Source organism: Plecotus auritus (assembly GCF_963455305.1).
Source record: "Plecotus auritus genome assembly, chromosome: 7".
Lineage (NCBI taxonomy): Eukaryota > Metazoa > Chordata > Mammalia > Chiroptera > Vespertilionidae > Plecotus > Plecotus auritus.
The window spans coordinates 8,648,705-8,771,000 of NC_137774.1; the positions used below are offsets into that span (position 1 = coordinate 8,648,705).

The 122,296-nt window shown below is 40.9% G+C and overlaps 8 protein-coding genes across 10 annotated transcripts in view; all 8 read left to right on the plus strand.

Annotated features, from left to right (window-relative positions):
• KRT20 (keratin 20) overlaps positions 1-6,780 on the plus strand; it is a gene marked incomplete at both ends in the record, with an annotated part of 7,992 nt that extends 1,212 nt beyond the window's left edge. Inside the window, 7 exons of one of the 2 annotated variants that reach the window (XM_080680257.1) lie at positions 1,072-1,154; positions 2,821-2,977; positions 3,289-3,450; positions 3,596-3,721; positions 4,977-5,194; positions 6,148-6,167; positions 6,683-6,780. In XM_080680257.1, coding sequence (XP_080536383.1) covers positions 1,072-1,154; positions 2,821-2,977; positions 3,289-3,450; positions 3,596-3,721; positions 4,977-5,194; positions 6,148-6,167; positions 6,683-6,780 — 864 coding nt within the window. The other variant, XM_080680258.1, reaches the window with a different exon arrangement.
• A 1,889-nt stretch (positions 6,781-8,669) lies between these two features.
• KRT12 (keratin 12) lies at positions 8,670-14,719 on the plus strand (the record flags this gene model as incomplete). The annotated part of the gene is made up of 8 exons (XM_080680247.1): positions 8,670-9,197; positions 9,799-9,881; positions 10,875-11,031; positions 11,886-12,047; positions 12,136-12,261; positions 12,402-12,622; positions 14,073-14,143; positions 14,622-14,719. 8 exons carry the CDS (start codon positions 8,670-8,672, stop codon positions 14,717-14,719), a joined length of 1,446 nt encoding a protein of 481 aa, XP_080536373.1.
• Positions 14,720-45,810: 31,091 nt separating this feature from the next.
• Positions 45,811-50,164, plus strand: KRT10 (keratin 10; the record flags this gene model as incomplete). The annotated part of the gene is made up of 8 exons (XM_080680236.1): positions 45,811-46,392; positions 47,212-47,294; positions 47,664-47,820; positions 47,913-48,074; positions 48,165-48,290; positions 48,554-48,771; positions 49,157-49,506; positions 49,797-50,164. 8 exons carry the CDS (start codon positions 45,811-45,813, stop codon positions 49,901-49,903), a joined length of 1,785 nt encoding a protein of 594 aa, XP_080536362.1. The 3' UTR covers positions 49,904-50,164.
• A 5,018-nt stretch (positions 50,165-55,182) lies between these two features.
• On the plus strand, positions 55,183-65,164 carry KRT28 (keratin 28; the record flags this gene model as incomplete). Its single annotated transcript, XM_080680250.1, has 8 exons — positions 55,183-55,632; positions 56,097-56,179; positions 56,718-56,874; positions 60,545-60,706; positions 60,787-60,912; positions 63,650-63,867; positions 64,220-64,275; positions 65,022-65,164. The coding sequence occupies 8 exons, from the start codon at positions 55,183-55,185 to the stop codon at positions 65,162-65,164; spliced, it is 1,395 nt and encodes a 464-aa protein (XP_080536376.1).
• A 3,299-nt stretch (positions 65,165-68,463) lies between these two features.
• Positions 68,464-72,932, plus strand: KRT27 (keratin 27; the record flags this gene model as incomplete). The annotated part of the gene is made up of 8 exons (XM_080680251.1): positions 68,464-68,907; positions 69,410-69,492; positions 69,863-70,019; positions 70,288-70,449; positions 70,526-70,651; positions 71,988-72,205; positions 72,424-72,473; positions 72,790-72,932. 8 exons carry the CDS (start codon positions 68,464-68,466, stop codon positions 72,930-72,932), a joined length of 1,383 nt encoding a protein of 460 aa, XP_080536377.1.
• Positions 72,933-78,674: 5,742 nt separating this feature from the next.
• Positions 78,675-84,140, plus strand: KRT26 (keratin 26; the record flags this gene model as incomplete). The annotated part of the gene is made up of 8 exons (XM_080680249.1): positions 78,675-79,115; positions 79,540-79,622; positions 80,153-80,309; positions 80,439-80,600; positions 80,696-80,821; positions 81,216-81,433; positions 82,825-82,892; positions 83,989-84,140. The coding sequence occupies 8 exons, from the start codon at positions 78,675-78,677 to the stop codon at positions 84,138-84,140; spliced, it is 1,407 nt and encodes a 468-aa protein (XP_080536375.1).
• Positions 84,141-86,853: 2,713 nt separating this feature from the next.
• Positions 86,854-94,413, plus strand: KRT25 (keratin 25; the record flags this gene model as incomplete). Its single annotated transcript, XM_080680276.1, has 8 exons — positions 86,854-87,288; positions 87,586-87,668; positions 88,035-88,191; positions 91,103-91,264; positions 91,347-91,472; positions 92,316-92,533; positions 92,873-92,940; positions 94,043-94,413. The coding sequence occupies 8 exons, from the start codon at positions 86,854-86,856 to the stop codon at positions 94,150-94,152; spliced, it is 1,359 nt and encodes a 452-aa protein (XP_080536402.1). The 3' UTR covers positions 94,153-94,413.
• Positions 94,414-103,698: 9,285 nt separating this feature from the next.
• Positions 103,699-108,555, plus strand: KRT24 (keratin 24; the record flags this gene model as incomplete). 2 transcript variants are annotated; one of them, XM_080680238.1, is made up of 8 exons in its annotated part: positions 103,699-104,310; positions 105,325-105,407; positions 105,796-105,952; positions 106,216-106,377; positions 106,476-106,601; positions 106,924-107,141; positions 107,355-107,467; positions 108,452-108,555. In XM_080680238.1, the coding sequence occupies 8 exons, from the start codon at positions 103,699-103,701 to the stop codon at positions 108,553-108,555; spliced, it is 1,575 nt and encodes a 524-aa protein (XP_080536364.1). The 2 variants fall into 2 exon arrangements, with proteins under 2 accessions (XP_080536364.1, XP_080536365.1); XM_080680239.1 differs by having other exon boundaries at positions 107,400-107,467.
• Between the last annotated feature and the right edge of the window lie 13,741 nt (positions 108,556-122,296).

The following is a 122,296-nucleotide window of genomic DNA, read 5'->3' on the forward strand; positions in this document are numbered from 1 at the left end:
CACTTACCAGCAAGTCTCTTTTTCTTGTGTTGCATTAGACAGCAGTACAATTTAATGCAGATTCTACAGGAAGTTACTTTGGTGTTTCAGGAACTCTGTGGGTGTGAGAGGCAAAGGTGTTTAAATTGTCCTTTCTGCCAACAGGTCATTCTTCTCCGGCTCCCACTGAACACATTCAAAATCAGCCAACCATTCCCCCTACCTGTCTCATGGTTCATGTTTCTGAATCCACTGTGGATTGCCCCAAACCCATGGGCACAGCCATTTCTTCCATTTAGCTGGATAGCCCCTGTATTTGAAGGCAGGCAGCTCTTTCTAGGATGGGATAAGCTGAAAGAGATATGTCATGATAACATTTTCTACAAGCAGACTTCTGATCCATGTGCATCTTTGAGAATTCACCCAATAGGTAACAGCTACTTAAGAGCAGGGGTTATCCATCCTGACAGCCCCCGTGCATAGCACAACTCCTACCACATAAGTGTCCATTCATCAGCCAATATTTAGTTGACACTAACTAGGTGCTAGTTACCATGCTGGACAATGGGAAATATGATGGTAAACATAATGTGATTTAGGGGGAAACAGGCATGGACAAAGGCAACATTTATCCCACACACATGGGGGGCTGTGTAGGGCAATGAGGCCACAAGCAGTTCATCTACCCAGTTCTGTTTCGAGGAAATCGTGAAGGCTTGAAGCAATGAATGTCTAAGCTGAGACATGAAGGAGGATGAAAAAGAGGAGGGGTTCACTGAGTGAGAGGAGCTCAAAGAAATGTTCTCAGCAGGAATAAAGGCAAGGCACTCAGTAAGGTTTGATGCCTCAAATGGAATTAAAATCTCCTTTGATGAAATCACAAGAAAGCTGACCAAACTGTGAGACTAGCACTGCATTTTACAAATCTATTATGTTCAATAGCCATGTCATTATTCTTCCTTTCCATTTTCATGTGGAAATTATTGAAATGAACATCATCTCTGATATAACAGTAGTCGTATCTGAGTATAAATGCAATCATTTAAACTCCTAGCCAGCTGAAAATGCCATTCTTTCTCATGTGTTTTCCAGATTAAAGATGCTCAACGGCAAAATGCTCTGTGTGTCCTGAAAATTGATAATGGAAAACTGGCGGCTGAGGACTTCAGACTAAAGTAGGTTCTCTAACACCATGGCAAAAGTTCCTGAAAAGGAATGTCTTTTAGTGGTCCTTCATGATACTAAGCTTTCCATTGTTGGTAAAGGAGCTACCACTAAATATTTTCAGAATCTTGGCATTTAAAGGGTGTTAGAAACTATCTGGTACAGTCCCTCACCCACAGTCTTAAGATTACCCAGCATGGAACTGAACACCTCCAATAACTGCTACTTGTTCTTGTTGGTTAGCTCTACTTGTTAAAATATTCTTTTTCAGTAACCCAGCATCTATCTTCTCACATACTGAACCTAATTCTGCCCTTTGGAATAATAACAAAGCAATTTAAAACTCTGCATAGACCCTAGCCAGTTTGGCTCAGTGGATAAAGTGTCGGCCTGCAGACTAAAGGATCCCAGGTTCGATTCCAGTCAAGGGCTCGATCCCCAGTGTGGGGCGTGCTGGGGGCAGCCGATCAATGATTCTCTCTCATCATTGATGTTTCTATCTCTCTCTCCCTCTCCCTTCCTCTTTGAAATCAATAAAAAATATATATTTTAAAAAAAGAATTCTGCATAGATGCCCATCTGTTATCTAAAGAGAGTCATTTGTCTACCTTAGTCATTCTGCAAATGAGTCATCCATGTTCCTCCCACTGCCTACAAGTGTATGCCCAAAGTTCCAGGGGTGACGTGACTATTGCTGCTTTCTAGATTTCCAGTGTTTTACAATACAGTCTGACCAACCAAAGGACTAGGACTATGATTAAATCAGTTCAAACTGCTCCCTCTCTTGTAGTCATATCACACTACATGTAATCAGAGTTGTACCTCAGAAACTGCTTCTACACTAGGGCTTCCTCACCTGAATTTGTACAATGCATCTGCACTAACGAGTCCCTTATGTTTTAAAAGGGTGGAATCTTAATGCTACAGGGGATCAAAAAGAAGGAAAAAAATGAGAGCAGATCTGAAGATTAAAGCAGTAAAAGTTCATTAACTCCAGTCAACATCTGATTATTCCATTGCATTATCATTTTTTAAACATTACTACTTTAATAAAAATGGGAGTATATAAAATTTTAGAAGGGAATGCATGAATTTTTAAGATAATTTACTTTGGATACATCTGCTTACAAAGTAATAAAAATAAATTGATCATGTATATTCATTAAGTAAATTTAATTAATCATTTTAATGTCAATGAGAACTCTTTGCTGACACAATAATTGAAGTAACTTTTTATTATTTTTTAAAATATATTATTATTGATTTCAGATAGGAATGGAGGTCAAGAGAGAGATAGAAACATCAATGATGAGAGAGAATAGTTGATCAGCTGCCTCCTGTATGCCCCCTACTGGAGATAGAGCCCACAACCTGGACATGTGCCCTAACCGGGAAATGAATTGTGACTTTCTGGTTCACGGATCTACTCTCAACCACTGAGCCACACAGGCTGGGCTAGAAACTTTTAAAAGCAATTTCAGATTGATTTTTTTAACCAAATCACAGAGATTATATATGGGGCAAATTATCTGATTCCTAGGTTCTCAGGAACATTTTTGAAATGTATAAAGAGGGACACAATAATGTATTGAAATTGAAATCCTCATATACCACATATAAACCTACCTCACTATATTAAGATTAAGGACACGGTTATCTCTGCTTATTAATTCACAGGTATGAGACTGAAAGAGGGATGCGCCTAACAGTGGAAGCTGACCTCCAGGGCCTGAGTAAGGTTTATGATGATCTAACCCTAAACAAAACAGACTTGGAGATTCAAATTGAAGAACTGAATAAAGACCTGGTTCTCCTCAAAAAAGAACATCAGGAGGTAAAAAATAAATAAATTTCAGACGTGGTATTGGGAATGGTGGAAAGAGGAGAAGAAAGATTGGGTGGTGGTGGTGATGGTGAAGATGACAACAATAATGATGTTACCCCTAACTTCTTTTCATAAGGTTTCTATCAGGATTAAATAACTTAGAGAAATATCTGGACCATAAAAAGCCCTTCCTATTATGTTCTTCCTTTTTTGACTCACTCCCAGTGAAAAAAGCCATAAAACATATAAAGTCTTGTCTGCCCAGCCTCTTCTGAGAATACACTTCAGACTATAACCAGCCAGGATTGTCATTCTCGTAGGAAGTGGACAGCCTACGCAAACAGCTGGGCAATACTGTCAATGTGGAGCTGATGGCTGCTCCAGCCCTGAACCTCAGTGCCATCATGGATGAAATGAGGCAGAAATATGAAGTCTTGGCCCAAGAGAACCTTAAGAAGGCCAAAGAAGAGTTTGAGATACAGGTAATAGCATAATTCTAAAGGATAAGCAAATGTGTAGAAGTTGTCGTCCACAAAGAGATAACTCTTTTCCTTCCTCCCTTTCTTTTTTCTTCCTTTTTCCCTTTCTTTCTTTTTTCCCTTATTTTTTTCATTTTTGGAATTTTAGACTGAAACTCTGCAGCAACAAGTCTCAGTGGACACTGCAGAATTAAAGGAATCGGAGGTTCAAGTAAAGGAGCTGAGACGCACCTACCAGAACTTGGAGATAGACCTCAAGTCCCATCTCAGTATGGTAAAGCACATCTAACTTCCAGCTCTCGATGTTGTGTCTGTTTACTAAATGCCTGCGTTAGGAACTTTGAAACTAAGAACTAACCCCTCCCCTTACAAAGCTGGCAGGGAAACGGGCCAAACAACAGATTATAATGAAAGAACAGAAAGAAATCAAGGGAAAGGGCAATGTATTACAAGGTTACAGAGGAAGAAGATTTGGAAGACTTACAGGGCAAGTGGCATTTCAACTAGGACTGAAAACTTCAGATTAATTTTTAAACTAGAGAATAGGAGTAAAGACATTCTAGGCAAAGCAAATCAGTCAGCATGTGATAAATTATGCTGTGGTAACAACCCCAAAATCATAGTGGCTCCCAACACGGCATCCATCATGGTTTGGCTGCAGCTCTAGCTGGGGCATGCCAGTGTTGTGGCCCAAAGAAAAGAGCAATAGTCAGACCATGTGATCCCTCTTAAAGCTTCTCAGAAAAGGCAATTGTCGGTTTCACTTGCATCTCATTAGCCAAAGAAAATCGTATGACCAAGCCTGGTGTCAATAGCATGAGGAAGGCTAATCCTCCAAATGAAATGGCACCATAAACTGCAGGGAGGGGAAGCAAATATTGAAAACAATAATACAATATACAGTAAGAGAACAGTGAGTTCAAAGCTAAAAACAGACAAAACAAACAAAAAAACGAAGAGCTAATGGTCCTAGCTGACTGACTGGAATTGTCTAGAGCAGTGGTTCTCAACCTTTCTAATGCCGCGACCCTTTAATACAGTTTCCTCATGTTGTGGTGACCCCCAGCCATAAAATTATTTTCGTTGCTACTTCCTAACTGTAATTTTGCTACTGTTAAGAATCGTAATGTAAATATCTGTGTTTTCCGATGGTCTCAGGTGACCCTGCTAGCGGTTCTCAACCTGTCGTGACCCACAGGTTGAGAACCGCTGCTGTAGAGCCTAAGACCATCGGAAAACACAGATCTTTACATTACGATTCATAGCGGTAGCAAAATTACAGTTATGAAGTAGCAACGAAAATGATTTTATGGTCGGGGGTCACCACAACACGAGGAACTGTATTAAAGGGTCGCGGCATTAGGAAGGTTGAGAACCACTGGTCTAGAGGAAGGGAGTGGAAGACAAAGCCAGAATGATGCATGATGCCCGTAACCAGCTACAGAAATTCCTCTCAAAAGATTAAAATGGAGCCACCTCTTAAATCAAGCCCTCAAGTAAGAAATGTCCACTTTTTCTTGTGCTCGTAGAAACAATCTTTGGAGCAGACACTGGAAGATACCAAAGCTCGTTATCACAGCCAGCTGGCCGCCCTCCAGGCCCTGCTGAACTCCATAGAGGCCCAACTGATGCAGATTCGAGCTGATGCAGAACGCCAGAACAAGGAATACAATGAGCTCCTTGACATGAAGATCAGGCTGGAGCAGGAAATTGCTACTTACCGGCGCCTTCTGGAAGGAGAAGATCTGTAAGGAACTTATTAGAATCCAGGGATATGTCTACACGATGTGCTATTTTAATGTCCACACGTTAAACCCTGTCACTCATTCCCCAGCATCAATTCAATGCCTATCACAAAATCAATTACACACATACACCAACACCAACAACAAAACAAAAATATATCCAAAAGTGCACACACCCCAAAAATACCAAATACAGGTTTTGTACTTGAGGCTGTGTTATAGAGATGATAAAGATTATGCAAATGTTACTTTTTATAATTAATACATAATTGAAAGCAAAATCACTTTTTAAAATTCTCACGGAGAGGTCATGAGCTGCACCACCGGCCACAGAGGTCTGTGGGAACTAGTTGCAGAATCACCGGTGTTGCAGCAGCAACTGTCTTCAAATACCACACCCAAGGAAGTCACAAAGGAACACAGATTTCAACCTCTATTATAGTGGACTATTTTAATTAGAAAAACGTCTAGCATGTGTTAAATGAGTCAGTTTGGAAGCTATGTATTTTTCAAGTTCAAAAGTAAGACACTCTGCCCTAGCCGGTTGGGCTCAGTGGATAGAGTCTGGCCCTTGCACTGAAGAGTCCTGGGTTCGATTCTGATCAAGGGCACGGACCTCAGTTGCAGGCTGGATCCCCGGCCCTGGTCAGGCCACGTACAGGAGACAACCAATCAATGTGTCTCTCTCACATGTTGTTTCTCTCTCTGTATCTCTCCCCCTCCCATCCACTCTCTCTAAAAATCAATGGAAAAATATCCTCAGGTGAGGACTAACCACAAAAAAAGTAAGACACTCGAGTGAGAAGAGACAAGCATAATAAAAGGGAGGAAATACAAACACGGGATGAAAACACACATCACTCAGACTTCATTTTGAAACAAAAAAGACAGGCCGGTGCTTCATTTTCAAAATGGCAGTAACACTTTTTTTCTGTTTTTCTTTTCTTAAAAAAAGCATCCTGGATGAGAAAGCAGGTAAGTGTTCTAATTTCACACATTTCCAGTAAGACTAAATTCCCCCTCAATAGCTTACCGCTTCTTATCTGCCACTGGGAAAAGGTAAAGGGAGATGAGTTCTCCAGGGAGCTGATATTACCCTCGGGATTCTGAAAACCAAGCGTATCACATAAAGGAGACCTCCCTGTGGGAAATCTGCCACACCCCCATGACAGGGTGGTTTTCTTGGCCCTATGCTACTGTTGTCCTGAAACATCCTGAAATCCTGAAAATGAAAAATAAGGTGAAAATGTGCAATTTGCCTAATTCAATATTGTATATTTCTCTTTGGGGGTGGGAGAGTAGAAAATTTATAAATTTGGGTAGAGTGGCACCTTTTCTGCATTTATTTTTAAAATGAACTTAAGATCATTTAAGAAAGACAACTTTTGTCTAAAAGAAGGAAGTACATACAAAATAATTAAAAGTTGAATATTATAAACCAGCAGAGTTATGTGTCCGAATTAACATTTTCTATTTCAATCTAAATTCAGATGTAAAGAAAACCAGGAAGATTAAGACAGTGGTGCAAGAAGTCGTGGATGGCAAGGTCGTGTCATCAGAAGTCCAAGAAATGGAAGAAAGCATATAAACCCCTGACAGAAGGAGATGCTGCTGAGGTCTTGAGAGAAGTGGAGCTATAACGTTTGCTCCCTACAGGAAAGCGGCCATCAGAAAGCACCATTAACGCTTTCTAGTAGTGGGGTGGAGGGGGTAGCCCATCTAACTATCAGTCTCTGTAATTGAACATAAATGTTTTACTCAAAAGAGCTGCAAATTGCCAGCAAAAGTGAAATCCAATGAGCAGTAGGATACTTAAAACATCATTACTGCCATCTTTACCATGAAACATTAATTACAAGCTACAGACCACCTAATATCAATTCATTAATGTTCCTGAAAATTACAGCACATTTCAATGATACTAAACCTCATGAAGCAGAGGGTCTATGCAAATAAACCTCTTTCTCTCGAACTTCTTCTGTTTTTGAGCTGTAAAATCTCCTTTCTGGGGCCCCTGGATTCTTGATAAAGATAATTTCTTGGTTAATTTCATAGAACTCATCCTCAAGTGTGACCCCTGGGGTCCTTGTTCATCCTCATCTCAACAGCATAAATCAGCAGTAGCCCAAATTCTTTCACTCATTCACAGGACCTTAAATTTTTGTTCACACAAAAGTGAAAAATGGTATGGACCACGTGATCACTGAATTGCAGAAAATGAAAGGTTTATCAGTCTTTAACGCAGGTGCCAAATTCTGAAATCAAAGACCAGAAAAGTACCCAATCAGACATAAGAAGATGAGCACACATTGTACTTAATAAAAACCTAAAGATTTACAAACACCACATAAATAACCATTTCCATTTTGAGTTTTCCGGAAACTCTACAAAAATGAAGATATAATCTTTTTGAACAGTTCACCCTGGTTCTAGTCATTTTCTTCTCTGCCTCAACTTATGTAATCACTTTGCCAACAAGACCAAGATTGTTTCTGTTTTATGCATTCCCACCTTCCTACATTTTTACAGCTGTCAATGAAATTATTTCCACTTCTGAAAACTCCAGAATAGAGGTATGATTATTTAACATATCCCTCCCTCCAATCCCCCCAAAAAAATAAAACTGAAGAATAAATATTTCTTTCCAACTTCTGAAGTTGCTCCCCATTTATAACTGAATTCAGAATAAATCTTGGCCAAAGCATACCAATAAATTAGAGCAAAGTCATTTTCAAATGAAATGAACTTTAAATGACACTCTCAATCATATTAAGGATTAAGTTCTTTCAAGTGAAATAACTCCAGGAGTGCGTGGATAAAGTTTAGCCAAACACTAGACTATGACTCAGGATAAAAAATTAATTCGACATAGTCCCTACCTGAGAAACTTACAGACCAGGATAATATATAGTATGTATAAAAACATAAAGGTATAATGTGTAAATACAATGTATAGATATCGAGCAAAATTATTTACATTTACTTATATATATTAGAGTAGGAAAGTATACATTTCAACACAAAATTGGTTCCAAGTTCAAAAACTGAAGTTAATCATTTTCCCATATTATTTGATCAAATCACTAAGGCACACTTTGAACTTGGTACATTCCTTCTGACTCTGTAAGCAAGTGATAGCCCATTTTTATTTTATGCAGGCAATTTGGAGAAGAAAAATTCCTTATGACAACCATCTCTACTCCACCCAGATTTCCTTTTTTGTATATCAAATATGTAATGGGCATAATTATTCAATTATTTCTATACCAATGAATTTTCAACGTGCATTAATCATTTAGATGTTGAGTTGGTCAAAAAAGGGGGGGGAACCCTGTATTTCTGAATGGAGGGAGCGAACTTTTCAACTGCAACACCCATTTCATGATCTATAAAAGGGTAGCCTTTGTGCCTGGCTGGCACTGCTTCCTCTCAGGTTCTGGCCACCTTCCCCGGGCTGTGGGTCTCTCCAGCACCACCATGTCACTCTTAGTGCAGAACTCTGAGCTGTCCAGGCAGCTGTCTGCCCAGAGTGGGACACTGGGCAGAGCCAGGGGCATGTCTGCCTCCAGTGTTGGAAGTGGCTATGGCGGAAGTGGCCTTGGCTTTGGAGGCAGCTATGGGGGAGGTTTTTCTGCTGCTTCCATGTTTGGTTCTAGTTCAGGCTTTGGTGGTGGCTCTGGAAGTTCCTTCGCAGGAGGGCTGGGCACTGCTTATGGAGGAGGCCTGGGGATTGGATTTGGAGAAAGCCCAGGAGGGGGCTCTCTATGTATTCTCTCTGGCAATGATGGAGGCCTTCTTTCTGGATCAGAAAAGGAAACCATGCAAAATCTTAATGATAGATTGGCTTCCTACCTACATAAGGTTCGAGCTCTAGAAGAGGCTAATACTGAGCTAGAAAACAAAATTCATGAATGGTACAAAACACGAGGATCTGGGACTGAAGATTCTGGGCCACAGAACGATTACAGTAAATATTATCCACTGATTGAAGACCTCAGGAATAAGGTAACAATATGGTTTTTGGAGGGGCTTTGGGAATTATGTTGGTTTTTTGTTGTTGTTGTTGTTTTTGCTATTACAGTGTTTTAACAGTGATAATTTTTTCAATTCCACTATACTCGGAGAAATTTCTCATATTGAGATATTTAGTTTCATTTTACCATTTACCATAAAGGGACTCTATTTCCACTTTCTGTAGGAAATGAATGTTCCTTAACTTTTAAAATATTCCATCAATATATATTCTTTAAAAAATTTAATTGCCACACGGCTGACATGGCTCAGTGGTTGAGCGTCGGCCTATGAACCAGGAGGTCATAGTTTGATTCTTGGTCAGGGCACATGTCTGGGTTGCGGGCTCAGTCCTCAGTGTAGGGCATGCCGGAGGCAGCCGATCAATGATTCTCTCTCATCATTGATGTTTCTCTCTCTCTCTTCCTCTCCCTTTCTCTCTGAAATCAATATATGGATATATAAAATTTAATTGCCTTAAACTCTTAATAAAATAGCATTTTAACATCACCTAAAAATTATCTGTCAAAAAACATATTTGTATAATAGTGGTACTTTTGGGTGTTATTTAGTGTGTCCTCCCCTGTTTTGCCAGATCATCTCTGCCAGCACTGGAAATGCCCAGCTCATCTTACAGACCGACAATGCAAGACTGGCTGCCGACGACTTTAGAATGAAGTAAGTTGAATAAAAGATAGATTAATGAAAACTGACATGCCCCACCATTTCTTCTTATTCCCTATTTTCCTGCCTTCATGGATGCCAAATATTTCAAACTTTCTGCAGTTCACCTGCCCCATACATTCAGTGTTCTGGTAAATTTACATTGGGCATTCTAGGAAGTAACTAGATTCAAATACAACTCACACATTACATGTCCTGAAGTATAAGTTGCTTAAACACAGGGCTATGGATTAATTTCATGTCACTTCGTGAGTAATGGGCTATTGACTCATGATGTGACACAGTAATTCCACCGATGTCCTAAAGCTCAACCTTCTATGTATCAGAATGAACTAATAATGTTTTTGCCCGGGAGTTAAATGAAATGATCTTTTTCCTGATGACACATACACCGAAAATATTAACCATGCCCTGATTTTTATATTCTCTCCTCCTTCCCCCTCCTCCACCCTCTGGACATAAAGAAGAAATACTAATGTCCCTTTCGCTCCACAAAATTTCCACACAGTATGTTGCGGCAGTGATGATCCTGAGCCTGTAAAATCCTGGTAAAAGCTACTAAAGAAGTATCAATGTTTTAAATGAAATCATGAGTAAAAGTTAAGCAAAAAAAAAAAAACAACTAGTTATTATTTTATTTTCAACTGCTTTTAGGATTCTGTCTGGAACTCCTTGAGACGTGCTGCTGCTGATCATAGCCAGGGCAGCCGGCCAAGGGGGAATTGTTCCCTGGGATGCAGTGCTGTTGGGGTTCACTGCTGAGAGAAAGTATCACCTCATAATTGTCTCAATTCTCTCCAACTGAGCATTACACTATCATAAAAAGGGGACGGAACGGTTATAAAAGCAAAAACAACATCATACATTGCAATGCTGCCATTTTAAAATAGTCGTACAGATTTATGCACAAAATAGCTCTGAAGAATGCAGGCGCCTTGTTCAAATGGGTGTGTTGATTCCCCAAACTGTTTTGCACTTGGTTTTCAGGTCTGAGAACGAGCTGGCCCTGCGCATGAGCGTGGAGGCCGACATCAACGGCCTGCGCCGGGTGCTGGACGAGCTGACCCTGGCCAGGGCCGACCTGGAGATGCAGATCGAGAGCCGAGTGGAAGAGCTGGCCTACCTGAGGAAGAACCACGAGGAGGTCAGCCACCAAGGGCTGCTTCAGTTTCAAATTTACAAATCTGGAGTTAGATCAGATATGGAGAATACACATTTCCCTGTTAAAACGGCCATTTTAATTTCGTGTGTGTGTGTGTGTGTGTGTGTGTTATGTGCCAGCTGCTGGTGGTGGTATTGATAGTAGTTCCTGTTAAAGTTTATCCGATTAAAGGCACTTTCTGATTTAGTCATTTTCATCATTAGGTAAGGACAGTAAGAATTTTAATTACCTAGATCCAGTGATTTTTTTTAAGTTAAAAAACAAACTCTACCAATAATACGTAACGTTATACATGTCAGAGGAAGCGGCATTACCCTGTGTGATACACACACAACTCTGATTTGCCACAGTGCCTATCAGAACCTGGTAGGTAGCATGGGCATTAGTCATGACTCCAGCAATAGGCTTCTAAGGAGGTTTCTACTGAACATCAATGACTGTGACAGAAACAGTATGGAAGCCGAGATACTGTCTGCTGCCCTCAGTTTGGCAGCTGTAGCTGAAACCCCCAAATGTACTGTTCTAGCAGGCCTTCCCTTCTTAGTAAGGCCTCAGGTCCCCAAGAAGCAGTGCCAACTCATTCATTAGGGATGGCAGGCACAGCACCTAGAGCCCATGGTAATATCAGGGGCCCAGGAAAATGTCTTAAGTTCTTTTAAAATCAAAGAAAAATATTAGTTTTGGGGGGTTAAAAAAATGTTTTAATATATTGTATTAATATGTTTGACTAAAACTAACTCAGTCATAAAACACAATGTGTAATATTTGTTATAGAAGAAGAGGCCCACAAAATCATAATGGGCCCCCTGCACTCCTCTCTCACTTGCTGCCCCCAGGAGCTCCGAAGCTTCCAGTCTGACGGCCCCACCCAGGTCAGTGTGGAAATGAATGCTGCCCCAGGAGTGGACCTCACCAGGCTGCTCAACAACATGAGGGCACAGTATGAAGCGATCGCTGAGCAGCACCGTGAGGACGCGGAAGCCTGGTTCATTGCAAAGGTACCACTAACGAAAGCAAAAGGCCTTGTTTGAGACGTTAGCAGAAAAGCACTCACTCACGTCCTCTGGCTCCTCTCTTCTGTGGCAGAGCGGGGAGCTCAAGAAGGAGATCGGCACCAACACTGAGCAGCTTCAGTCCAGCAAGAGCGAGATCACCGACTTGAGACGCGCCTTTCAAAACCTTGAGATGGAGCTCCAGTCCCACCTCGCCATGGTAGGGCCCGCGCAAAGAGACGCAGCATCGTTTCGACTTCCAAAGAAAATGTGGCATCCAACTTCTGTTAGGCCATTGGCTGCCTTCCTCATTCAGCCCCCTCCATTGTTATGTCTGTGCCCTTTCTCTCCCCCATGCAGAAGACATCTCTGGAGGACTGCTTGGCCCAAACCGAGGGGGACTACTGCGGCCAGCTGTCCCAGGTGCAACAGCTCATCCGCAGCCTGGAGGAGCAACTGCTCCAGGTGCGCAGGGACACCGAGTGCCAGAACGCCAACCACCAGCGACTGCTGAACGTCAAGGCCAGCCTGGAGCTGGAGATCGAGACCTACCGCGATCTGCTGGATGGCAAAGCCCAAGGGTGAATAGATAACTGAGGTTGAAATAACTCAGTGGCTGACCAATCCCCCAATGGAGTTTGGGGGGCAGTGGAAGAAAGGGTTTTTCAGTTAACAAAAAATAACAAATCTAGTAAAAACAAGTCTTGAGCTTATTAAGCACTCTATACTTTGCAAAGTGTTGTCAGGCATTATCTTACTTGATAATCCTATATAATAAAAGGCTACTATGCAAACTGACCGAACGTCGGAACGACTGGTCATTCTGACACCCACTGACCACCAGGGAGCGGACGCTCAGTGCAGGAGCTGCCCCCTGATGGTCAGTGTGCTCCCACAGGGGGAGCGCCGCTCAGCCAGAAGCCGGGCTCATGGGGCGGGAGCCTCTCCAGCCTCCGTGGCAGCACTAAGGATGTCGGACTGATGGCGTAGGCCCGCTCCCCTGAGGGCTTCTGGACTACAAGAGGGCACAGGCTGAGCTGAGGGATCTCCCCTCCCCCACCGAGTGCACGAATTTTTGTGCATCAGGCCTCTAGTAATTCATAAAATGCTGGGATGAACAATGACACCACAGACAGAGGCACACTGCAAAGGAGTACTAGAAAATCACCACTTGAGTTCTGATATCCATCTCTAGGTACTAAGAATGACACTTCAAATAATAGCCATCTGAACCTACTGTAGCAAACTTTTTAAAAGTAATAGGAGCTTGACCCACTGGGAAGAACTCAGGGCTATAAATCAGAAAATCCAACTCTGAGACCAGATCCTCCATTAATGGCCACTTGCTTCATCTTGAGATCCAGATTTTGGCAGGGTTTGAAAATAAAGGTGCACTGTACCGACTGATTACTCTCAGGGTGAGTGAAACTTTTTCAGTTTTAATTCTAGGACATTGCGCTTTTTTTTTTTTTTTTTTTTTTTTGCCAATTGAGGTCTTTAAATTTTATTTTTCAGTTATAGTTTACATTCAATATTATTTTGTATTTGTTTCAAGTGTGCAGCATAGTGGTTAGACCAGGGGTCCTCAGACTTTTTAAACAGGGGGCCAGTTCACTGTCCCTCAGACCGTTGGAGGGCCGGACTATAGTTTAAAAAAAAAACTATGAACAAATTCCTATGCGCACTGCGGGCCCGGGATGAGTCGGCTGCTAGGCAGGACAGGCAGCGGCACCTGGCCGGCCGGATAAATGTCCTCGGCGGGCCGCATGTGGCCCACAGGCTGTAGTTTGAGGACACCTGGAATCACACTTTACAAAGCATTTCCCCTAATATTTCCAGTACCCACCTAGCATCATACAAGGTTATTATAATATTATCATTCAATTATTCTTCATCAAGAAATTTGGAATCCCTTCCTTTTTGTCTATAGTTTTAGGTACAGTTCCAATGTTTAGTTCAAATAGCAAACTCCTTATTTCTCCTCATTCCAGAAAGCATGATGTAATATCATTTCCCTCATTTTCTCTACAGTGATGGTGTGGGTGAAACTTCATCTGTGACTGACTCCAAATCTCAAGCACAGTCCACTGATTCCTCTAACGGTATGCAGATTCCCTAAGAATCACTTAGAATAAGTCACAGTCATATTTATTAATGACTAAAACTATAAAATGTCATTGACTACTGCAGCATTATTAATAATTTAAAGTATATTTATATTCTGAGCCAAGGAAAAACCATTTACGCATCCCTGCAGAAAAATGAGTAGTCTGTATTGTATTAAAATTTCTTGTAAGCCCAGGGGGGAAAAAATCTACTCTGCAACGAGGTATTATGAGCATCATAACTATATTTAAATGCTTACACATATTTTCATTTGTGCATAGGATTACACTGAACGCATTTCTTTTCATTGAATAAGATACATTTTTAGAATGTGAAAATCACTTTTGAAAGTTTAAATTTGATGGGTTTTATCAGTCAATACCTAATATAGAAGGTTAAGTTAAACAATAACCAATTTTAGGTGAATATTTGAAACACTAACTTTTGCCCCCTTTGTTCCCTCTTTATCTTTAGATCCTACCAAGCCCCGAAAAAGCAAAACAGTTATCCAGACCGTGGTGAACGAGGAGGTGTTCTCATCTCAAGTTCAGGAACTTGAAGAACTAATATAAAATTTCACAAGATCTGCCCCATGATTGCTTCCATGGGCACAAGAAATTTACAAGTAGATATTATTCCTTTCAGAGTAAGATGCTATATTAGTTCAAGCTCTATTTTTGTTTCATTTTCTTTAGATTCCTATTCACTTTGAGTCCTTTCTGCCCTTCTGAAACAATACTCAACTATGAGTCATTGTGGCCATGTTGATGTTTATAACAAACCAAAATTGCCTTATAAATTTCTGGACCTGGAGTAGTCTTTTAATAAACTTTCTTCTAGTGACCTGGAACATGTTCTTAATCACATTATATTAATTGCAGGTGTACAACATAATACTTGATCAAGTAGTACTGTCTTAATAAAATTAATTTTAAAAGATTAATGGTAATAATGTGACATCTGTACCTTCTTGATTCCAGCAATAATGTCAAGGGCATAGAGAGAGGTTTGTGAAATATTAATAAGAAAAGTAGATAAACACTGGGATAAACATGTCAAGGTTTGAGATGAAATGAAGAGGCTCCTTTTTGAAGTCCTTTCCTTTGTACATTATCCCATCAAGTTCACAGCAAAATTCTATTGTCCACTCTAGGGCATTAACAGTTGTCCTGTTAATTTTCTAGAACCTTCTTTCATTCAATCACGAAACACTTATTGAACCCTTACAGTGTGCCAGACTGGAGACTCTTCCAGGAATGGCGATACAATGAGATAGGGCAAATAGAAATTCAATGGACACATGGAGGAGAAAGTGAACAATATGTCAGGGGGCAACTAAATGTTTCGTATAGAACTCAACCAGGCAGAGAAAGGAGAATGCGGACAGAGGAAACGCATTGTTCACAAGGGTGTGAACAAATTGCTGCCATGTCCTTTCTCCTATCTGATACCAGTGACACCAAGGCTGGGGCTTCTATTAGGCCGGGTCAGACACATAAGTCAACAACAGATGTCATGTGCTGGGTTGGAGCAGAAGGCAGCCAAAGTCTAAGCCTGAGTAGATGGTGGTTCAATATGGGTGGACAGATTCAAAACCGGAAAAAACAAGAGTAGGATTTAATGATTCAGAACCTGGGCTCTGAAGCCAGACTGGGTTCAAATGCTGGCTCTGCTACATAGCAGCTAGTTAACCACCTCTGTGTGCCTCGCGTTCCTGATCTGTAAAGTGGGGTGGATTTGTGAAGATTAAATAAGGTAACATACATAAAACACTAGGAACAGATCCTGGGGCCTAGCAGGTACTCAATATTTGCGTCCTGTTATTATGTGCTGTATAGAACCAAAACGGTATGCAGAACTCAGGGGAACTGATGAGTGAGGAGTGTCAAAGGGAGCAGAAGGCAGAGGGTGGATTCATGCAAGCCTGGAGGAATTCCAGCGCTGAGTGCAAAAGCCCATGTAAGGTTATGATGCCATTTTAAGATGACCTGCTTCAGTATGCAGCTTTCTGAAGTCACACTTCCTTTTAATATTTGCTAGTGTTTGGGTTACTCCATTCATCTCACTTGGTTACACATAGCAATTCAACTCTCTGTCTTGCCCTCGCCTTCCAGAATGTGTCCTAGGACAACCTTACTTTTCAGACCCAAAGAGATTATTGAGGTCTTTTCCTGAACAAGGTCCATAGCCCACAAATAACAAATAGCGCCACTTTTCTAGTACTCAGAGTGGCTGCAAATAGTTAGTTTTACGTAACATCTGTTTTCCTTACAACTACATCTGAATTGTATGAGATTCAAATGAAAAAGGGATTTTTGCACAAGTATTAATCTGGTGGTTATTTCTTAGCTATTAATTTAGTTTCTCAACAATCCCTTCCATCATCTCACTGGAAGCTTTTTCTCAGACTCTTCTTTGTGACCTCTGAATGTTGGCCCAATCCTCTTGTCTCCTCTCTCTACACTCTCTCCCTAGGTAACCTCATCTACTGCCATGGCTTTGAAGTAACAATCTATGGATGAATGTTAGCTGGACATATTGTGATCATTTCATATTATATGTAAACTAGAGGCCCAATGCACGAAATTTGTGCACGCGGGGGCGGGGGGGGGGGGTGTCCCTCAGCCCAGCCTGCACCCTCTCCAATCTGGAATCCCTCTCACAATCCACGACTGCTGGCTCCCAACTGCTTGCCTGCCTGCCTTCCTGAATGCCCCTAACCGCTTCTGCCTGCCAGCCTGATCACCCCCTAACCACTCCTCTGCCAGCCTGATTGATGCCTAACTGCTCCCCTGCCAGCCTGATTGCCCCTAACTGCTCTCCGCTGCAGGCCTGGGTCCCCCCCCAACTGCCCTCCCCTACAAGCCTGGTCCCCCCCAACTGCTCTCCTCTGCTGGCCTGGTCACCCCTATGCCCTCACCTGAAGGCCTGGTCACCCCAAACTGCCCTCCCCTGCAGGCCTGGTCACCCCTAACTGCTCTCCCCTGCAGGCCTGGGTCCCCCACAACTGCCCTCCCCTGCAGGCCTGGTTGCCCCCAACTTCCCTCCTCTGCCGGCCTGGTCACCCCTAACTGCCCTCCCCTGCAGGTTTGATTGCCCCCAACTGCTCTCCCTTGCAGGCCTGGTCCCTCCCAACTGCCCTCCCCTGCTGGCCTGATCACCCACAACTGCCCTCCCTTGCAGGCCTGGTCCCTCCCAACTGTCCTCCCATGCTGGCCATCTTGTGGCGGCCATCTTGTGTGTTGGAGTGATGGTCAATTTGCATATTACTCTTTTATTATATAGGATAGAGGCCTGGTACATGGGTGGGGGCCGGCTGGTTTACCCTGAAGGGTGTCCCAGATCAGGGTGCGGGTTCCCTTGGGGCATGGGGCGGCCTGGGTGAGGGGCCTGTGGTGGTTTGCAGGCCAGCCACACACCCTGGCGACCCAAGCGGAGGCCCTGGTATCTGGGATTTATTTATCTTCTATAACTGAAACTTTGTAGCCTTGAGCGGAGGCCCTGGTATCTGGGATTTATTTATCTTCTATAACTGAAACTTTGTAGTCTTGGGTGGAGGCCAGGGCAGGCCAGGGAGAGCAGAAAGCTTGGCTTCCTCCATCACCAGGAGCAACCCAAACCTCCTGCTCTCTCCAGCTCCGTGGCTGCCGCCATTTTTGTTAGGATTTATTTATCTTCTATATTTGAAACTTTGTAGCCTTGAGCGGAGGCCAGGGCAAGCCAGGGCGGGTGGAAAGCTTGGCTTCCTCCATCGCTGGGGGCAACCCAAGCCTCCTGCTCTCTCCAGCTCCGTGGCCGCTGCCATATTTGTTGGATTAATTTGCATATTCACTCCTGATTAGCTTGTGAGTGTGGCTTGTGGGCATAGCAGAGGTATGGTCAAGTTGCATGTTTCTCTTTTATTAGATAGGATATAGAATCATTATGTTGTACACCTGCAATTAATATAATGTTGTATGTCAATTACACCTCAATTAAAAAGAAAGAAAGAAAGTGACCATCCATGCATTGATGGTTCCAATGATCCTCACCTCTTGGTGCTCATGCCCCTGTGTATAGACCCCTCACACGATGAACAGAGTAGACTTATTGAACAAGTGAAAGTGTGTGACCTTCAACATTAGGTCACAAAAGCATTTCAGTTCTGGCTTGGTCATTAGATTGCTCACTCTGGGAGCAATCAGCTGCCCTTAAGTTTATTCTATGGGGGAGGGGAACCACCCCCCCCCAAAAAAAAGTCAGGGATTTCACAAAGTTCCCCATCCAAAATCACTATCTTATTCTGATAATATCTCAGTGAAAATATTCTACAGTCTTCGGTTGGCAAAGGAGGCATCATATTTCTTATTAAAAGTACTTTGCCCTACTCTCACTGCCAAGAAATATAATTAGCACAGCATCCTCATCATGAGATTCCAGCCCTCATTCACAAGACCACAAGCCCTAATTCAATACTGACATGAAATATCCTTTTGGACTTAGTCATTAATGCATTGCATAAGTGAAAGGTCTGTCTTTAAAGAAAGAAATTCATAAGAGAGAAAAAAACTACAGGATCAGACAACAAAAGACAAACATATTATGTACGATTATTTTAAAATCTGAAACTTTACTAATATAAATGTTATGCATTTGTTGTGTGTACAGGCTAGGAAAAAAAAGTCTGGAAAATATTTTTTATACTAACCTATTATAGTGGTTATCTTTTGGGGATTAGCAATCAGTTTGAAGAATACAGGCTGTATGACCAAAAAAAAAAAAAAAAATGTATACACACTTTAACAGTTGATAGCTCAACTTTGAAAATTAAATGTATTTTAATAAACACTGCCTTTATAATTATTCAAAGTGTGTATACATTTTGGGGGGAACATCCTATATTTTGTATTTTCTATTGTACATTTTATAAATGCTTAACAAACCACATGTATAACTTTGATAATTGGGGAGGGGATGAATTTTTTTTAATTTAATAAATCTTTATTGTTCAGATTATTACATTTGTTCCTCTTTTTTCCCCTCATATTCCCCTCCACCCGGTTCCCACCCCACCCTCTGTCCTTACCTCCCCCTCACTGTCCTCATTCATAGGAGTACACTTTTTGTCCAGTCTCTTCCCGCACCTCCCACACCCCTTTCCCCCCGAGAATTGTCAGTCCACTCCCTTTCTATGCCCCTAATTCTATTATATTCACCAGTTTATTCTGTTCATCAGGTTTTTAATTCACTTGATTTTTAGATTCACTTGTTGATAGACATGTATTAGTTGTTCATAATTTTTATCTTTACCTTTTTCTTCTTCTTCCTCCTCTAAAGAATACCTTTCAGCATTTCATATAATACTGGTTTGGAGGTGATGAATTCCTTTAGCTTTTTCTTATCTGTGAAGCTCTTTATCTGACCTTCAATTCTGAATGATAGCTTTGCTGGGTAGAGTAATCTTGGTTGTAGGTTCTTGCTATTCATCACTTTGAATATTTCTTGCCACTCCCATCTGGCCTGCATAGTTTCTGTTGAGAAATCAGCTGACAGTCGTATGGGTGCTCCCTTGTAGGTAATTAACTGTTTTTGTCTTGCTGCTTTTAATATTCTCTCTTTGTCTTTTGCTCCTGGCATTTTAATTATGATGTTTCTTGGTGTGGTCCTCTTTGGATTCCTTTTGTTTGGGGTTCTCTGCACTTCCTGGACTTGTAAGTCTATTTCTTTCACCAGGTGGGGTAAGTTTTCAGTCATTATTTCTTCAAATAGTTTTCAGTATCTTGCTCTCTCTCTTCTTCTGGCACCCCCATAATTCTGATGTTGGTACGCTTGAGGTTGTCCCAGAGGCTCCTTACACTATCTTCAAATTTTTGGATTCTTTTTTCTTTTTGCTTTTCCGGCTGAGTGTTTTTTGCTACTTTGTATTTCAACTCTTTGACTTGATTCTTACGTTCCTCTAATCTGCTGTTAGGTCTCTATATAATTTTTTTTTTTTTTTTTTACAGAGAGAAAAGGAGAAGGATGGAGAGTTTGAAACATCAATGAGAGAGAAACATCGATCAGCTGCCTCCTGCACACCCCCTACTGGGGATGTGCCCACAACCAAGGTACATGCCCTTGACCAGAATCGAACCTGGGACCTTTCAGTCCACAGGCCGACTCTCCATCCAATGAGCCAAACCAGCCAGGGCACTGTGTAATATTTTTTATTTCAGTCAGTGTATGTTTAATTTCTAGTTGGTCCTTTTTCATATCCTCGAGGGTCTTGTTAAGTTTATCAGCCTTTTCTAGGAAATTCTTGAAAAACCTTATAACCATGGTTTTGAACTCTATATCCAGTCGTTTGTTTTCTTCCATTTCTTTCATTTGTGATCTGTTTCTTTGTCTCCGCATTTTTGCTGCTTCCCTGAGTTGGTAGAGTAGCTTTGTGTGGTAGGTGTCCTCTAGGGCACAGTGGCTCAGCCTCCCCAGTTACCTGAGGTGGACACTCTTGGTGCACCCCTTTGTGGACTGTGTGCTCAGCCTTGTTGTAGTTAAGTCTTGATTGTTGTTGGTATCACTGGGAGGAATTGACCTCCAGGCCAATTGGCTGTGAGGATCAGCTGTGTCTACGCTGGGAGAACTTCTGTGCTGGAGACATTCTTATGAGACAAGACTTGCAAAATTGCAAAAGCCTTTGTGCTCAGCTTGGATGGGGCGGAGTTTCAGGGCGGAGCAGACAGCCTTGGTTTCCCGTCAACCCTGCCCTATGAGGCCCCTGGGTCTCAGTGTCCCTCGGTAATCGCTGCAAGCACCTCTGAGAGAAAGCCGCCCTCGAGTTTCACCCACTGCCAGACAGTCCAGTTTCTCCCCGAATGAGTCGGGGTTCCTAGAAACTTGCCTGGAACTGGAGTTCAACACAGTCGGGAGCTTCTGTGTCCCTCCTGCTTTAGAAAGCCAGCCGCGCACTCAGCCTCCCATGCATTGAGCAGTCAGTCCTCTCTGCGTGCGCGCCTCCAGACCTCTGCCTTCCGCAGCTCCCGAGTCTCAGTGTGCTTTCTTTCTCCTAACAGTCCAGATTCTCCCCAAATGAGTCTGGTTTCCTAGAGTTTCGCCTGGGACTGGAGTTCAGTGCAGTCAGGAGTTTCCTTTTCCCTCCCACTTTAGAAAGCCAGACATGCACTCAGCCGCCTGTGCACACAGCCACCCGTCCTCTCCGCATGCAAGCCTCTGTACCTCAGCCTTTTGTAGCTCCTCTGAGTCTCAATGTGCTTTCCTCTTTTCTTCTAGTTGTAGAATTTCCACTCAGCCAGCTTTCCTGTGGTTCTGGATGGTGTCCGTTTTGTCTTTTAGTTGTAGTTTTGATATTGTTGTGCGAGGCAACAGTTTAGGTGTTTACCTATGCCACCATCTTGGTTTCTCTCCGAGGGGATGAATTTTTAGCTATCCAGAACAAATGAGTTTGCACATAGGTCACAATCTAGAAACCAAACGTCCATTGCCAAAGCAATCTCTTTTTTGGGTTTTGCAAGAGTGCCACCTACTGGAATTTTAGGAAATAAACTTTTTAAAAACTGCCTCATTCATTGCTGGTGGGAATGTAATTAACTAGTACAGTCACTATGGAAAACAGTATGGAGGTTCCTCAAAAAATTAAGAATAGAGTTATCATATGACCCCACAACCCCTCTTCTGGATATCTACCTGAAAAATTTGAAAACATTTATTCATAGGGATATATGCACTCCTATGTTCACTGCAGCATTTTTCACAGTGGCCAAGATGTGCCTGGGGTTGCAAGATAAATCCCCAGTAGGGACCATGCAGGAGGCAGCTGATCAATGATTCTCATCATTGATGTTTCTATCTCTCCCTCTCCCTTTCTCTCTGAAATCAATAAAAATATTAAAAAAAAAAAAAAAAGCTATGGCTGCAAGCCTGGCCGCTGTGGCTCAGTGGTTGAGTATTGACCTATGAACCAGGAGGTCACGGTTCGATTCCCAATCCAGGCATGCCAGGGTTGTAGGCTCGATCCTCAGTGTGGGGCATGCAGGAGGTGGCCAATTAATGATTCTCTCTCATCTATCTCTCTCTCCCTCTCCCTTCCTTTCTGAAATCAACAAAAATATTTTTTTTAAAAAAAAAAAAGCTCTGGCTGCACCATTTTTATAAAAGGATTTATGATGACCAGAATTCACAGCTGAAAAATAATCGTGAGAATAGATAAATTATGGTATATCCACATAATAGAATACAACATACCAATTAAAAAGGATGGAACTACTAACACAAAAACACCATGGATTAATTTCAAGACCATTATGCTGAACAATGGAAGTCAGACTCACAATAATACATACTGTATGATTCAATTTATAGGAAATACTAGGGGGGATCTAATTTATAGTGACAGAAAGCAGGTTAGTGGAGAAGTGGGGATTAACTGATTAACTGGGAAGAGTCACAGGAGAAACTTTAGAACTGATGAAAATGTTCTGTATCTTGATTATGGTAATGGTTACATGGGTATATCCATTTGTCAAAATTCTTCAAACTGTACCCTTAAGATAGGTATATTTTATTATATGTAAATCATATATCATAAAGTTAAACTTAAAAGGATAATAATAATAATAACTCACTAGTCTTTCTTCATGGCGATGCTGTGTTGAAAGCACAAAGAGGCCAGGTAGGATAATCAACGGTATGCTAGGAAGGGCTTGCACCTGCTCTTAAGTGATAACTGACAGATATTCAGGAATTTTTTCAATCTGGCTACGAAGCCATTGGTAGCTTGGCATTGGCCATGATGGGAATACTTACACTATGGAACTTGGGCTCTACATATGTATTTCCCGGGAGAACGGGTTCATGCCAGCACACCACGGAGCACAGCAGTTAGCACAGATGCAGAGGCCGATCGCCTCGGTTTGGGATCCAGCTCTTCCACTTTCTAGTGGTTTTATTTACCCCTCTGTTCTTCAGTTCAAATTAAACTGACTGTGAATTTTAGCTGCTGAGAGATGTCATTGTCAATGTTTCACTATGCATATAGTCTTAAAGAAATGCAATTTTTCTTCAAAATCGTGGAAACAGCCCTTAGAAGCAGACCTTTGCATAAATCATACTAATAGGACAGTCCACAGAGAGGTAGTAAGGTCTAAGAGATAGAAACTAGATGGTATTTCAGGCTTTGCTCAGTGAGTCATCGTTTTACTCAGAACAAGTTACTCAACTTGAAATGATTCATCTTTTACAAAAGACAATAATAATATGTCTAATCACATTAGCTCCACCTTTTAGGATCCTCATTAAAAACACCATCAACACAGAGCACTATGAACCTGTCTGGTCCAAGTATGTTCATTAGAGTTATTGGAGCCCACCTCCTACAGTTATATAGACATGCAGTTTCTGCTGAGGAAAGTATGTCCATTTTGAAAAATTTATTTGCAAATACCATGGGATTTTTTTAATCACTTAAGGCTGCAACTTCACATTTCCAGTGGATAGAACTGCAATTCAACTTTTTTTAACCAGCTGAAGTATAACTTTAACAGTCCATTTGGTGTATTTATTTACACATGCGGGGCATCACATATTCATTTATTTGTGCATTCATTCATTCAACAAATAATTATTTAGCACCAACTATATGTAAGCCTTTACATCGTCTATTGAAAATAACCTCAGTTTTTATGAACTAAAGATAAATACATGATAAAACTTCATACATTTTTCTTGCATTGGTGCAAATAAAATCAGGTAAGTCATGATCATTTTTAATTGCCAAAGTGTCATGGCCCCACCTGCGGTATATGCTGAGTATTTAACGAAGGTGTGAGGAGGCTCCGTCTGGAAGGTATGACACCTCCTCATTCATTTTTATGAGTGTTAGAAGTTTTATAAAGGAGTAACCCATACTGTTAAACAGATATTTACTTACAGTGTATATGTTTAAATTATGATACTCTTAAGTATTTAATTACATTTTATACTATATTTCTCATGATATGAGAGTACCTTAAGGTACTAACTTTATGTGCTAATTCTGGGTGGTAGAGTAATTTTAATGTTAAATTTCTCTAACTTATCTAAAAAGTAACTGAGTAGGCTAATAAATAATAAGATAAATTTTCATCTTTTTTTTTTTTTTTTTGAAAAAAACAACAATACAATTCAAGTCCAATCAAGAGATAATCCTGGAACAAAAACTGCAGAATTGGATCCAGGCCACTAGGAATTCATTCCTTGGTGGTGTTATAGATAAAGCAGAACAATAAAGCCTCGTTTCCCTGTCTCATTAATCAGAGGCTGGGGGTAAGGAAAAGCCCTCAGGGGGTGATGTGAAGGTGGGAGAATTTGACTCAATCCCCACTGAGTCTTCAGTGGAAGATCTCCCTCCCCTATGTGAGTCTGGGAGGTGTTTTTACAGCTTGTAGAGTTGGAAGGAAGGAGCAAGGAGAACTGAATGCTAACCAGTGGGAAGATGAGAATCGCTCTAGGGGAAGGTAGGTTTCAGCAGGGAGGAGAACCCAATGAACATTTTAGTCATTATCATCATCGCTATCTGTCTAGACCAAAACAGAACTTGTTCCCCCTTAGTTAACCAAGGTGTTCGTTCTATCTAAAATAGACTTTTCTCCAAATCAAACTTGTATTTACTGGGTATTTCAGAAGCAACTGTGAGCAAACATAGACATATGCAAATAAGTTTACCTTGAGGTATTAAGAGACCAGCCTATAGGAAAAAGTGCAGATGAGGTGCTACAGAGGTTTGGAAGAGGGAGAATATATAGGGCTGGGGCTTGAGAACTAGGGCCACTCTTACTGCAGAAGAAGCATTTGAGCGGAGCCTTGATAAGTATATAAAATCTCAATGCACAGTGTTAAAATGGCAGAAACAGGGTCAAAGATAGCTCTCCCACAAGACTAAGTGACCTTCTTCTGAGAACCCTATGTTCTTTGACCATAGTGGTTTGACCTTTATTTGTAGATGATGAGTTTGTGTGCCTGATTCCTCTTCAAAGGCAGGGCAATGTACAATTCATTGGTCATCAGAAATAAATTCCCAGACTTAACACATGTCTAGCAGAATGTAAGTATGCTAAATACACCTTGGTCGAAGCGATGCTTAGAAACATCACATTCAGCCAAAACCGGTTTGGCTCGGTGGATAGAGCGTCAGCCTGCGGACTGAAAGGTCCCAGGTTCAATTCTGGTCAAGGGCATGTACCTTGGTTGCGGGCACATCCCCAGTGGGAGGTGTGCAGGAGGCAGCTGATCGATGTTTCTAACTCTCTATCCCTCTTCCTTCCTCTCTGTAAAAAATCAATAAAAATATATTTAAAAAAATAAATAATAGAAACATCACATTCAGTTTACGGATTGTCAAGATGATTGAAAAATTCAGAGAAAAGGATTGACTGAAATCCAATGAAAATTATGAGTCGATCACATAATTTGGCACAGTTTAAAATAAAAGCATATGTTGACTGAATTTTTCATTTTGGCACTGACTATGCAGTCACATAGGTATGGCTCTAGTTTATGAGTTACTTGAAAATCTATAATCTGGAAATAATAACACAGTGTATTTTAATAACTATATTATAGCAAGTGAGGATATAGGAAAACAGAACCAATAATATTGCAAAGTGCCCACTGATCAATCTTTAAGGAAAAGTCCTACTCAGCAGTAGTGTAACAGCAACATCTGACATTTGAATAACCCAGAAAAAAAATATGAATTGTCAGGGAAAGTTTGCTTACAGGGAAATAAAATTCCAATGTGAATTACTAGATTTTGCAATAGTTCATGTTGTAATACAGAAATGTGACTTTAATTGAAGGAGGAAGATAATTACAGTTTAGAAGCCAACTAGTTAATCAACACCACGATCAGAAATGTCTAAGTGACAAGCCTTGGTCCCACACCCAGGAAAAAAGGGTGAACCCAAAAAGTAAGTAAAACAAGTTTCCATTAAAATGTGTTCAAGACACCTGAGCTGTCTGAAACCAAGCCCTGAAACCAAGGGAGGAGGGGAATTCTGTGTAACTAAAAATTACTAAATTTAAATAAATAATTTCTATACATTTAATAGGAAAACAAGAAATTCTGGGCTATATTACATCTCAGGAAGTCATATTATGCTGGAAATTGATGCAATGGAATAAAACACAGTTAACATGCATTCCTCAAAAAATATATTCCTTGAACTAATAGTAAAGACAATGAAAAAGAAGCTAGGTCAATCCTACAGATTTATAAGTAATCCAAGTAATGGCAACCTAGATGATAAATGGAAGTAAATAACCATGTCATCTAAGGAACAACTGAATGAAGGGGTGACCCTTTAGCTATGAAAACAAAAGATTTATGAGGGTAGAGTAACCCTCTTCAAATATCCAAAAACCTCCAAGTTCTATGTGGCAGAATGCAAGCTATATTCTGTGTGGCAGGTTTCAGTTCGATACCAACTTTTTAGTAATTAGAACAGCTCAAAAACAGAAACACCCTGAAAGACAATGGGCTTCCCTTCACTGGAAATATTCAAGTAGATACCAGAGATATTTGATAATGGAGCTCTGCTTGGTTTTAAATATTTTTAACAAAGGAAGAAAGACGGTAACTAGCATTTATGAGTACTTACCATTAGCAAACATTTTGGGTATATTATGTAAATTGGTAGTCTCAAATTCATGCATTAAATATTATTTCTCATGTAAGGAGACTAAAGCTTATAAAGGTTAAGTTGTTAAGAGTTTATCACACACTCAATGATAGACAGACCTAGGATTTAAAACCTGGAAATGACTTTTAAGGTCCCTTGAAAATTCTGTCCTGGATGACACCATGACAGTGAATGTGTTGGTGGTCTAGAGAATTTCATTCCGAAATTTTCTGTCAGTTTCTCTAGTCTGGTATTGTGTCTATCAGAATACCCAGAGACACTTCGTCAAAAAGCCCATTAGCTTTCCTCCACATCAAACTCAAAAGATAAGCCATCCTTTAGGTAATTTCCGGCTGAATTCTATAGTTTTGATGACCAGAATCCCCAACAACCCATCTAAACTAGAAAGGATAGAGTTTTAGCTCACATGGATCCAACCTAGGCAACTGGTTATGGTTTCCCGGATTAATGTTATTAATAAGAGTTCTACAGCCAGTCTAGCTTCAGCAAGAAAGAGTGTCATTATCAATTAGTAGTGTCGGCCATGAATACAGGAGAAAAGAGTGGCAGCAAGGAAGTTTTGTGTTTGTCAACTCTCATCTACCCATTTCCTAAAACTATTTTTCTATTTTTCATTATCAGTTCTGACAAGGATTCAAGTTCCATGGGTTCTTTTTACCAAATGACTGTTGAAAATAATGTTTACTGCTGTCATTTCTAAAACCACTAATAAGAGGGTATGGGAATACATAATGAGACAGACAGAAGGCAGCTCAAAAATGGATTATCAATATAAATAGATATTTTAATATAAATTATAATTACTTTGAAAAACTTGCCTTGTCCATTGGTTCCTCTCAGCCTTTCATGTCCAGAAACTGGACTTTACCAGCAGAAACCTGACACTTGATGGCTGACTTAAAATAATTGCATTCATACAATACTAATGTATAAATTAGAATGCCAGTTTATTAGCAATAAGGGACATTTCTTTCCAGATGGTCAAGACCTCTTTCCCAATCACTATAGGTGTATTTGGTAGGATAAAGTAGCAATCCAAAAGCTTCAGAATTTGAGCAGAGGTTAATAGAGTTGAGGGACATTTCCTCCAGATCTTACTGAGGCCACACTAGGCCACTCCTCCCTGATGGCAAGATTGTTCATGTGCCCAAATTCAGAAACTCTCTCCCTAAGATGAAGCCAAAGGCAGCTTCCTTAAATCCCCCTTTTGATATTCCTTACCCAGTTGTTGGCCCCAGAAGACAGATTATATTTCACTCTTACTAGTTCGGTTAGGAAAACAACCATATTTCCTTTTCTCCCAAGTTCATGGGGATACCTCACTGTCACATCCATATTTACAGCGGTAACTACTTCTTCCAACTATCAGAGGGCAGCCCCTAGGTTCACTGTACATAAGAATGAAGTCTAGCCCTAGCTGGTTTGGCTCAGTGGATAGAGCGCTGGCCTGTGGACTGAAGGGTCCCCGGTTCGATTCCGGTCAAGGGCACATGTCTGGGTTGCGGGCTCGGTCCCCAGTGGGGGGCGTGCAGGAGGCAGCCAGTCAGTGATTCTCTCTCATCATTGATGTTTCCATCTCTCTCTCCCTCTCCCTTTCTCCCTGAAATCAATTAAAAATATATATTTTAAAAAAATAATGAAGTCTATTATTTTAAAAGTACAAAGGAGAATGATACACACCTTCCAGATTCAATGCACATTCACCACAGTGACTCTTCTAAAATGTAGGATTTTTCCCCATCATTTTTAAAAGATACCACGTCTGTTCTCTATGATAAGTCCCCTATAATGAAGTTTAAATCAATCATTCAGCAAGTAGTTTCCTACATCACTGAGGCTTCAATGATTCTTGGATCACTATTATTTCTGATTACTCCTTCCTTCCAGGTACCTAAGTGCTACATCACTTCTTGGCTCTCCGGGTGTTCTCCTTTTGTTTGTTACCAGAAGCACTGAAGAGCTTGCTTCTGCATTCTACACCCAACAATCATGTCTTCACTCCACCCTTGCTTCCCTCCTCACCATTCTTTTATCTTTTACGCCCACTCAGAATGATGCTGCAGCAATACAAGACACAGATGGCTTCATTCCATCTCCATCTTTTGCTTCCCTCGTAACAGATGGCCTGGCTTCTGTGCCTAAATTGTCCAGAAAAGTCTTGCTTTCAGGTCTCCAAGGATTTTGTGGCAATGTCATGGACATTTTTGTAGTCCTCTTTCTCCCTGATCTCTCTGCAGAATCTGAAACTCAAACCTTGAAACTTCTGCCTCCTGGTTCTCTCTTTTTTCTTTGAGTGTTTCCTTTCCACCTCTTTTGTTTCTCCTTAAATGTTACCGTTCCTTGAGGTTTTATCCTTGGTCCTAATCTCTATTCCTATTCCCTGGGAAATCCCATTCAGTTGCATAGTTGCTCTTGGCCAGTAACTTCAAAGCTAGGCACAAGTTCCAGACCCACACTGCAACTGCCTAGGGAATATACCTATACCTAAATGTTGACAGGTGCTTCATCCCCAGCCTTCCTTACCCTGAACTCACTATCTTTCCCACAAAACCTGCTCCTCCTTTGCATTTCCATATCGGTTCATGGCACTTCCCAAAGTCCAAAACTGGAAACCTCTTGTCATTTAAGATTCCCTCCCTCTTCTTCATCAACCAGTAACTAGTCAGCAGTCAAGTGCCACCATTTGTCTTCTATCTCCCCCTTCTTACTACCCTACTGCTACTTTCTTGAAGTTCTCATTGTCTTTTCCCCAACCCCTAGACCAGGGGTGGGCAAACTTTTTGACTCGAGGGCCACAATGGGTTCTTAAACTGGACCGGAGGGCCGGAACAAAAGCATGGATGGAGTGTTTGTGTGAACTAATATAAATTCAAAGTAAAGGAGCGGAGGGGAGAGCAAGAGAACCCTCCGCTCTTTCGGCTCCGCGGGCCGGATAGAACAGCCGAACCGGCCGGATCCGGCCCGTGGGCCGTAGTTTGCCCACGGCTGGCCTAGACTCTTGCAAATCATCCTCTCATCTCTCTACCTCCAGTTTCCCTCTTGTCCATCTAGTACACTGCCAACAATGCTTATCTTTCTAAAAATTAAGATCATGTCCATCCCCTGCTTAGCAACCATAAATGGTCCACCCCCTGACTATGGGACCAAGTCCAAATTCCTTAGGATGATATTAAAGGTCCTTCCCCATCTAGCCTCGACCTGTTTTTCCAATCTTATCTGTTGGCACTCACTCATACAGACATTATGCCCCAGCCAAACCAAACTTTTCACAATTCTTAAAATACGTCTTACATGTTTACACCACCTTCATATAGGCTGGTCCCTCTCTTATAATTTTTTTTTCCGACTCATTTTTTAAGACTCTATTCGAATGGCATCTCCCTAAGGCCTCTAAAGAATGGTTTCTCTCTTTTTTTGTGTGTGTGCTTCATGTGTTTTATATAAATCTTTATTATTAAATTCCTTACCTTCTTTTGTAATTATTTATGTCTTAGCACCTACCCTCTGTTCCCCAAGATATATCTTCTTTGAAAGCAAGAACCACATACTACTCATTTTCGCATCTTCAGGACCCCATAAAACTTGTGGTCTATAATATATACATGCAGTGAGTAGCTACTATACAAAAATGGGGAATTCAAAGTGAAAGGCCTGCCCCTTCCCTCCAGAAGGTAGGGGGAAAAGGCCTACACAAAAAAGAACCCTCATACCCTCTTTCCTAATTCAGCTCATCTAATAGTAAGTTGAATTAACTGAAAGAATACCAAACAGTCCTTTCTCCACAACTTTTATCATCACAGTGCCTGAAATTCCACTTAGGTAAAAGTTACCTTTTTTTTTAATGTAAATAGCTTCAGTGACTACCTCTCCACCCTTTCCCACCTTCATCAGTAAGTCACACCTTAGACTGCATTAGACTAACCAGATGGTTATCCTCCTAATACCTGTTCTCACGCAGGCTGGGCAGTTTCAGAAGGGAAGGAGAAATAAGGGAAATGGAAACCCTCAGGGGAGGACAAACTAATCTGGAATGTGGCTGTAGGGTACTAGGGAGCAACTTCAGAGCACAGGATAGCTGGGGGAGGGGAGGAAGCTGCAGAGAGGAAGAGGGCAGCACAACCAAGATCCAAATTCTATAATGGAAACTTGGGTAGGTACTGGTTCTTCTACTCCTCCACAGAGCTGGGGAAACACTCAGCAAAACAGCCACGCCTCTGCACACAGGCTTGGCTCTTCGGGGGAAGAGCTCACCTTCCATGGTTACTTAACGCCTGCTAACTCTCTGTAAACTACCTATTGTTCCCACCCACTGCCCCCATTATCCTGCCTTCATCTAGTGAGGAGGTGAGGAAGAGGGGGGTGAGCAGGCCTGCAGTCCCAAAACACAGGCTGCCACGGAGAATTAGATCCCACCTGAGATGTTCTGTTTCTCCCTACCTTCCCTGCAGGGGTCAGCAGGATTTCTGAGGGGAAAACTGGAAGGAAGAAGCCCAGAAAGTTTCCATACAGTGATTGTTACATGTATCCAGAGATGCTTGCTGTCCTGTGAAACTTGTATCAATACACCTTGAAGCAGGGGTCCTCAAACTTTTTAAACAGGGGGCCAGTTCACTGTCCCTCAGACCATTGGAGGGCCAGACTATAGTTTTTTAAAAAAACTATGAACAAATTCCTATGCACACTGCGGGCCCGGGACGAGTCGGCTGCTAAGCAGGACAGGCAGCGGCACCCGGCGGGCCGGATAAATGTCCTCGGCGGGCCGCATGTGGCCCGCGGGCCGTAGTTTGAGGAGGCCTGCTGAAGAAACTGAAGCCAAAGGCTGTCCATAAGGATGCCCCACTAGTACTGAATGCATGCCTTTAGCTATGGTTTCTCCAAACTAGCCCTCCAGGTCCTGCCTATCTTCCAAGCCCTGTTCTCCTGCCTTCCTTTGATTCTAGAAGCAGTTGGTATTCTTCCAGTAAATTCCTTTATTTAATGCAACCAGTCTGTTTCTGACTGTTAGCTACTCTGTGAAGGCTACCTGGATCTTCCTGGAACAGTTGCTCAACTCCATCCTTCATTTCCCTTCCCTTTACCATTCCACTGATAGACACCTGCTCATACCTAGCATTAAGTGTCAAGAAAGACATGAATAATGCTAGTCTCAACCCTTGAAGATCTTACACTTTAATAAGCATTTATTAACTGTTATTTCATGGCATTGCAATTATTCATTTTCCAATTAACCTCCTGGAGGGTAAGGACTTTACACAAGCCTACTGTACAATATAGTATGAGCAGGAAATGACAGGCATATTCAAATTAGGAAAAATCAAGGCGAGTTTAATAAAAAGGATTATTTACAAAGGTGGGGCATGGTGTGGGGCAGCGGTCGGCAAACCGCAGCTCACAAGCCACATGCGGCTCTTTGGCCCCTTGAGTGTGGCTCTTCCACAAAATACCACGGCCTGGGCAAGTCTATTTTGAAGAAGTGGCGTTAGAAGAAGTTTAAGTTTAAAAAATTTGGCTCTCAAAAGAAATTTCTGTCGTTGTACTGTTGATATTTCAGTTTGAAATGAAGTGACTAATGAGTTTGCCGACCACTGGTGTAGGGAAACAACTAGGGGTGGCTATTATTAAACCCCATGCCCAAAGAGACAAAGGAAGGTGACGAAGAAGCGAAAGTCACAGAGAGGGCCATTGTAATGGGAGCTGTGGCTTTTAATGAAAGGCCACAGCCAACTTTAGAGGAGGCCAGGGGAATAAGCACCCCAAACTCACTCCCTTGCCTCTAATTTCCTGATTGGGTCCCCACTGGGCAAACACAATGAAAGCCAGAGGGCAAGGTTATCATTCAGAGCAGAAAACAGGATGGAGAAAGGTAGAAAGTGGATCTGGAAGGGCAAATGGCTTTGTAGGGCCAGCACTCAATGCAGGTGTGTTAAATTAGAGTGCTAATAAACGCATATAGATAACTGATTTCTAGTTTCCCTTTTCTCATTTGATGAGTTTTCAAGTAGCTATATTAGTGTTTTCATTGACAGTTTTCCTGATCCATGCAAGTTTTATTCTCTTCTTCCTCTCTGAATTTTACCTTTATATATATTCTTAAAGACAATTCTCCTAAATCTAATTATAATCAGTGTGGACATTAATAATCAGTGTCTACTCTTTAAACCCTGATGAAAACTACTTTCCTATCTTTCCATGCATGTTCACCCCCTCCAAGTGTAACAAAATCATGGGCCCTTGGAGTCATGGGAAGCTGGCATAGAAAAGGCAGAACTACCCCCAGGCTATGGAGATGGTATGCAATAGACCGAAGTGGTGATCATGGCACAAGGGAATTTTGGAAAAGGAAACACTGATGGTCAAGTTCAAGACTATAGCAAATATTGCACCACTATCGAGGACCTTAAAACTCAGGTAAGTTGTCTTACATTAAAACACACACACACACACACACACACACACACACACTTTTTTCCTGGGTAACATATATTATACCATATAAATTAATGCATTTAATTAAAAAGAAAAATATCTGATGTGCATAAAAAGTAATATAAAATGGCTTGGCACTCATTTGAAAGAGGAGCATTTGACTTATTTCTCTGTATTTCAGAAGTTCTAAAAATATATATATTTAGCTAAAAAGTACCATAACAATTACAGAAATATTTGAATTTACTGTTTATCTAGTTTATACAAATTTAATTATGTTGGCAAACACTTATAATTATTGAATCTATAAAGGATATAATCTGGACCTAATAAAACCTAATATATTTTGTTGAATAATATGGTTCCTTTTCCTCTCTCAAAGGTCAACACAAATGTTACTTTAAAAAACATTAATACTCTGCTTGAGATCAACAGTTCCAGGCTCATTGTGGATGACTTCAAGCTCACAAAATACATAAAGGTTTCACTGTCAAGATAATACAGGGTGGGGTAAAATTAGGTTTACAGTTGTCTGAGAAACACATAATTTATTCTTGTATTCTTATTTATTAATTACTAGAGGCCCAATGAACAAAGATTCGTGCCAAGAATGGGCCTTCCTTCCCCTGGCTGCTGGCACCGCCTTCGCTCCGTCCAGAGCCGCCTTTCCGCCTTCCCACGCTGCCCAGAGGGCTGGAGCGGCTGGGGCGGTGCGGAATACCTGCGTCATCACCATGTTGATGACGCAAGCATCCCACCCCTGGTCGCTCAGCGCCTGTATATGCAAATTAACCCGCCATCTTTGTTGGGTTGATTTGCATACTCACTCCTGATTGGCTGGTGGGTGTCACAAAGGTACAGTCAATTTGCATCTTTCTCTTTTATTAGTGTAGATTGTATTATTTTCCATACAAACAACTGTAAACCTAATTTTCCAGTGCTAAACTAACCCAAAAATCCTTGAATGAATTCATGCTTTGATGAGTTGCTACTTTCTGAGTCTAAATATTTAATAATTAAAAAATAACAACTCCCCTTTCTCCACCTCCCAGCAAAACTTACTTCTCAGGGTGACAGTAAAGATCAAATGAATCACTTATATTAAAACACTTTGTAAAGTGTAAAAATAAACATATTATCTTATATTGGTCCTAAATATTTTTGCAATAGGTTTGCCAAATAAAATACATGACACCCAGTTAAATTGGAATGTCAGATAAACAATGAATAATATTTTAGTACAAATATACCCCAAATATTGCATGGGATATACTATAAAAGTACTGTTCATCTAAAATTCAAATTTACTTGGGGGTTTTGTATTTTTATTTTATTTTATTTTAGAGAGAGAGAGGAAGGGAGCGGGATAGAGAGCTAGAAACACCAATGAGAGAGAAATATCATTGATTGGCTGCCTCCTGCACGGCCCCCACTGAGGATCAAGCCCGCAACCCAGGCATGTGCCCAGGACTGGGAATAGAACTGGTGACCTCTTGGTTCCTGGGTTGATGCTCAACTGCTGAGACACACCGGCTGGGCGAGTTCTGTATTTTAATTTGCTAAATCTAATAAAACTATTTTGTTATCTCCTAGAAATGTTTTAAAACCTTTAAAATGATTTCTAAAATCTACATTTCTAGTTTTAGCTTTTTAAACCATTTTTAATATATATTTATATTAATTTCAGAGAGGAAGGGAGAGGGAGAGAGAGAAACATCAATGATGAGAGAGAAGCACTGATTGGCTGCCTCTTGCACACCCCACACTGGGGAGCAGCCCGCAACCCAGGCATGTGCCCTGAGCGGGAATCAAACTGTGACTTCCTGGTTCATAGGTGGATGCTCAACTGCTAAGCCATGCCAGCTGGGCTACACTGCAATTTTTAATGAATTATCTTTTCACTTTCACTTTCCATTCCTTCAGAAGCAATCCTTTAAATCTAATTTAACAGAAACTGAAATTACTGTGCTCACTCTGCTCAACTTTCACAAATGCAACAGATGATCAGCAATCTGGTTCTCCCTCAGCAATGGAAGTTCAAGTTCAACAAATCAGACCTCAAGCAGAGAGCCAGAACACTGAGTAGGAACAACTCCTGAGATTGAAAAGTACCACAAACTAATGAATAAAAGATCTGGGTAAGTGATAAAATAAATAATCCACCAAACCCTCGCTCTTATTACTCAGTTCTTAAATGGATTGTGTATGTTTCTCAAACCTAGAATATCAGGCCAAGTAGCACTTGCCATAAAATAATTTACCATTGTGATTGATTCAACCCTAACCTAGTCAAATCTATTATCCTCAAAACATATCCACATCAGTGTTTGTAAAACATCTTTGAAAAAAACGTTTTAAAATCAGCTAAACAAAAAAGCAACATTCTTCAAATCTACTTATCTTAAAAATTCTTTTTAATTCATTTATAAGTAGGAAATGCAAGCTTATCCTAAATAGACCTGCTGTAATAAAAAGGTTCCATCCTCACTACTGTAATTCTGGAACAGTCTTGGAAACCACAAAGCACAGTTTACACATCTGTCAGTGAAAGGTAGTAGTTAAGAGTGTGGGATCTGGAGCAGACAGACATGGTTTCAGTTCTGGCTCAGCTACTAATTTATTAGCTGTATTACCCTGTGCAAGATATACAGGGTGTCCTCTAAAATGCATACAAGTTTGAATAATTATTAATTCCAATGGATTAAATTTATTCATAAAGAAAGAAATGCCAATTGAGCTATCAGCCGTAAAGTGTATGTACATTTTTTGGGACACCCTATATAACCTCTCTAAGCTTCAGTTTCCTCCTTTGTAAAACTGGTCTAATAATAGTACCTGCCTTATAGAGTTGCTTAGTGAGTTGCAGGAGAAAATGTACATATAGCCCTTAACACAGTATATGGCACAGAGTTAATTACTCTTAATATTCTTACACTTAGAGCAACTTGATGGCTGTGTGATGGATTGTTACAACAGTTATCCTGGTATAGGTTGTGGAGGCCTCATCCTTGGTAGTTGGTTTTAAAAAAAAAACAATTCCGCTAGATTATATTTAGATCATAGCATTTATATTCTAGATATCAAGAAAAATAAAATAGACAACATCTCACAGTTCTGTAAATATCCACTCATTTCTAGCTTTAGGACTAGAAATTTCTAACCGTAGCATCCCATTTTAACCAAAATGGCCAATATGGAAAATATTTTTAAGAGACACCTGTAATCGTGTCAATAGAAAAATAATAAAAGTTAAAAAAGAGACACCAAAAAGTTTGATAGCTTCTGAATTGCGGAAAATGGAAAATCCCCAGTACCCAGATCCCATTAATGTCATAGTTTACTACGGAATTAATTCAGACATATATCATGTGTTCCAGACTTAAAGTAAAAGCCTGAGGAAAAGCAGTTAATCTCCATAATGGGTGTTAGCTCCATCTGGGAAAGGCAGCATTATAAAAGGATTAGCACTGCAATTATGCTGGTGGCTAACTGATCTGATTAGTTATTTTAATGACTGATCTGAAGCTGGCCAATCCTGCCAAAGAGAAAATTCCAGAAACCCAAGCAGGAGGGACCTTCCAAAAGGTAGGACAGAGTCTAGCCTGGGTACAGACAAGATCTCCAAGTCTGACCTCTTCAAGAGCAGGAACTCTTTTCTCGTTCTTTTTCTTGTCTGTTTATTGCTTTTTCATTGCAAATGCAATGATAACAAGGAAGGCTTGTCCAGTCTGAGAAAAAAAGTAAAATCCCTTATGTTCCTGTTACCTTTCTAAGTCACAAGGTTGGAACATACAATGCCGGGTCAGAGTTTCTTATTATGTTATAGCAAAAGCCCTGAAGATAAATAGATCTGTGTTCAAATCCCAGCTGAGCCCCTTTATTGGATAATTTTGGGCAAACTACTTAATTTTTTTTTAATATATTTTATTGATACTTTACAGAGAGGAAGGGAGAGTGACAGAGAGCTAGAAACATCGATGAGAGAGAAACATCCATCAGCTGCCTCCTGCACACCTCCAACTGGGGATGTGCCCGCAACCAAGGCACATGCCCTCGACCGGAACTAAACCCGGGACCCTTCAGTCCGCAGGCCGATGCTCTATCCACTGAGCCAAACCGGTCTCGGCTTAATTTTTTTTTTTAGTTAAAATAAAAGCTGATGAGACAAAAACTCAGGTCAAGTGCTTAGCACAGGCCTTGGAACATAGAAAAGTCTCAACAAGTTCTATAAGCTCTAATTACCTGAGAACTGACATTGCAAATGTTACTTGCATGTTGATTTAATGAGTTTAATTGCTTTCATTATATTCTTTAACCTCTATGTGAACCATTTGTAATCCAAAATTTTCTCTATTTTTTTTTCAATCCTCACACAAGGATATGTTTTTAATTGATTTTAGAGAGATGGAGAGAGGGAGAGATTGCTGTGAGAGAGAAACATCGATCAGATGCCTCCCTTACATGCCCTGACCCGCTGGGGATCGAACCCAAAACCTGGGAATGGGCCCTGACCAGGAACTGAATCTGCCACCTTTTGGTGTAAGGGACGACACTCCAACCAACTGGGCCACACTGGCCACCACTTCTATTCTTCTCTTATCTGCCCAGACTCCCTAAGTAGAAATAACAAGACCTGGTAACAAAGTCATTTTCTCTCATTGCCAGCCATCTTTGAGTTGATCAATTTTGATAGACCACCACAACTGGACCTAAAGGAATTTTCTTGGGTTTATGAATGGGGAGGGGGACAGCCACTGAATTTTTTATTGGATTCTGTAGAGGTTGATTGGTTAGTTGGTTTGGTACTTTCAACTTTACTAATTTTTATAAAAATCAAAAGAGATATTATGTTTCTATTTTCAGTTCCATATCAGAAATTCTCTTCCTAATGCAGGTAATTCATAGTGAGCAACTGTCTTTCGAAAAATGAAGTTTACTCAATCAATAGGAAAAAAATATATAACATGCTAATGAAACTTGCTAAGTCATTGTTACATTTAATCCTTAAATTACACCATGCTAACAGGCTAGCTAACCAGAAAACCAACCAAAATAGTCAATTTTCCTAATTAAAAAACTGAAATTTTGGAAGTACAGGTACATTTTAGCAATTTATAAGTATCAAGATCATTCTCAGCACATCCAAGACCAAAAAAGGGACCTTTAATGAAAAGGAAAAGGTGAGAGCCAAAATGTTAAAAATATATATATATTCTAAGGTATAAATCTTTACCTATTTTAAGGTATCTTAAGTATCCTATGCAGAATCTTAGATTGCTTATCATTTTTATACAACATTCTCATATCTAAAAAGCACGTTATAATTTACTTAAAGAAAAATTAAATTAGTTGTTTTCAACTAGGCTTTATTTAAATTTTGAACTAGTATCATTACCAAAACATATGGAAGAAGAGTTTAGAGAACAAAATAAAGACAAAGAAAATAAAGTGGAAAAAGTCACTGAGGTGTATGAAAATATTCAGAGAACAGTAAGTACTTACTGGGTAGAGCAAGAGTATAAGGCATCTTCCTTTTCTAAAGGAACTTAAATGTCTTATCTCATTGGGAACAATAGTAATACAGCATATTATAAAATACTACTTTATACACAGGAAATGAAAAGAATATGACTAGATTAACCATGAGAAACCTCATGAAGGAGATGGCATTTAAGCCAGAGCTTGGAGTAGAGGTAGAATGATTTGAATAAGCAACAAAATGGAAAAAGGATGTTCTAAACCAGTAGCAACAAAGGCCTTAAAATAGGATAAAGCATAGTATCTCAGCCAAGATTTAAAAGAAAGCCTTGCTTATAATTAAGGGATTTTTTTAAGGAAATGCTAACATTTTTTCACTGGATTGGAGATGATTATTATTACAGATGTTTTAACACTTACTATTATTATTCTCCGTATTTTACAGGGTAGTAAAATGAGGCGCAGAAAGGCTGAGTGTCTTGCCCAAGGCCACATAATTACTTTATGAAGAGACTCCAGCACTCCTTCCACTCCACCACAGGGAGCGTGAGGTTGGACAGATGGAGTAGTGCAAGGTTATTGAAAAGGTTTAATGCATCCACAAGAGAAATCCATTGCAGGTGCTTGAGTATGCGGATAAAGTGATGATGGTACTTTTTCAAGAACATTAATCTTGCATCAGTGCACACAATAGATCTTAAGTGGCACAGCAGTGAGTCAAGAAAACCACTTCAGGCGCTGGTGATGTAACCCCTGAGAGAAGTGGTGAAAACCTGGATGAGGACAGTTGCAGAGAGACAAGACAAACAGTGACAAAATTAGTGACTTGGTGGATGCAGGAGATAAAGAAAAGAATGAAGTTAAAAATGAAAGCAAGAGCACAATTCACCATAGCTAAGATTTGGAAACAGCCTAAGTGCCCATCAGCAAATGAGGGGATAAAAGAACTGTGGTACATCTACACAATGGCATACTATGCTGTGGTAAAAAAGAAGGAGTTCTTGCCATTTGCAACAACATGGATGGAGATGGAGAGCATTATGCTAAGTGAAATAAGCCAGGCAGAGAAAGATAAATATCACATGATCTCACTCATTTATGGAATATAATGAACAACATAAACTAATGAACAAAAACAGATCCAGAGACAGAGAAACATCGATCAGAATGTCAAACCTCAGGGAAGGTAGGGGACAGTGGGGGTAAGGGGGAGAGATCAACCAAAGGACTTATATGCATGCATATAAGCCTAATCAATGGACACAGACAACAGGGGGGGGGTAAGGGCATGAATGGGGGGGGTTGGGAGGTAATGAGGGAATAAGGACACATATGTAATACCTTAATCAATAAAGAAATTTTTTTTAAAAATGAAAGCAAGTATTAGCCAGAGATGGCATGGTTTGTCACACAGTTATCAATAAAACACCATTCCCTGCCCTACCTCCTCCCCAGTCATTCTCTTCCTCACTAGCCATATTCCAACTACCAATCTTATCCTTTCATTCTTTCATATTTTGCTGGCCTACTGCAAGTTAGTCAGTGGTTTAGGCTTTGAGAAACTGAGTCACAGTGACAGTAATAGTAATAACAAAAGACATTTACTAAACATGTATTCTACATGTGCCAGGCACTGTTCTAAAGGCTGGGTATTTACTAACTCATTTAACGATAGGATAGGCAAAATTATTATTCCTACTTTAGAGATGAAGCAAAGCAGTACAGTAAGTAGTGGGGCCTGGATTGTAGCCCAGGCTGTCTGACTCTAGAGCAGCCTTGGGCAAACTACGGCCCGCGGGCCGGATCTGGCTGTTCTATCCGGTTCTCTTGCTCTCCCCTCCGCTCCTTTACTTTGAATTTATATTAGTTCACACAAACACTCCATCCATGCTTTTGTTCCGGCCCTCCGGTCCAGTTTAAGAACCCATTGTGGCCCTCGAGTCAAAAAGTTTGCCCACCCCTGCTCTAGAGCCCACCCACTTAGGTACTCTGCTATACTACACTGAAAGCCTTCATGCAATTTCCATGTATTTGTGGCTTCCATTACAGTGTATCCCATAAGTTTTTAAAAAAAATTGTATAATATGGGCGTGTCTTCGTATTTTAGAGCCTTGAATTTTATAAGGTTGCCAGTGAGAAGATATGGGCTTTACCTTAGTTGTTCTCATTACTCAGCGATCTGGGAGAAAGATACTAAACCCTTCAAACAGTTCTACAACTTTCCTCCTGGCTTCGACTCCATGGGCGATAATTACAAAGGCACATCCAGCAATTCGTATCTAGTCACACAACATTAAAGTAATACATGTCTAATTCTCAAACTTTATGCGATAAGCAACAGAAAATGCTAAACATTTAGCTTATCTGCCTTGCTATCTTGAGGCATAACCTGCATTACCAGATTCACCTTTCTGCACCTAACTAAATTACTCATTAAATCTCAGTTACTCAATCAGAGAAAGAACCATGCAAATAGAATTCTCAACTAGAAACTTCAAGAGAGAATTTTACTTGAAGCAAAATAAGGAAGAAATTGGAATGATCCAAATCCCAACAGTAAGGCAAGCAAAACTGCTAACCAAGTTGAGACAATGACATGCTTCAAGAGCCCCAACCGAACTAACCACACAGGAATAGCACCTATACTTTTCCTAACCATGACCCAAAATCCAGAAGCAATTAAAGAATAAATTGATAAACTGGAGTACATGAAAATAAAATACCATAAGTAAAGTCATCAATTCTAGGATTGAACACATTGTGGACTGCCCCACCACAACTCTTCTAAACCTGCCCTCTGAAAGGATGGCAATGTTCCCACTTGCCAAACCAGCAGTCTCCTTTGACCTTGACCAATATCTCTGGGTTCTCTCCTCTCCTGGTTTCTGTGATCCTTGTTTCCCCTTCCCCCAGTCCTAGGTGCCCTATTATTCCCTAGCTCTTCTTCCCAGCTCCTAACATGGCTGTCCCCAAAAGTTCCGGCTTGGGTCTTCTCTTCATTTCTTTCTGAACTCCTTCCCTTAGGGATCCTAACTATCCTAAAGTCTGCTGCTCTAATCTCTCTCCTGAACTATAATCCTTTGGCTCTAACTGCTGAAAGATATTTTCATATGAATATCCTGATATTAGTACTTTAAATGCACATCTTAAACCAAATTCATCTTTTCCTCGAAACTTGACTTCACTAATCTTTCAGTTATGGCCTCACACATCACACACACACACACACACACACACACACACACACACACACACCTGTTGGAGCTCCTCTCTGCACTCCCTCAACACCATGTCTATACCTCAAAAAGCCCGGATTACCCTATTATAATCTCTGGTTCATGGGTATGTTTGTTTGCCTCTCCAAGTAGATTATAAACTCCCTGAGGGGCAGGAATTGTATCTTAATTGCCTATGTATCCCCAGAGACTTTTACAGGTGCTCTTATCATCTGCTAAGAGAAATTAATCAATATGGACCATCTGTTCCGGCCAAACTGGTCCATCTAGAGTGTCCACATGATTGGCATTTTCACAGATCCCACTTCCAAGAGCAGTCCTCTCTCTGCTGCTGCACATATGGAAAAGCACTACCCATCCTTCACAAGACTTAGCTAAAATTTCACCTGCACCATGAAACTTGATCAGGTGATCCTTTCCCAAGACTCCTCATCATCAGTCTGACAGTGACAGTTCAGTGTCATAAAACAGTATCACCTTTGAAGCTACATAGGCCTGATTTAAAAACAAGCTCTAACATAAACTAGCTGAGTTACTCTGGGCAAATTTCTAAAGCTTTTTAACCCTTTGTACACCATAAGCGTCTATAGATGCTTTAAAAAATCATTTTTCGTGAGAATGTTCTACTCAAAATATTCAAGAACACCCAAATTGTAATGTATTTATTTTATTTTATATTTACTTATAATATTCATTGAAAATTTATTTTTGCCGAAACCAGTTTGGCTCAGTGGATAGAGCGTCGGCCTGCGGACTGAGGGGTCCCAGGTTCGATTCCGGTCAAGGGCGCGTGCCTTGGTTTCGGGCACATCCCCAGTGGGAGGTGTGCAGGAGGCAGCTGATCGATGTTTCTCTCTCATCAGTGTTTCTAACTCTCTTCCTCTCTGTAAAAAATCAATAAAATGTATTTTTTAAAAAAAGAAAGAAACTTTATTTTTAAATTAAATTCAAAATATCCTGGTGTGTGGGGATAGTTTCTATTTTGGATGCGTGGCAGTTAACTGGTTAAAGCTATAAAATTAGGTAAATAATACCTATCATATAGGATTTGGGGGAGGGGTAAAGAAGAGTAAACATAGTGGATGTTTGGGAAATGTTAACTCCTCCCACCCAACCTCCCTCCACTTCATTTACCATTGCTGTAGCCCTTAAGTTGATAATGTATGTCATGTCTCCTCAATTAGATCCCAACGACTTGTAAGATCCTTAAGGGCAGGAGCTGAATCTCATTCATCTTTCTATCTTCCAAGCACCTATCAATGTATCTTACATAGAAACACAATAAAAATTGAGGAAAATGAAATGACATTGACAGTGGATTATGGCAATCAAGTGTAAACTGTGCCAAGATTAGAACTGACAATTGTAAATATTCATCCAATTTAGCTGCAAATTTATTACATGGCACCTCAGTAATTTCACTTATGCCAAAGGCTGATTTCAACAAATGACAGTACAAATAAACACAAACCTATTTGTAGAGTGTATATATTAATAAGTAATCTCTGATAATGACATTAAAGGTGGCTTAAAATAAATGTTACAGTATTAGAAGACTATACATGTTTTTTCCCTGTGCTTTTATGCAATGGTTTCTTTTCACATATTCTTTGATTTATTATAATTGTAGCAGATCTCTTCATACCACTTGTTAATGAATTGAAACTAGATTGAGATTTTTCTATCTTTCCACCAGGGTACAAAATTAAAGACTAATATTAAAACAAAACTGGTAAGATCAAGATTCAAAACTTGTAATAAATACAGGTAAAATCTTCCAAATGTTTTAACTAAAATGTCTTGTTTCTAAATTGCTTTCATTAATATCAAGCCTTTCAGATCTTCTCTAAACTTATTGGAATATTTTTTCTCTATCCTGATTTATCATGGCTTTCCTTCATCACATATTATCTTCATCAGGAATCAATTCCCATGGCTGGGTTTCATTTTTTTCTTTTAACTATTGCCCCACTTGCATGTGCTAACAGGTTGGAGGAACTGCAACTTTTGCTGCTTAGTAACCTCCACTCTAACAATCAACTCTTCGTTATTCTGGCAACCACATTCCCTTTCCCTAAAGAAACTATTTCTAGAGTTTTCATAGACTAACAGGGGTGGGCAAACTTTTTGACTCGAGGGCCACAATGGGTTCTTAAACTGGACGGGAGGGCCGGAACAAAAGCATGGATGGAGTGTTTGTGTGAACTAATATAAATTCAAAGTAAAGGAGCGGAGGGGAGAGCAAGAGAACCCTCCGCTCTTTCGGCTCCATGGGCCGGATAGAAGAGCCGAACCGGCCGGATCCAGCCCGCGGGCCGTAGTTTGCCCACGGCTGGACTAGAATATGCAGCTATAAATTTAATTTGAAAAGCAATTAAGAATACAAGAGTGTGTGCCAAATACCCTCCTTTCAAGATGTTCGTGCTTCCAAGTTTGTTTTGTTTTGTTTTCCCAGGTGGAGAAGTTCATGGCAAGAAATAGCGGCTTTCTGTTCTACCAGGCCAATCCACCGGAGCAAAAAGCCAGGCATCAAAGGACCAAGTTTCTAATCTCAGTTCAACCACCTATTATATCTCTTTAGGCAAAATCATAACCTCTCTCAGCTTCAACTTCCCCTTCTATAAACTAGAGATAATAACCACCATCCTATTTCAGCACCTTATTTCAGAGAGTATAAAAGCACTGGATCAAAAAAGCATGTATAATTGCAAAATGTGTGAAAATTAATATGTATATGCACATATACAAACACACACAGCAATGTCATTGTCTATGGATAAATATAAAATAATTTTACATAATGTATTCAAGTTCCAATTAAATACTTCCCTAGACAAACTAATATACCAAATTCTATACACAATATACCCATGGAAATGTTTTCTTTTTGAGAAACAGAATCTAGCTTGGAAACATATGTTCACAGTCTAGTTCATAATTTTTGGAGCAAGTATTACTCTCTAATCTAGATTGATATTCTTGCAAGCAAATTTTTACTCATAATCATAACATATCTAAATTTTCCCTCTCAACCAATCAAACGTAATATAAGTAAGTACTGGAGGTTAGTTTTTCATATCTTATGCTAAGAATGTCTATATAATGGTCTTCACATAAGCCTTAATTAAAATTTATTTATTTATTGTTTTTAATGTTAAAAAACAGTAGCACCATTAAATTAGAAGATTCCTAAATCATTACTCACTTCCAATTTCCTAGGCAAAATAGCAATATACCTTCATTCTCCAAACACACACACACACACACACACACACACACACACACACACTTCCTAAATTGTGCTTTTATAGCTTTAACTTTTTATATGTGGCAACTTTTGAACACTAATTAAATGGTTTGGCATATGCATTTTCTTTTTAGTTGCTTAGAGTTTTCTACAAGATCTCTATTATAGCATGCTGTTTGTTGTTCCAATTAACTAATACTGCTTAAAACATGAAATTGAAAAATCCTATTTTAACCATAACTTTGCAGCTAAAATTCTTTTTCCAAACTTTGCAAACATTCTACAACCTAAATTAGTGCTGAGATCAAACTGGATCTCAACAGTTGCTCAATGTTCTTCTAAAGGTGAAAAAGCATTTGTTTATCTGAACTACACCCATTTTCAATTTCAACACAGCAAACCTCTCATTTGTTCTTAAGGCAAATTTTAAGCCATACATATTGGGATTGGTTATTACTGAAGATAATTTATGCAATCATGAGCCAAAGATGCTAAGTTGGCTAGAAGAAAACCATGCAAGTAAGCAAACTCTACCACTTGTGGGACACACCTCCTGTGCATATATAAAGGCTTGCCACTGTCCTTGGTTGCAGCAGGAACTCCCTGGGCTAAATAGCATCACCATGTCTGTTCGATACGGTTCAAGCAAGCAATACTCTTCCTCCCGAAGTGGAGGAGGAGGAGGAGGAGGAGGAGGAGGATCCCTCAAAATTTCGAGCAGCAAAAGCTCCCATGGTGGAGGATATAGCTCAGGGGGGGGTTTCAGTGGTGGCTCTTTCAGCCGTGGGAGCTCTGGTGGAGGCTGCTATGGAGGTGGACTAGGAGGTGGGTATGGTGGAGGTAGCTTTGGTGGAGGCTACGGAAGCGGCGGCTTTGGTGGGGGCTATGGAGGAGGCGGCTTTGGAGGAGGCAGCTTTGGAGGGGGCAACTTCGGTGGGGGCTTCGGTGGAGGCAGCTATGGAGGAGGCTTTGGTGGTGGTGGATTGGGAGATGGTGGCCTTCTCTCTGGAAATGAAAAAATAACCATGCAAAATCTGAACGACCGCCTGGCGTCCTACTTGGACAAAGTTCGGGCTCTTGAAGAATCAAACTATGAGCTAGAAGGCAAAATCAAAGAGTGGTATGAGAAGTACGGCAACACAAACCAGCGAGAGCCTCGTGACTACAGCAAATACTACAGAACCATTGAAGATCTTAAAAATCAGGTAAGGGGCATTTAAAAACCCAACGTTAAGCCTATTTTTCATCCATGTGATTCAGATAGATCAATTTTAAATTAACCATGATGTAGCTGTTCATTGTGTTTGCCTATGTTACTTTCTTGCTTCCAAAATCAGTCCTGTCTCATCAAAGGTAAGTATTTGTGAGGATATGCTCATTTCCATCTTCATCCAAAAATGTGTGTTGTGTGTCTTATAGGATGGTGGATTAATGAAAATGAAAATGTTTTTGTTTTAATGAGTGTATAATGAGTCCACAGTTACAATACCCTAGATCATTTACAAATAGGAACACAGAAAGAACTGCTAAATGAGTCCGAACAAAGTATCATTCAGATTGATAACAAAAAAAAAAATACTCATTACTTACATTGTGAGAAACATGAACTCTCCAGTAAGGAAATGATATATTGTTTGCCTCTATGGATTTGTGAACAGTGTACCAGCTTGGAGTGTATTCATTTAGAATATATTTTTATAACAAATTAAACCAAATACAGGTATGAGCCAGCATTAGCTGAAATACACAGAAATCACACAGTATAAGAGGAGGACACATATGTAGGAACTCAGCTATATAATTCCAGTTAGTTTTCAGAAAGAGATGATAGAGACATAGAAGAGTATAGAACCTTCAAGAGAACAAATGACTCAAGTTTAAGTGTCAGGGTAAGCCTGCAATATTTCATATTTAAAATAAAAAATTCCCCCCAAATTTTGTAAGAGAACAACATAAAAAATGTAGTTCATCTATGCCACTATAAAAGCCATATCTATGTCTTATTTCTTTACCTCTTCCCACAGATTCTTAATCTAACAACTGATAACGCCAATGTCCTGCTGCAGATCGACAATGCCAGGCTGGCAGCGGATGACTTCAGGCTGAAGTAAGCTAAGTGAATGGAGTACAATATTGTCACAACAAATATATGAGTTGTTTTTAACAATGACTTTGGAAATCCACAATAGCATTTACATTTCCCTGAATTCATTTAAAGTTAAACAGTATTGGAGCCGTCAGAGATATTTTCCGTTTCAATATCACCTTTTTGAGCAATATTAAAAGAAGAAAATGCATTTTAAAGTAACTGCTAAGCTTCTTTGCACTAAACCACTAATATCCCTATGTGAATTAGTACATGATAAATGTTGCCATGACATGAAGTCAACTCTATATTTGCTTTTTAAATAGTCTCTGCCCAAGCACACCGCCCTTATTTATGTTATAACCAGTCACTGTGCCATGCTTGTTTCAGGTATGAGAACGAGGTAGCCCTCCGCCAGAGCGTGGACGCTGACATCAACGGCCTGCGCAGGGTGCTGGACGAGCTGACCCTGAGCAAGGCTGACCTGGAGATGCAGATCGAGAGCCTGACTGAAGAGCTGGCCTACCTGAGGAAGAACCATGACGAGGTGATGCAAAAAGTTATCTGTACGTCTCCCAGCCAAAAGATGGCTCATTTTGGTCACAGTGCAGACATTAAATTTTTCTGTTCCTCAAACAGGAAATGAAAGACCTTCAAAATGTGTCCACTGGTGATGTGAACGTGGAAATGAATGCTGCCCCAGGTGTTGATCTGACTCAACTTCTGAATAACATGAGAAGTCAGTATGAACAACTTGCTGAACAAAACCGCAAAGACGCCGAGGCCTGGTTCAATGAAAAGGTAACCTACCTTCCCCTTCATGGTGAAGCCAACGGAGGTTGGTTACCATTTCAGATTTTGCTCATCTCTTCCTTTTTCTCATACTTTTAGAGCAAAGAACTGACTACAGAAATCGATAGTAACATTGAACAAATATCCAGCCAAAAAACGGAGATTACTGAATTGAGACGCACTGTTCAAGGTCTGGAGATCGAACTACAGTCCCAACTAGCCCTGGTATGTTCATAACTCTCTCACACACAGTTTCACGCTCATGCAAGAATATGTAACACACACACACACAAAATGCGGAGTTGGGGTACAAAAGTAGAAATAAAAATTGGAGCTCTTGTTAAATGGGAGAAAAACATCACTGGCATCAAATGTAAAACACAAATTTTATTCATTTTATATGAAGTCTTAAGTTGTTAAATAAATTTCACTGTACTCAACTGAACGAGGGGGTCGCTAAGCCACCATATATTCTCTCCCATTTTCAGAAACAATCTCTGGAAGCCTCCCTGGCAGAAACAGAAGGTCGCTACTGCGTGCAGCTCTCCCAGATTCAGGCCCAGATCTCCACTCTGGAGGAACAACTGCAACAGATTCGAGCTGAAACCGAGTGCCAGAATTCTGAGTACCAGCAACTCCTGGATATTAAGATTCGACTGGAGAATGAGATTCAAACCTACCGCAGCCTGCTAGAAGGAGAGGGAGGGTAAATTATCATCTTTTTTTTTTAATTACCCCAGTAGCTTTGATTCACTATTCCAATCGCCAGGCTTTCCTAAAACCCAAGGAAGTGCCAGAGAAAGGGAAATGGGAAATGGGAAAGCAGCAAGGAGGCAGAATACAAAAAAAAAAAAGGCGTATGGAACCAGCCTCCGTTTCTCACGAATTTGATTCTGGAATTTGATTCTGAGGGTTGTGTGTATATAAAATTGTGTTTAAAGAATGTGTTTTAAAATTTAAAGTGCATACTTGGCAGGGTGGGGTTTTTCCCCTTAAAACATGTTTTATTTTCTAAAGTAACAAAAAGCCGGAAAGCGACCCACCGTCTTCCAATGTTTGCGTTAACTGAATGTGACGTTTACTCCCTGTAGTTCCGGAGGCGGCTACGGCGGCGGGCGCGGCGGCGGGCGCGGCGGCGGCTACGGCGGCGGAAGTTCCGGCGGCGGCTACGGCGGCGGAAGTTCCGGCGGCGGCGGTGGTGGCGGTAGCTACGGCGGCGGAAGTTCCGGCGGCGGCTACGGCGGCGGAAGTTCCGGCGGCGGCGGTGGTGGCGGTAGCTACGGCGGCGGAAGTTCCGGCGGTGGCGGTAGCTACGGCGGCGGAAGTTCCGGCGGTGGCAGTAGCTACGGCGGCGGAAGCTCTGGCGGAGGCCACAAGACCTCTTCCGGGTCCACTGGGGAGTCCTCATCTAAGGGACAAAGGTCAGGAGAACCTGGCTGGGGTAAAAAGAATTCGTCTTAACTTTCTCAAAAATTAAAATCTTAGGGTTCCCACTTGCTTTTTTTTTTTTAATAAATTATACTCTTGACACCAATCTTGAAGGAAAACTTGCGTAGTTTAAAATGCTATCGCTTAAACATTGCTCGGATTGTTTAAGCAACTTTAGAAAGTTAAATTTTCTTTTTTAAAGTTGGTGTCTTTTTCTTTTAGAAATGTTGCTTGTTAATTAGTGGGAACCCCCACAAATTGCTTTGTCTAAATTCTATTTTCTTTTTCGTGATTCGCTTACAGACACCAATAAAACCAGAGTGATCAAGACAATTATTGAAGAAGTGACACCTGATGGTAGAGTCCTTTCATCTAAGGTTGAATCAGAAACCAAGAAACACTACAAGTAAACTACATCAGGAGGAGTCTCCCTTCACACAGGCCATTTTGCACAGATGCATGAAAAACAGAACCTCCAAGAAGAACAGAACCTTCCATCTTAATGGTCTATGGAAATAGGTTCCCTCTTTGAAAATAAGCTGTCTAAAAGGTGTTTTTGTGGTTTCTGTATTTCTTCTTTTCACTTTACCAGAAAGTGTTCTTTAAAGGGAAAAAAAAAATTCTATCCTCGTCTACTATTGAACTCAATAAACTTTCTTACTGATGCAAACAATTTTACTTGGTCAGAATTGTCTTTATTTAAATTAGGTTATATTTTTAACCTTAAACATTAATCAGCTATAGCATTTGAAGGTTGATTTATCCATAAATTTTGAAGAGAAAATTATTGTCATTAAGATTTCTCTGAGTACATTTTTTAACCTTGTGGGCATGTTGGACCAATGTCAGTAACCTCACTGAGTAAAAAGTTCATGAGTCTTCAATCTTATTTTTTCTTAACGATACACAATATGGATAGCTCCCAGTTCTCTATCTCTGAATTATTATAAGCCCAGAAATTCTGAAATCTCTCAACTAAGATCCAAAAATAAAGTTAATTGGAAATTTCACATTTCATGATTACTTGACTTCTCACATTTACCTTCCCGTATTTTCTTCCCATTACTATATTACTTCTGCCCAACTGCCATGCAGCTTAAGAGATATTTTCCAGTGCTTTCTAGCACAGTGAAATCATATCACACAAAATTATGTGGTGTCCATCAGATGAACAGGAGAAGCACTGTCAAGCCAGGTGATGCCAATTTGGCCAAAAGGACATATCTATGTTTTTGCTTTGGCCAACCCTGCCCAGAGAGCAATACTAAAAATCTGGTACTTGTAGGGTCAACCCCATCACCACATCTTTCAGCCAATAAGAACCCAAATTACATTACTTCATACTCTGCTAGTATATGGGGTGGGTAAGGGCTGGAGTTATTCTGTGCCCCTAAGACTACCTTATGTTCTCTGGTGGATTCCTGTATTACCCACGTCTACCAAACAGCATTCCACAACATCCTTCCTGATTTGAGCTCCAGTTTTCCCCAGGACATGAGCCCCTGGTCCCAAAGCTATTTGCTTGGTATTCCTGTTCGGTAAACCCTACCTTCTGTACCCCAAATTGATGACTGAAACCCTATTTCAATGTGAATAAATTTCCCTATAGTAAAGTTTCCATGACCTGCTTGGCACCAAATAATACCATAGTTCAAAGATTTTCCACTTAATTCATATGTCCTATTATATATGTACCAGCTACTCTTTTGGGGGACCACTCTTCTGAGGTTCACTGTTGAAGTCCCAACATGCCACATTGTAAAGCCCTGAAACACATGTTGCTGGGTAAGGACTCTTAGAGTACATACTGTATAAATATTGACTGCTGTTCAAAAACACTATCTTTTTAAAATACTTATTATCTAACAAAGTTAACCAAGTCCCTGGAGTATCCTATATAATAAAAAGGTAATATGCAAATCGACCTAACAGTGGACCAAATGGCGGAATGACCAGTCACTATGACGCACACTGCTCACCAGGGGGAAGATGCTCAACATAGGAGCTGCCCCCTGGTGGTCAGTGCACTCCCACAGGGGGAGCACCACTCAGCCACAAGCCGGGCTGACAGCTGGCGAGCACAGCAGCCTGCCTCTGTGGCAGCACTAAGGATGTCCAACTAAGGCTGTCGCTTGGGCCTAAGCCATCAGTCAGACATCCCCCAAGGGCTCCCGGACTGCGAAAGGGCGCAGGCCGGGCTGAGGGAACACTCCCCCACCCCCCCGCCGCCAGTGCACTAATGTTGTGCACCAGGCCTCCAGTTTTTCATAATCTGAGATGACTGTTCTCTTTATACTGAAAAGATAAGTGTTTTCAAACTTGAGACAAATACAAATATGTTATTATAAGACTAGAGGCCCAGTGCACAAATTCATGCACTGTTGGGGTCCAGCCGGCCTGCCCCGATGAGGGCCATCAGGGTAGGCTGGCTGGGGTGAGGGGCCATGGGTGGGGCCAGCCAGGGGACAGGGCCAGCCAGGGTGAGGGGCCACAGGCATTCTGGTCATTCCGCTGTTCAGTCAATTTGCATATTACTCTTTTATTATATAGGATAGTTATTTGTTATTAAGCTTTGTCTTTTCTTCTACCCATTCATAAGCCAGAATCTCAGTGCATCAGAGTTCTTTGTCTGATTGTGTGGTGAGCGAAATCTTTATTTCTGAAAGGTCTGAATCATGGTGGTCCTGTTATCTGACCTTTTCAATCTTTCAATATCTCCTTAAACAATTATTTATATTAAATTCTCTCTGATAAGCCCTGGGCAGGTAGCTCAGCTGGTTAGAGCATTATCCTGATATGCCGAGGTTGTGGGTTTGATCTCTGGTCAGGGCACATTCAAGAATCAACAGATGAATGGGTGGAACAATGAATCGATTTCTCTTCATCTCTCTATCTATCTCTCTTTTTCTCCCTTCTTCTCTAAAATCAATAAAAAAGTATTTATAAAATATTTACAATCTTTAGAGAAATGCAAGTCAAACATTAGGGTAACTGCTATTTAAAAAATAAGACTTGGCTTGGGATGGTGAACACAATATGATATACAGATGTATTATAGATTTGTACCCCTGAAACTTATATAATTTTATTAACCAATGTCACTCCAATAAATTCAATTTTAAAATAACAAAAATTAGGAAATAGCAAGTGTTGGCAAGGATGTGGAAAAATCAAAACTCTTATGCCCTGTTGGTGGGAATTTAAAATGGTACAGCTGCTATGGAAATCAGTATTATGGTTCCTCAAAAATATTGAAACTAGCCCGGCTGGTGTGGCTCGATGCTTGAGCTTCGACTTATGAATCAGGAGGTCAAGGTTCAATTCCCATTCAGGGCACATGCCTGGGTTGTGAGCTCGATCCCCAGTAGGGGGCATGCAGAAGGCAGCTGATCAGTGATTCTCTTATCATTGATGTTTCTAACTCTCCCCCTCTCCCTTCCTCTCTGAAATCAATAAAAATATATTTAAATATATGCATATCAAAATTAGAATTACCATATGATTCAACAATAACGTCCAAAAGAATTGAAATCAGGGTCGTTTCCAGCAGCATTATTCACAATAAGAACTTGAGGCAACTATTTTCTTCCCCTTCATGTTCCCTGCTACTAGTACAGTCCTGGTGCATAGTAGATGCTCATTAAAATTTCCTTTATGTTGTTATGAGTTTTATTTTAAAAAACATAAGTTGTTATATGAATATGTGTTTTCTCATCTTAAAATCAGAGGAAAGAAACCTCTCTCCCTGATTCCTTGTAAGGTTCAAATGAGATAATACACGAGAAATCACTTTGGAAGCTGTAAAGCACCATATAAATGTAAGGAAACCTTGTCTTTATGTTCATTGTGCTCTGGCATTTTGAAAACATCAATATTAAAGTTGCTTCTGATCAGGGGTTTAGTGATTTCTAGTTGAGGCCAAAGCAGAGGTTCAGAAGCTAAGCAATATCCATTTGAAGGTGAACACTGCCGCCTGGTGGAAATAGAAGGGCAGGGGCAAGTGTGGTTAACAATGGGGCATTGCCAAGGGTGATACTGACTGCAAAGGAGAAACCACTTACTTAAATTTATACTTCTTGCCTTTTTTGTCACAAATGCTCTTTTAGAAGTAGTCTCTTTACATATGCAGGATGTAGACACATTACATCTATAAGTTGTCTAATTATTATTACTTACAGTTAATAATCAGGCACTGAGAAGATTTATAATTCCTTATATACTTTAATATTCTAATTCTTTAATATTTTGATTCAATAATCCAATAACAATTAAAATAATAATTTTTACAATTTATACTGCATGTTAATACTATTGATGACAATATGTACAGCAGGTATATGTATCAGCATGGTTCATTTATAGTGTATATAAAATATGCTCATGATGCCAGAATCTCAAGGCCATCTTGAACATATGCCAAGTCTTCCCCTGGCATGTGCCTGGTGACTGAGCAAATTGTTTGACATTTCTGGGTCTCAGTTGACTCATCTTCCAAAAAAAGGGACTGAATTAGGTGAAATCTGAGGTTATCCACAGTAATAAAAAGATCTTACAACTCTGCCAAATTTCATTTAAAGGCCATGCTGATGCTGGTGACAAGTACTGGCTGAGAAGGCTTTGGACTGCTTGTGCCAACACAGTTCCAGAAGACACCCTGACTGTCCTGGTGACAAACCAACTTTATACCTGAACCTGAAACCATTCAAGTCCAACCAAGTCCCTACCCCTCCACCTGCTTCACCCCCAACCTCCTCACTACTGCTTCAAGAGGAGGCTTCTCGGGTCATTTCTCCTTGCTCACCTCACCTTTCTTCCCAGCTTGACCTCTCCACACACACACACACACACACACACACACACACACACACACACACACAGTTTGTAAAACAATAATAATATTAACAACGTCTGCTCTTCGTTGAGTTTTTCATTTGCCAGACACTGTGCTAAGTGTAATCTCCTTTAGTGTCTCAACAAACTGAGGTGGAAACTCTTTTATCCACATTTTAACAATTATCTGAACCCTTTCTACAAGCCTCTCTGGGCTCAATTGAAAAGATATTTTTAGGCTGGGGAGGGTGTTAAATAAAGGAATCTGTCAATATTTATGTTATTGTTCATGGCAATTAGTAGATGTTATAATCCTGGTAAGACCAGAGAAGTTACCAGGATTATATTTTTTTAAATAACACTTTTTTTTTGTTTGTTATGGTGGGATAAAACATGTGTTTCTGTTGTTAATAGTTCTTTATATACCTCTCTGGTAATGAAGACTCTGCTGTAGCTGATGGTACCCTGTTACAATCTTACTTAACTTTTAAAGTTTTATAATATCCTGTGCCAGATAATGATGGTATATTCTTAGGGTCAAGATGAAAGTAAAGGATTACTCATTCAAAATTAGAAGTTAAAATAATGAACTTAATATAGAATGAACCCTATTATATATAAGATAACAAACACCCTGAAGCAACATCCAGAGATGGTAGACGTTAATTTCTTTAAATCATCCAATTACACATAATTGTATGTTAATCCGAATGATGCCGTTTTTCTTTTGGCACGCATAACTCAAATAGAAACATCCCAAATGTTGTGTATAAAAGCCCAAGAAACCATCAGTGCACAATATTCTGTTCTCCGTTGAAGCTACAGCTATCCACAGACAAGGAACATTTCTCATACCACCATGTCTCTCCGATTTTCCAGTGGGTCCAGGCGTATTTGCTGGCGGTCTGGAACCGGATCCGTCAGACCATCCAGTGGAGGTGTGGGCTTGGCAGGCAGCAATGCTTGTGGCAGCTCTGTTGCTGGAAGTGGACTTTCCTGTGCCTTGGGAGGGAGCCTGGGCAGTGTTTCTGGTGGGAACCAGGCTGGCGGTGCCTTTGGAAATGCAGCGTGTGCCGGCTTTGCTGGAAGCGAAGGGGGCCTCCTCTCTGGGAACGAGAAGGTGACCATGCAGAATCTTAACGACCGTTTGGCATCCTACCTGGATAATGTGCGTGCTCTGGAGGAGGCAAATGCTGAATTAGAGAAAAAAATCAAGAGCTGGTATGAAAAATATGGTCCTGGATCTTGCCGTGGTCTTGATCATGACTACAGTAGATATCACCTAACAATCGACGATCTTAAGAACAAGGTGAGAAACCGCAAATGTGGAACTATTCAAAGTAATTCAAATGAAGAATTACCTTGCAAAAGACAGACCTACAACAAGAAATGCTTTATAATTGTTATCTGTAATTTACATTGCATTTATTTATTTAGGTAAATAATTCTTCCTACTAGTCAGAAATAGGCACTGGGATTCAAGAATTTCTATGTAGCTTAAATGTTAATAATTCCACTGTTGTTTATTTTGAAGTATGTTCATTGATGAGAAAGTATTGTGTTCTAAAGTTATCTGAGTATATGAGAAAAAACATATATATGAGTATAACCATATCTGTAATTTTTAAAAATTAAATTTTAAACATTTTGGTTGTTACCTAAGGGAGTCAGAGTTTTATGCAAAAGCTTCATTGTGTAACATTTCTTACCTCCTGAAATAATAAATCATAAAAGCGACTTATTTGCTGTGTTCTCCCTCTTGATTTCTTCTAGATTATCTCTTCCACTACTGCTAACGCCAGTGTCATCCTGCAGATTGATAATGCCAGGCTGGCTGCTGATGATTTCCGGCTGAAGTAGGTGACAGAAAATAATCACACTCTAGAAAAAGTTCCCTATCTATTTACTGTATTAAATAAGCATTTCCATGTCATCCCACGTAGAACAAAGTACAACCTAAGAGATTAAAGGAAGTAATGCATGTTATAATACGATACAAAGCATGTTATAATCTTTTAATCAGCTATACTTAGAATTTATACATACTTATTACATTGCTGTGACAAAATATCACTGTATTTCTATGCCTGTCTAGAATAGTGCCAAGAGCAAAGATGTTTGTAAATATTTGTTGACTAAGTAAAAAATATTAACCAAGGTAAAATTACAAAGTGGTATGTTTTATTTAATTGGGATATACCACTGAAATTTGTGTGATTAAATATCTGTAGATTATTCTGCACAGAAGTAGATGAGAGGGCTTTCTCTGTGTACTTTTATAATACTCGGAGTCCTAACTCAATGTCTAACTTTCAATTAAAAGCAATTGCGGCATTATTGTTCCATCTCTGGAGGTAGTCTCACTTGTGCTGATGTTCACTAATGTCTCTCAAGGTATGAAAATGAGCTCGCCCTTCACCAGAACACCGAGGCCGACATCAATGGGCTAAGGCGAGTTCTGGATGAACTGACGCTCTGCAGGACCGACCAGGAGCTGCAGTACGAATCCCTGAGTGAAGAGATGACGTATCTCAAGAAGAACCACGAAGAGGTAGGAGCAGCTTTACTTCTAGTCACATCACAATTGCACACATTTTAAATACTTTTGGGGACAATTAAATTATAATAGTAATTCACGCTCATTATAACAACTCAAACAATGCCCAGGCGTATCCAGAAAGAATTTCATTTCTCTCACTCTGCCCTTCTAATCTCATCCCTCAAGGTAATAAATGTTAGTAATTTGATCTGTATCCTTCCATTTTCTAGACTGATATAATATTCTATTTTTCTGAAACTACGACATTACTTTTGCGTTAATGCAACCATCTTTCTTTCAATGACATTATTGCTTTTATTCATATAGCTTATCTTGTGATCAATCTTCTCACAAAAGACCTCTCAGACTAGGAAAAGATGTCAATGTTCTCCCTACTTAATGAGCCTGGGTTTACTATAATATTGAACACTGCACAATAACCCCATTATTTAACGCATAACACCAGGAAACTTCAACACCCTCCCCCCAAAAAAATTACTACCCCAAAAATAATTGTAAAAGTCTCCAAAATCATAGATGCCAAATTTTCTGAAAACAAACTATGACAAACGTGCCCCATCATTGGGTAGAAATGGCTAAAACACCAAATCTACTGTCCCCAAAGGGTAAAATTATGGGAGAGGGAGAGAGAGACGTAGTACTTCAAAAGAAACAAAATTAAAAGAGAAACAGGGAGAGGAGAGAGTGTCCCAGAGCAGGGGCTGGGAGAGTCAGGCCACCGGAGTGCGGATCAGCAGGAGAGTGGAAAGCAGATCCATGCATTGCAGAGTGTGGCATCAGGAAAAGAACCAATCCCCGAAGAGAAGAAGTGGCGACCACAGCAGCCCAGCCAGCTGTGGGCCTTAGGGGAGGAGTGTGGCAGAAAACGGGAATAATCAAACAATGCGGGAGAGTTTGGAGTCACACTTTATTCACCGCGGTGGGCTTAGAGAAAATGAATTCAAATTCTAAGCAAAGCTACAAGCAGGACTTCCCTTTTTATTAAGGAGCCAGCCCTCTGTGCAATTAGTGGTTATCTCGCTGCTGTCTTTGAAAACAAACACAGTTCTAAAAATTATGGGCACATCGAGTCTCTGGCCTCCCAGGTCAGACAGCTAAAATTATGGACATATCTAGTCTCTGGCCTACCAGGTCAGACAGCTAAGTTTATGGTCCTCATTATTCAAGCAGGCTAACGCAGGCTGGAAAGCAAAGTTATTTTTTTTTAGAATAAGAGGCTAAGAAAAACAGCAGAGAATTCCAAACAGCAGTTTTTACAAAATAGGGGTTTGCCTTCTCAGGAGCAGGATTCATTGTCCTCCTTAAAGATACCTAAACCAAAAGAAGGTACCTCTGAATGCACTGAAGGTGGGAACAAAGAGCCACTCACATCTCAACGTCCCGTGAGAGTGTCAAATTTACCACACTCACCAGTGACCAGTACCCCTAGGATAACACCAAGCAATTCAATTTTCTTTCTTTCAATTTTTATTTATTGATTTTTAGAGAGACATCAATTTGTTGTTCCACCAATTTATGCATTCATTGGTTGAGTCTTGTATGCCCCCAGACTGAGGATCGAACTCACAATCTTGGTGTATCAGGCTGCTGCTCTAACCAACTGAGCTACCCGGCCAGGGCCCAAGCAATTCAATGTTTAAACTCTTTTAACAAGAAGAATTTTTCTTCACGTGAATTTTACACAAAACCCCAAAAATATGGAAATAACTTCAAGTTATCAGTGGTCTCCTTGGACAATGTAAATCCTTTACTCTTGGTGGACACTGGCAAGCCACTGGTCTAAGGTCATAAAAATATGATTTAAGAAAGCAGAGATAGCAATCCATCAAAAGCAAGTACTGATGAAAAAGGTCAGCTACCTAAGGAACTAAGTCCAGGTCACTGATAAGCTGATTTGTCCAGAAATCCATTTTTCGACCAGATTAGACTATTAATGATTCAAAGTAGAACATGTTCTAGGACAGAGTGGCCATAGAGTGTAGTTACTAACAGCAAACACTCTGGAGCAAGTAGGTACCGCATTCTGATCCTGGGGTGTTCAAATCCCAGCCTTTCGAGTACTAAGAACCTCGGGAGATCATTTTATCTCTCTGTGCTTCAGTTTCCTGTCTGTCAAATAAGTCTAAGAGTAGCACATAGCCCATAACGAGGTAAAAAGACTTGAATGAGGTAATGCATGTAAACCACTGATGAAACGGAATTTTTGGACTGGAACCCGGATTCTTTGTCCGCCGGAATCGAAGAATGAATCCACGGACAGAAAGTGGTATAGCAAAGGTAGAGATTTATTGTAGAACAAATACAGACTCCCATGTGGGCAGAAGGAAAGAGTCCCACAGAATGGACTCCCACGTGGGGAGGGGTAAAGGGCACCACTGAGTCCTTTTTCCCTATAGCTGATAAAGGCTGCAGATCCTGGTGCCTTGATGTCCCCTCTGATTGGTCACTATTCCCTTGGACTGGTTACTATAGTAACTCCTGGGCTCAAAGGTTGAACCTCACATGAATCTCTCCCCCCCCTCCCCCCACCTCTTCCTTATTGCTTTCCTATTCCCTTTGGGCTTTCTTCTTCTGGATTAAGGGCTTCCTTCCCTTTATTTTGTAAATATAGACCTTTTACTGTTCCCAGCTCCCTCATTCTATGGAAATGTATCTGTTGCAGCTTTTCAGCTCCCCTATTCTATGGAAATATACCTTCTGCTGCTCTGCAGCCCTTCGCTTACTCCATAGTCCCCTTAATTTCCAAAATGTCTAAAATTTCCTAAAACCTGTCTTTTTCACCCCCCCCAAAAAAATCCTGTTTCACTTAGGACAATGCCTGGGAAGCACTCAATAAACGATAGCCCTTGTCCCTCATGTGAGAGTTCCATTTGGGCAGGGATTTTTCTTCCTTTTTTTTGTTTTTTCCTACTGCTTTATTCCCATCCAGGAGAATGCTCTCTGACATTTAGTCAATAGCCATGTGCCTCATCACTCTCTGGTCTTTGTATCCCCTTCTCATTTGAAAAAATCAAACCCTTCTCTGGGGAAGCTGCCTTTTCGCTGTGGTGTTGTTTGAGATTGTTTTCACTAACAGACAGCTAATTCAGTAGACGATCGGCATGACTCTGGGTCATAATGTTACAGAAAACCGAAGAAGAACAAAGCAATACTTAGAGAGATGGAGTTGCATTTATTACGCGCGGGTCCAGAGGAAAATGTCTCTCAAATTCTGGGCCCCAACATGCAGGAATTTTCCCTATTTATATGTTTTTACCTTCTTTGTCTCCCAAATATGGGGTATTTCCGGCCCCTTTTGCAAGTTCTTAAAGAGCCCATATGTGCCAGGGCCTTGAGACCTCAACCAGAGGCCTGGCCTGGCGCCAGCACTGATAACCTTGTCTGGGGAGGGTTTAATGGCCTCTCTGAAGTGGGAGTAGTCTTAGCAAGCAAGAATTTACAGAAGCCAAATAGCAGGGTTAAAATTTCAAACAGCAGTATTTATATAAGATGGATGTCTCATTATGAGTCCATTTGAAAAAATCTTACGCCTTGCATTATACACTGGAATTTAAACCACAGCCTTTGAGACATGAAGCAACCCTTTCGGAAACTCTTCTCAAATTGTTGGCTGCAGATGAACATAAATGGCCCCTCAAGTCAGGCTGACCTTTTCCTCCAGGAAATGAAGGCTCTGCAGTGCGCAGCCGGGGGCAACGTGAGCGTGGAGATGAACGCGGCGCCCGGCGTGGACCTCACGGTTCTGCTGAACAACATGCGGGCCGAGTACGAAGACCTCGCCGAGCAGAATCGCAGGGATGCGGAGGCCTGGTTCAACGAGAAGGTGAGGGCCCCCCAGTCAGCCCTGCCCTCACCACCCGGAGGGTACAGGCCCAGTGAACCCCTTTGCACCCTGCCTTCCAGAGTGCCACCCTGCAGCAACAGATCTCCGACGACGCGGGCGCAGCCACCTCGGCCAGGACCGAGCTGACGGAAATGAAGCGCAGCCTGCAGACCGTGGAGATCGAGCTGCAGTCCCTCCTGGCCATGGTAGGTGACAGCGCAGGTCGGCTGGATTTCGTGATCCTAACACGTCTAACTGAAACCCGCCCGTTTCCCCTGTTAGAGCTTTTACCTACAAATATCTCCTGGAGACAGCAGGAAAGACAGACACTGAGACACTCAGAAAGAGGGACAAGACAGAGCTCTCTTCCTCCCTGCGGTCCCTGAGGATTTCTTTCCTGGCAGGTGCTCAGGGCCCATTTCATGAAATAGCTCCTTCCTTGGGTGGCTCTTCTCAGACCTGGATGGCAAGCAGCAGGCAGTGGGCTCCACCACAAAATTAAGTGGCAGGCTGACATCAGGCGAGCACACAGCGCAGAGCGGGTATGGATGCCCTCAGCATCTCCTAGTATTGATGGAAGCCTATTGAAAGCCACATCGCGCTTTTCCTGGGGCGGAGGAAAAGAGGGTGCATCTCTGATTCTGTGTGAGCCCTGCCAGCCTCTTCATCACCAGGGGGTCCAGGACAGCAGTCCCTGGAGACAACCCAGTACTAAAACCAACTTCCCTCTGGAGTGTCAGCTGGCAACACCCAGGAGACTGGATTTTGAGAATGATGGCATACATGGGCCCAGGGGTTCCCTGTTACCATCAGAGGTTTCAGGCACCCTGAGGACACCAGGTCGCAACACAAAGAAAGAGCCATTATTATACAAATGAGTGCAGTAAGCCAAGAAGAAGAAAAAAAGATGACTCAAAACAATAGGAAGGTTGTTTATTTTGATTTAGCCAACCTAAAAAGGGGTAGTGCTTTCTTATCATAAAGCATTTAGATTGGAGACTTGGAGACTTATTTTACCACTGATTGAATCCCAGCTTAACCACCATGCCCCTCTTTTCACTTTCATCACCACTGTGACTGGTACCCGAAACCCTCCTGGCCACTTTGAGCTCCTGGAACCCTCCTCTCTTCCCCATCCCCTTCTTTCCTACAACTGGAACCCTGGGGACCTGTTCCTGCTGCTGTCCCCTGAATAGGAATCCCTCCTCTCACTTTTGAGCTATGTTGAAGGAAATTAATTACTCAGTTCCCAGATCAGAATTTAAGCATTTTCACACAGAAACAATGATGTTAGAAAGTAGTTAGATTCTATGCAGCCAGTATAGTACTATAGTTTGAGCTCGTGAAATAATCCACAACAACAAAACAAACAAAAACCCTTTTTAACATACAACATATATGAATTCTAGACTATGGTGGCATAGAACTAACTTCCATACCTGAGGTTCTTTTGTCGTAGATGAATTCTAAGCACAATCTCCTGTAGTTTCGCACACAAATCCTATGTAAGTTGGGAGTTGTCTAAATGGATAAAGGTTTCATATGCTTCCAACTTCCACGTAGTTTACCAACTTCCAAGTTCATCCTGCCCACCTTCCACCTCTACGAGCCAACCTTTATAGCAGAAGGCTATGGTATAGACATGCTGTCCCCTCTGATTTAAGACAGCATTAATAACCTTAAAAAGGAATACCATCATCAAGGAAGTTAAAGTTCTGAACAGCCGACCACACACCTCATTGACCCCTGGCCACTTCTTGCCTCAACCTCCCCATTACCATCCTGGTCACCTTCCACTCCTCTGCCCCTGGAGAGCCCAGTACCACCCATGTAATGCACCCGTCAGCCTCTTGGACCCACTGTCTGTCTGTCATGACAAATACTTTATAATTTCCTCTTTATAATCTTAAAATGAAGTCAATAGATAATATATTTAACAATTTACACAAAAAAGAATTTTAAACCAGTGCAATGTCATAACTGCAATAAAAAGGAGAATTAAATGTATTTTAATATAAAATGTATTAGCCAACTACCCTAGAGTATGGAATGAAAGGGACAGAGGCTTACACATTTCTTTGGTAAATAAGTTTTGTTTTAAACAATCAGAAATTGCTCCACACAAGAAGAAAAGGGAAATGAAGGAGTGGATGGGGGTGGACACTTGGATAATAACTAATATCAGGAGAAATAATAAGCACCCAGATATATCTATATATGATAAGGGAAAGAGGAAAATTACTTTAATTAAAGTAGGGATCACATGACAAGACAAATTACAGACCATGGAAGTAGAAATGAGTAGGTATAATATTCATAAAATAGTGTTGAAATAATGGCCTGGACCGTGTTATTAAATATGCCTCTTGTCTTGAAATTCCACTTCTGTCAAGCTGAAATCTCCATTTCAGCTTAAGGAAAGGCCTTTGATTGACATTAGAAAATCGAGGACAGATTAGGAAAAAAACACACACACAAAAAAAAACACACACAGCACAGAGGCCTGGGAACAGTGGTGGGGTAGATCTCTGGGGACAGTAGCAGAATAAGATCGAAAACAATAAGCAACCCAAAAATACATATGTAATTTCAAAATATACAATTTCCAATGTTGATTTCTTCTTGTGCTACCCCCAGAAAGCGTTTTAATACCTAGGTAGGTCATAATAGGAAATATTACCTAAATATCGTGAATGTCCATTGGAAAAGTCTTAGGGCAAAAAGGCCAGTTAGCCCATGTTAGGCCATCTAGCATGCCTACCCTCCCCCATCTGCAGTAAAACCAGTCACTTCCCCTTCTTCTCCACCTCCCATTTTATTGTGACAAGCCCACAAATTTCCAAAGCTTGCCTAAGAAGCAGTACTGCCTTTTGCTGGGAAACACGGCCTACATAGCCCTCCAAGTGGCTTCACCCATTGCTCTGACATCTTTTATGTCCTCAGAAACAGTCCCTGGAGTGCTCCCTGTCTGAAACAGAAAGCAACTACTGTGCGCAGCTGGCCCAGATCCAGGCTCAGATCCGGGCCCTGGAGGAGCAGCTGCACCAGGTCAGAACCGAGACCGAGGGCCAGAAACTCGAGTACGAGCAGCTGCTGGACATCAAGGTCCACCTGGAAAAAGAGATTGAGACCTACTGCCGCCTGATAGATGGAGATGGAAAGTAAGTAACACCACACATTGTTCACCTTCCATGCCTCCATCCTTTTCTTCTTTATTCCCACAGCAGAAAAGCCTGTTCCTCTCTTGCCTCTGCAGTCATCTCTTCCATATTTTGTATACCACAGCCTCTAAACCTGTGGGTTTAAAAAATCAAATCGAAAGAAGGTTGTTTTATATCCTCTCTTTAGATAACATTTAATTACTTTCAGCTCCTGCCCCCCAAAATCTATTTTCCTTTATAAAAAACTAAGATCTGGTTTTGGCATACAAAGTTCACTTAGTTTATGTTCACCTATCAATTCAAAAGTGATAAACAGAAATATTAAAAAATAAACTGTGGTTGTTTTTTTCAGCTCGTGCTCCAAATCAAAGGGCTTTGGATCAGGAAGCTCAGGAAATTCATCTAAAGGTAATAAAATCTAATTGTATTTCTATTGCAGCAAATACTTTTGCATTAATGGCAACCATACACTACGGCAACAGTCTATATTTAAACAATTTAAACCAAAGTACTTAGCTTGGAACTTAAAATATTATTTTAAATGGATAAAACTGTTCTATACTATGGGGTATCCCCCCCCCCCAAAATATACATACACTTTTAACAGCTGATAGCTCAATTTTGAAAATGAAATGTATTTTAATAAACACTGCCTTTATAATTATTCAACATGTGTGCATACATTTTTGGGACACTCTATATTAATATAAATCTACTAGAGGCCCAGTGCATGGATTCATGCACCAGTGGGATCCCTCGGCCTGGCTTGCAGGGATCGGGCTAAAACCAGCTGACATCCCCTGAGGGGTCCCAGATTGTGAGAGGGTGGTTCTTGGGTGATGCACCCCAGAATCAGGCTCCCTCCTCTGTGGTTCCAGGTTCGTCACCCAAGAACCGCAGCTGCCAAGTGACCGCAGCTCGGCAACTCCTGCGTTGAGCATCTGCCCCCTGGTGGTCAGTGCACATCATAGCTACTGGCCAGTCGGCCAGTCAGCCGGTCGGCCATCGGCCAGTCACTTAAGCTTTTATATATATAGATATTTATTCCTTCACCAAAAATGTACATAATATATTATATTACAACCAACAGTTGAATTCTTTGTCATGCAATCTTTTAGGTTGAATATGTGTATTCATATATGTTTTACTTCTAGATTTATCCAAAACCACACTGGTAAAGACAGTGGTTGAAGAGATAGATCAACGTGGTAAAGTCCTTTCATCGAGGATTCAGTCCATTGAAGAAAAGACATCTAAAATTACCAATGGCAAGACAGAGCAAAGGGTTTCTTTCTAGCTGTCATTTTTGAGAAAAGAATAATTTGGAGAAGGATCCTGCACTATTGCATTATTCTAAATATCAAGAAGATAATAAAAATACTTTCTACATTAAAGATAAGTTTCTTGGGGGGGGGGGCCTGTTTTCTTAGTTACCTTTACTGGAAAGGGGGTGTTTACTTTTAAATAAATAAAAAAGTTAGCCGAAACCGGTTTGGCTCAGTGGATAGAGCATCAGCCTGCAGACTGAAAGGTCCCAGTTTCGATTCCGGTCAAGCGCACGTACCTTGGTTGCGGGCACATCCCCAGTAGGAGGTGTGCAGGAGGCAGCTGATCGATGTTTCTCTCTCATCGATGTTTCTAACTCTCTATCCCTCTCCCTTCCTCTCTGTAAAATATCAATAAAAATATATTAAAAAAATAAAAAAGTTAATGTGCACTCATTTCCATTCACTCATGACTAATAAATAATTATTTGTGATTTATTTTGTCTTGGTTTCTAAGCCTTCCCTTTTCTTGTTCATTTTGCCCTCTAGTGGTTTCCTGACAAAGTTTGCAAAAGAGGTAAATTTGTGAGATCTGTCTTGTCTGAAAATATTTTTATTTCACCCTCACTCGTGATGAATTGTCTAAGTAGAGAACTTTAGATTGGACAGTGTTTTCCGTTAGAATTTTTCGAAGGCACTCTTCACGGGAATCATGGCTTCCAGGACTATTGAGACATTCAGAGCCATTCTGATTTCCCCATCAATGGCTCACAACTAGAAAGTGGGAGAACTGGGATACAAATGCTGATATATCTGATTCAAGAGTCCAAGTTTGCCCCACCAGTGTGGCTCAGCAGTTGAGCGTCAAACCAGGAACCAAGAGGTCGCTGGTTTGATTTCCGGTAAAGCACATACCCAGGTTTTGGCCGCAATCTTCAATGTTTCTACCTCTCTATCCCTCTCTCTTCCTCTCTCTCTAAAAAAAAATCAATGAAACAAATTTTTTTAAACAGTCCAAGTTCTTCCATTAATGGTGTTGTACTTCAGGAATAATAACCTTGGCACCCAACTGCTTAATGACCGTGATAGAAAGAAAAGACTTGAAACCAGAAATCCAATTAAGGTTCTACTAACTGATTTGAAAGAAAATGATAGTGACAAGGAAAATAGAAAAGAGAAAAATGCTTCAAGAGACACTGTAAAAGTAGATTCAAGAGGACTTACTGACCTATTGTATGTGGGCTGGTAGAAAATAGCAGTTAGAGATTTCTTAGTAATCTTGAGCATGGCACAGTAATTCCACCAGCAACTAATGAAGAAAGATGCAAAAGATCAAATTTTGGTGCCAAGATAATTATGTGTTGAGTTGGAAGTCAAGACAGAATATCCAAGTAGAAATGTCTGGAGGGTGTCGTAAGATGTGCGTCTAGAAGGGGGGAAAGGATGGTGCTAAAGATGTATATTTAGAACATGCACCTAGAGCCAAAAAGGGATGAGATCACCGAGAGAGTGTGTGCAAATCAGGAACACCAAAAACAAAATGTCAAGAATGGCAAATTTTAGAGCAAGAAACTCTGAACTACGAAGAAAGAAGAGGAGCAGAGATACAGAAGTATTCTCAGAAAGCAATTATTGAAAATTCAATAAAACTGAATTTAGTGCTGAAACCGGTTTGGCTCAGTGGAAAGAGCGTCGGCCTGCGGACTGAGGGGTCCCGGGTTCGATTCCGGTCAGGGGCATGTACCTTGGTTGCGGGCACATCTCCAGTGGGAGGTGTGCGGGAGGCAGCTGATCGATGTTTCTCTCTCATCGATGTTTCTAGCTCTCTATCCCTCTCCCTTCCTCTCTGTAAAATATCAATAAAATATATTTTAAAAAAAAAAAGGTTAAAAAAAAACAAAACTGAATTTAGTATCAAATGTGTCTAAGAGAGTGTAGGAGAAGAAATATGAGAAATGATAACTGGATGAGTGATGTGGGGTAATTAGCAATCTTTGAGAGATTAATTTCAGAAAGTGGCAGGACCAAATTCAGGAGTGAGTAGGAAATGAAAAGTGGAGAAAATGAATGCAGAAACGTTTTCCAGAAGTAATGAAAGAAATGTAAAAACACAAGAAATATAGAAATAGCTCTGGCCAGGGTGGCTCAGTTGATCAAGCGTTGTCTAGTACACCAAAAGTTTGCGATTCAATTCCCAGGCAGGGCACATGCCCAGCTTCTGGGCTCCATCCCCAGTAGAGGGCATGCAGAAGGCAAACAATCAATGTTTTGATCTACTTCGATGTTCCTTTTCTCTCTCTCTAAAAATCAACAACAACAACATTTTTTTAATAATAAAATCCACCTATAATGCCACCACACAGAGGGAACCTATTTACATTTTTAAAATAAATCTAGAAATAGAAGCGAACATACAAGCCATAGTCTAGTCCAGTGGTCAGCAAACTGCGGCTCGCGAGCCACATGCGGCTCGCGAGCCACAGTTTGCCACTCTGTTGACTAATAAGTTTGCAGACCACTGACCTAGACTCTCGATTCCAGTAATTACAGGCCATTGTTGTTCCTTGTGATTAAGCCCCTATTCCAGTGGTTGGCAAACTCATTAGTCAACAGAGCGGCAGTTTGCCGACCATTGGTCTAGTCCCTTCATTTTACAGATGAAGAGACTGAGGTCCAGACAGGTTAACCAATACCTTCACTTAACCTGGTTAGCAAGAGAACTTAGACAGAAAACCAGTAAAGATGAAATGGTAATTCTTCAATTTTCATTTAAGACCTGGTCACGTTCCTCTGGTACCATGAGCCCAAGGTCTTGAGATTCTTTTCAACATATCAAAAAGAAAGATCATATTATCCACAGAAAACCATAAATATGATACCTCACTTGCTGGGGGAGAAAAAAAGGAGTGTTTTTGGTTAATCAAGAGAAAGAGAAGTTTGTCTATGACACTTTTTTATTCTTATAGGGATTTTGTACTCCTGAAGCCTGGGAGACAGGAAGACTTACTCATACTAAATTTGAAATGCGTCACTATAATAATCTTGATAATACTCCTTCCTGTCCTATTTTGGAGATAACGTATAACCCCAAGGTAACTATCCACCTACAGAAATGGACACAGTAGGGTAAAGACATTCATTAAAAAAAAAAAAAGTCACCCAATTATAAATAATTCATGATGAGCTGGCAAGCACCATTTTGCTATGGGTTGCAAGGTTCATCCAGAAACACCCTGATCACGTGTATATAAAGACAAACTGAACTGTTCGAGCAGGACATTCACCATCAGAGCTTCATTCGAGGCACAAGCTTCCCTCCAGTCTGGACACCATGTCTGTGCGCTTTTCTTCTGCATCCAGACGCCTGGGTTCGTGCGCGGGCGTGGGCTCCGTGCGGCTGTCCAGCGGGGCAGCTGGCTTTGGGGCTGGAAACACGTGCGGCGTGCCGGGCATTGGAAGTGGCTTCTCCTGCACCTTTGGGAGCAGCTCATCTGCAGGAGGCTACGGCGCAGGGCTGGGCGGGGGCAGTGCTTCCTGTGCGGCCTTCCTCGGGAATGAACACGGCCTCCTCTCCGGCAATGAGAAGGTGACCATGCAGAACCTCAACGACCGCCTGGCCTCCTACCTGGACAACGTGCGCGCCCTGGAGGAGGCCAACGCGGACCTGGAGCAGAAGATCAAAGGCTGGTATGAGAAGTTTGGGCCTGGCTCTTGCCGCGGTCTGGATCATGATTACAGCAGATACTTTCCAATAATCGACGACCTTAGGAACCAGGTAAGAAACACAGTGTCATGAGGGTTAAGACCCGTAAGAGTGTTTAGCTACATGCACACGCTCACAAATACATAAGCAACCACACACAGGAAGCAGGGCTTTGCTTTCCGATTCTAATTCTCGGCACTTCGTTATTAATATTAAAAATAATGTATATTAAAATTCTAATCTTTGAACATGTCTCACTTAGCACCTGGTATCAAGTGTGCATATTGATGCATTTAATAATATCTAATATCAAAAACTGCCCAATGTCTCCAGCTATACATTTACAGGCTTTTCTTTCGAGTTTTTTTTTGTGTTGTTGTTTTTGTTTTATTTTTTATGGGGGAGGGGAAGAGAGTAAAAGAGGTCAGACTTAAATTTCCCATTTTCAAAAGAATCTTATTATTGGAGACAGGGTGCCAGAAATATTACTATTATTTCACTGGTGACTTTCTTCAAGGAAATTTGAAAATTTAAGAAGGATTTCCTCACTCTTCACTAATTCTCCATTTGTCAGATAATTTCTGCAACTACAAGTAATGCCAGTGTTGTCCTGCAAAACGATAATGCAAGACTAACAGCTGATGACTTCAGGCTAAAGTAAGTAGAGCTGAAGAGAATTTTTTTTAAAAAGTTATTTCAGCATGTCACTCTTTTATTTAGGCTATTTGAGGTTGGCTCAATTCTTTGTTTCTATTTGTTTGTTAAATGTGTATTATAATAACTAGCCTGAATTATATATTTTACTTGAGAAATTTGAGGGCTGACATAGATGAATGTCAAGATCACATGAAAGAAAATTTTGGACTATTTTCATTCTCTTGCTTCAGAGAAACTCATGTATTGCGTTGTGGCCGATCCAAGTGACGTTCTGAGTATATTTTAACAGTTTGACCTCAAAGCTTAGAGTTTTACAGTGGCCTAAAAAGTGATGTGACTAACGTGATCAAACTTTCAAATATTTTCTGAGGTTTGAAAATGAGCAGGCCCTTCACCAGAGCGTGGACGCAGACGTGAGCAGTTTGCGCAGGGTCCTGGACGAGCTGACCCTGTGCCGGACCGACCTGGAGATCCAGCTGGAGGCTCTGAGCGAGGAGCTGGCTTACCTCAAGAAGAATCACGAGGAGGTAGATGCCTCTCTCCCCGGATTCCACGATCTGCCTTCCTCCCAAACTTAAAAATGTATTTCCGATGACAAGTGTAATGTCTTAAATCCCTTTCAAGAAGGAACTTGTCAATTTCTCCATCGGGTTTGATTGTTTAAAATGTTTCTATTCATCCTCCTCTAAAGAAACGAACCCTTAAAAAAAGTGTCTAACTGTATGGATCATGTCTGTCTGGCTCCTTTAAAAACATGCAGCTCCTAACTAACATGGTTTAACAAATTTGTTCCAGGAAATGAAGGCTCTGCAGTGCGCCGCCGGGGGCAACGTGAACGTGGAGATGAACGCGGCGCCCGGGGTGGACCTCACGGTTCTGCTGAACAACATGCGGGCCGAGTACGAAGACCTCGCCGAGCAGAACCGCCGAGATGCGGAGGCCTGGTTCAACGAGAAGGTGAGCCCACGCTAGGGCGCGCTTACCTGGCCCCGGGAGGTCAAGCAGCACCCTAACATCACTCCTCGCGTTTCAGAGCGCCTCGCTGCAGCAGCAGATCTCCGACGATGCTGGGGCCACCACCTCAGCTCGAAATGAACTTACTGAGATGAAACGAACTCTTCAAACCCTGGAGATTGAACTTCAGTCCCTCTTAGCAATGGTAAGCACAAAATTACTAAAAAATAATAATAATAACAAGTGTTTGCTTTAGAAGTTAAGAACTATTTCAAAGAGAGTTTTCTTCTACATGATACTTACCCATGAATTATGATGCTTCAAATAAGGCACATTTGCACTTTGCACAGTAGAATCCTCTTTGCCTGAAAATTATACCTAGATGCTAATTACTATGAAACATTAGAAATTAGCAAATACAATTACTTTGGGGCACTAGTAAAAAAAAAAAAATTTACCATGAATCTTCTCTCCCAAGTCCAAAGATCAGAAACCACTGTCCATGGAGTGCAAAAACAGTTTGCACCCCACCTAGCTTCTTCATCCAGCATTCCTTTTGCTCACTTAATTAAGAGCACTTACAAGTTCCTTTTTAAGTGGCACAAACAGGAAGCAAAGTAGAGGCATGAAGGTTGCCTACAAAGCTAAACATGCATGATGATAATAATAACCTTATTTATTAAGGGTTTGCCCAGCACTTTCACCCACACGAGTCCAATAGCTCTGGGGCTTAGGCAGGAAAGACTTTATAATTCCTGTCATTATTTCCAAAAGGAGAATCTGAGATTCAAAGAGGTTAAGCAGTTTTCCCAGAGTCCCACAGTTGGATACGAAGGAACCATAACTTCTCTCCAACTTTTCTAATTCCCAAGTCTATACTTCTTTCCACAATGGCTAGTAAGCATCCAGATTTACCCACAAAAGAGGCTATAATTGTATATGAAATGAGGACTTTGTATAAAAATCATCGCAGATGAATGGGTAAGACATTCTCATCTTTATTCCATGTAAAATTACAGCAAGCATTCCTCTGTAGGATAAACCCTATGTAAACCCATGTGGATCCGCAAGCCAATGAATCAAAGGATTTAAAGACGAAAAGGTCATTCTTTTCTTTGAGTGATTCTACTTCTGGAAAAGATATGCAGGTCATACAGGATGATTTTTTCATAGAAGAGCTACAGTCCCCATGAGACAAGGCTGTCACATGATTAGAAATGAGGTAGCAAAGTTTAGGGGAACTTTTATTCTGGGGGGAAAGTGGCAAATTGTGTCAGACTCTACAAGCACAGGCTATATTGGGTGGGGGGGAATCTAACACTCCTGTCTATGAGTAACATTCAACAGCAACTGTGTTATTCTCACAGATGAAAATAGTATGACACATAATAAAGGCAACAATTCATATGGAACAAGCGGAATCTTTTGAGTAAATATTATTTGCATTACATAAAGATAACTCTCCTAGACCTCCATGTGCTTTGCCTTACTCTAAAACAACACCGTGACATTTTCTACTAAATTGTCTTACTGACCCGTAGAAACAGTCCCTGGAGTGCTCCCTGACAGAGACGGAAGGCAACTACTGTGCGCAGCTGGCCCAGATCCAGGCTCAGATCGGGGCCCTGGAGGAGCAGCTGCACCAGGTCAGAACCGAGACCGAGGGCCAGAAACTCGAGTACGAGCAGCTGCTGGACATCAAGGTCCACCTGGAGAAAGAGATTGAGACCTACTGCCGCCTGATAGATGGAGAGGATGGGTAAGCACTGCTTCCACTGAGAACGTAGTTTATTTTAAGGTGGTTAACTATTTTTTAAAATCAAGTACAAAGTATCTATGACCTACATCATATGTACCTAAACTTCTTCTACTGTTACTTAAGAATCCAATGCTCTCCCATGCTAAATCAATATTTTTCCGTTTCCTCAGCAAAACACAGGGTGAAATTGTTAATACCAGCTCTCTCTATTTTTACAGCTCTTGCGTTAAATCAAAAGGCTACAAAGGACCAGGAAATCAGATAAAAGGTAAACAAAAGCCGTGTTGAGCATTCAGTGTTTATTTGTATATGTTCCAGAGGACACGTTATTTCCTCTATTTTAATATTTTATTGATTTTTTACAGAGAGGAAGGGAGTGGGATAGAGAGTTAGAAATATCGATGAGAGAGAAACATCGATCAGCTGCCTCCTGCACACTCCCTACTGGGGATGTGCCCGCAACCAAGGTACATGCCCTTGACCGGAATCGAACCTGGGACCCTTGAGTCCGCAGGCTGGTTAGGGCACGTTATTTCCTCTTTATGAATTTGAGAAATCTTAACAATTCATATGTGTCATTTTAGATGCATCTAAAGGCACCGTGATTAAAACAATTGTTGAAGAAATAGATCCTCGTGGCAAAGTTCTCTCGTCCAGAGTTCAAACCATGGAAGAGAAATCCACCAAAGTCAACAACATGAAGAGTGAACAGAGGGTGCCTTCCTGAGCCCCAAAAGAATGGCCTTAAGTTAAAATGTCAAATTGAAGCTAGATTCCTAAATAAGGGCCCTCTTATTTTTCTGCTTTTCTCCGGGTGAATGAAGACAAATCATTGTTAGAGTAGTAACATTTCTTTGGCTTTCTCTGTGGTGGTATTTCAATAAAAGTTTTTCCTGTTGCAAGTCATCTTCACTGGTTCTGGTCAGTCTTTGAACTGTAAACTTAACCCCCAGTTGGAGCTGAATTTTGCTTTCAATTTCTTCGGTTTAATTCAATGACCTTCAGAAATTAGGAGTTAATTTTAACAGGCAAACTAGGTGGAGTCTTTTTCACATTTCTGTAAAGTTTTATATTGTCCTTCTTTGTATAAATACTTATTAAGCACACACTAAGTGCTGGTAATGAGAATAAAACAATTAACAAAATCTAATCCCCAAGTGCAACATGACAGAGAAGTGGAAATAAGGAACTGGAAAATCAGAAATATCCTAAAAATGAAAAAAACACAACATACTAAAAATGGTGATATTTGAAGGTAGAAAGGAAACGAGAGAAATGTGAGGACTAGATAAGGCAAGTGGTCAATTTCACAATGTTAGGCCACAAAACAAATTTAAGAAGACTGATATCATAACAAGTATCTTTTTTGACCACGCTAGTATGAAACTAGACATCAATAATAGCTGGAAAGTTGGAACTTTCAGAAATATATATACATTTAACAAAATACTCCTGAGCAAATAATGGGTCAAAGAAATCAAAGGAGAAATAGAAAAATACATTGAGACAAATGAAAATGAAAATTCAATTTACCAAAACTTATGGGATGCGGCAAAGCAGTACTAAGTAGGAACTTTACAGTGATAACTGCCTCCCTTAAGAAAGAGGAAAGATTGGGAGATCCAAACTGGTGGCAGCGTAGGTGGGAGCTGCTCTCACCTCCTCCCAGGAATCAAACTGGACTGACAACTAAAATATAGAACAACCGCCGAAACCGGTTTGGCTCAGTGGATAGAGCGTCGGCCTGCGGACTGAAGGGTCCCAGGTTCGATTCCGGTCAAGGGCACGTACCTGGGTTGCGGGCACATCCCCAGTAGGAGGTGTGCAGGAGGCAGCTGATCGATGTTTCTCTCTCATCGATGTTTCTAACTCTCTATCCCTCTCCCTTCCTCTCTGTGAAATATCAATAAAAAATATATTTAAAAAAAAATAAAATAATAAAATAAAATATAGAACAACCAACCTGAATAAACAACTGAAGATTAGTGGAACAGAAGTCTTCTAACCAAGAATTTACAAAGGAAGCCACATCGAGACAGGTAGGAAGGGTGGAAATGCAAAAAGGACTGGCTTTGTTCCCACAGGTGGCGGCTGAGATCCCAGAGGGATATCTCAGCTGCAAAGGTTCTCCCTGAGGAGAGTGGGGTCTCAACCCCACACCAGGCTCCCCAGCCCAGAGCACCAGAGCCAGGAAGAGGCGCCCACGTAACATCTCGCTGTGAAAATCATCAGGGATTCTGTCTGCCAGGGACATAATAAAATCCACATTTGACAATCCCACCGCCAAACATCATACTCAGTGGGCTTTCCCCTTAAGGTCAGAAGCAAGACAGAGATGTGTGCTTTCACCATTCTTATTCAATACTAGAGGCCCGGTGCACAAAATTCGTGCACGGGTGTGGTCCCTAGGCCTGGCCGGCGATCAAAGCGCTAGTGTCTGGTGCGGAAGGGCAAGTCCCAGCTGACCTCTGGGTCCTGGGCAGCACCTGGGCCCCCGGGCCCCCATGTGCCCCCCTCCGCCTGAGTCACAGTGCCTGAGTCCCCACGAGGAGATGGGTGAGCGCGGCCAGACACCGTGGGCTGGGGCGCCCAGCAGCGCTGCCCGGAAGCCAGGAGGGCAGCGCGCCCTCTCCCGGCCGGCCTTGCAGACCTGCTCCTGTGCGAACCCACGGGGAGTCCAACCGGCCCCTGCAGTCCCAGTGGCTGCGGCCCAGCTCACCCAGAAGAGGCCGCGCAGGTGCGGGGTGGGCTCCTCACAGGTGCCTGGCACCTCAGCGCAGTGGCTTCCCCGGCGTGCAAGCCCTGGCATCCTGGAGGAGGGTAGCAGGGGGGTGAGAGCAAGCTCAGCAGATACCCCGCATTCTCACCGCACCTCCGTCCCTGTCACCCCCGCCCCCAGGTAGCTGGTGAGAGGTCGCAGCACGTCACCAACATCCACCATGTTCCATCACCCCCGGGTGGTCAGTGCACATCACAGCAAGTGGTCGAACTCCTGGTCTCCTGGTCGAACGACCACCCGAAGAGACAATTTGCATATTATAGTACTGTAAGTCCAAGCCATAGGTATCAGCAAGAAGAAGAAATAAAAGGCACCCAAATTGGAAAGGAAGAAGTAAAACTGTCATTATTTGCAAATGACATGACACTGTATATAGAGAACCCTAAAGATTTCACCAAAAAACTACTAGAACTGATAAATGAATTCAATAAAGTAGCAGGATATAAAATAAATATCTAGAACTCAGTTGCATTTTTATACACCAATAATGAACTATCAGAAAGAGAAACTAAGAAAATAATCCCATTTACAACTGCATCAAAATATATATGTACCTGCCCTCGTCAGTTTGGCTCAGTGGATAGAGCTTTGGCCTGCGGACAGAAGGGTCCCAGGTTCGATTCTGGTCAAGGGCATGTACCTCGGTTGCAGGCTCAATCCCCAGTAGGGGCCATGCAGGAGGCAGCTGATTGATGATGTTCCTCTCTCATCAATGTTTCTATCTCTCTATCCCTCTCCCTTCCTCTCTCTCTAAAAATCAATAAAAACATATTTTTAAAAAGCCAACTATATGAGTTTCCTCAAAAAATTAAAAATGAAACTGCCTTATGACCCAGTGATTCCACTTCTGGGAATATTTTTTTTAAAAAAACCCAAAACACTAATTCAAAAAAGTGTATATGCACCCTTAGGTTCACTACAGCGTCCTTTACAATAGCCAACATGTGCAAGCAGCCAAGGACCCATCAGTAGGTGAGTGGATAAAAAAGCTGTGGCTCAGAATTGGTGTGCTTAACCACAACATAAAACCATGCTAGGGAGAACCTCATGAGCCCACCTTCCTTTTAGAAAGGGTTGGGATAAAAAACAACTAAGTGCATTCTAACTCCAATTAGTCCTAGATTAAGCAAAGACATCAGCATCTCCTTCCCAAACAAACCAGGGAAGCCATTTTGTGGGAGGAGTTAGCATACTAGAATCTGATTCTCAGGGGGGGAAAAAAAACAGAAATCTAGTGACAAAACAAACGTCATTCATGTCCAAGAGAAATACGTTTCTAAACCCCGCTAACAAATGCAGAATGTGAATTTCAAACAATGGCAAAAGATAGTGTAGCATGTTTGAAGCTAAACACTAAATTTATCAGGGGCAAAATTAGTGTATGGCCATTAGAATAAGATGATGTAATGAAAAACTTCATCCAGAGATAAGCAGACATTAACACTGAATAACTTAAATTCAAGTATGGTATGCACATTATATAATGAATGTTCTAATATCTAATAGATTCTGACAAAATGATAAGGATATGTGGCTGAATTCACGTATCATGAATAAAATAACCACTCTCAGGGAAGAAAAACTAGTACATGGATAGAAATGGCCTAGAGAATTTGTTAAACCTATCTCCCTCTTCCAGAAAGGACTAAAGCTAAATGATTATTTTAGAAGAAATTTATGATTAAGAAAATTCAGGAGAGTTGCTCGTATGAATAATAGATGACAACATTTTGAGGAGTTAAGCATCAGACATTCCAGTCTTGCTTTGACATAAAAATGTTTTGTGATCTGTGTGGCCACTTAGCTACAGAGTCAACTCATCTTCAAAATGGTCCTAATAATATATGCTTAACTTATTTCACAAAACACTGCAAGTTAATTATTGCTTATAAAATATCTAGAGACCAGTAGTTTATGTTAATAATACTTTGCAGTCTCATAATACCTCTTATAATTCAAGAATTATCAACTATTATACTGACAAACAACTCTGTTTTTCTTGTTTTATTCCTGGGTGATATGAGCAAAAGATTAAAATTTTGATTAGGTCACAACAAAATCAGTAATAAGTCCCTGAATCTCTTAACTCATCACACATTCTTCTAAACATGGGCAAGTGGTCTGAATTTCAGTTTTCTATTGATGATCTTAAAATATTTTGGTCAGCCCTAACCGGTTTGGCTCAGTGAATAGAGCATCCGCCTGCAGACTGAAGGGTCCCAGGTTCGAATCCGGTCAAGGGCATGTACCTTGATTGCGGGCACATCCCCAGTAGGAGGTGTGCAGGAGGCAGCTGATCGATGTTTCTCTCTCACTGATGTTTCTAACTCTCTATCCCTCTCCCTTCCTCTCTGTAAAAAATCAATAAAATATATATTTTTAAATATATAAGAAATTGTTAAAAATATATTTTGGTAAAAAAAAAAAATCCATGCATTCTGGGCCACCCAATATTCCATATCTTTTATGGACAGTAACATTGGAGGTTTTTTCAAACTAGTCAATATCCACAACCTTGAAAAAAAAATCTCATTCAGAACAAATTACAGTTTTAAAGCTATCCAAACCCATAATTAGTCAACCAATCCATTTGTACCATTATAAATGATAGAGACCTGACCCTTCTGACATGGCCACTTTATTATAATAATTTAAGTAATTAACATTTACAAAATGTTTGTGCCCTGCAGACTGTTTTATAGTCATTAATTATTGGAATAGCTCAACATTCATTTGAGACTGTTCAACATTATTATTTTCATTTGCCCAACCAGACAGGTTAACTTCCCATGGCATCAAGGCGAGAGAATGAAAAGCCTTCTAAGCTATGATAATTAATCTTCTATTCAGAGTACCGCATCACTGGCTTTCTAGGTAATAACGAAAACGCTCCTCTTCACCTATTTAACTCCCCACTCATCAATATGAACATGGATAATCACTTCTCACAATAATCCATGATGCCTTAAATACATAAATTTAAACTAAAAGGCAGTAAACAATATTTTTGAGGTAGAGAAATGAACAATGTGGAGACAGAAGTTAGTTGAATGGACATTGTGCTCCTGGGCTCAACCAAGAAATCTCAACACAATTAACTTTCTGTCAAGGCCACATATTCATTCTTTTTAGTTAAAATGACAAGCAAAGTACTGCAGGACTTCTGTTATTTCAGTTTTTAAAAAAATCAATTAAAAAACTCCCACCACCAAAGGGTCACTATATATTGAGAGTATCTGATTTTAATAAGAAAGAAAACACTCAATAAAGCGTGAATAATAATAAAGATACTCCATAAGCATTTACAGGACAAAAGCAGTAGACATTTCCCATTTGACTTAATAAATTTTTGTTATATAGAGCGGGAAATGAATCTATCCCAGAGGTCAAAAAGCTGTCTATTTAAGTTTGACCTTTGAAGCTATGACTCAATATTACTCCACCTGGCACCTCTTCATATGGAAAGATGTCCTTGGGCACTTTTCCACCTCCAGACTGGACAGTATTGACAACCACCCAGGTATGAAAAACAACAATTAGAGTATGAGCAACATTTTATTATAAATCGGCATAGTAAAGACTGAAATGACGTACGGAACCCTTTAAAAGGCCAGTGGGAGTAAGTACTATGGGTGGTGCGCTTTGGCTTTGCTCCGCTCTGAGAAAGGGCTGCTCAGCTGTGCTGTCGCCATGTCCTTTCGACTTCCTAGTGGATCCAGGCGGGTCTGCTCTCCAGCTGGTCCTGGCCGGCTGTCTGGTGGAGGGACAGGCTTCGGGGCTGGGAATGTGTGCAGTGGGTCTGGCGCAGGAAGCAGCTTTTCTTGTACTCTTGGGAGCGTTTCTTCTGGAGGAGGTTTCTACAGCGGTGGTGGAGGGCTGGGAAGTGGTGTCTGCGCTGGTTTTCTTGGAAATGAGCATGGCCTCCTCTCTGGGAATGAAAAGATGACCATGCAGAACCTCAACGACCGCCTGGCGTCCTACCTGGACCACGTGCGAGCTCTGGAGGAAGCAAACGCAGACCTTGAGCAGAAGATCAAGTGCTGGTATGAGAGATATGGGCCTGGTTCTTGCCGGGGACTGGATCAAGACTATAGTAGATATTCCTCCGTCATTGAAGATCTGAAAAGGCAGGTAAGAAATATGGATTTGCATACTTTTATTATAGATTTGAGGTGTCCATAATCTAAAAGCAACACAAAATAGCAAATGTGCTTAGCAACTATAAATGATGTATTCCTAGTGGCTGGAGGCTGATAATAAAAATTTGTAGAATTAATGAAAAAGAAATAGTTTTAAAACAATAGAATCATCCTGTTGATCCTATATTTAGCTCATAGTTTTTAATCAAGAGTAATAAAATTATTCATGATTATAAAGCTTACACTTTGGCTCTTAAGTTCTAGGCATTTATTATCCAAGGAAAATCCAGATTCCTTTTAATGTAGAAAAAAATTGTACTAAAATAGATACTTGATGGGTTAAGAAGAATCACATTAAATCTGAAGTTTTCCTTGACATTTGGAACTTAACATTTTGCACAATCTACCCTATTTAGATCATTTCTGTGACCACCTGTAATGCCAGCATTGTTCTACAAAATGACAATGCCAGACTGACCGCTGATGACTTCAGGCTGAAGTAGGTAAAAATAAAGTCATTCGTTATAACAAAGGGAAAAAAATGACATTTGGAGTAAAGAACTATCTTTTGTTTTTTTGCTTTAAAAACAAATAAGTTTTCTTTTATTTAAATTCTTTATTGTTTAAAGTATTACATATGTCTCCTTTCCCCCCCACCATTGACCTCTCCCCGGCCGCTCCCACCCCCAGCACGTGCCCTCACCCCCCTACTTGAACCAACATGTTTTTATAAAGTCAGACTAGATCACTGAAGAAATAAATGCATCCTTATAAAAAAAAAAGCCATAGTAAACTTGGAACCATATTTTTATTCAGCTCTTAAACATATTTGGATGACAAAAAATCAACTCTGAAAAACAACTCCTCCAAAATAATATCCATAGATCCGTGGGGATTCCAAAGTGTTCCATCACAATCAGCTTCAGCAGTGTGTACAGACACCATGCTTCAGTACATGAAATGTCTGAAGAAGGTACCCTTTGCACCTGCCTGCGATTACAATTCTCATGCTCTTCCATGGCCTTCCAGGTATGAAAATGAGCTTGCACTGCACCAGAGCGTGGAGGCCGACATCAATGGTCTGCACAGGGTGATGGATGAGCTGACCCTGTGCACAGCCAACCTGGAGATACAGTGTGAAGCCCTGACTGAGGAGCTGGCTTACCTGAAGAAAAATCATGAGGAGGTCAGGACACTGCGGGGTGGCTCTGTGTCGTATCAGATTTCCTTCCTCGGGTTCACTGTTTATGTCACAGCACTTTTGATTCTTGAATCAAAATTCCACCTTGAATATCCACACTGATCCCTTCTCCAGGAAATGGAGGTCCTGCAGTGTTCAGCCGGGGGGAACGTGAATGTGGAGATGAATGCAGCCCCGGGTGTGGACCTAACTGTTCTGCTGAACAACATGAGGGCCGAGTACGAGGACTTGGCCGAGCAGAACCGCAAAGAGGCCGAAGCCTGGTTTAACGAGAAGGTACGTCCGTGGCAAAGCACACACCCAGGCCAAGGGCCTGCGTGTTCAATAGACCACCAGGCTGGTCACTAACCCTTCTGACAATTATGCTCCAGAGCGCTTCGCTGCAACAGCAGATTTCTGACGATGTGGGAGCAGCCACAGTGGCCAGGAATGAGCTGATGGAACTGAAACGCAACCTGCAAACTCTGGAAATAGAACTTCAGTCCCTCGTGGCCATGGTTTGTAGAATCACCACTGATTTGAATATCTGTGTGTGTATGTGTGTGTGTGTAATAAGTAAATACATATGTCATATAACAAAACAGGTAACAAAGTATATGTAACTGAAAAGATAAAATATATCAAATATATATTAATATATTAAATACATATAAAAATATTAAATATCAAGAATTTTGTCCCTCAGCATTACTTCTGACTCATAAACCCCAAAACAATTTTTAAAAGAAACTTTTTTCAAGGAGAAACATTTTTTTTAACTTTGCTAATGCTGATTTTGATTGAAAGAATTTAGACTCCACACAAATATTTCGTTCCACCTTGAGAGTGTTTAAAAGAGGAACGTGTTATTTATGGGTTCTACAGGCAAGCCTTGCTTTGTTCTTCTTTCAGAAACATTCCTACGAATGCTCCCTGGCAGAGACCGAAGGCTATTACTGCCTTCAGCTCCAGCAAATCCAGGATCAGGTCGGGGCGCTGGAGGAACAGCTCCAACAGATCCGCACGGAAACCGAAGGCCAGAAGATGGACTATGAACAGCTTCTAGATATCAAAATATTTTTAGAAAAAGAAATTGAAACGTATTGCATATTAATAGATGGAGACAGAAGGTAAATATTAACTCGTGGAACACATAATCTAGTTATTAAAAAATTCATCTCACATCAACCAGGTTTTCTCAGTATACGTGTATACTAATATTGTATCCTAGACTGTCCTACTCTAAAGAGCATATCTGTCTATGGCCTCAGAAAGTTATTATTGCATCCAGTTGAAATGAAAACAGGCAGCAAAATCAACTTTTTAAGTCTGTAAAATATTTGCAGTCTGTTAATATATAGCACATTTAACTATAAAACGTTGAACAATTCCTCTAATCCAAGTGGCTTTCCGTGATTTAGTGTTGAAGTACATTTCTCATCATTAACAAGTCCTCTTTTATTTTTTACTTGCTTAGTTAGTTACCAGAATGATACCCTTGGGAGAATCTGAGCACATTGCTTAAGCTCTTTCAACCCGTTTCTTTATTGGTAGAACTATGGGAACACCAAATTCATACCCTGAAACACTTTTAACAATAGCGCCTCACTGTGTAGGGAAAGTGCTTATGACAGCGGCTTGCACACAAAAGGGACTCGGTAATCAGCGGCTATTACTAAATCTTGCCCAGGGTCTCACCATGACTTAGCACCTTCCAAGGCTAGTGTCAGTCTCCACAGCGTGTTCTCTTAAGAACCCTAACAGTGATGGCTCCCTCCTGCGAACAATGTGCTCATTACACAATTCATCTTTCACTTCTCTTACCTTTCATGCCACGTCAGAGGTAACTTTTCACTTGCATGTGCTTCCTGTTCTTTTCAACAATGTAAACTTCTTGTATCCTGGTTCTCCATTTTCTACAGCACATAGTCCCCTTCTAGTGCTTTCTGTGCAGTAGGCACGCCAGCCATGTTCATTGGCCAGGTGATGGACTGAAAAGTCAGAATGAGAATCTGGAGTCCCCATATTGCTAGATGAAGGAGATAATGTCTGATCACAAGGGAATTTTTTTTTAATCTATTAATCTAAATATCCACTTAGATTCCCTAGCCGGCTTGGCTCAGTAGATAGAGCGTCAGTCTGCAGACCTAAGGGTCCCAGGTTAGATTCCGGTCAAGGGCACATGCCTGGGTTGCAGGCTCGATCCCCAGTGGGGGGCATGCAGGAGGCAGCCAATCAATGATTCTCTCTCATCATTGATGTTTCTATCTCTCTCTCCTTCTCCCTTCCTCTCTGAAATCAATAAAAAAATATATTAAAAAAAATAAATATCCACTTAGATTAAACATCCATTTAATCGCTTTTTTCACTGTATTGAAGTCATGAAAAACTTACTAATGTCTGTTAAACATAAGAAGTTGAATCTTATTGAAACTAGAACTCCAAAACTTTTATTCCCAATTCATCGTCATTTATGAGCTCCTGAATGAAATCAATGAATAACTTACTCTTCTCTTCGCAGGAAAAGCGAGTCCACATGTTACAAATCAAAGGGGTGTGAGCCTGTAAATTGCGAAAATCAAGTCAAAGGTATGGGAGGATTTCCACTTGTTGTAAATCTTTTAAACTCCAGCAATTGCATTAAATAAGTCACTTATAGTTGTAAGCTTATGACAGTTCTTAATATTTGTATTTCATTTTCTTATAGAACAGATGTGGTCAAATTATGAAATTACTGAAATGGGGAACCCATCCCTCAATGCCTTTGTTACTTAGACACTATTATTTTCACAGTTTCAATGCTTTGATAGCAGAACTACTTTATTTTAAACCACAAAACTAGGGCAAGTTGATGTTTAGAAGAAGACATTCGTTGCTCCAGGCCTGTACTTGCCTAACATTTACATGTTTGAATCCATGTTTTATTTATGCTTTCAAACACCCATTTCTCTAAAAACAGTGGTAAATACAAGAAAGAAAGAGATCCCAGGCCTTGCTAAGCATAGACTTCAAACACAGTATTAATATTTCATTTGCCACAAACTTGCAAACACCATTTTTAAAACGCTTACCCAGAGTAACTAAATACCTTTCAACCTGTTAAGAATGAACACTGGCCGAAACCGGTTTGGCTCAGTGGATAGAGCGTTGGCCTGCGGACTGAAGGGTCCCGGGTTCGATTCCGGTCAAGGGCATGTACTTTGGTTGCGGGCACATCCCCAGTAGGAGGTGTGCAGGAGGCAGCTGGTCGATGTTTCTCTCTCATCGATGTTTCTAGCTCTCTATCCCTCTCCCTTCCTCTCTGTAAAATATCAATAAAATATATTTAAAAAAAAAAAATATATATATATATATATATATATATATATATATATATATATATATATATATATATAAAGAATGAACACTGGCCCTAAATGGTTTGGCTTAGTGGATAGAGCATCGGCCTGTGGACTGAAAGGTCCCAGGTTCGATTTCGGTCAAGGGCATGTGCCTTGGTTGCGGGCACATCCCCAGTAGGAGGTGTGCAGGAGGCAGCTGATCGATGTTTCTCTCCCATCGATGTTTCTGACTGTCTATCCCTCTCCCTTCCTCTCTGTAAAAAAAAAATAAAATAAAATAAAATAAAATCAATAAAATATATAAAAAAAGAATGAACACTAAACTTTCCTTTGTTTTATTTTAGACTCAAAAGAAGAAACTATTATTAAAACAATGGTCGAGGAGCTAGATCAACTCAGCAGTGTCCTTTCACTGAGGGTCCACTCAGTTGAAGAAAAATCCTCTAAAATAAGCAATATCACAATGGAGCAACGAGTACCTTCTAAGACACCATAATGAGGGGGCAGGGGTTGTTGTTTTTAAAAGCCTGCCTTTGCAAAATCCCACTGGCTAAGTAACCCAAGGAAATCATTCAGTTCTGTTCTTAACAAATAAAAAGGCTAGACTTTGTTTTTCTTCTCTTCCTTTCTCAGGTTTTTTGCATGTAATCCTTCTTGGGAGTGCATACTATATAATTCCATCTATATGATATTCTGGAATAGACAAGATTATAGGCATAGTAAACTGATCAACATTTTCATGGTGCCAGGGCTGTGGGAGAGGTTGACTATAAAGGGATATGAGATGATTTGGGGGGAGGGTTAATGAATTGTTCTGTATCTTGATTGTTGGTGGGGGTTACATGACTATGTGTTCTTAAAACTCATAGAACTGTATGTTTAAGATGAATTTTACTCTACGTATATTAAACCTCAATAAATCCAATGAAAAATAACTGACAAAAAAAATTGAAGGAATCTATCCTAAAGAAAAACATGAATATATTCAGCATTGTTAATAATAGCAAAAAAAAAATGGAAGCAATCTGAGCGTCTCCTAATAATGGTTAAACAAATTATTTAATATTAGGTTTGGCCCAGAGTAACATAACAAAATAACAGGACTTTACACAGATAGAAATTTATTTCTTTCCCAAACACAAATCCAGAGGTAAGGTATTCAGGGCTGGGCTGGTACCTTTGCACCAGAGAATCCCCAGGAACCCAGCCACCACAGCCATTTCAACAGGATGGAGGAAAGGGAGACAATGGGACAGAGACTTGTGTCAGCTGTGTCTTAGGTGAAGTATCTAGAACACACTAGCCCATATACTTCTGCTTACATCTCATTGGCTAGCTTAATCACATGACCACAATTAGTTATAAAGAATGTGGAGAAAGTAATCTACTGTGGGTAGCTATTGCCCAGTTAAAATTTTGGGGGACCAACCAACAGTTTCCATCTCATTAGACACCTACCAATTCATGCTCTAAGGCTGTAAGGTAAACAAAGAAAGTTACAGGGCAATACATATAACACAGATGACTCGTCTAGGCATGTGTGTCTACATGCCATGTATGTATGCAAATGCATGGAAAACCATCTGGAAGGGTACAAACATCTGGAATGGTGAACTGTGGTTGCCTGAGAGAGTAAGGAGGAGAGACAAAGAGGAAGGTGAGAAAGGATTGTAACATTTTACTCTATACCAGGGGTGGGCAAACTTTTTGACTCGAGGGCCGCAATGGGTTCTTAAACTGGACCGGAGGGCCGGAACAAAAGCATGGATGGAGTGTTTGTGTGAACTAATATAAATTCAAAGTAAAGGAGCGGAGGGGAGAGCAAGAGAACCCTCCGCTCTTTCGGCTCCGTGGGCCGGATAGAACAGCCAAACGGGCCGGATCCGGCCAAAGGGCTGTAGTTTGCCCACGGCTGCTCTATACTCTTGGATCCTGCTTGATTTGTTTACATCAAAAGAATGTTTTCATGCAGAGAGTCAAATCATGGTTGCCATGTTCATATCAGCATTATACACCATAGCCAAAAGGTGGATGCAACCCAAGTGCCCGCCTACTGTTAAATGGATAAAAAAAAAAAATGGTATATAAATGCAATGGAACATTATTAAACCTTTAAAAAACTAAGAAATTCTGACACATGATACAACTTTGAAGCCAGTCACAACAGACGAAATAATGCATTATTCTACTTATCTTGAGTCCCCAGAACATAGTAGGTGTTTTATAAATATTTGTTAAATGAATGAATGAATGAATGAATCCATATGTTCATAACAGTGTCACATTAATGTTCATGGAAATTTTGTCCATAAGCCAATTTCCAGATTTTTCAAAAAATTCCATAATATTTAGCGTTTTCAATAAATATATGGGGATCCCCACCCAGTAAATAGTTAATTTACTGATGACTTTCACCTAAGCTAAGCCACAATGAGATAAAAACAGATGAAATATTTGCTTCCAGGTTTGCTTCAAATTTTGCTGGGTCAGGAAATAAGTTAATATCCTTCCAAACTCCAACAACTCATAACAGCAATTAGGGGCGTGTTCCTAATTGCCAAAATGGATAAGAGAAGGCAGCTATGCCTAACTATAAGTAAGTGTCAACAAAACATGATGCATGTCAGCCAAAATGGAAGTTACTTCCCACCGGAAACAGTGGTGAGTGCGTATGGGGGCGGGACTGGTATTTGAAGGACCAGGATGGGCATATCAGGATCCCAGTTCTGTTCCCTATTTAAGCGGAAAGAATTGTAACAATAAAATTTTTTTAAAGTCTCAAAAACATCAAAATCTGCCTCGGCATAAATAGCCCAAAACCATGACGCCAGATTGCTATGGTGTGGTGGACTGATGAGTTTTATCTTCTAAGGAGGGAAGTGAAGAATGACTCACCCACCATTTTAAAATGTAATAAGGAACCTGAAATTTGCTCCACCCAGACCCATTTCTCAGATAACCACCAACCTGAGGGCAGCTGCCCTCCTACAGAAATGAGCCCAGCAAAGTCAGTTACTAATTAGGAAAAATCATCCAATTATGCTAACTTGCTGAGGCTGGCAAGCTCCCTTTTACTCTGTGTAGGCAAAATATCATCCAGAACACACTTGAGAATTGTCTATAAAAAGGCACACAAAACAGGTGAGAGGAGAAGGCCCTCCATTCTGGGATTCACGAGAACAGCTCTGCAACGCGCTTGCCCGGACACCATGTCTCTTCGACTTCCCAGTGGCTCCAGGCGGGCCTGCCCCCGTCCCACCACGGGATCGGGATCGCTCAGGCTCTCGGGTGGGGGAGCCAGCTTTGGGGCTGGAAATGCTTGCAGCTTGCCTGGAATTGGAAGTGGCTTCTCCTGTGCCTTCGGGGGCAGCGCATTGGGAGGAAATGCAGGCGGAAGCAGTTCCTGTGCTGGCTTTACGGTGAATGAGGGGGGCCTCCTGTCTGGGAATGAGAAGGTGACCATGCAGAACCTCAATGACCGCCTGGCCTCCTACCTGGACAACGTGCGAGCTCTGGAGGAGGCCAACGCCGACCTCGAGCAGAAGATCAAGGGCTGGTATGAGAAGTTTGGGCCTGGATCTTGCCGTGGTCTGGATCATGATTACAGCAGATACTTCCCTATAATTGATGATCTCAAAAGTCAGGTAAGAAACTACACTCCGCAATCATTTTTATGAACTTTCATTTCTAAAGGCTCTTTGCCTTTCCTCACTGAATTCTAAACGCATTTATCATCCCTACTTGTAATTTCCTAAAAGGAATTTCCATTTAGCATTAGAGATAAGCATGAAGTAGATTCATTTGGTTAACCTCATCATTTAAAATGTCACTATCTGGTCACTATATTAATTTTGATTATTTCCATTTTCTAATCTTAAAAAATAACCACTTTTTTATTGATTGTAATAAATTGCCTTTAAAATTAAACTCCCCATTTCTAGATCATCGCTTCCACCACCAGCAATGCTAATGCTGTTCTACAGATTGATAATGCCAGGCTGACAGCGGATGACTTCAGACTCAAGTAAGTAGACTCTCAGAGTGAAAGAATCCATGGAGATTAATGGGAAGCATTAAACTGAATTTATTTTTTGATTCCTCCATTAAATATTAAAATACTGGGGTTTAAAGCAAACAGAATGCTGTTACTTTTTTATACTTTTGCCACAAGATATAAAGTATGAACTGCCATAAAAGAAGTGTTCAATGCCCTTGTTCTTTTTCTGTCAAAGAAATGCGTCAAAATAAAGAAAAGAATAATTACCATACAATAGACTTTGAAAATGTCTCTTGTGGCCAAATGTGGCACCTCAAAATTCTATTTGCTCGTTGATTGTTAGCTATTTCTCCAACCATGTGACAAATTGGAAAATCATTAACACCCTTTAAGGTATGAAAATGAGCTGGCTCTTCACCAGAGCGTAGAGAGTGATGTCAACGGGTTGCGCAGAGTCCTGGATGAAATAACCCTGTGCAGAACAGACCTGGAGATTCAGTATGAAACCCTGAGTGAGGAGATGACGTACCTCAAAAAGAACCATAAAGAGGTGAGAGCTGACTGTCCACGCTTTGCCACCCCCCTGCACACACTACCCACCTGATAGGAGATCACATACTTGGCTTCTTAAACAAGAAATTGGTCTTAACAAACCAGTATCAGACATAGACATGAGGCCTGAGTTGTCTTTAGAAGTGGTGAAGTCTTTGTACAGATTCACCCTTGCTCTCCCATTGTTTCCCACGGGGGGGAAAATAATCATGTTTTCCAGACCAATCAGGGTTAAAGAGCAGTATTTGGCTAGATAATTATAGCTATAGATAATTAAAATGATGCGCTTAAAAGATTACATCTAATGAGATAGAAGATGAATACTGTAAGGACTGCCTAAGAAAACTAGATCTAAATTTCTCTATAACAGTGGCAGATTTAATACACTTAAACATTTCCTCCATACACACAGTAAGTATATGTACTTAATATTAATACATATTCTTAATAAGTGTGGCTATAAAAATAATGAGACTGGGATTAAACGGTTCCATTAAAATTTACACTTCCCAATACATAGTGTATGTCCAAAGTGGTCATCGTGGGAAGCTAGATTCTAAATCAGAGCATACGGCCACTACTCCAGACACACCTCTGGATGCTTTCAGAAGCACTGTTTCCTGATAATATCTTTATTCTGTGAGAAGGAATTTGCTATTTTTAAACAGCCAAAAACTTCTCAGAGTCAAGCCAAGTGCTTAAAGGAGAAAAGCTAAAAATGCAGCTTGCTTAGTCATGAGGCTGTCTCGTAAATTTCAGTATTTGAAGAACAACATTGGTATAAATATATGGGTTCAAGTATGGCTATAGCCCCCTGGTAGTTACTCAACAAATGTTTGATGAATTGAATGCCGTTGATTTCATTTTTTTAATGACTCACAGACAAACCCCCATGCATCTTTCAATCTTTTTCTGTTTGAACTGGGGAAGATTTCCCTAAACCCTCAGAAGTAAAAACCCCACCTGGAGATAGACAAGGCATGGGGACCACCAGGGAGGAACGAATGCTAGAATCACCAGAGGGACTTGGTACAGGGAGGAAAGAAAGCCTCATTCGTGTCATTAGGACTGATCCAGGGCCTGGGACATGGGTGGGGAGGAGGGTTCCTGCAGCAGAGGCGTCAGCCGCTCCGTGTTATTTCAGTGGTACACAGACTTAGTGGTGTCTGCCATCCACAATCTTAGAATGACTCACTGCATCCCAACAGCACACACCTCGGATGAAATAATAGGCAAAACTGATTCCAACCTCTCTGATGACGATAATGATCATAATGACTAGCATTTATTTAGTATTTACACGCCAGGTAGTATTGTTGGTCTTATTACTGTTTCACATCTTCCAACAACACAGAGAAGGATATTATTTGTTGCCTCGATTTCCAGATAAGAAAATTGGGATTTGAAGTGAAGCATCGTTCCCAGGTAGCTACTACAGGGCAGAACCAAAATTCACATGGAGATCGGTTTGACACCAAAGTCCATCAAGACACTAGAATGGCCTGTGTAAGCTTAATAGCTTAATAGACCACTAAGGATTCTTTAGAAGATGATGTTCTTTCTTTACTAATAATAAATAAGTTTATAATTATAAGCAAGTATAAATAGAGAAACATAAATATGTATTTATTCGTAGTTATTTCAACTGTTCAGAATTATCCAGACTCAGCCCCTCCACCTCGTTCATGCTGAGTTCAGGATATCACTGAGTGGAGAACACATCAAAGCTGGTCTCATAGTGGAACAGTGACCAAATCCACAGAGGTGGAGACATTTAAGCTACAAATGAATAGAAAAAGAGATGACAGATCACTCATTCTATATATTTGTTTAATTTTTTTCTAATTTCTTCATTGATTAAGGTATCACATATTTGTCCTCATCCCCCATTCCCATCCCAAACCCCTCCCCACGCATGCCCCCACCCCCCCCCCCCCCCCGTTGTCCGTGACCACTGGTTAGGCTTATATGCATGCATACAAGTCCTTTGGTTGATCTCTCCCCCTTACCCCCACCCTCCCCTTCCTTCCCTCTGAGGTTTGACAGTCTGATCGATGCTTCCCTGTCTCCGGGTCTGTTTTTGTTCATCAGTTTATGTTGTTCATTATTTCCCCTAGATGAGTGAGATCATGTGATACTAGAAATACACTTATAAGAACCGAAAATGAGACAAGCAATAATGGTTATGCTGGAAGGCAAATGAATCAGTCTGTAGTGAGTTTCTTTCTGGGCCAACAGTTCTTTTGAGTCCCAGTTTCAATATCAAACAGTTCCTTATGTGTACATGTCAGCAATGATATTTCAGTTCTGGATGGTGGACAAATGGTGGTAATGCAGGTCTCTGGTTTTTTTAAAAATAATTTTTATTGGTTTCAGAGAGGGAGAGAGAGATGGAAACATCAATGCCGAGAGAGCATCATTGATCAGCTGCCTCTTGCCCGTCCCTTACCAGGGATCAAGCTGTAAACCCAGCCATGTGCCCTGACCAGGAATCCAGCAGTGACCTCCAGGTTCATAGGTCCACACTCAACCACTGAGCCATACCAGCCAGGTTCATTCTAGATATTTTAAGGACTTTCATTTGGAAAAGGAATTAAGACGTTTTCTGTGCAGCAGAACTATAACCGATGAATTGGAGTTTATGAGCTGGAATTGGGATCACAGAAAAGACCTCTGCAGCAACTAAAACTCCAAGAATGAAACAGGCTATTCCATGAGGCAGTGAGTTCACTGTCATTGAAAGCTATGTCTGCTGGACAGGATATATAAAATATACAGGGAGCTCATTGCACAGACTGGGAGATGGAACCAGGTGAACGCTAAGAGCCCTTCCAAAGCTAAGCTTCCTCAGCTTCTAGACTTTCTATGAGATCCCTGCTTAGCTGAGCTGCACACTTTTCTGCCTCTAGGAAATGCAAGTTCTGCAGTGCGCCGCTGGGGGCAACGTGAACGTGGAGATGAACGCGGCGCCCGGGGTGGACCTCACGGTTCTGCTGAACAACATGCGGGCTGAATACGAAGCACTTGCGGAACAGAACCGCCGGGATGCGGAGGCCTGGTTCAATGAAAAGGTGAGTCTTTGTCAGAAAACAAGCCTGCTGCATTTTGGTGATGCTCACAGCTAAGAGTTGCTCCTTCACTTATACCTTCCAGAGCGCTTCGCTGCAACAGCAGATCTCTGAGGATGTGGGCGCCACAACCTCCGCCCGGAATGAGCTGACTGAGATGAAGCGCAATCTGCAAACACTGGAAATCGAACTTCAGTCTCTCTTAGCCACGGTAGGAAAGGACAATGTCTTACCATCTCCTAGGTTATCATTTTAATTATGTGCCGGTTGGTTTTAAAGCTCTTAACCATATTGCCTGACCGGCGTGGATCAGTGGTTGAGCGTTGATCTATGAACCAGGAGGTCACAGTTCAATTCCTAGTCAGGGCATATGCCTGGGTTGCGCACTCCACACCCAGTGTCGGGCATGCAGCAGGCAATCAATCAATGATTTTCTCTCATCATTGATGTTTCCATCTCTCTCTCCCTCTCCCTTCCTGAGATACAAATATATATAAATGTATATATATTTTTAAATCTCTTAACCATGTTGAGAATATCTATCTATATGTAAAAGCCTAATATACAAATTGTCCCCTTGGGAGTTTGACCAGGAGACCGATCGCTTGCTATGATGTGCGCTGACCACCAGGGGGCAGCACAGAAAGAAGGGAGGCCCCAGCCAGCAGCCGGCAGCTGGGGAAGGAAGGCCCTGGCTGGCAGCCGGAAGACCCCGATGAGCCCTGATCGCTGGCCAGTCCTAGGGACCCTACCTGTGCACAAATTTTGTGCACCAGGCCTCTAGTATGCATATATTATTTTATGTAATTAACTTAAAACATTAAGAGAGAATAGGATTGTATCTAGAACAGCTAAAACAGCAACATCAATGTCTTTAGACTTGTTCTGCCAAAAAGAAAGACTTGCTCATTTTAAGAATGTCAGAGTCTTCTTAACCATGTGTCCACAGGAAATCAACAATTATAGGCAGAGCTAACAAGAGGAGAAAGTCATATGTCAAAGCAAGTCTGTATACGTGTGTATCCGTCTCAGTCTCTTCATTGTTTCCTTACAGAAACAGTCCCTGGAGTGCTCCTTGACGGAGACCGAAAGCAACTACTGTGCGCAGCTGGCCCAGATCCAGGCTCAGATCGGGGCCCTGGAGGAGCAGCTGCACCAGGTCAGAACAGAGACCGAGGGCCAGAAACTCGAGTACGAGCAGCTGCTGGACATCAAGGTCCTCCTGGAAAAAGAGATTGAGACCTACTGCCTCCTCATAGGCGGAGATGACGGGTAGGTAACATAATTTACAGAGAAGTAATAAACTGAAATCTGCATGAAACTCAGATCTCTGGAAACTGACATGACCACATTTATTATCATAGTCGCTAAATATTAAACATGAGACTCTACTGCCAAGGTACAAATTAGCCACATCTTACAAAACCACAATGCAACAAGCCCTGTATTTACGGTGTGAAAATGTAAGACTCACCTCTTGATGCTAAAGCAGATGTAACCCACTGAAATGTGCTCTGCAGACAGCTAAATAAAACAAACAGGGAATTTAGAATGGAAGGGGCTCTTTCCAACTCATTCTTTTGTGATGTTTTCAATAATATGTGTTTACAGGGCTTGCAAGTCTGGAGGTTACAAGTCTAAAGATTATGGGTCTGGGAACATGGGAAGTCAAGTCAAAGGTAATTAAGTAAATTCTATTTTTATGCTATACTACTTCATTTTCAATGCACAGCTTGATTGCCTTTATATTCCCAGTATATTATATATTATATGTACGAGTAGATAAAGATTTGCAGTAGACATCAGTGAGTGCTAGATGTCTGTCTTTAGAGATGTATACTAATTTTATTTTATTTTTTTATATTTTTAATTTTTTTCTTTTTTATGCTAATTTTTAAAAAAGTAACATGTCGCCATATTTTTAGCTAATCAAAATTCACCAAAAAATGAGTCCAAGTATTTGTGCTTATTGCATAGTTCACCCTATATAAAAATCCTATTATTTCTTTAATTGATATACTTTCTTACTCATTTTTTAAGTTTATTGTGTTAAAATATACTAAACACAAAATTTCATATCTTAACCATTTTTGTGTGTATAGTTCAGTGGCATGATGTACATTCATATTCTTGTGCAACCATCACCACCATCTATCTCTAGAACTCTTTTCATCTTCCAACACTGAAACTCTATACCCATTAAACAACTCTCCATTCCCCCTCCCCAGCCCCTGGCAACCACCATTCTACTTTCTGTATGAATTTCATAGTCTAGGTACCTCATATAAGCAGAATCATATAGCACTTGCCTTTTGTGACTGAGTTATTTCACTTAGCATAATATCCTCAGGATTTGTCCATGTTGTGGCATGTCAGAATTTCCTTCCTTTTTATTTTTCCTATTTTTTACTTTTTATTGATTTCAGAGAGGAAGAGTTAAGGAGAGAGAGAAATAACAATGATGAGAGAGAATCATGGACTGGCTGCCTCCTGCACACCCCCAATTGGGGATCAAGCCTGCAACCCAGGCATGTGCCCTGACTGGGGAATCAAACCGTGACCTCCTGGTTCATAGGTAAATGCTCAACCACTGAGCCATGCTGGCCAGGCGAATTTCCTTCCTTTTTAGTGCTGAGTCATATTCCCTTGTATGCTTTTACCATATTTTTTTATCCATTCACCCATTGATGAATTCTTGGGTTGCTTCCACACTTTAGCTATTGGTATCTTATTCATCTTTTCTCAACTCTCTAAAATCTCCTTTTAAATTTTAATTTTTAGATCCAGCCAAAGCCATAGTGGTTAAGAAAGTTCTGGAGGAGGTAGACCAACGCAGCAAAATACTGAGCACCAGGCTCCACTCCCTGGAAGAGAAATCTCAAAGCAATTAATTTGAGACACAAGAGCTAGCATATGCCAAGTGCTTTCCGAGAAGAAAACGCATTATATATCTGTCCAGAAAAATGAGCATGTCTAAAAAAAATGTCTGTCCCTTTGTCTTTCTGTTACTGAAATATAACCTCTAGCCATCAATAGTGGTATCTCCCATTCATCTGGAAGACTGTCACATACTAATGAGATGACTCATTTGAATACCTTATAGAAAATGTTGCCAATTCTTTGTGTTCAATAAACCTTCCTTCAGCAAGTTATCACTGATGGTATTGTCTTATATTTAAAATGTCCGTGTCTGTGTGGCCGAGATATATGAACACTTAACAGCTTTTCATTTATATAAAAACTTTTTAAAAATTAACAGATTTTCATGAGGCTTTCTCAACAATTCAAAATAAGACAAATTCAGAATGAATAAAAATACTTGCACTTAAATCCCCAATTTGCCATACTCTGACATAATAACAAGTCTATTCCCTTTCATAATAGCTAAAATGTACACATTTCAGGTTCATATGTAAAATGGGGATAATAATATTTCTCTCAAATGATTATTATAAAGATTAAACGAATTATTCTAAAGTGTATTTATTGAATAAGCACTCAGTAAATGCTAATTTACTTTTAAATACTTGATATTTACAAGGGTTAATTCTCAAATATCATTTCACTTTGAATATATATTTAAATAATATTCCAAATATAAAGAAGGTTAAAGCACAAGTTCTGGTTTAGAATTCAAGTTCTATTAATGGAGTCACATAATTTCCTCAAATCAGATATTACCCCTAGAGACTTAGTTGACTTCTCAATCCTCTATGGATGGATTATATCCATCTGATATTCAGTTATAGGATCTATATTCAGTTATAGGAATAATTTGGGCAATACGATTGCCCAAATGGTGGATCTATATTCAGTTATAGGAATAATCAAATATTTTCAGATGGAGCTTGAAATCAAATTTTCATGGATTGATTATAATATGGATAATCCATCCATGAAAATTTGATTTCAAGCTCCATCTGAAAATATTAAGTAGAAAAGACAACTGGAGTTTTTTAAGAGTATTATAATTATTCTTGAATTATTTTTATTATCTATTTCTAATGCAATCTTAGCCAGGGGCCACTAGAGTCAAAATATCTAATTATGACCCCCATCAGATTATGTGAAACAAAAACAATACAATCTTAGAGAAAATTCATGAGCATAACAGACATTCCTTCCCAAAAAGAAAATACTTTTTTCTTTCATGCCATTTGGCTATGTGCCACTGTTCTCATTCATTTAATAACAACAACCAAGAATTTTCTCAGGCCCAACCAGTGTGGCTCAGTGGTTGAGCACTGACCTATGAACCAGGACCATGGTCGTCAAACTGCGGCTCGCGAGCCACATGCGGCTCTTTGGCCCCTTGAGTGTGGCTCTTCCACAAAATACCACGGCCTGGGCGAGTCTATTTTGAAGAAGTGGCATTAGAAGAAGTTTAAGTTTAAAAAATTTGGCTCTCCAAAGAAATTTCAATTGTTGTACTGTTGATATTTGGCTCTGGTGACTAAAGAGTTTGCCGACCACTGAACCAGGAGATCAGGGTTCGATTCCGGGTCAAGGCATTTGCCCGGGTTGTGGGCTCTATCATCAGTGGGGGGTGTGCAGGAGGCAGCCGATCAATGATTCTCTCTCGTCATTGATTTTTCTCTCTCTCTCTTTCCCTCTCCCTTCCTCTCTGAAATCAATAAAGATAGATTTTTTTTAAAAAAAAAGAATTTTCTAGTAATAAGATTCTATTTACTTACTTTCACTTACTACTTAATTTTGAAAGCATTTTTGAAATTTAATGATAATTGTGTCATAGAAGAAGACAACTTTGGGGGGGACATTTTCAGAGGTTCAGTTCATACACTGTAACCAGTGTGTCAACACTGCTCCCTAATGGAATGCTTATCTTCCTTCTGCCACTGTTGCTGCCATCACCACCTCATTCTTGGTTCACTGAAGAGTTTACACACAGCAACTATGAGAATTTTCAGGTATTTACATGGCTGTCTTACCAGATAGTCTTACTCTATGAGGAAACCAAATTTTATCGAACGTAGCTGTCCTTTCTTAGGCTTAAAGTTATATCCACACAGACCTGCAGAGGCAATACAATTGCCCAAATGGTGGATCTATATTCAGTTATAGGAATAATCAAAAGGAAGGGATTATTCTCGTCATTGATTTTTCTCTCTCTCTCTATCCCTCTCCCTTCCTCTCTGTAATAGTCTTCACCTAATTTCAATAATTTCCTTGGGCTTTGGACTGAAAGGACAGTCTCTAGCTGTCCGGTACCTGGCCCTAAATGATTTAGGGCAGGGGAAGTATTGGCTTGATGTGTGAGAGTTAGTTTAATTTTCATCTGTTCCTTTAAATTAGGCAAGGAGGTGGAACAAGATTCTCTAGCATTAGCATAATTACTGGAAGGAATGCTGCCCTACCTACTGACCTATCTCAGCATTGGAATGCTGATAAATATAACATGAAATTGTTGTCAAGTAAAACTATAAGGATGCAAAAGAAACAATTCAATTATTAACATGGCTAGTGAAATATACATTAGGAAGTAAAATGGGAGTATATTTCAGAGCTCTGTCCCACCATGATGCTACAGGCCAGAGTGAGTCATGGCCGGCTCAGTTCTCCACGGAAGCAGCTGACCAAGCCAGAGATTGAGATCACAAAACTGAAATGCAGTCTTCACGACCATGACATTTAACTACAATCCTTAATTGCTAAGGTTTGTGAGAGCAGCTAATTATAGTCTTAAACTTAAATCCAAAAGATAGAAATAGGGCCCTGCCAGGTGGCTCAGTTTGTTGGAGCCTTGTCCCATACACCAAAAAGGTTGGGGGTTCAGGGCACATACCTAGGTTGCAGGTTCGATCCCCAGCGGGGCAAGTACCGAAAGCAACAGATCAATCTCTCTCTTTTCTTCTCTCTCTTTTTCTCAACAATGAAAAACATATCCCCAGATGAGGATTTAAAAAATAGATATAGATAGGGTCTACATATTTTTATAAATAATTATATATAAATTTTTCAAAAATAAAATCCCTTAGTAAAGGTACCAAGGACATTAGATATACATTTTAAAAAATGGCGAAGACTATACAGCACTTGAATCGGATGAAATCAGGCTGATCTTCCAATTCAGCACCAGGTGGTCTAATGGAATAAACAATACTGAACAAATGCCGAAAAAAAAACAAACCTAAAAATGATCAAGCCATGTGTTTGAATATAGAATCACAATTTACAAAGCACTTATAATCCTGTGCACTAGGTAGGACAGGAATTACTATCCTTAATTTTACAGGTTAGAAAACTATGGCTCTAAAATTCTCCCTTGAAATAAAGGCAGAGGAACCAGGACAGTGACAGATAATGGCCAAGTGATTTCATCTCAAGTCAACAATGTTTCTGATGTAAAATTCAAATAAAAGCAAGAAAGCAAGATGTAGGCACCTGTGCTCTAGCCCAAGAAGTAAATGATGAGTCTGAATAAGTGTAACAATTTAACAAGCCCGAGGAGACGGAGCTTCAACTATTGCTATAATTGTTTCTGATATTCCACAGCGATTACAGAAATATAAGAAAGCAAACCTTTGTAGACTTCAGATTTTTAAAAAAGAAGAAAAAAATATTTACATACTTAGGGAATGATAAAGCCTTTTTAAATCAAACAAAAGCTGAAGGCATGAAGGTAAAGATGTATCTGTAGGAAGAAAATAATACACAGTAAAATGCAAAACAAAATTAAAAGAAAACCTTTTGAACTTTAATAAAAGGTGCTAAAAATCTATTCCAACACGGAGGGGAAATCTGTGCAGCTAGCCAGCCAAGCCACTCGTTTTCTGATGCACAATTTCAACCTGTCCTCGCTGCAGTTTGGCGCCACCTGCTGGCCTCTGTCTTCCCTGTCTAAAATCAAGAGAGGATTCTGGAAGAGCGGACTTCCAAGAAAGCCGCAGTTGCAGGAATCTGCAGCCTGTTTAGTTGGCCTGGCTCATCTTCAGCCTCCCATTTCCCAAACTTCCCTTCCCTAACCACCCCTCCCAACACTGCCTGTCCACCTGCCGTATCTCCCCTACTCACCCCAGAAGGCAGGAACTTTAGCCCACCTTCTTTGGGGCTGTCTGGACACAGACTGTGAGCTAACAGCTCACATTTTACATGTCTAGTTTATGTATATGTCTGTGGGTTCTGTGAATAGGAAGCTATTGTCTATTTGGTATGAGGCAAGGTCCCAAGGACCATTCAAGTAAACATAATCAATAAACTCTGTGCTTACTTCAATCTACACTGACTCTGGACTCTGAAGGACAGAAGTACCTCTACCCTACAAAGTCACACGCCCGACTAAACAATCTCCAGGAAAAGTAAAAAAATTAAAAAAAGAGCTGTTTAAAGAGATTCTAGAGCATTCAAACTCAACAAGTACAGAGCTAAGTCATTTTCTCCCAGAACAAAATTTGGCAAATGCTGGTGTGATTGAGCAGATGCTGGTGGAGAAAATGAAGCCTTCAAACAGATATGCTTAACTGAAACTAAGAAGAGAAAGACTGGGAAAGAATGATAGGGAACGAAGATAGGAAAGAGTGAAGGAAGAGAGACAGTCACAGAATTTGGTGCATTTCAGCTCTATTTTTGTAGGTACTTTGTAACTCCTTTGGTGTCTGGCAATAATAGCACAGGACTGAAATCGATTTATGGATGGTGCCAGATCCACTGGGAGTGGCTTCTCAGGACACATATTACTGCAAAATCTCGTTTCTCTTCCAGATAGTTGAGCCTGGTGAGGCTCACAGTGGCCACCATCATGACACTGACCTCAATAATAATCCTCTGCAGGGAAGTCCCCACGTGATTCTGGTGTGACCTTCCCTGCCCCCTCTGCAAACAACACCTCCTTTTACTAACAACCCCTCCAACACAGACAGACACACACACACACACACACACACACACACACACACACACACCACAAACCCAGAGGTGGAGAATAAAGATTTTAAAGACAGAACACATATTAAAGGACAGAAGCAATCAGTGACCCACGCTGTTCATGAAGCAAGTCAAGCTGTGTAGTTTTTTTGTTAATTCAAGGGCTCTTTCTAATCACTCTACAACATGTTAGGTATTATAAAGAGGCTGTGCACACAACAAATTGGGGCTCTTCCATTTGCCATACCATCTGCCAACACTCAACAAATACTCTATGCCCAGTTACTTCCCTTAACTATTCTGGTCTTACGCTTTTATTTGAAAAACATAACAGAATATTCTCTAGAGTGAATAGAAGATAGAATTTCCCGAGTTCATTCTATTTTCAGTGCTAAAGATTCATCAGGGACAAAATGCCATGCTTTTCAGTATTGATTTTCCTGCTAACCTAAAAGCATACAAAATGTTAATCTGAAATTTTAAAAATTCTAGTAATCTACCTCATAAAAATGGTAATGGTTGCCGTTTGAAAATAATTCTGCAGTTATTACAGAGGTCATATTCTACAAAGGTCATATTTGATTCTTTACATGTAAAAATAAACTGATAATAACAAACTATTCAAAACAATGTATAACTGCTGGCAGCACTGAACTGGGAGCCCAGAGATATGAGGTTCAGTCCATTTCTTTTAAACTGTCATATAACTAACGGATGCCAGGCACCAAAGCTGGCATTTCTTTTTTTTTTTAATATATTTTATTGATACTTTACAGAGAGGAAGGGAGAGTGATAGAGAGCTAGAAACATCGATGAGAGAGAAACATCGATCAGCTGCCTCCTGCACACCTCCCACTGGGGATGTGCCCGCAACCAAGGTACATGCCCTTGACCGGAATCGAACCCGGGACCCTTCAGTCCACAGGCCGACGCTCTATCCACTGAGCCAAACCGGTTTCGGCCAAAGCTGGCATTTCTGAACATTTACCCCCACTGGAACCTAACCAGATTCTTGAAGTTTCCATTTTACAGGTGAAAGAAATCCCAATAACTAACGTGTGAACTCTGGCCACTCGTTATTTCAAATAGAAGAGAGTGGATGTTAAATTGGGGGATGTCTCAAAACAGTGGAGACCAAAGCTGACTAAAGAATTCTAACACTTCAGGCAAGAACGGGATTGTATTTATAAATGTGATTAAATTCCCTTAATCCACTAGGCATCAGAGTTGTAGACAGTTTTCAAGCCACAGAATCGAGATTAGTCTGATAGATTCACCACTGAAAAGAAAAGGCACACAGATACACAGAAAGCAAGCATGAAACTGCCCTTCAGGAAACAGTGACAAACCAGAAAATCCTGTGGGTTTACCCCTACATTTGTTTATACACTGCCTCACTAGACAAACAGTTTGAGGTGATCATGGCTTATTAAGTACATGCCCTGCCTAGAAGCCGTCTCTGAAGTATAGAGAATCAGAGAAGCATCTCAAATGAACTTGATTTTGAAGCTGAATTTTACAAAAACAAAGAACAGACATATGCCAGCATTAAGATTATATCAATTTTGCCCTGGCTGGGTAGCTCAATTGGTTGGAGCATTGTCCCATACACCAAAAAGGTGCAGGTTCAATTCCCAGTCAGGGTACATACCCAGGTTTCGGGTTCAATCTCATGGTCAGGATATGTACGGGAGGCAACCGATTGGTGTTTCTTTCTCACGCTGTTGTTTCTCTCTCACATTGATATTTCTCTCTCTCAAAAAAAAAAAAAAAAGATATTTCTCTCTCTCCCCTCCCCCTTCCTCTCTCTCTAAAAGCAATAAACATATCCTCGAGTGAGGATAAAAAAAAAAGTATATACGTTTTTATTATGTACATAATAAAATTATATCCACAAGAAAGCTAAAAAAGGAGACACAAGCTAGAACACCTGTCATCCCAAGCTTTCTCAATGGAGACCCAGATGTCCAGATATCCCAAGTCAGAAGTAAATAAAGCTGCCGAGATGAGAAAGCTACACCTTAGATGACCACTGACTAAAAACCCCACCAACCGCAGGCCAAATTCAGAGGCCAACGATGCTGCTCAACGTCTTTCCTCAATCTTTCCAAATGAAACTCTTTCTCCCTGAGCTCTGAAATTTCTGTTTTATCAGATTTCTTTTCACTTCGCTGCTGTTCCTTTCTTTAAACCTTCTTAAAAGACAGCCTTAACCAAATGCCAGCCTTATGCAGGTGGAAAGATTCCATTTCATAATTTTCAGAGGAAGGAATAGCCCAGTGACAGTCCCTCCCGTCTCCAGCATTCACATTCCATTAAATCATTAGCGTTTAGACTTCTTTGGTCTCGTGACCTTGGGGAGGGGTGAGGCAAGATGACCAACAGCCGGTGATAGTTGGTGCATTTTTCACCTACCTGGGAAGGGTGTGATGCGAATTACGCCCAGCTTAACGATTTAAAGTTTATAAAACACCTTGTACTCCTTGAGGCAGCGCCCTGAGTATAAGACTGGAAACACACCACTACTGCGAAAACAATACAGGTATAACATAAAAGCTACTCCCCTAAAAGGCTCCACAGCAAAGGGAATTACCCCTGACTTAATAGTTTGTCCCAGTCAAAGGAAGTCAAAGGAAAAATTAAAAGAAGGCAGAACACTGAATAAAAAGTGATCAAATATAAGGATTAAAGCATGCATGTGGTTTAACAGACACTGCCAAGGTAAAGGAGAACGTTTTAAATAAACGAATGTCAGCGAGCTACATGAGCATAAAGCTAAGAAGGTCAAGAAATATATTTAAAGCATCTATACTTTTATTAAAACATACTTTTTAAATTTGTGGTAAAATACACATAACATAAAATTGACCATCGTAACCACTTTTAAGGGCACAGTGCAGTGGTGTTAAATATATTCACGCTGCTGTGCAACCAATCTCCAGAATTCTTTTTCTCTTGCAAAACTAAAACTCTGTATCCATTAAACAACTCCCCACTGCCTCTTCCCCAGCCCCTGGCCTCACCATTCTGTTTCCTGTCTCTGAATTTGACTATACCAGCTACGTCATGTAAGTAGAATCATACAGTATTTGCCTTAAACACACACACACACACACACACACACACACACACACACACACACCACCTTTAATCGACTAGCAGAGGCGAATGGAAAAATCTAAAGTACGAAGAGACAGAAAAACAGGAAGCAAAAAGTGACCTGGGGAGGATTCTAGATTTCAGTGTCTATATAACGACCCCAGTCATAACATTAGTTATCAGAAGTGGGTACAGGTTCTCTTTTCTAAATGTCTTTAAACAAAACAGAAAAGAAAAGAAAAAACCATGAGCAGAGGTAGACTGGGGAAACTCCAGATTTCGGTATCAGCAAATGACTCTATAACATTGATTAGCAGAAGTGGATTCGGATCCCCTTCTCCAGATGTCTTTAAAACAAAGATGAAATCAGTCTCATCTTCTAGTTTCATTAAGATTTGATTCTAAAGAGGGAAGTTGGTATCCTTCTATCAGACTCAGAGTCAATCAGAAAGTCACACTCTTTGTAGCAACGCACCAGTCACTGATCTGATGCTAAAACAGTCTGTCTACAAGCTCTCTTAGACATTCTCTGATTGAGTAAATGGGTTGCTGAGACACGATAATGTGTACATGGAAGACTGTTATTTATGTTTTTCTTATTAACAGTAAAAATATCTCATTTGATCTCAAAATAAAAAAACAATAACCTGAAAATCACGAACTTCAACAACCTCGGAAATACGCTGACTGAAATAATCATAGAGAAAGGCGAGTCCATCTAAAACCAATGCTGATGCCGAAACCAGTTTGGCTCAGTGGATAGAGCGTCCGCCTGCGGACTGAAGGGTCCCGGGTTCGATTCCGGTCAAGGGCATGTACCTTGGTTGCGGGCACATCCCCAGTAGGGGGTGTGCAGGAGGCAGCTGATCGATGTTTCTCTCTCATTGATGTTTCTAGCTCTCTATCCCTCTCCCTTCCTCTCTGTAAAATATCAATAAAATATATTTAAAAAAAAAAAAAACAATGCTGAAGCTAATTTCAACTTGAAGAGAACAATACAAACAAAAAGTTACAAGTCTGATGGGAAATTTCCCTCATCATATTACGCATTTTAATGACATTTGTGAATCTGTGCCCTGCAATTGGGAAATCATGAAGCAAATTTAATAGAATTGCTCCTTCAGAAAGGAATTATCAGTCAAAACTTCTGAAACAGTCAAACTGTCATTCTGGGAATAACTTTTTTTTTTCCTTTGCCCCACCTTGTTGGTATTTCCTTGTTATAGTAAATGTCCCCAGGCTCTGAGCCAGCTTCAGAAAAAGAGCCAGTAGAGTGGGTCCAGGAAAAGACATTATCCAATTGCGGATTAGCAAAACTGTAATCGGGATTAAGAAGTGACACAGAAAAGGAACACCCTAAAAGGGTGCATATAAGGGCCAAAAAGGCAGCCTGCAAATACGCTCTCCACCTCTCCTCTCCGATTCGCCTGGACACGCTCAACCTTTGCAGGAGCATCATGTCTTGCTCATCTCGGACCTCCGCCTCCCGGGCTGGAGGCAGCAGCTCGCTCAGGGTGTCTGCCGGTGGCAGCAGCAGAAGCAGATGTGGTCTGGGGGGCAGCTCTGCCCGGGGCTTCCGAGGAGGAGCCGGCAGCTGTGGCCTGAGTGGGGGGTTGACCGGTGGCTTGGGAGGGGGTTTTGGTAGCTGCTCAGTCGGGAGTGGTTTCGGAGGAGCTTCAGGCTCTGGACTTGGCTTTGGTGGAGGATCTGGATTCGGCGGGGGTTCTGGATTCGGCAGGGGGTCTGGCTTCGGTGGGGGGTCTGGATTCGGCGGGGGGTCTGGGTTCGGTGGCGGTGCTAGCGGAGGCTTCTACGGCTGTGGTGGTGGTTTGGGTGGTGGTACTGGTGATGGCGGGCTTTTCTCTGGAGGTGAAAAGCAAACCATGCAGAACCTCAATGACCGCCTGGCCAATTACCTAGACAAGGTCAGAGCCCTGGAGGAGGCCAACACTGATCTGGAGAACAAAATCAAGGAGTGGTATGACAAGTATGGGCCCCGGTCTGGAGATGGTGGATCTGGAAGAGATTACAGCAAGTACTACCCAATCATTGAAGATCTCAGGAATCAGGTAAGACCCTCTTCACCGCTGAGCTTCTATTGGTCTCTTTTGCTTTTATTCAGAACATGTACAGTAATGAAGATGTTAAGCCAAGGAATTATTTGAAAACATAGTTGTTTGTTGGATATTGAAAACGGGAGTTGGTGTGTTTCAACTATGACAGTACTGCAGACTGCATCCAACCACATTAATTTTTCTGTTTGCATCTCAAATCTGAGTATTTCTACATAAGAGTAAAATTTATACAATGACAGGCAGCTGGTTAACATGTATATAGGAGTGATGACAATGAGTCAAAACTAGCTTAATCTATTTCATGATTGATTCTGGCAGGTTGACATACTTTAGAGTCTTGCTAGATTTAAATGGTCTTTACAACCATTTTTCTTCCTAGAAAATCTGGTGCAAATATTATATAAGAATGTGGTGGAGCCCTAACCGGTTTGGCTCAGTGGATAGAGCGTTGGCCTGCGGACTCAAGGGTCCCAGGTTTGATTCTGGTCAAGGGCCTGCACCTTGGTGGCGGGCACATCCCCAGTAGGGGGTGTGCAGGAGGCAGCTGATCGATGTTTCTCTCTCATCGATGTTTCTAACTATCCCTCTCCCTTTCTCTCTGTAAAAAAATCAATAAAATAGTTAAAAAAAAAAAAAAAGAATGTGGTGGACTCTAAAGTATCTTGCCACCATTGTATGGAAAATATATTTTTCAAGACTTTTTAAGAAGTGAAGCTCACTTTTCACACTATTTTCTGAAAGAGCTCACGGAATAACTGATTTTCCAAAGAGTGGAAGTATGCAGAGGGCTGTGTTCTATGCCTATTCCAGTAACTGCAAACTGTTACCTTTCTGCGGAAAGATGTAGTCTAAATACACCCTGATCCTCGGTACAAGTGCCATCACTAAGCAAGTTCTCAAAGCAATTCACCTTTGAAAGCTACTTCAGCGGCTTCGACCCTCCCAGGCGGGCAGGCGGACACAGGTAAAAAGCATCCACGATTCATTCGCTGTTTGTGCCTTTTCTAGCTCATTGCTGCCACTGTTGAAAACGCCGGCATGGTGTTGCAGGTTGACAATGCCAGATTGGCTGCAGATGACTTCAGACTAAAGTAAGAAAACGGAAGCCTTGAAGACAAGTGCTGCGGGAAAAGTGAAATTCAATCTGTTTGCTTAAGTCACTCTAATGTTTTTAAAAAAAAAAACCTTTCAGGGGATCAAGACCTAAATTCACAAACGTCCCAAATGTAAATTTTAAAAACCATCATCCCACCAGCAAGGAAAAGAGAGAAATGAAGAATGACATTTTTGGCATAAAAACTTATTAGCCAGCAATAGAATTAACACTGGGCTCTTCGTTTTCTTTACGAGGGAAAAAAATCCTAAGATTAGTAGCCTGCATTGGTCAAATAGCCCCGAGGAGAACACTCCTTGTTGAGTATATAAGATGGGGCGGACGCTTTGACGTGGACTGCTCTGTCTTACGGCTGCCCCTTCCAGGTATGAGAATGAGCTGCACCTCCGGCAGACCGTGGAGGCCGACATCAACGGCCTTCGGAAGGTCCTGGACGAGCTGACCATGACTCGCTCCGACCTGGAGATGCAGACTGAGAGCCTCACCGAGGAGCTGGCCTACCTGAAGAAGAACCACGAGGAGGTAGGAACACCGCCCTCATTACTAAACCACTCTGGCCTACCTCTTTCCCCCGCAGCCATTCTATAAAATAAAATAGTATCATCTGAATGGATTTCCAACTCCTCTGACCAAGGAAAAAGTAATAATGAGCAAATTATAGCTGAGTTTGGTGGGGGGTATCTTTTCCCTTCAGTGTCTTAGTTTCAACTATGCATTTTAGGAAGTCCATTGCTTCTCTGTTTTTATCACTCTGACCCTTTTTTTCCTTTCTTTCTTTATGCTAGGAAATGAAGAATATGCAGGGGAGCTCCGGAGGGGATGTGACGGTAGAAATGAATGCCGCCCCGGGCACCGACCTGACCAAGTTACTGAATGACATGAGGGCGCAGTATGAGGAGCTGGCTGAGCAAAACCGCCGGGAGGCCGAGGAGCAGTTCAACAAGCAGGTAGGTTATCACCGCCGAGCGGCTAAGCCTGTGGCCACACGGAAGCCACGTCCGCTCATTCCATCGGCCCACGGTGACTGCATTTTATTTCTATTTAGAGTGCATCCCTGCAAGCACAGATCTCCACCGATGCCGGGGCAGCCAGTTCCGCCAAGAATGAGATCACAGAACTGAAACGGACCCTGCAGGCCCTGGAAATTGAGCTTCAGTCCCAACTGGCCATGGTGTGTGCAAAGCGCTCTCCAAAGTCTCCGACAGGGGGGCTAAGGGATTCAGTTTTCCCTCTTTGCCAAGATGTGCCACTTGGCACACAGTAAAAGCAGCGTTAAGGAGGACAGTATCGTGGTCATAGAAAGCATAAAACATTCCAAGTAAAGATATTATGTGCTATTTCCATCGACTTAATTTTTTTTAAGTAATGCCAACAAAAAGTAAGAAATACAGCTTGCAATTTGGTGAAGGTGAACGTCTCCCAGTACCTTATAAAATTTTGTGGTTTTCTTTTCATCATGGATTTCTTATTTTATTTATTTATTTTTCTCTTAGAAAAACTCCCTGGAAGGGACCCTGGCCGACACGGAGGCTACCTACATGGCTCAGCTGTCGGAAATTCAGATGCGGATCAGCAGCCTGGAGGAGCAGATCTGTCAGATCCGGGGCGAGACCGAATGCCAGAACGCCGAGTACGAGCAACTGCTGGACATCAAGACCCGCCTGGAGATGGAGATCGAGACCTACCGCCGCCTGCTCGATGGAGAGGGAGGGTAAGTGAAAGTCATGAACGCGCTAAAAGGCATACACCTCGGTGCATTGATGTCATGAAACCAAAAAGGGGCTTGGGGGCTGGACTTCTATTTATAAAGTCACAGTGACAGCCCAATCAAATGGCATCTACCTTCATCACAGACAGCCCTCTTCTGGAGGAGTTTTTCCTGCCTTTGCAACATGCAAAGGAAAACAATTCTTTCTTTCTCCAGTGGTTCCAGTTTTGGAGGATCTGACTTTAGAAACTCGGGATCCAGAAACACGGGATCCAGGGATTCCACATCTGCTGACTCAAAGTCTGGAAGCCATTCTAGCCAGGGAAGAGGTAGGTACTTTTTTTAATGTTCATAATTTTATAATTTAAAAGCAAAGACAGCCCTAACCGGTTTGGCTCAGTGGATAGAGTGTCGGCCTGTGGACTCAAGGGTCCCAGGTTCGATTCCGGTCAAGGGCATGTACCTTGCTTGTGGGCACAAACCCAGTAGGGAGTGTGCAGGAGGCAGCTGATCGATGTTTCTCTCTCATCGATGTTTCTAACTCTCTATCCCTCTCCCTTCCTCTCTGTAAAAAATCAATAAAATATATATTTTTTAAAAAAGCAAAGACATGTTTTGCTTGTAATATTAAAAGTATACACTGAGTGGCCAGATTATTATGATCTCTGAACACATAATAATCTGGCCACTCAGTGTATATCCTATATAATAAAAGGCTAATATGCAAATTGTCCCCTCGGCCAGGAGTTCGACCAGCAGGCAGGCCGGCCAACCGCCCATGTCCCCTCCCCCTGGCCAGGCTGGCCAGACCCCACCCATGCACGAATTCATGCACCAGGACATATACACACACACACACACACACACACACACACACACACACACACACTGAGTGGCCAGATTATTATGCGTTCAGAGATCATAATAATCTGGCCACTCAGTGTATATACTGTTGCCTGGCTGGTAAGGCTCAGTGGTTGAGCATTGACCCATGAACCAGGAGGTCAAGGTTGGATTTCCAGCTGGGACACATGCCCGGGTTTCAGGCTCAATCGCCAGTAGGGGGCATGCAGGAGCCAGCCAGTCAATGATTCTCTCTCATCATTGATGTTTCTATCTCTCTCTCCCTCTCCCTTCCTCGCTCTGAAATCAATAAAAACATATCTTTAAAAAAATTAAAAAGGATAAAGTATATACTTTATGTTTATATAAGTATGTTTATATAACCTTTCCCAGAAAGAACATAATTCATGAATGCACTTGTATTTCTCCAGATCATTTCCAGACTGACATTGTGATTCTATGATTTTCAGATCCAAGCAAGACTAGAGTGACTAAGACCATCATAGAGGAGGTGGTGGATGGCAAGGTCGTCTCATCTCACGTCAGCAATATTTCTGAGGTGAAAGTCAAATGAGAAATTTCCAGATCCTTAAGAGTGTCTTTCAGAGAACAAAATCTAAAGGACACAAAGGAAGACATCGCATCAATCTACCCACCTTTCTGGATAACTTCAGGGAAACGTTTCTGTATAGAAATAGATGACTAACCAATTTTCCGGCAGCCTCTTCTTTTCTAATTAGAATGCTCTTGAAAAAGCTGAAATGACAACTTTGCTCTAATTGCTTCTGTGCTTCAATAAACTTACTTTTGCAAGTTAATTAAATTATTGCTGAATTTTTTAAAGAAATTTAATATTTTACCTAGAAATGAAGCTGCCAGTTATGATCTAGCTAAAATATTATGTTACTGATATTAATTCATTATTTTTTATTGATTTCAGAGAGGAAGGGAGAGGGAGAAGAAGATAGAAACATCAATGATGAGAGAGAATCATTGATAGGCTGCCTCCTACAAGCCCGCCACTGGGGACCGAACCCACAACCCCGGCATGTGCCCTTGACAGGAATCGAACCCGGACCCTTCAGTCCGCAGGCTAATGCTCTATCCACTGAGCCAAACCAGCTAAGGCTTAATTCATTATTTACCAGCACTTTCTTCACAAAAATCAAGATTATAGCTATTTCCTATGTGGGCATTTTCAATACCATCACCTTAGAACTCAGTGAAAACTGAAATTAAACCTCAGTGTCCCTAAATCTATAGCAATAGCTGAGCCCACAAAGAAGGATGCCATTACTAGAATTATCGATCTATAATTAGTTAATGCCTAGTTTCTTAAGCTCCATCACTGATAAAAAGAAATATGGCATCTACCTTCATCAAGAAGGCTACACTTCAGATGGAGAGGAAAGCTAAAACACCAAGAAGACAGCAAACACTAAAGGGTGTTCACAGTGAAGGGCTTGATTCCCCAATATTCACCATAAGTGCCACAGGAACCTGACGTTGTGTGGTTGCGGGACATTTAGGAGACTGGTCAAAAGAGAAGTCTTGGGAAGTCAGGTGGGATATGTGCTATGGTGCCAGATTTCTGAAAGCCTTGAAAACTCCAAAGAGAAGAGATGCTCAGATACTTGTTCCTGTGCCAAATCTAGCCATGCCTCTAGCCAAAAACTGTCTCTTAGCCAGGCTGGTGTTTCCCTTCCCCACTCTCCATTGCTGAGGTCTTTTACGCCATGGGTGGTCCACACGGCTCTCTTGTCTTGCTTGGGATAATGGAGCATGTTAAAGTAGGGTAGGTGGCGGTATAAGGTCAGTCCCAGGAAGAAACAGACATAGGACAAAGCCAGGCTGGGTAAGAACATCCCCACTTGAGGAACTTAATATGAGCAGATCACAAATTAGAAAATCAATCCCACAAACCAATCCTCAAAAAAAGAACATGGGATTTGGCAGGGAAAAAAAAATCAAATTTAAAATTACAAAAAGATACAATAGCTAAGATTTGGAAACAGTCTAAGTGCCCGTCAGCAGATGACTGGATCAGAAAACTATGGTACATCTACACAATGGAATACTATGCTGCCATAAAAAAGAAGGAATTACTACCATTTGTAGGCACCTGGATGGAATTAGAGAACATTATGCTAAGTGAAATAAGCCAGTCAATGAAAGAAAAATACCACATGATCTCACTCATTTGGGGATAATGAAAAACATTATAAACTGATGAACAAAAAGATAGATACAGAGGCAGTAAAGCATCAAACAGACTGTCAAATTACAGCGGTAAGATTAGGGAGAGGGGGGGGAAATAAGAGATCAACTGAAGGACTTGTATGCATGCATATAAGAGTAACCAACGGATGCAAAATATTGGGGGGTGAGGGCATGTATGGGAGTGGGATGGGGGGGGGCAATGGCAAGATATGTACACATATAATACCTTAATAAAAAAATTAAAAATAAAATAAAATAAAATTACAAAAAGATAAGCCTGAATAGAATTCATGTAAATTATACCTTCAAATATAAAACCAACAGTTGTATGGAGTATCAAGCCTTAATAATCAAGACAACCTAAAAATGTAGTTTTTCATATTCTAGGCACATTGAATAAAATATCAAAACGAATCCATAGTCACAACAAGACTTCTACTTAAATAGCTAACCACAGGAGAAATAGCCAAGCATGAAACCACTACTCAGAGAAAAAGAGCAATGTTAAGTTGTCTTAAATCCAACAAGTTTCCCATCAAACCATTACAGTAAATTAAATCTTGCAGGTGAACACTTGAATTATCGGAGGGAACACGTTGTAAAGTATATGAATGTCTATCTGCTGTGCTGTACACCTGAAACTAATATAAAATAGCGTGGAATGCAAACTGTAATCAAAAAACAAAATAATCATTTAAAAATTAAATCTTGGATTTTCTAGTACTAAAAAAATTAAGAAATATGAACCAGTTGATCCAGCCTGGATTAATGACAGAAGGACGGAAATGGAAACCAGTTGAGTGCAGCCTCCAGAGTCTTGGGCCATCACAGCCACATCAAGAAGCCTCTCTCTATGAATCTTCCCAGATCTAGTCTTCTGGGCCTGGACCACCCGGGACTTAGGTTTATGGCCTGGCCAGTATTATCCTCATGTCAAGGCAACAATATGCGGCTACTCTGAAAACCACGTTGAGGTGAAAATCCTCATTCGGTGTTTCCTTGGCATGAGTTAAGATGCTCCATTGGTACTAAATGACTGTTTCCAGTTTTAGAAAAGGCTAGAACATACTGAGATGCACTGTAATATGTTAAAAAGCACATTCCATTTTTTTAAAGGGATACTGTTGAACCATTTTGGATCATGAACTATATTTAGAGTGCTGAATAAAATATTAAAAACAGGCCCTAACTGGTTTGGCTCAGTGGACAGAGCGTCGGCCTGTGGACTCAAGGGTCCCAGGTTCAATTCCGGTCAAGGGCATGTACCTTGGTTGCAGGCATATCCCCAGTAGGGAGTGTGCAAGAGGCAGCTTGTCGATGTTTCTCTCTCATCGATGTTTCTAACTCGCTATCCCTCTCCCTTCCTCTCTGTAAAAAATCAATAAAATATATTTTTAAAAAATATTAAGAACAGGATGATTATTAACCTGCCCTAAAATTATTTTAAAACCACACAACAGGCCTATGTTCTATTTTGAAACTGAAGTTCAACTCTCCAGTCAACTTTTAAATTAGAGAAATGTGTTTCTTTCTTCTAAGAGCTAGACTTCTCCCTACGAAGGAAGAGCCAGTGCCTACTTGCATATGGATTTTAACTGTTGACTTTTTTTTTTTTAATATATTTTATTGATATTTCACAGAGAGGAAGGGAGAGGGATAGAAAGCTAGAAACACCGATGAGAGAGAAACATCGATCAGCTGCCTCCTGCACACCTCCCACTGAGGATGTGCCCGCAACCCAGGTACATGCCCCTGACCGGAACCGAACCCGGGACCCTTCAGTACGCAGGCCGACGCTCTATCCACTGAGCCAAACCGGTTTCGGCTTAACTGTTGACTTTTGATCCAGATTCATATGGTTGTTCTTGTCTTTCTGACCTCGAGGGACAACGGCCAAGAATGGTGAGAATGCTGGAAGTGGCATCCATTCTCACAGAGATGAGAAACATGAAACAAAGTTTATAGAAGGCAGAGAAGAGGAGACAGCCAAAGGATTTGAGACTATAGAAAGTAGCCCAAACTTGCTTAATGATGTCATGGAATTAGAGAGTGTTCAACAAGTGGAGACAAAGTGATGAATATAAATCACCCAGGATGAAGCTCAAGTAATGTTTTTCTGAACAATCTCCTTAAATAATAAAATGCTGCAAGTAATAAATCACTGAAAAATTGATCAGCGGTTCAAATAGGACACTTGACAAACAGGAAATATTGATCAAGTTCTGTTAAAAAACAATTCATTCATTTGTAACATCAATGTCAATATGAAATGACAAGGTGGAAAGAAGAAAACACTATTTTGTTACTATTTAAATGGCACCTAAAGCACAAGCCTAGAGTGTGTCACAGATCTATCATATGTAAAATATATAACCTGCTAGAGAGAGAGAGGGAGGGAGAGAGAGATGCGGTGTTTATTTTGTTGACAAACCACAACAAATATGAAAGTATATAAGAGCTCATTCAAAAATTGCAATAAGCCCTGACCGGTTTGGCTCAGTGGATAGAGCATTGGCCTGCAGACTCAAGGGTCCCAGGTTCGATTCCGGTCAAGGGCATGTACCTTGCTTGTGGGCACAAACCCAGTAGGGAGTGTGCAGGAGGCAGCTGATCGATGTTTCTCTCTCATCGATGTTTCTAACTCTCTATCCCTCTCCCTTCCTCTCTGTAAAAAATCAATAACATATGTGTGTTTTTTTAAAAAAAAATTGCAATAAGACATGCATTGCTTGGCCCCAACTTGCTTTTTAAGGACACCATAGACTTGGGTAGTGTTTAAAAGATCTACGGAGTAGCAGGGTAAATTACAGGTGTGAAAGCTGCATTGCCATAGCTACATTTTTTTTTAAATATATTTTTATTGCTGTCAGAGAGGAAGGGAGGAGAGAGAGATAGAAACATCCATGATGAGAGAGAATCATTGATTGGCTGCCTCCTGCACACCCCTACTGGGGATCGAGCCCACAACCCAGGCATGTGCCCTTGACCAGAACCGAACCCGAACCCTTCAGTCTGCAGGCTGACGCTCTATCCACTAAGCCAAACCAGCTAGGACCATAGCTACATTTTAAAAGGACAAAGGAAAGATCACCAAAAAAAAGAATTGTTATGCTGTACAAATATGCATCTATAAATTACATTGACTTCTGCATAAACTTCCCAGGAAATGATTTGAAATTTTGAGAACAATCTCATCGTCTTCCTCAGAATGGATTCAGGAGCTACCCAGAGGTGGGAGAGCAGGGAAGACCTCAATCAAGTTCAGTCTGGAAATCCTGGTTGGCTGTCCGCTGGGACAGACAACTGACTTTCCAGACGGGTACTATCTTTCAACCTACCCATCACAAGACTTGTTCTAAGTTCTTTGCAACAGGCAAAGATAATGTTATAATATGCTATGATATAGAGTTACAATATGGAATATTCTAACAAATTAAGAGAACAAGGACACTTTGGGAAGCTAATAAATATCCATTGCCATCCTGGGGAGAGGAATTATCTCAGTGACTGACTGGTTTGAAATGGTATTTCAGAGCGGAGTGCTACACCAGCAGACTGCCACCGCCGCTGATGCATCCGATTCTGCTACAACTGAGATGAATGAAGTGGAGCGGGCTTTTTGGGTCCTAGAGTGAGAGCTACAGTCTTCAGGAGCCCTGGAACATAAAAAGCTCCTCCTGGATGAATCCACCAAAAACCAATTTGTGCACAGAGATAATTTCATGATTTCACCTCAGCTATATGTTTCTAAAATATTATATTCCCTAATGAAGTTTATTTTTAAAAGCTCTTCACGGGGAAAAAAAGTCCAACATCATGGGCTTCTTCAATCAATAACTCAGACAGGAAAGTTTCCATTTCATGTATGAAAAACATCTGGAAGCAAAGTTATTAACTGCAGATATCAGCCCCTATTCTGCAAATACCACAGCCCCCAAATTAGCTGAGACACTGCAAATGTCAACATAGTACAAAATGCTCAGCGTGGCCCATAAGGTGAGGGGTGAGCTACCCTCCTCCTTCCATGAAATCTCAACACCTTACCCCCTTTTAAAAGTGGAATAGATTATCTGTTTTACTTGAAAGAGAAGTTAGAAGAGAGAAAATGCCTGTATGTTGATCTTCTTTCTTGCAAAGTGAATAGGAACAGTATCTGATACTAACAACAGAGAAAGGAATCCTTCCAGAGTGAGTCATAGACAAAAACACACATGCCATATTCAGAAAGGGATCAAGCAAAGTCTCTCTTATAGGTTTTAACTCAACTAAAAAAAACACAACAAAACACAGTTATTGGTTGTTTATAATATGCAAGTACAGTGGTAAGGTAATAGAGCTAAACTATCAAAGGAGGAATATAGAATCAGTTGAAAAAAGGTCAAAGTTAATCCTAAAAGATTAACACTTAAGATTTCTCAAAGAAAACTGAAAATGTTTCCCTAATTCTCAAACAGTGCTGACTTCAATGACCATTTCTTTCAAGGTATGAATCACTGTTTTGTGGCTACTTAGAGGTTTCAAAGATAATGATTTTTAAGAGTAACTGAACTTGTGGTACCTGTATATCAACATATCACCAAATTTTACTTCTAGAGTGAGCAATGATCAATGGACTGAACCATTGATGAGATGAGACATTTGAAAAAAGTGGTTAAGAAGGAGTTGAAGCTCAAAGGATTAGTAGAATGAATTTTTCTGAAGGCGATAGTGTGAAAATACCTTGTAAAAGGTATGACAGACTGTGGAATCAGGGAAGGGCAACTATGCTTGCCCTACAACAGTTTTGTTTTTTATAGAGACTGAACTAAATTTCAGAAAGTGTATTAATTTCCAAATGTAATTGTTTATAATTTAAGCCAAAAGACAACTTTAAATGTATTAAACTTTTAAAAAATGTTTACTGAATGGACCTGTGGTGTAAGAAGCCAAAGAGAAGCAAAAGTGAAATTGAGGAGGCCAAAAAAATTAGAAGGAAATAAAAAATGTTCACAAATTTCAGAACACTTTGTACCACAGAATGAGCATAGCATTGCAGAACAGCCTTCAAGAAATCAGCAACTGTGTTCAGCACTAAGTCAGAAAATGAATCATGCATGCTTTTATCTTTTTTTAAAAATATATTTTATTGATTTTTTACAGAGAGGAAGAGAGAGGGATAGAGAGTTAGAAACATCGAAGAGATACATCGATCAGCTGCCTCTTGCACGCCCCCTACTGGGGATGTGCTCGCAACCAAGGTACATGCCCTTGACCGGAATTGAACCTGGGACCTTTCAGTCCGCAGGCCAATGCTCTATCCACTGAGCCAAACCAGTTAGGGCAACATGCTTTTATCTTTTTTTTTTTTTTTTAATATATTTTATTGCTTTTTTACAGAGAGGAAGGGAGAGGGATAGAGAGTTAGAAACATTGATGAGAGAGAAACATCAATCAGCTGCCTCCTGCACACCTCCTACTGGGGATGTGCCCGCAACCAAGGTACATGCCCTTGACCAGAATCGAACCTGGGACCCTTCAGTCCGCAAGCCGACGCTCTATCCACTGAGCCAAACCGGTCAGGGCAACATGCTTTTATCTTAATACCAGATTATTTTTCATACAGGGCTCAAAACCTATTGATTGCTAACTATTTGAAGTTTTAGTTAAAAGGAAAAAAGTGATGTAGCTCAACTATCAAAGTTATCATATAGGATGTTTTAAGGCGAGCTGGCTGCGACATTGGTCACCTCATTGATCGCCAGGGTTGAACCAGCTGATCTGGCTGGCTAGGCCAGTGTCCCTTCCTCCCTCACCACCCCATGAGCATCCCTCCCGAAGCTGCATGCTGGCGACCTTCCCCAATAGAGGAGAGGACCAGTCTTCAGTCAAGTGTGTAAAAGAGTAGCTGCACTTCTCCTGCTAGGACCTCCAAACAAGTCCTCAAAGCTATCCTATAGTTGAAAAGGGGATGGGTTCTGTTTTACTCAATCTTTAAGACTAACAGTGAGCATTTATCCAAGAGAATAGAAAATGTTTTCTTAATTCTCAAACAGTGCTGACTTCAATGCACCTCTCTTTTAAGGCATGATCTTGTGGCTGCTTAGGGAGGGCTCAGAGGAGATGATTTTCTTTTTGTTTTTATGGAATGCTTCACGAATTTGCATGCTATTGTGCAAGGGCTCTGCTAACCTTCTCAGCAGCATTCCAATTTTAGTATATGTGCTGCCAAAGCAAGCACAATATTGGTTTGGGTTTTTTTAAATATATTTTTATTGATTTCAGAGAGGAAGGGAGAGGGAGAGAGAGATAGAAACATGGACGAGAGAGACACATCGATTGGCTGCCTCCTGCATGCCCAACAGGGGATCAAGCTTGCAATTTGGGCATGTGCCCTGACCGGGAATCAAACCTGGGACCTCTTGGTCCATGGGACGATGCTCAATCCATGGAGCCACTCCAGCCGGGCACGATATTGGTTTTTGAGGGTAAAAATTACACACTCCAGCTTTTTCCAAATGCTCAAAACTATTCACTTTAATGGAAGTATTATATTCATGTACACTGTTATGATCTATGTCAATGACTTTTAACCTGTGTGCTGCAAGAATTTTTAAAGCAGGCAATACCTGACCATTCAGTCAAGGGAACTGAGTTCTTTTCCTTAGATTGTCAAATAAAAAAAATGACAACAGCCAACACAATCACTGTCCAGTGTGAATGAATCAAAATTATACCTATTTTTCTGTCAGATCAGCAAAAAATATATTTTTTTGGTGTGCCACAGAATTTTAGTAATTACTTTGTGTGCCATGAGATGAAAAGGGTTGAAAATTGCTGATCTATGTAATTAAGTTGTATTAAACTGAATAATTGCCGGTATGCTGTATTAGTGTCTCTAATCTGAACACAGCTCCACGCCCGAGAGGACAGATTACCATGCTGACCTAATACACACCAGTAATCCCTAAGAGAGCAACTCCTCTCCTGGTTATATAATGAGAAAGTCAAAACAAACCCAAGCCTTGCAGCGAACATTTCCAGAACTCAAAACATATTGTTGAGAGAAGTTTAACAGTAATCATTCCATTTTTTAAGATAAGATATAGAGTTCGTAAAAGATAACCTACTCTGATAGTCATTTATTTGTTCAAAGGCATTAAATAAGCGTTAAGTCTAAGGGATTAGTGGGAAAACCCAGTAAATTAGTGGGAGTTGGAGCAGGTTTCAAAGAAACATAAGACATGCGCTCTTTGCCCTTGAGACGTTCACAGTCTAGTTAAGGAGAAAACAATTACCCAGGATTTTGAACCTCACGTAAAGATTGTGGAGGAATCAAACTTTCGTTAATCTATGTATTTTAAATGCCATCCATTTAACTGCCAAAGTTGAATTACCGCCTCTTCCAAGCCCGAAAGGAAATATAATGAAAAACAAAAACAAAAATTGTACAGCTAAAAGTTCTTCTGTAAAATGTGTCTTTGCGAAAAGCCTAAATGTGCCACTCCTGGGACTCCATTTTTACACATCGGGCTTCCTTAGGAAGGGATCCACGTGGATATGCAAGTGTAAGTGTGTTATGAGCTATCGTGTCTCAAAGCTATACAGCTGGAAGGTGCTCAGACACTTGGAGAGGACAGAGAAGTTGAAAGCAGGAAAGGGAGAGGAGGATGGGGAGACAGACCCAGATGCACCTGTAGCAGCTGCCAGGGAGCTGAGTCCCGCCTAGAGAAACCCCGGTGGGGGGGGGGGGGGCTCTTCCCTGGCGGCAGAAACTCAGGAGGCAATGAGCATCCTGGAGACGTCAGAAGGCAGAAAGGGGCAGGGGATATGGAGAGTTCGCTTCTGGAAGAGGCTCGTTCATCTCGCCAGTGTGGGCAACCGGATGGCTTTTTGTTGTTGTTGTTGTTGTTGTTAATCTTCACCTGAGGATATCCATCGATTTTTAGAGAGAGTAGAAGGAAGGGGGAGAGACAGAGAGAGAGAAACATCGATGTGAGAGAGACACATGGATTGGTTGTCTTTCACACACATCCTGATCAGGGCCAGGGATTGAACCTGCAACCTAGGTACATGCCCTTGACCAGAATCAAACCTGGGACCCTTCAGTCCGCAGGCTGACACCCTATCCACTGAACCAAACTGTCTAGGACAGTCGGATGGCATTTTAAGCCTGAATAATTTACAAGTCAATAACTCAAGCCATTATGTGAAGACCAAGAAGCAAAAATAATATCTGAAGCTATATGAACGTTTGTTACAGATGAGAACTATGTCCTATGTGATCCACAAAGGCCTCCTCATGCTTTCCACAATCTGTCCTTGGGGAAGCTACTAGAGAGGACAAAAGAGGAACACCTAAGCTGGGTCCTGCATTCAAGGCATTCGAAACACATAAATGCTCAATCCTGAGGGCTGCCCCGGCTATCGCTGCTACAATAGTTGTGCAGGGCGTGCATCCAGGACCAGGAAGCCACCAGCGCTATTGTCAGAGAAGGTCCATTCTGAGATACACGCTGGCTTAGGTCGGGTGGATGCTGAAAGTCACGCAGAGAAATTTCTGAACTTTGCTTCCTCCATCGCTGGTCAGCCTCTGGTTTTCCTACTCGCTGCCTCTTCCACTTTCCTACTTCTCTTTACCAGAAAACGCTCCACATGATGACCACACCATCTCTGATGAGGATTCAAAATCTAACATGTAATGTCTTCCCATATGTGCTACAATGTTCCCTGGGATACACTCAGTAGAAGACAGTCGGGCCAATGTCGTCAGGTAGAAAAAGGAGGTTTAGAAACAATCAGGATTTTAAAGACAGAGTAAGCTAAGGGAATACCTGTCAAATTGGAGAGGGTTGGTGAGGGAGATGTACTTAGGACCCCACAAAGGCCTCTCTTCCAGGGATCTGAATAGAAAAGCAAAATATGTAGCTTAAAGTGGGGGCGGGGGGCAGTGATGGATGCACAGTTTTAAGCTAAGAACTGTGACCTCAAAGGTTGGCACTTCATTAAATCATCTCGAGATAAAAAGAGGCCTGGAGAAAAGGAAGCTGAATTCCTGAATAGTTTTGTTTAGTGCTTATCGTCTGCAGAGCTAACAATGTAACCTGGATTGTATTTGTTGTTGTTGAAATGTTTTTATTGATTTTAGAGAGAGAGGAAGGGAGAAGAATAGAGAGCTAGAGACATTAATGAGATAGAAACATCCATCAGCTGCATCCCACAACTGGGGCATGTGCCCTAACTGCAAATCGAACCGGAGACCTCTTAGTTCATGGGTCAATGCTTAACCACTGAGCGACACTGGCTAGGCTGTATTTGTTTTTTTGTTTGTTTGGTTGGTTATTGTTAATCCTCACCCAAGGATATTTTTTCCATTGATTTTTAGACAGAGTAGAAGGGAGGGGAGAGTGAAAGAATGAGAGAGAGAGAGAGAAACATCAATGTGAGAGAGACACTGAAAATCAAACCCACAACTCTTGGATACTTGGGTTGACGTTCTAACCACTTAGAAACAATGGCCGGGGCATAATCTGATTTGCAATACACCAAAACTGTATACATTTGATCCTAAACTGGCCTCACCCTCCAGTAACATTCATTTTTAAGCATGAAACATTCTTTGTGTGTGTGTTGGGCTGCAAAGAACAAGGTAGGAAGGGGAAGCAATAGGGAAGATGCCAGAGAAAATAGAAGCCAAGGCAAAGTCCTTGATCAGGGAATAGCCATACTTTTTACTTGAGTTACAGCCACAAAGAATGAATTTGGTATCTGTCAAGAACATGCCTGCATATGTACTACCGTAAACTCTGCTTAATCACTCTGTATGAAACGTTATGTGTGGGACATATGGAAATGCATGTAAGCATTGCTCATGCACCTCGAACATGCTGAGAAATGCTGACAACACGTTCCAACACAAATCTCTGTGTCTAATTATATGCCTAACTGACACATGAAACTACACCATGTAGAGGCATGCTCCTATGAGTAGAAAAACCAACAATATAACAAAAAGGGGACAAACCAGTAAAGGCCTATCACTTAAAACAATATTTTAAAGTACAATTATGCAACTATAAGCCTATTAAAATGCATGATTGACTTAAAAAGAAACTCACAGTATCTTAAGCTGATAAAGAAATTACTTGATAAATAAAAGAATACCCAAGCTCTACAGGATTGTCCCCGAAATTAAAAGATCAGCTGGACTGGTTGACATATCTATGCAAAGACAAAAGATTCAGAGTTGCAATTGCCTGGAAGAGAAATCCATTTCATATAAACTTGTGTTGCCATCAGTTCTATCTGGTATGCTTTTTAGGATAAAAATTGATCACAACTTTATATATAGGACATATAAAGCAATAGAGCTCCACTGTTCAACACAGTAGCCACTAGCCAAGTGGCTATTGAACACTTTAAATGTGGCTTGTCCAAATTGGGATGGGCTATAAAAATGCACATTGGATTTCAATGACAGTATCAAAAGGGAAGAATATAAAATACCTCATGAATATCTTATATTGACTATATGTTGAATAATTATATCTTGGATATATCCGGTTAAGTAAAATCCATTAAAATTGATGTCACTTATTTCTGTTTTTATCTCTTGATACAGCTACTAGAAAGTTTAAAGTCACATGTGTGGTTTGCATTTGTGGCTTGCATTATATTCCTATCGGAAAATAAATTAAATTCCTATGCTTTAGAGTGCATAAGAAATACTGGGATTGTCAGCCCTTTGTGGATTCTAGTTCCACTCTGTATTTTGGGCAGAGATTAGCAGGAACTACATAAAGTAACAAGAGTATAATTCTTTACTTTCTTCCTTCTCCTCCCATTACCAAGTGTCTGATTCTCTATATTCTCCTTTGCAATTACCAAGAAAGAGAATCAGTTTGGCCTAGATAATCATAAATGGCCCTCTCAAGTCAGCTTTTGTATCGGGTACATTACAGGTCTCTGACCTATGGACTGGCTGTCCTTGAGTCAGGTGTTCATCCCTAGACCAATCCTTGTGATTGGTTGGGGGGGGAGGGGGTGAAGAAGGCATAGGTCAGGTTAAACAGAGTACAGGAATGATCTGGAACCTCCTCTGAGCAGGGGCTATAAACCACCAGCTTTGTTTGGAGGGGACTGTGGGAATGCCCCGCACAGACTGGGCTGGCCAGCAGTGAGTTAATTCAAAAATTGAGGGAGCATGATGCATGCACATTCAAAGGTCCTGTGAGTGCGAGAGCCGAGGACTGTTTCCTGAACGATGCTCCAGATACAATTTCAGCCAAGCCATTCTACAAATAACAATAACAACAGATCTAGTCTCAAAGACATTTCAGTCACATCTAGCAACTAGCTGGCCAGCTTAAACAAGAAATTTAGGCAGGGAGAGGGCGAATGCAGAGACAGGGGATGCAATATATGGAACACAACCAACCAACCAAAGTCCCAGTCCCAACCATGCCATTACATCACCATGTGACCTTGGGCAAGACACTTTAACCCCTCCTGCCTCAGTCTTTACTGGTACAAAAATGACAGGGAGGTGAAGATTGGATGCAATGATAGATGGAAAGGTGCTTTTTAAAGTTCAAAGAGCTGCACAAATGTTCTATTTATGAGATGAGCTGTCATTAACTCTGTGTTGACTATTGAAAGGAGCAACCGCACAGTGAATCCGACCTCAGTGAATACACCCTGTCTGGGGACATCTGGTGGTCCTTTTCTCAACCTTGTTAAAACGGGGCAAGTGTTAGCTCTCAGCTCTGGTACACTGTTAGCACTTACCTCTCGCTGTGGTTTCATCTGTAATGTGCCGTCAGGAATTCACGTCAGTACATCAAACCCGCTGTCAGGCCAGCAGCCCAACGTGAGCCACACCGTATGCATCTGAGAGAAGTACAATCAATCAGACCTGTGGCGAATGACAACTGTCCACTGAATCTGACGGTGGCTTTCTCCAGTAACTGTCAGAATATCCAAGACGTACACCCTATCCTAATGCCCTACCACGGCATTTGTTTAGGGAATTCAAATGGTGAGCAAATCTGTAAAAGAAAATTCAGCTATCATGTTTTGGGCCCAGATTTATTTCCATGCAATATCTTGGGAAAACAAAA